This window comes from Clinocottus analis, unplaced genomic scaffold (assembly GCF_023055335.1).
Source record: "Clinocottus analis isolate CAN_PGR_092001 unplaced genomic scaffold, fCliAna1.0.p SCAF_18, whole genome shotgun sequence".
Lineage (NCBI taxonomy): Eukaryota > Metazoa > Chordata > Actinopteri > Perciformes > Cottidae > Clinocottus > Clinocottus analis.
In genome coordinates, this window is record NW_027175909.1 from 14587246 (window position 1) to 14711476 (window position 124231).

The 124231-nt window shown below is 43.8% G+C and overlaps 1 protein-coding gene across 7 annotated transcripts; it reads left to right on the forward strand.

Annotated features, from left to right (window-relative positions):
- The first annotated feature begins 36147 nt into the window (after nt 1–36147).
- Nucleotides 36148–121670, forward strand: LOC137788648 (RNA-binding Raly-like protein). Of its 7 annotated transcripts, none has more exons than XM_068581612.1 (9): nt 36148–37302; nt 77935–78208; nt 108822–108897; nt 109866–109913; nt 110905–111083; nt 116704–116820; nt 118248–118414; nt 119684–119722; nt 121057–121670. In XM_068581612.1, the coding sequence occupies exons 2-8, from the start codon at nt 77953–77955 to the stop codon at nt 119714–119716; spliced, it is 876 nt and encodes a 291-aa protein (XP_068437713.1). In that variant the 5' UTR covers nt 36148–37302; nt 77935–77952; the 3' UTR covers nt 119717–119722; nt 121057–121670. The 7 variants fall into 7 exon arrangements, with proteins under 7 accessions (XP_068437713.1, XP_068437707.1, XP_068437709.1 ...); XM_068581606.1 differs by having other exon boundaries at nt 36149–37302; nt 118245–118414; XM_068581608.1 differs by having other exon boundaries at nt 36149–36548; nt 118245–118414.
- The last annotated feature ends 2561 nt before the right edge of the window (nt 121671–124231 follow it).

Below are 124231 nucleotides of genomic sequence, written 5' to 3' on the forward strand. Positions count from 1 at the left end.
TTCTTCAGGACGCTTTTAAAAACGGGTACGATTTGAAAAGTACCTTTTAAAATAAATGTGGGTAGCACTTTGAGTGCTCACTATTTAGCATTAAGCATGAATAAACAGTGAATTCATCATTTATAAAGCATTATTACAACATGAATACTCAGTAATTCATTCATAAACAGTTATAAATGTTTAATTCTTGATTAATAAGCTTGGGTTACAATACTAACGTGTAGAAACTACTGAATTAACGAGTAGTAACTAAGTGAATTAATTATGAATTGCAGCGTTGTTTTTATCATTTACTAATTTACAAATCATCTTATTGATCATCTATAACTACTTTATTTAGAAATGGGGAATCCATCATTTATAAAGTATGAAACAAACAGTCTATAAATGAGTTACTAACGAGTATTCATGTTGGATTAATTCTTTATAAAAGAATTCATTGTTTAATCATGCTTAATGCCAGATAGTGTGCACTTATTATAAAGCCACTGAAATGTGTTAGCTTAATAGTTAAATCTCATTTAGTTCTCAACAAGTCCAGCTGTAAAATAGAGGTGGACATTTCAAGCAAAAATACTGACAATCATAGGAAACTATTCAATAATCAAGACAATAGTCACCTAAACTACTGGATCTTTTATTGCCAACGGAAACCTTACCAACGCTGACTGTAAACCTCGTAGAGCGTCGACAGCTGATGGTCTTACCTCGCCAGTCCGAGACCAAAAGAAAGCGAGGTTGGTAAAAATAAATGTTTGCTTGCAACAGCAACACCGGACAACTGTTTCTCGGCATCGAGCAGCAGGAGACCGAACAGCGGGCAGCGAAGCGAGTGCTACACGAACACGGTTATGCTGGACGGGGTCAAAAGATCAAAGATCCACACGCAGGATGAAACCCAAACGGCGAGTCTTCCATTTACCTACAACTTCTCTTGCCGACGACGATGCATTTTTAAAATCACTCTGAATTTTCAAAAACCATCCGCGGGCTCTGAATTGTTGAAGACCTCGCTGTGTGTGCTGCACTCTGGGTTTTCATTTCCAGGCAGGCTTTAGAAAGCAGAATGAAGCTTCCAACCAGGGAGAAGAAAAACATACCGGGTACCAGACACCAAGCAGACAGACAGATTAGAGCTTTTTCGCAATCCACTATTTCTTTAGACTGCTGGCTGAATTACACTGAAAACCTAAAAAGGTTGCTTTTACGGCTACGGCTCAAATGTAATACCTGCCTGTGCTCGTGTCCTGCAGGGCCTTTTAAGCCAGTGTTCATACAGCGATACACAGACGCAAAGACAGAAAGTAGCAGACAAAAAAAAACAAAAAAAACGCCAGCCAATATTGAGTCTCTGTTCTTGGGCTGCAAAGTAAACCTGACAGCTCCCCGGATGGAGCGTGAACGTGGCTAATGCGCCGCTCGGTGACGCATCGGGCTTGTTCGCGACGTTGCCATTGACAGAAGTGATCGAATCAAATTCTTGACTAATGGCCACTTTCCATTCCCCCAAAGCAGAAAGCAAAATCTGTGGCAGAAGCATGTGGTGTTCCCGTCGCCAGCGATGAAACTTTGATCCAATTAATGTCTTTTAAAAATAAAAAAAAAACACGGGACAACCGTCTGGGACAATCCCCCACAAAGACGGCCTTGGATCCAATATCCATCCTAATCAGTGTGATTTAAATGTTCTGTTAATGGATCCAAGCCTCTGAAGACAAAGCAGAAGTAAAAACAATCCAAAATGTATGTTTCTTATTTCAAGAGTCGGGGTTATCTTTAGTCTTCAGATACATAAAACATTCTTTTAAGGCTTGATTGATTTCACTTTAAGTGACTTGCGACATCATAAGTGGATCATGCAAATCAATTGCTGCCTTATGACATTTAAAGCTGCAGCATGTTAGCTCTTAGCACCGGGAGGCCACTCGAGGATTCCCGAACAACCTCTTTACCGATCCCCCAGGAAAGGAAGCGGTAATTATTCTTCGACTCCCTCTGGAAATCTTTCTGAGTCGCTGGTTCGTGGTAAAATTGTTCCCATGAAGTTGCATTTATAGCAACTGCAAACAGCAGCGAACGGGACATCCTTTGCAGTTATTCTGCGAGGGAAAAGCACGTTGACCTTGTGTTTCATAAACATATTCTCCGCTGATGCCGGGTTGTATTTTCACTCAATGATTCATTCATACGTTTCACGATGTGACGATTGATCAGCCGAAAACAACTCAAGCTCCCGGGTTAGTTAGATAAAGCAATCTTTATCTTTCAGTATTTTTTCAACCACACTTTTATATATTTGTAATAATGCATAGTGCACTTAATACACAGATTGTGTATTATGTTGTGCATCTGTGTGTTACCCGGCAAAATAAACTTCTCCTTGTACAGAGTAGCTGTTATCTGCACAGACGGCAATACAAATGTCTTGAATCTTTACTCACAGACCCACACAACGGACAATCCTTTTATTAAGTTGCGGCGATGACGGGAACTCGCATTAGCTGGAGCACATTGTGGGTAAATCATTTTTAAATGAAAAATAGTCACATGATCCATTGTCAATGTACAATTTCAGCGAGTTTATTGTCTTTTGCGAAAAATGTGCCAATTAGGTTTATTTTGTACTTTTAATTTCTACAACCTGTATGGCTGCGTCCAACAAGTATCCCAGTGTGGCTGCACATTCACGGCCATTTCTCTCTTCCTATATTCCAGATAACACCAGCATACAACACTGGTTTAGTTCATTCCCAACTGGTATATTAGTCATTGAGCTCAACGTCAGTCATATTTAAATTGATAAAGAAATCTTCGACGTGGACGACGATTCAGAGGTATTGCACGACCGTATCGTATGACCGCGTCATGCGGGACCTGATTATGATTTATAAAATGTAATGTTCCTCCATAAAAGACACTTCTGTTCAATCTTCTTCAGGCTCGTCTCCGACAAACCAACAGTTGTGCATTTGTTGCGCCGCAGCCGGCTCCAGTTGTTACCGGCAGAGTAAAACGCAACCTGGAGCTCAAATCTCTCTCCCGAACGGCTGTAAAATACGTCAATATACATATTGTATGAGCCGTGTTGTTTTTGCCCGGAGATAAAGTAATAATGTTGTAGTTTTGAGAAATAACCACCTCGCTATGGATTTCTATCTGCACAGTCGTTGTGCAAAAGGGTAAAAAGACTTTTTTTGACCTTCACTTCGTTGAATGCTTCCCACGTTCGTGCGGCGGCGTTTGCTAATTAGAGGTCACAGAAGTAAATATTTAACGCGCCGGTTTCTACTACTGCTACTCTTACTCTGCCATTTTGTAAGTGTGCATACGCTACGCTGAGAATCCCCCCGAGCAGCTTGAGTTTTAAAGAATGATAGATTATTTTAATCTCGTTCGGGCTCCAACTGAAGCGACGTGCGTCTGGGACTCGGGTTTTATCTTCTGCTTGTTTACTGAATAACATTGCAGAGAAGTTGGGCTTCCTACACATTAACTTAAACATTTTATTTAACAGCTTATTTCCTAGTACCGTGTGCTTTTAACCCGCAAGTCACTCGAGGTCTGGGCATGTAACGCCCAGACCTTCTGGGTAGTTTTGTGTTCAGCAGGACGGACACGAGACGAGGTAGTTGGGCTCAAAAACAAGATTTTCTAGGCAAACACTCACCCACATGTCACGGACATCAACTGGCTCAGCAGGGAGTTAGCAGACTAAAATACACAAGGGAAGGAGACACAGGTGGAAACAATTAGGGCGGGGCTTGCAATCACAGAGGAGGGAGGAGTCTATAACGACAACACAACCAAACAGACACAACACAAAACTACCCAGCAGGTGCATTTCAAGCCTCCTGACTTCCAGCTTCTGACCTTTTTTTGTGTAATTAGTTCAGACGATGTTGCTCTTGTTGGGCTTAACTCTGCCCTCGCTTCACAATGACACACATTTTAGGATTCATGAGAGGCTCCAAAACCTTCTGTTCACGTTCAAAGGACCTCATGAGGTAAATACGAATGATTTCGCGGCTCTTATAGCGAAACGTATGGCTGCAAGTTGTGTTTTCTACATTATCATCCTCACTGCAAACCCTCCCCTTCTTTCTATTAAGCCTTCATTTGATAAATGTGTTTTTTTTTAAGCATATTTCTCTCATAAAGTAAGTTTCACGCTGTTAGGAATGCAATCATTCCTCCATCTCAAACTCTCCATGACCTTTGCTTTTTAAACAGCCTGCACCCTGCCGGCATTCAATTCAGCACAAAAGCACCTCACTCACTCAATTCAACAAACTTAATTGTTTATCGCGCGGCGAGAGGAGGTTAGAGAATCGTAAACTACATGAAAACAAATTCCCATTAAAGACACAACAAACAAACCAATTCCATAAATAAATAAATAAGAGCAGGTGTGCAAAAAAAAAAAAGTGTCTGTGTCCTTGTTTAAAATGCATATTGCAGTTGGAACGAACGAGTTTCTTTTTGTTCTCTTTTCGACCAGGAGTGCTGTGAAGCGGGTTCCTGATGGGAGTAGCTGAAAGGAGGTGAAGGGGTGTGAAAAGAGTCCTTTGTGTTTGGTTTCACGGCGTGACTGTCAAGGTCTGAGAGTCGGGTTTGAGGGGCGCCGCCGGTTTATTTTGGTTGCATGCTTGATGACTCTATTTTTCTCTGTGTGTGTGAGGAAAGCCGGGGTGTTGTACGTGAGGACTGATACGATAAGTGGCCTACACACACACGTCTGCTCGAACGTCCAGTCCGGCTTTAAAACCTCTCAGGGCAAACATTTGGCTCTTCTGTGACGCTCCTGCCCCTCCGGTCTGAGTGGTCCATAAAGGAGGAATGGGGGGTGTCAACTATTTTATCCCCCTGGTGATCAGCTCCAGAGAGCTCCACTGCCGTGGACCAAAGTGTCCAAAACACTGAGAGTGCTTTGAAAGGCGCAACCTTTTTCTCCCCATCTCAGACGCTGCGGTTGCGTCTCCGCGCGGAGGTGTCGGCACCAGCTAACGTGTTTTGATCCGGCTGAAAAAAAGAAGACGCAACAGTGTTGAGAAGCCCCGCGTTGTGTTTATGAGACACGAGCCGTGTGCTCGGTCCAGTTGCCTTGGAGATGTGGGAGCAACGGAGGGATCGGCAAACCAAAAAGACAAACGTTGTTGCAGGTGTGTGTCCGCCATGTGTGCAGCGGGGAGCGCTTTGTCAGGGCCGGAGGCGTCGGAGAGACTCGGACCATTGTGGCACGTTTCAGGGAGATAAGGACAGATCGAGACATATTTTCATATATATATAGATATATATATAGATATATATCTCTCTCTATATATATATATATATATATATATATATATATAGAGATATATATCTATATATGTCTCGTTTTCGGCAGTGCAAAGCCCCATTGATTATGGATCTGTTTCTACTTTACTTGTTTTTACGATGTTCATTTCAGTTCAAGCCGTTAATTGTGTGAAGCACTTTTAAAACATTTTGCATTATTATCCATGTTTTCACATGCCAGCTCCTCTTCCCCCCCCCCCCCCCCCGAGTCTCACACTCGCATTGCAAATCTCAAAACCCACCAAAACCATTCAAGGATTTAGCATTCTTGGTCTTCTCTCAACCGTCTTCTCTCTGCCACTTTTTCCGCGACAACTATTGGAAAGTTGGAGGCGTTTGGATGTGTTTTAGTGGATCTCGGAGTGAATGCTCGGCCTATACACTTTGGCTTGATAAGAAAGAAGCGGGAAGAGCAGATTAAATGGCCTCGGGGTTCAGCCTGAGGGCGCCACGCTGCTCGTTGGTCACTGTCATCCACCAAGTCTTCTTTTTCTGCCTCTTTGGTTCGTGCAGCCGGCCTCTAATACTGAAACTGTGTGATTAATGTGACGGCGCATTATCTTCTGAGATGTTTTTCCCCTCAAATCCTATTTTTTATTTCGCCGTGATTAGCGCGCCGCGGTCGATTACAGACGAGGAAACAACCAGGATGCAGCCGCTTCGCAAAAACAAGGAAGGTTTTGAGTCTTTCTTTGACATTTCCATTTAATCAAATAGAATAAAGGAAAATCTATAACTTCAGATGCATGAAAAAATAGATATAATTGTAAAGAAAAAAAGCCAGCTGGACCATTATCAGCAACCACTTGCAGAGCATATCAAGAGATTTAAGATGAGCAGAAGGCAACACACACACTACTTGCTTTAGTTATTTCGAGGTGGAGAGAATCAATTCCCATCTATTCCCTCACACATTAAATTACCGGCAGGAATTTACTTTGTTCATAGACATAAAGAAGCTTTCAGACAAACATCCAATCGGGTTTTAAATGAACTCGTGAACCAAGTTGAGTGTGCTGAAAGGTAAGCGGGCATGTGAGCAGGTATTTAAACTACACACATAGCACACGTCTATACGTGAGATGAAATAGAGAAGTTAAGAACCTTTTGATCTAGTGTTCGCAAATGAAAATCTATTAACAATTACTTAAATATTGCAATTAACATCCTCCCTATGTTCACAAATATGTCACAATAATGAGACGCCATGTTTTGGAACATGTATGACGTCGTATCAAAGGTCTGCTCGCTTCACAATATGAAGAGACGGCAAATTACCAACGCAGATGTGGAAGGAAGGCGTCGTCTATTCGCTTTAAATGTCGTGTACTGTAATACTCAAACTACTTGCTGCTTGCAAAAGACAGTTTGTCCTGTATTGTCTCCTAAAAATGATTAAATGTTTATTCAAAAGGTATTTGCAGCATCAAATAGGTGTTGGAGGAAATGGTACGCTTCACATCCTCACATGACCTCTGAGTTAAGTGACATTTGGTTACGGACACGTTCGATTGGCACGACATTGAGCTCACAGACCTCGGCGAGTATTACAAATTACCAGAAGTCCCCAGATAATACGAGTCCAGTGTGAAGAGGGAGCATTTTAAAACGAACATACCTGGAAAATTGCAAATTATCCTGATGATATCTGCAAAACCTTTTCTGGTAATGTGTTTCCCCTACAATATCAATTAAAAATAGCAAATAAAGCAAGTTTTCAGGTTTCATTTGGGCTCTCAGAATAACCTCCTCCAGGACGGATGAGTACTTGCTATCTTCATATATTGAAGGCATGAAGTGGTGAGACTTGTTTTCTTCACATTGTACAGTTGTGGAGAGACTTTACAGCAACATGTTGGATTGAATGAATCCAAACGATCATCAGGAGCAGCGGAGGGAGAACACGACCCGGCCGTGACATCGTGTCTGTTTATCTCTGTGAGCTTCTCCTCAACCGGACCAGAGTCCCTGACTTCGGCCCGGCGATGGGACGGACCACAGCACCGCGGCACGACGAGCATTACAGGACATCAATGTGCTCTGTGATCCACACAGGTCGACAAAGTCACCAACACAACACGGGAGAGAACATTAAAATGAATGCACACGCTTCATACATGATATATTAAGCTGTAATCAAAAAGATGAAGGTGAATTGTGCTTTTACTGTAGTGGATATACGCTCATGCAGCAAAGTTACGACTGATTTAGCAGCTGAAACATCATTTATTCTCAAATAAAGTGGTCATGTTGTAATATTCATCACAGTGAAATGTGTAGGAATTCATAATCCAGTCAATCTATATATTTTGACAGAAAAACAGACATATTTCTGGTGAACAAACTCCAGAAAGTTGTATAAAAGTGTATCACTGTTTTAAAAAAAGAAGAAGAAAGGAAGAAAATATTTTCTGTCCTATCTTTGTTTTTCAACATATGGTGAACATATGGTGAGAGTCGAGTGATAGTCCTCTGTTGGTAATGCAGGAATGTGTGTGTGTGTGTGTGTGTGTGTGTGCATAATAATAAGCATGCGTGCAGGGTTTCAAAGATCAAAGAGTGACTTCAAATCCATCGAGCTGCTTTTCTGTCAGCCTCTAAACAGTCCTCTCTCTCTCTCTCTCTCTCTCTCTCTCTCTCTCTCTCTCTCTCTCTCTCTCTCTCTCTCTCTCGCATCCCTCCGTGTTATTAAAAACACCCGGAAAGACAAAGAGGGAGGAAATAGAAAAGTCCTATAACTCAAATTGCCACTCAGAGAATGCATCTCTGACCGAACGTGATCAGATAGAGGGAGGACATTACCATTTCCATTACCGCTGTTTTGCCTCCAGCAATGCGGTCCACGCTCTGTCTCCGCGAAAATAATCTTTTTTTCCCCTTCCACCTGTAAAATAAGGGCACTTTCTCATAGATTTTTAGGAAAAAAACACCACCTGGAGAGCATTTCTAATTCAGAGAAGCCGTGTGCCTTTTTTTCAGAGCGCTTTGCATGCATGTTTGTCTCTCTCTGCCTCTCTCTGTGTGTCTCTGTGTAGCGTTGGATAGCGGTGAATGGGGAGGTCCGCCTCAGTCTTCTGCTCCATTAGCAGGCGGTGTGTAATAGCACGGGGTGGACATGTGTTCGGCGCAGATAACAGAGAAGTGGCCGAGACTGTGACGGAGAGCGACGGCCCTAACAGACTGGCACTGATGTTGCGGCGCCGGCGACATGTCTGCCTCTCTCCTCTTCTGAGAGTCGGCCCCTTTCAAATACCGCGAGGTGCGACAGAGCCACGGAGAAAAGGGCAGAGAGAGAGAGCTCTTTGGGATGGAAATGATCTGGTTTATATTGCAATTATTAGACCGGGCTCTGACTAATTGATTTAACAACTCCATGCAGATGTATCTGTTGTTTTTCGTTGTTTCCTCACTCGACCCCCGAGCCGCTCGTGGGACGACCGGACGATGCCGTCTGCAGCGAGGCCTCGCCGTCGCTGTCGCTTTATTCAAATTGAATCTTATTCAGATTAGATTTCTGTCGTGCCGCAGCGCGTCGACCCGCTTAAACAAATGCATTTTGAGCTTGAATATTCACGTTTGGGAGTATTAAATCATGGAATAAAAGGTTCGTCGAAGGGACAGAGGAGCCTATTTTTGCAATTCAGATGGGTTTCTCCTCGTCTTGCTGCACACTGGCTTGATAAATCAGTAAAAAGATGTTTTCGCTGCAGTATTAAATTTGACATTTCTAGCCAACATGGAACCATCTCGACTGACATTTAAAATGAATTCACCGAGTGATCAGTGCATCAGCGTTGCAGGTCAGCTGCTTTTTTTTTCCAGCTGAAAAAGAGCATCTATTTTGAGAACCTGTCTTCTACTGGAACCTGAAGCATGTTGAGATCGTCTCGAATGACTGCTTGGGATGTAAAATGGATGCTAGCTGCCATGAATCCAATTGAGAGTGAACACCCCGGTCCGCACCGCTTCGCAGCATCATTGTTTGATGGCTCCATATGGTCGAGTCTCAGTGGCGCTCAGCGTAGGGCGGCTCCGGGCTCATGAGCTCCCACAACCCCCTGGTGCCAAGGCGTCGCAAAAGAGCCAAAGTCAACGTGTAGCTGGGGTCGATTCCAACATCCCACGAGCCAAAGATAAAGATATTGTTCCTCCAGAAGGTGGTGGACCAAACCAGAGATATACAAAGTAAGGGAATATGTGTCTATTGGATGAAACAAAGGCTAATCTGTGTGTGTTGATATCATTACTAGGTAATGTGTGGCTTATATAATAGATATGAGCTTTAAAGCCTTCAATATACACGTTGTTTGGGTAAGAAATGGTTCCATGCAGGATTTATTACTCATATTTCCTTTGAGGAAAAGAAGTAAAATGCACAACCTGACAGCATTTAGTTTCTCCATTGCGGGTCGACAATGTAAACAACCTGAAAAAGACGCAGAAAACCTTTTCCAGGTGTCGAGGAATTCATCGCATTTGTGTTTGCAGCGGAAGAAAAACACGTGGGAGAGATTATAAGCCAGACACAGACTGGATTAATCGCAGCAATCTATAAGACTGAGCCCCGAAATGTATGAAGAAAGATGAAACGTACGTCGTAGGAACGTCGAGCATAATCTGTAATTATATTCCGTTGCATTTAAGTGCAATACTTTAGTCATTGGCTCTGTGCAAAGGTAATCTGTAGCTAACGCTACATAATAATAGGTCTTTATGGGTCTAATGAGGCTCACTAAACTCTGCAGGAAGATTAGCCTGTTAAAAAATGCAGTCATTACCGGTTCAGTAAATGATCAATTTAAAGCCCCAAAATAGTTGTTGGCCCCTTTTTTCTGGTCATGATTCTAGTTTCTGTTTGTTCGGTCCGTAATCTAGAAGCTGCGATGGATCAGCCGTCGTTTATTTGTCTGGCGTGTGAAGAAAACCTTGCAGACGTTTTTATATTTAAGGTGCTAACGTGCTAAAGCAACACATTACACCTGCTGAACAACAACGCGCTGGCGTTATTGTTGTGATGTGAGCATTCGGCTGAAGTACTTAAGGCGGCCATCTTGTTTAGCCTTCGTCTGGTGTGCTGCTAATGCGCTGGACGGATGATTAGCTAATACGAACCATGTAGCATGCAACGGCGACGGCTGTCAGAGAGCTTTGCAAACTCTTCTGTGGCAAAACACGTGTCCAGGCTTTCGACCTTGTGTCGCATTGTGCACGACAACGCTTATTCTCGCCCTTTTTCCACTGATTTACTGCCGCTAAAAGCTGCTGGAAACAGAAAAACAGGCTTTATGACATTTCTACAAGTCATATTTTGGTTTCTCGGGCTGAAATAAACAATAATAAATGCTTTTCTGCTTTTTCCTTATATTCATGACCCAATATTCCTTTTCAGAAACGTACATTTAAGTATTTTTATACATATTTTTATTCCGTCTGTACATGTAATATTCTTCTCACTGTTTGATTTTTAATTTGTTTTATTACCGTTCTACTTTTTATTTATATTACTTTATATATCTTCATTTACTTGGAAACAATTGCTGCTGTAATCCTGTAATTTCCCCACCAAGGGACTCATAAAGGATTATCTCATATTGTGCATACTCACCAATAAAGTATAAAACATGCATGTAATACAACACACAGCAGGAGTTTGCACCCTACTTTTAAAGACCGGCGCATTTAATTACAACTGATTTTAACAGTCACAGGTCGGGAGTCGGGTCCGGGTCACATTCATTAGCAGCGACAGATACAATTTATTCCCAAAGGATTGTGGGTCAAGGAGACACATCGGGACACACCGGCGTGGAGTCGGCGGGGTGAACGAGGCGTTCGCTTAATTGCCGACATCCTTTACAATTTTGCTTCTAATTGGCCTCAAGTGACATTTGTATTTAGGGTGACTGGGTTTGAATTAGTGCAAAGTTCCTCTCCGTCGAGCTGAAATGTGTCGCGCGGGCTCAGGTGCAAAATGTTCATTTTTTAATCGGCGTCGTGAGAAGTCGTCTCCAGCTTGTCATGGCGCCGTTTTTTTTCTTTGCGGGTTTCCTCCTGTGATATTTAATGAAACACGTCAGTTCCATCAAGAGGACGTTGAACTCTTCTCTGAGAGTCGGCGACTTTACATTTAATTAGCTCAAAGGAAGCTATTTCTGTACGAGCGGCCTCGGCTTCCTCGTGTCAGATTTGTGTGATTGCGGCTTTATTGTCGCACAACTCCACACCGACCTTTATCTTAATATGTCATTCAAATCATCAAATATTTAACATGGTAATATTACACTCTTAGCTGCAATGCTTTGGCTCCATGTCTCCTAAAATATGATGTGCATACAACTTTTAGTAGTCATGATGACTGTACTGTCCTCCTTTTTTATGTTATTTATCGATAAATATGTCAAATAATGTCCTTTTGGCAAAAGTATTAGTCATTATTAAATGTTATAAAGACTTAAAACAGTGTGTAAAAACTGAAAGTATTTGAATTTTCATCATATTTCTCTTCTAAACACATGAAAATGAACTTAAACAAAGCTTTTGAGATCACAAGAATGAAATTTAATCTGTTTTACGTCTTCTCAAACAGTTTCACATGTTAAAATCTGCGCCTGTAATGCGGGAGAAGACATGTTGGGACATAATTGGCATGAGAACGGATAAAACGTTGAAATTACTCACATCTTCCTCCTTTTACCGGTCGAAAAATGAATAATGTGAAAGGCATTGCACATGAAAGCACATGATGAGGTTTGTTTACGTCGTTCTTTCCGCCACAGGACTCGACGTGCAGCCCGTCGTCGTTGTTGTGGCTTTGATTGTAATTGTAGATTCTTCACAACAACAAAAAAAGAGGCCGGCTTCATCCGCTGTGTAAAATGTACAAATCACATAGTAGTTTTTATGTTTTTTTTTCCCATCATTTTCCATCTAAGGAAATTGTTGCTTCCGCAGGTAAAACCCAAAAAAACCCAGCGTTTTGCTCTAATTCAAAGTATCGCACATCTCCTCTGACTCGGATGTTCAATCATGGACGGGAGCGAGTGGGCGTGAGCGGGACCGGCAGACAAAGTCACCGGCTTCTGACCGGCTGAGGAATAAGACCTTAAACTTTTGTTTCTGGCCTCTGTGGCTTTACTGCCGGCGGAGCGTCTGACCTCAGACAACTCGCTGGGATCTTTCATCAAATCCTTTCACTTTTTCACATTTATCCATCACAGTGTTTTCCTTTTGGGCAACGTTGTAGCTGTTACTATGAAAGCAGTTTTGCCAACTCATGTAATCCATCCCACATGTTTTTGTTCCATATGATACATGAGCACAGGAAGATTGCACACCTTATTTCATTTCAACCGCTGAAAAAGTGCAGTTGACGTTGACTAAAAACTGACAAACATGCAAACATTAAATAAATGTCAATGCAGTGAAGTGAGATAAATGGTTGTAGAAACTATTCGTCACCACGGGAGCTACATGTGAAATGAAACCAATCATCACAACGTTAGCCTTCATTCTTCTCGACCGTATTTTGAACCCGTCACCTGATGAAAACGTTGGCGTTGTACGTTTTTGAAAACTACAATATTCCCTGAATGTCCCTGAATTTCTGAACTGAAAGAAAAAGTTTCACATATGTGCCATCTGAGTACTTTATTATGCTCTTAAAAACACAAACTACCACATTTAACTTTGTAAAACCATCGATTTTAGGTGATAGCAAAAAATAGCAACATAAAACAACCATGGAAACATAAGGAGCGCAAAAATACTTTTATCCATAAGTGTGAAGACAAAATGTACACAAACACTGGTCTTCTGGGTTAAAGTCCTGTGTTTGTTTGCACTTAATGTGCTTCCTCGCTTGCTATAGTCGGTATTAGACCACATGACGTTCAATAGCAGTGCCGGATATTCTTCGTCTTTTGCGTTGTGCATCAGTTGTCGTGCAGCCTCACTTACATCTACAGAAACTGAGCTGTATTATTGCAGAATATTTTTCAAAAAGCACCTTTTTTTCCCCGTTGTCTGTCCGTGATAATACCCTAAAATCTTCCCGTATTGGTGACAAAAGAAACCAAACAATCCAATCCAAACAGAAATCACTCGCCAGTCTTTTTTTTTCTTCCAAATATCTCATCACACACACGGGGGACTTGTGAGGCTTGTGAGATGTTGAACCTCATTCAAATGGCGCACCGGCTTTTACCCACTTTTGCACAGAAACCAGCTCGCCCGAGCGTTAAGACGCTGGACGCCTCGTCCCCGCGACTGGCACGAATCACCGGGCGCACGCCTGGTCCAGATGGAAGGATTTAGACTTATTGGAAAGCGATGAAACAAAACACAGGCGAGGACGGCCTCGGCGGCGATGGAGGGCGGCGGCGGCGGCGGCGGCGGCGGCGGCGGCCGTGTGATTCCTGAGCGGAGACGATGGCGCCGATGACAGTGACGAGCAGCTGTGGGGGCGATAGCACACAGATAGACGGAATTGGTCATTTTCCTCCAGGTGTGAGCTGTCGGAGGGTTTCTGAGGGACTGAACGACAACGTCTCCGGGTCCAATAAAGCCCTCCATCCCATCCCCCGCTCATCAGAAACTCCGCACACACAACGTTGTTTCCGTCCAACTTTCGGCGCATTAGGCGGGAAAATTGCCTCTCATCCGGCGTTCGGGGCTACAGTGTGCACGCCGCGTATTAGCATGCGGCGCGCGGCAGAGTCTCATCGGCTTTTCAAACAAAATTACAGGTGCCGAACACACAGTGAATCATTCATCACCTCACAATGTCCTCCCCCCCCCTCCTCCTCATCCTCCCTCGGTCTCCGACTGCTTCCTCTTTGTTTAGCCGCGGCGCTCTATTGGAGATTCATCCAATCAATGTAATTGCGGGTGATTGTTTGATTCAATCCAGCGCCTCCTCACAGGCAACGATCAATAGCCGTTGCTTCCATCTTTTCCCGCCGTCACCACTCGAGGATTATCCCCCGGCGCGCTCGCGGGAAGGGAAATTATTTCATGTGGAGATTACCTGATTTATTTCCTGGAGGATTAAGCACTTTTTTATATCTCTTATGTTCGGCGTCATGAATCGACGACATCGCTTAACAAGCCGTACACGAAACGAAAGAGTCGGATTAATATTGGAAATCACGAGTTTTGTCCTCTTTCATTTTCATCGGCCACTATTATCTCACGGGGAAAAGATTGCGTTAAACGCCAGCGTTTGTCTCCTTCGCTTTACTGCTTTTTAGTGATTTTCCTCAAAGTGTTTCGCGTTAGCCGACATTAGCGCGCGATAAAACAAAGGAGTCGACGGCGTCGACGTCTTGTGCGAGACACGTGGGGCTTTTTTTCCGCGATGAGCTTTTGTAATAACTCGGGGGGGGAAATTAATCACCGGCGCTCGCGCTATTTAATGCCCGAAGATTATGATCACTGAAACTGTGAAATCACGAGAATATATTTAAGAAAAGTGGCGCTCAAAACATTTTCCTCATCCGAGGCTGCGACTCCCGAGTCAGATATTTCTACTCAACAACTTTTGAGATGATTTATGTGATGCTGCGTTTGGAAATCCTCTCATTAGATTCTTTAATAAAGATGAACTTTGATGCCGCAGACGGCGACGCGGGGCTCCGGCTGACTTCTCCTCCGGCGCGCTGACAGGCCGCTAATCCTCCCTCCCTCTTCTCATATCAGCTTCTTCTGGAATCACGGCTTAGTCTTCATCAAGCCGGGCCGCTGGATGGTAATGAGCTTGGCATTTTCCGGGAGCCACACTGATACGGGTTGTCGTACGCGACACAAGAGGCACTTGTTTCCAGCAAAACACCCGTCACATACAGGTATTTACACACAGACAGATCAGAGTTTCTTTCATTTTAACTGGAATCAAACCTCTTCTCTGGAACGTGCATATTGAAATCTCAGAATATAACAGCGCTCTGGCTTCGCCGGCGCGCTTTTCCCGCCCTCTGAATGGCTCAGATAATGAAACTCAGCATGGACTGTGTGTGATTTGTCTCTACATTTTTCCAGACAGTGTGTGTGTCTGTGTGTGTGTGTGTGTGCCTCGGCCACGGTGCTGAGCAGTAGCGATGGCCTAAGCTGTGCTGATGGATGGCGTGGCTGCAGGCTGCCAGGCCCGGGTGCTCGCCTTGGCTCCCACCAACGCAACACCAACCTTTTTTAGCCCAGGGGTATGGCTTAGAATGCAGCTATTAGAGCAGGCCGGAAGATTTCACGAGCTCATTATAGTCAAGAGTTGAACACACACACACACAGCCGCACACACACACACACACACACACACACACACACTGATCCAGCTCCATGTATGTGCCCACAAACACACTGCAGCTACTTGGGATGCAGGTCCACGAGCACCGAGGGCAGGATTCACTGGGGCATCACGGAAAAATAAGATGTGAAAACCCCACGAGATTGGGCAGTGTGTGTGTGTGTCTGTGTGTGTGTGTGTGTGTGTGTTTCGGGAAAGAATGTACAGAAATCTTCTGGCATTTTTTAAGCGAGACAATGCGGCGCTTCGACAGTATTTTGAGCGCCTGAATCCTTACAGAAGGAGGCGATCTGAGGCGGGATGTGTTTTCAGGGCCTGCAACAGGTGCGCTGTCGGCTTCTGCGCCCGTTAATTATATTTGCTCGCGTAAGTCGAGCTTTTAATTTTGTTTGCTTATTCCGACGGCGTTCGCGGCTCATTCTGCATTTACTTAGTTGACGTAGAGAAGAAGAAGAAAAAAAAGGTTTAGAGGCGAGACGGTATTACTCAAACGGGTTCGTAATGATAGACGCCGCCTCCGCGCGCAGCACTCAGAATCATGGCTGTCGAGTTTTGTTAATTCAGTTAAATCCTTCATTTCACCGCGATAACAATGCTCACAGTGTAATTAAGAGGTATGTAGCATAATGCCGTCTGCACCGCCACGGCACACCACGCAGGAGCTCATGTGCATATGAATGAACGTCAGCAGAGGAAGTGGAAAGTCGGCCGTGAAGCACGCAGCGATCAGGAGGTTTACATCTCCATGAAGGAGATTTTGAGAGAAGCCGACGCGCACCGGGGGAACTGGAGACCTCGTTCAACTCAAAGCTTTTCCAGCTACGACCATCGCGGAGGAAAAACAACTCCAAGACACTGCGATCCTGCATCGGGTCCAATCCCAATTTTAAGCGTATTGCTTCTATTTGTTGCTATTATGATTCTTTTTTATATTGTATTTATGGACTATGATGTCACACACAAGATGTTTTTGTCCTCACAATATCTCCTCCTGGAAACAAAAGCTTCATTAACATTTCATCAAAACATAAAATAGCAGCATTGATTATTTTTTTAAACTCAGACTTATTGGCCTTGGCTCATTTTCTGCCAAGAACATATATCAGATAAGATTTTCCCGGGCTAATAAAAGTGTGGAAATAGTAGGTCCTGTGTACCTGAATTACATTATTAACCATATTTGCTGTTTATATTGCTTCTAATTGGGATGAAGAACAACATCTGTTGAGTATTTTCTCCAAAATCAAAAATACAGCGGGTCAAACAGACCCACAACACCTGCTGAGTAACACAAAAATGAACACCATACAAGGGTTAAAAACTTGCAGAAACCAGTTAATGTGGCTGAAATACATATGTTTCTTTAACATTGCATCATCTGAATCTGGAGCTCCTCTCGGCTTCACAGAGCAGCTCAAAGTTTAGCTTTTCCAGCCTTCGACTCCGATGTTTCGGCGCACCTCCTCCGCTCTCACGCTTCTGTATCTCCACCAATCAGCAGACGGACATCGTGAGCGGCTAGCTGGTGAACACAGTGGCGCATTTAGCAGCTAAAGTGCCAGAGGAGAGCCAAGTAGAGCTAAGAGGAGATTGGATATTGGAGGTACATTCATCAAGTGACAAGAAAGAAGCCTCCCAATGAATGCTAACGTTGTTGCACGTTGCTAGCTTGTGTTGACGCACAAACCTCAACCTTTGAAGCCTCAACCACCTTTGGAGTCTGATGCTTTGGATGCATGTAAATCCTCCACTAAAACTCTTCTTTCTGTGCATATTTGGTAGAAGAAAGGGTTTCCCTGTCCACTCTACAACGACTAAAGAAGACATTTCCATAAAACACCTTCTTCCCCCGTGATGCGGTTTAACGCTAGCGAGTAAATATAACAAAAATAGATATACTTTCTGCGATTAAGCTCCTTTTATTACTTTGTCCTGGTGGCTGCAGGGTACAGGAGTGTTACCTCAAAGCAGGTTTCCCTCCAGAGACAAATCAAAAAGAAGAATGTTGATGCATTGTGGGAAAAAAAAAACAACAACGGGTGAAGTCAGGAACCTCACAGTGAAGTTGCTTGCGCCGGCAAATGTGCGTAGATTATTCCCGAAGCGCTTCTCTTCTCCAAAGCGTCACTGTGATCTCTGTTGACTTCCCCGGCTGTAATAAGAAACACTCAGCCGTGGCCGCCCCGTGAGTCCAGTTAGCGGTTTGATTTATTGAAATCCACCGCCGGCCGGTGCTGAGTCACCAGTTCGCCGGTGAAAGCCAGACTGATACTTCACAGTTCCTTGTCCCTGCTTTTACTCCACTTAGCATCATCGCGCTGTCAGACGGGTTTCTATAGCAAAGCGGGCAGTTATTAATCCAGCAAAGCCACAATCGACAAGCGGGCACTTGAGCCGGGCGGCGGATGCGTCAACAGACAATGTTGTGCGTATAAATACATCGCTTTATCTGCGTTTTTAAAGAATACAAACCACATATGTATGTATTCCCGATCCAATTATTTCTGCAGCGAGTGTGAACGCCAAGTTATTCACCACCAACGTGCTTAATGTACCACAGTTGAGTCATTCCTCATCATAAAGCCGTGGACTAAGCATGTCACACGTTGTTAATTTAGGCTTTTTCTAGACAGTTTTGCAAAAATCATTGTGAGCCGATATTTCTAAATATGCCGTTGCAATAAAACTAAAAATACACACAGATGAAAGAAGACCCGCCGAGTATGATATTTTTATTTATTTGCAACATCAGGGTTTCACGTTTACAGAACATTTGGAGTGCAAATGAAGGACGAGGGAGATGTTCAGGGAGCTGAGTGCTGGGGAACGTGAAGGCGACGGGTGATGGTGTCTTTAATGGTGGAGATTCAACTCAGTGTTGACTTTACCTTCACGCTTCCCTAACCCTTAACCAAGTTACATTGTAGGTGTGAGGATTATTTAGATAATATATATTACATGCATTGCACTATTAAGCATGTCCTTATGACACAATATTTAAAAAGTGGCCTCAGAAAATTGTCCAGAAATTTAGCTATTTTCAAATATCAAATAGCTAAACATGATAGTTAAATCTAAGAAGAGCTTGAGATCTCTTTTCCTGCTTAATCCCATTTACTTTAATAATCACGCTTTTTATTTTTGCGAGATGAAACATAATAGAAGCATCAATCTCACCGTCGCAGCTGTTAAGATTTAAAAGTCAGCGCAAAAAAATTGTCCAGAAATATCAACCCACTTTTCAAATATCAAATAGCTAAACATGATAGTTAAATCTAAGAGGAGCCTGAAATCTCTTTTCCCGCTTAATCCCATTTACTTTCTGTATTTCCTGAACGTTCCTAAAGACTTCCGGACTAATTTGTGTTTTCAAATCTAAATCGCTGCGACGGTGAGATTTGACGCTTCTATTATGTTGCGTCTCGCCGAATAAAAAAAAGCATGATTTATTTTCTCGGCTTATCTTTTCCTTTTTTTTTTAACGATTCCATTTTCGCCGTAGAGTGCAAGTCCTGGCAAAGACGAATCCGCTCAGAAGCCTTATCAGAGCTTCCTTTCAGCCCTACGAGGCCTTTGTAGAAATATCTCCCCCCTTCCACTCGCTTCTTCCACTCGCTCCATCTTCCTTTAGCTCGCGTCTCTGCAACATTGATGATAATCGCCGAAACCTTAGACGCACGCCGGCGCCCGTCACAATCTCGCGGACATCCTGTTTTTGTTTTCTCCTCCAACGTTGACCGCGTAAACAATCCCTCCCGCTGCTTTCCCTCCCTCTCGCGCGTTGCCAAATAGTTATTAATCGCTTTTCAGAGGAGATACTTCAAAGTCCTCATTTGTTAACCTTCATTTGTCACCGACTCCCCCGAGCTGATCCCGGTGCAATTACTCATCGTTGGAAGATGGGAAGATGAGCGGTCCGTAATCAAGCACGCTCCGAGTTAAGAAACCCTTTTTTGTGATTGATAGCGAGTTGTCATTAACGGCGAAATAATAAAGGCGCGGCGCGCCGCGGGGACGCCGCAGCCAATGGGACCGAGAAGATGAATTAATTACGCGTCTTCTCATTGAAACAGTCCGCGCGCCGCGTTGCCTCCGCTGACTCATTTTAAGTGCTTCCTCTTTCGTCCTTGGGAAAGTTTGGAGCGCCGCCGCCTCGGAGATGATGCCGCGACGCTCGTTCAGATGTTGCGCTCCTTCACTTGAACCCTACTTTTAAGAGATGCTGTGAGCACGAGAGCAACGAGGAAGTCAAGGGGAATGCGGGATAAAACGTTTTGAATTCATGATTGGGATGATTAATCCCCGTGTTAAAGTTTAACCGTGATAAATGTCTCCGTGGTATCCAGGATCCGAAGACAAACAGCCCTCTGCTATCTTTAAACTCTTTATCTTTCAATATGACAACCAAAAGAAAGAACAATATGAGGACGTCGTGCCTCCGCCGCACATAACAATGGGATAAGTGTCGCCTCAAAAAAACAAAAAAAAAAGCCACAGAATGATCTTTTTTCTTTCTTCTTCTTTTATTTCTCATAATAACTGCGCAAAACGGAAAAGAATGACATCATCAAGACGCCTGCCCTTTGCTGCATGAGGTATTTTCTCAGGAGGTGCGAGGAGACGCTGTTCATTAAAATCGGAGCTCACGCTGGAAAAATAAGAGACATCATCTCATCTCGGGGCTTTTTTTTGGCTTCGCAGTGACAATCAGTGAGCCCCAAACGGCTCCCCTGGGGAGCATGAGTGTCAAAACATGTAATGCGGGTCTTTGAATGTTTTGTCAAAATATCCCACAACAGTTCAAAATGCCAGGCGGCAAATTCTCTCTTTCACAGGAATCTTTTTTTCTTCTCATACGGCTTAAATCTGCATATAGTTTGTTGTCTTGTGTACATGGGGCAGCCGGCACAGCGGAGGGGAGGTGACCCCAAAGTGGGCGGCGAGCCATGTTATTCGACTGGACTTTGCATCAAAATGTCTGCTTAAGTTTCCTTTACGCTGCGGCTGCTCCCACCTGTCACTCACAGCAGACTTATGCATAACTTTAATCATAATAGAATAATAATAATTGGATTTGTGAAGCACATTTCACTGACAAAGAGGTCACAAAGTGCTGCACGGATTAAACAACACAGTAAAAAAACATTTTAAAAGATGGAGCAGCAGGTAAAGTTAACATCTTTACAGCAGAAATAAACATCTTTACAGCCTGGTGCAAAGGTTTTGTGTACGGGGTACTTTTTTAAAAATATATATGTATATATATATATATATATATATATATATATATATATATATATATATATATATATATATATATTTATATAAAATATTTTAAAAAATGTATATATAAATATATATATATATATATATATTTTAAAAAGTACCACCGTACACATAAATGAGGGTTTCAGCAACAGAGACCAAAACCTTTTTGTTCCAGGCTGTAAAGATGTTTATTTCTGCTGTAAAGTTGTGATTGTTGTAATTGTTGTGTCATTGACGTCTTTAGAGCGCCGGCCTTAAGTGGCCATTTGTTGAACTGCAGTTGTCGGTCTTTCCGTGTTACACTCGCACAACGGGGCGTAGAGTTTAAAGCAAAGAGCCTCAGACCAGGTCTGCACAGACACGCATAGTAAAAGTATTAATAACAAGAATGTCCAGACCAAACCAACCCACCTGGAGAGGTGTGTGACGGCATGTCGCGCGGCCGTGATGCTATCCGCTCCACAAAATCTATCAGACGGACAAACATCCGCTTTAAAACCACTTTGGTGATAGTTCCTGCTCCATTAAGTGTCTCCAGGACACACACACACACACACACACACACAGATTAACAAGGTAAAAACAATACCAGCCGCCTCCATCCTCCGTGACCTTTTTCATCCGCTGCCCTGTGCCAACACAGCGGAGGGGAGGAGAGCATATTTCTTCCCCTTTTTATTGATTTATCATTTTTTTCTGTTCTTCCTTTTCACTTTCAATTTCTTTTACGTTCCTCTTCTCGCTCACATCTTTCCCCCGTGGTTCAGTGTATTGCTTGCATCCCTTTTGGACATTCAAGGTTTGTCATTTTCTTTTCAATTTAGCATTTTTTATATGAATCCGTTTGCATATTTGACTCTTTATTACGCATGCTTTGCCAAATAAGAGGACAATGTAACTATATATACATAATTTGCTGCGACTTTAGTCTCTATAAATTACAGTTGATGCGTTTGTTGGTTATTTCCTTCCACTTTTGGACGCGATCCCAAAATAAAGCGCTGCAGTTGCTCTTTGCTGAGGGCCGAATTTGTAAATATGACTTGATGCTGTCTGGAAAAGTCCGTCAAGGTCAAATCTTCTCCGGGTCGCATTTTTATGTTCATAGCAGATCATCACTGACTCTGCTCATCATTCAAATGGAGAGGGAAACAAGAAAGCGTTAATACGCAGGATAACGTTCCCTTATTCCCTCCGATAGACGCGGTGGATCCTCCGTCCTGCCAGAGATCCGCTAACGAGCTTTTTTCCAAAAAAGACGAAGATTTCAGCACGAAAATCAAATCAACGGAAAAACGACGGCGGGGTTTGCACAGAGTTCAGCGTGCGCCTTTCATTGTTGCACCACAAACTACTGAGGCACTGCAGGGGGTAAAGCAAATAGTAATGTGTGTGTGTGTGTGTGTGTGTGTGTGTGTGTGTCAGGAGGAAGAGCGGCGAGGAATACAAATTAGCGATGAGAGCCGCTGGAAGGAAGGAAGGAGGTGGAAGGAAATCTGCTTCAATTATTCTGAGAAAGGTCAACAGTTGTGATGACAGAGTGTTTGACATGCAATGAGTGTGCACATTATTAATAATCCATACATCTACCGTATGGAATGAACAGTCATGAATAGCAATTGTTGTAATAAGGCACAGTGTGTGTGTGTGTGTGTGTGTGTGTGTGTGTGTGTGTGTGTGTGTCTTGAAGCTGAAGCTTTTCTCCTTGATGACTTCTCCTGTAAAGGCCTTTTGATTCCAAAGCGTCACCAAGAGAAACAGCAATTATTTTGACTTCACTTGACATGTAGGTCACACATTTAGGCTCAGAGGGAAGACTCGGTGCTGTGGAGACGCGGAGGAAGAAGTGAATGATGTGTAAAGTTTGTGTTTCAGGTTGCATACGCGATACAGCGGATGTGTGTTCATATGTTATGACGTCATCTTTTCTCCTTTCGCTCGATTTTGTACTCACATTTCTTGCGCAGTTTTTTTTTTCCAGTCAAGTGAGAAAAAGAAGAGCTCACTTCTGTCACATAGATACAGGAGAACATCACTGCAGTATGATTATATAATCAATAACTCAACCATAACTGTAACGCCTTTACACTGTTGTTTGTTTGCGTCGTTGCTCTATTGTTAGCTTTACTTTGCTAATAAACAGCAATAAGACGACAATAATATCAGACATGATGTTGACTGTCTGCGTCTCAAAGTCTGTGGCCTTCATCTCTCTGTAGCTGTGATTAAGCAAGGATGTGTGTGCGTGTGTGTGTGTGTGTGTGTGTGTGTGTGTGTGTGTGTGTGTGTGTGTGTGTGTGTGTTTTCTTTCACAGTAACGCAAATGATGAAAATGCTTGGCTGTACATTTGAACATAAATCACAACAGCTCATGTAAATATTTTGACGTGACGCTGTGAGTGGAAACACACGGTGGAGAGATAATTACAGGAATCTTGTGAAAATCTTTTTTTTTTATATCCACCCTGATGAATTTTAATCGAGATGTTATTCCTCATGTCGTTCATGGACCCTGAACGATCTTAAACCTTTAAACGATGTGGGAGAAAGCGATCAAAAACAACAAGAAGCGGCGGACATCATTAGACAAAGCACCTTAAAATTATTAGGTGTAAATAATGAAACACACGCATTTGGATCGTGATACATAACCAAAGAGGTTTATGTTGTTTTCTCTTTAGAGGATAAAGAAAATCGCTGTGTGAATACGTGACGGTCGTCCTTGATAGTGATGCTCATCCTGCGTGGATGCTGATGTCGGTCAAAGGACGCACAACACGACTTCTAATTAAGATCCGTCACCGCTGATGCAGAATGTAGTCGAGTTGAAATAATTCAGTCTGCACGTTTCGTGTCTCTTCACATGCGAGCATTGTGTCACATGTCACATGTCACACTGCGGATGCATGAATAACATCAGCACAATCTGCCTGCATAAAGTCACACAGGAGCTGTTTATTTGTGTAAATTCATGACGTTACTTCCTCGTCATCTGCTTTCACACATCAGATTCTTCTTGATAATCACGCTGGAAGTGATAACTAGATGCTAAGTCTCTTGTGTGAGGCGTATAGTCTGAAGCCGCGCTCAGCAAATGTCTCTTCATGCAAGTGTTTACGATACACGACTCAAACTATGAGCTAGCTAGCTAGCTGCAAACAATGAGCTAGCTAGCTAGCTGCAAACAATGAGCTAGCTAACTAGCTGCAAACAATGAGCTAGCTAGCTAGCTGCAAACAATGAGCTAGCTAACTAGCTGCAAACAATGAGCTAGCTAGCTAGCTGCAAACAGAGTGCGAGGAGCTTAGAAAATAGTCTCCTGGAAGATTTCAGTTAGTTGTTTTCGGCACAAAGACAATCGACAGGAACGTGAACTTCTCGCTGTTGGAGACGTCGGTTTATTTGGAAGTTTCTCAAATATAATAACGTAGTCTTGAAATGTTCAGCGGCACATGAGAAGAATTAAACTGTTTCTGCATCACGGCCGTGAAAAAAACAAAACTTTTCTCCCCATTAAGAAGCATTATTAATTAAAAAGTTACATGCTTGACTGAAATTTGATAAAAAAATGAGTTTTTGTTTCATTTAAAGTCTTTTCGGGTTCCTCACTGAGTTAATTGAAGAGCCTGAGGTAACCTTGGTATAATAATTACATTTATGACAAATAATTGCACGAGTAATTTGTTATTATGTGTATTTTCAGAAATTGCTTCCGAGAAATTGCTCTCACAAAAAAAGTTAAATCCAGCTCACTGCTCAGGTGGACTTTAGATCTTAAATACATTATTTAAAAAATGTGAATAAAGTAGAGAAAAGGCGGTGAAGCTCTTCGTCTGCTCCTCCGTTATAAATAGTTTCCTCACTTCATGTTCATTGATTCATATGAGGTTTATATGAGGTAATTATTGACCATGGTCTGTTTAAATACTCAATTCTGATTGGTTGCAGGGTTGACAAACAGGAAATAGGTTCGACAACTAGCGGCCACATCATTGTCCCCAAATAAATCATCGAACCAGTACAAGTACAAGAATTAAAGACAAATAAAATGTCTCTTCTTTTGTCCAGCAGCAGTTCCTAAAAATCAATTCACCAAGTTCTCAAAATTACACCCCATACCTTCTGTAATTAATTGCTTCCTTACAAGCACAGCCTTCCCTGAAGCTTGTTTTCCCCGCACAGCTTGTGATATTGCAATATCTCAAACGTCTACAGGTTGTGAAATTGAAATCATGTCAGCACACGCTGATCCGACAGGTCCAGGTTTTCCGGCGCCACGAGCGCTGCTTTGGAGCGCCAAGAGGAGGCTCGTGGCACACAGCTGGGGCTGGAAGCGCGTCAGCTAGCTGCAAGCCTCGCGAGCCAGACGCGGCAGAAAAAAGCCATTCACCAGCACCGCAAGGTTCAATGGGAAGGAACAATAGCGGGCGAGCTCTCGTAGACCCGTTTCTTACCCTCTGCTTCCAGGAAAATGTGCATAAGAAAGACCCGCGTGGCTGCCAAAGTACTACTGGCCTCTTTTTCCCACTATCAGCTTCTGCAGAATCTGATTAGGATTTGAAGCTTCTGCTGCAAACTTCCAGGAGCGCCTGTGCGCCAAACTGAAACCAAAACCCATCCGGTTTGGTTCAAGCAAGAGAACATGTTGGCACGCACCAAACAGACCCGTTTTGTGTCGGTCCACCTTTTAAAATGCTTAACAAAATCTTCTGTTCTTATTGCTAAGGCGAACCCCAAATAAATCACATTTATTCAACATTAGAAATTAGTACGAACGCAAATATCAAGACATCAAACAGTGCAGTGTCTCAGCCATGTAGTAACTTAAAAAATCACATCCAGTAAGGTCCTAAAACAGTGTAAGAGAGGCTTGTTCAGCATCATGCATCACAGGTTTGAATAATTGATTACAGCCTTACGTTTCACCTTGGCTTTGTGAGTCTAAAGAACAATCTCATTGCGACTTCCTACCTTAGGGCTTGTTTTGCTAATGGATGTCAACCGTTATTTGTGGTGCTGTTAGTGCTTTGCCTCGGCAAGAATACACTCACAATATCAATAGAATTAATTTAGTATAACATTTAAAGGAATAATCTATATCTCCAGTACTTGCATTTTATAATTGGTATTTCATTAAAACACAGAGAATATGGTGAGAGGAAATGGCAGATTGAGAAAAAAAAATATTCATGAGCGATGCTAAATTCAGCAACTTGCTCTGAAATGTGAAATGTTGAATATAAAGACAAAATCAGAAATGAGTTGGGAGCAATAGACCACCGGACAACACACAACCATCCAGTAACATCCGTGTCCGCTGTATTCAACAGCGTGAAGTTAATAAGCAAGAAAGATTTCCTTAAAATGGATTCCACGAAAACATAACTGGCTTTAGTTAAGCTTCACTCAACTATGAAATTAAGAGTATTCAGTCTAATGAAGTTTTTTGTTTCTTAATTTAGATTAAATACCACAGAGTCCTGCAATTGTCTTCTAAGGTTCAGCCTTCATTCATTAGCATCAACCGTATAGCTTCAGGAAACCGGGTTTAACATACTTGAACAAGCTGTTATTGCAGTTAGCATCAACTGCACATGCTAGCTTGTGTGCTAATCTAGCATGGCGTACGCTATGAATGACGTAAAATTCAGCCTTCATTCAATAACATTAACGGTACTGTTGTCGTCATTCTTCCAGTTAGCATCAACTGAACATGCTAGCTTGTGTGCTAATACGTGGCGTACTTTATGAATGACATAAGCTTCAGCCTTCATTCATTAGCATCAACCGTACAGCTTCAGAAAACTGTGTTTAACATACTTGAACAAGCTGTTATTGCAGTTAGCATCAACTGCACATGCTAGCTTGAGTGCTAATCTAGCGTGGCGTCGATCTTGCTTTTGCGTGTCATTTCACGGCACACAGTTTGTACCGAGTGCTACGTAAAGTGATGCGCATGCGCCCAGAGCAGCTGATGTAGTGTAAAAAGACAAAATGGAGGGAAAGAGTGGAAGTGGAGGGAAGGAGTGGAAGTGGAGGGAAGGAGTGGAAGTGGAGGGAAGGAGTGGAAGTGGAGGGGTCAAACAAACACGGGACTTTCAACAAAGGGTGTGTTTTGTCAACGAAAGGTCCAAACTGAAATAGTTGAACACGAACTGGAGCTCTCAAAACAGACTCAGCCCGAATATATTTGTTGTTAGTAGTGAAATATACAATAACTTGAACAGTATACTTGTTTTAATCAGTGTGACATGAGCCCCGTGGCTAAAGCAGCAAGTGTAGTTTCACATGAAATTGGACAGGCTTTCTTCTCTCACGACTTGAGAACAATTCCCAACTCCTGGTTTTTTTTCCAGCCGAGTTCATTTTTCCTTCTCAGCGACACAGAGGGAGTCAGAGGTATCGAATCAGAGGTGACAAAGACTTATGCGGAGGTCTTTAATATATCAGAATCAAAGACACGCCAGGGTTTTATACCAACACTCGCATGGCAGACACAGAAATGAGAAACACGCTGGTGTTGAATACCAAATCATCCTGCGCACATTTCATAAATGGCCTTGAAAAACTATAGACAAATTGACAATTTCAGGTGATTTTTCTTTCTCTCTCCCACATCCACTGCTGACAAATAATGACAGGCGCCATTACATAATCTCCCTTTGTGCGCTGTGTTCGGTCATAGCAGCTTCTTGCTGGTATGGCACTCAGCAAAAAAGGAGAGGAGGCAGCTATCATGTCCACGTATATATATATATATATATATATATATATATATATATATATATATATATATATATATATATATATATATATATTTATTTATTTATATAAATACTGAACTAAAAGAATTATGAAATATTATGTAAACTACTTGTGTGAATTATTTACATGTTTTCCTCTCAGTATTGTGCTTGTCATATTTATTTAGGTGCATATTTCTTTAAATGTGGTTTGAAATCTTTATGTCTGCATATCATAAAATATGCACGACGAAAAGAGTTCTCTTGTGAAATAAAAAACAGATTTAACTTTGTCTTAAAATTGCATGCATATATATATATATATATATATATATATATATATATATATATATATATATATTTATGTATATATGTTCATGGCGGCCCGTTCCTCCATGTGCAGCCGGCCTCAGCAGCGTTAGCATTCTGAGCATCAGCTCAGTGGGAGCAGCCGTGCACAGAGACATATGCTGCACGTAAAGACATTTTTGAGCAGCACATTAAAAAACAGTTAACTGATATAGTCTTTGGCCACACGCAATTTAGTCCCAACAGTCACAGTTGGACCAATTTCATGCTCCCGTGATCGAACAAAGTACTTAAATGGTTCAGCATGTGTGTGAAAAGGTCCAGCGGTGTGTCCGACATCAGGAACCTGAAGCATGCTCCTCCCACTCATGTATCCTGCAGAGTGCTGCAGAGGAACACGCAAACAAATCAACTGTCATGTTCTTGTGTCTTGTGTAATTAATCCGGAGGGCTCCGTGCACAATCAGCCCCGCCTCCTTCCCACAATGCAGCGGGGCGAGCTGCTCGGTGGCCAAAAGGTCATCGAGCAGCTCGCTGGTCACGGAGACGGAAACGTCCCCGTGTGACGCGACAATTAGTCTGACTGCTGTTAACGAGGTCCGTCAGGTGTGTGTGTGTGTGTGTGTGTGTGTGTGTGTGTGTGTGTGTGTGTGTGCGTGTGAGAGAGAGAGAGAGGTACATTACATGTTTGTGTGTGAGAAATAAAGAAAGAGTGTGAGTGTGAGAGGGAGAAGTAGGTACATCATATGTGTGTTTGCTTGTGCGTGCATGCGTGCGTGCGTGTGTGTGTGTGTGTGTGTGTGTGTGTGTGTGTGTGTGTGTGTGTGTGTGTGTGTGAGAGAGAGCCTCTCTCTCTCCTGCTGCTTCCTCTCCTTCTGTTTGGGTTGAAATGGAGCCATTACACTGTTTACCTCCTTTTCAAAGCCAATTATTTTGTTCATCAGAATGCAACGATGTGCGCTGCTTCTTTCTTTCTTTCTTTCTTTCTTTCTTTCTTTCTTTCTTTCTTTCTTTCTTTCTCTTTCTCTCCAGCTCCTCGTCATCGACGGAGCACAATTAACTCAAAGCAGCGGCGAACGTTCTGCTCAAGACTTTTTCTTCCTCTGAACTTAATTGGGAGCGTAAATGCTTTGAGAGACTCAGGCTGTCAGGAAAAAGTTTGAGCGGCTTCAGAGTGTGTGTCCGCACGTGTGACTGAATGTGTGTGTGTGTGTGTGTGCACCTTTGACCCGCCCATTCATACTTTTGTTTACCCCTTGACGTGACGGATGTGCAGGAGCGCAGCGTGATTGAATGCAGAACGCCTTGTAATTGGAGTTTTATTCCACAGGCAGACGAGCGCCTGCACGAGAATCACAACAACTGTTGAACGTTTGGAGGAGAACGACTTTGACTATTCAACTCCAGTGCGTAACTAGCAGGCAAGCAAATGAGCAAACAGACACACAGTTGCACGCAGTGGACAGAGGGAAGAGGAACCAGAGACGTCTGAGCCGCTCAGAGGAGACGTTGTGGCTTCAGACAGCCGTCATGTTTCAGCCTAAAACCCTATTTATGCTTTGAGTTGTGTCAAGAGGTTGCACATGGGGATTACATATTATTATAGCCCTGATTTTTATGTTTAATTTGATTTCCAACATCTTTTTTTAAAATTTATATCAGGTTTTTGAACCATGCCTAGTATAGGTACAATATCCATTAGGTTTAAGTACATTTAAGTACTTTTATACACATTTTTATTCCATCTGTATATGTAATATTCTTCTTACTGTTTATTTTTTTATTACCATTCGCTGTTTATTTATATTACTTGATTTTTTATCTTTATTTCCTTGTGATCAAGGCTGCTGTAATCCTGTAATTTCCCCACTGAGGGACGAAAAAGGATTATCTTATCTTTTTTTTCTTGATTTGTTCCTGATATAAAAGGGTCCCAGGTCTCAGACTCTGGTGGTCAAACTGTGAATAAATGGAGAAATTCTTCATCCTGCGTCTTATTCTCATAATTCTCATAATTGTGCGTGATCTGACTAATTGGGGAATAATAATGTTGCACTTTCCACCTCCACTGTACAGATTAGAGAGCCGGATGAGAGAGAGCGTGAGCGGGCGATGGGAAAACCACTTCCAGCACTTAGTCCTGCTCACTGGGAGCCTGAAACATCACCAGACTCACAATGAACAGTTTAAAAATTTTTTAAAAAAGAGGCGCAAAATCAACTCCGCCTTTAAGCCGCACATTCCTCTTCCTCGTCAAAACCGCCTACATTTCCCATGATGCATCTCGGGCCGCATACCGGTCCAGAAGGAGAGGCGCGCGTGTGTGTTTAGCTAGCAGCGGTTAACGTAGCCTCTCGCCTGGAGCGGAGATGAGGAAGTCTGGTGAACTCGCGTCTTTTTTAAACTCCTCCGGATTTCTCCTCGTTTCAGAACCTCTTGAGCCTCGCGTGACATCACCTGAGGCGAGTTATCTCCCTGTGTCGCTCCTCACAACCCTCGTCAGATGTGCAGTCATTCCTGCGAAGACAGCAAACAGACTTTGATGTGTGCGATTGATGAGGAAGACTTGAAAGCAGAGCCGGTTGACGGTGACGTGTGTTTTCTTTTTGTCTCGACAAATACGTCCGGCTTTGAACTCACAATTCCTTCACACAAAGGCCAAAGATTTCTCAAGTCACGACGTCAAATTAAACCGGACAGTTTCACAGCGCGACTTTCTGAACATCAGGTTGTAGCATTAACATGATTCTGCTCTTGTGACACACATCGTGAACTGACACTCTTTCCCCTGAGATGCTAATCAGCGCGACACGACGTCACCGCCGCCGACTCACACATCAAAGGCTCTATTTACCTGACGTGTGGAAAAGATTTTGGATTAATGGAGTTAAGAGCTGATGTTTGGCGTCTCTTAACGCCGATACATCTCTCTCCGGCTGTGACGTTGGCGACGCCGTCTCTTCCACTTCCATCTGTGCATTGTGTGCTAACGTCTGCTTTGTACCTTTCGGCGTACAGATACAACGTACAGAAACATTTACAGCGCGACGTCAGTCTCTTGTCAGAAGCAGAAGCTCTTTCCACGAGGAGATTGAACACAGGAACGGAGATAGTGGAACAAATAAGAAGTTAGCGCTCAAATTCCTCTCTCTGTGTTTGGAGTACACAAAGCCCCGTGTAGCATCCGCATGCTAATCACAATCCCAGACAACAATCCAATTGTGTGTTCGCTCTGAAAAAAAGGGAGGAGAAGTCTAACCGGTGGCTCATTAGCTGAGGAATTGCCATCGACGTACCGCTTCACAATAAAAGCCTCCCCCGTCGCTCCACCGAGCCGAACGCTTTAACTGTGAAGCAGTCGCAGCAGGAAGCGTCGGGTTCGCATCGGCGGGAATTAAAAGAGTTTGAAGAGAGTGAACGGTGAGCAGAGGCTGGTGATGATGAGACGAAGGAACAACAGCGTTGTTTCCTGTGAATACGCACCGATATCGGGGAAAAAAAATATAGAGATAGAGGTTTTATATGAATACATAGAAGGACAGAAAATATGGAAACCACGAATAGGATTGAAAACTTTTACTTTTGACGAAGCGGCACAAAAGTGTTTGGTTTGTCCCTTGTGAGCTGCCGTAGAAAGATGGCGGACCACGTGAAGAGGAACTGCTCTGTATCTAAATACATCTCGGGTTATTCTGAGGGAACAAAAACACAACAATTCATCCATGAGACACTAAAGAAAACATTAATATTTGTATGGAAGCCCATTTCCGCCACACACAAAAAAAAAATTAGGACAAAAAAATAAATAAAAAAATTAATCGACTTTTTATTTCATTTTCGTCAAAGAAAAAACAAAAAGTCCATTACTTTTTTTTTCCTAATTATATATATTTTTTTCTATTTTTTTGGGTCCTAATTTTTTTTGTTGCTCTAATTAAAAAAACATTTTTTTGGTCCTAATTTTTTTTTTTATGTGACAGAAATGGGCTTCCATATTATTTGTAGTAAGACACATAAAAAACTATCAAGGTGTCTCTAAATTAACTGAAGTGAATATTCTACTAATATGTCTTCAAACCCAAACTGCTGGACGCTGCCAGAGGCCGGTGTTTGTGTTTGTAAGACCTCTCGGGGTCGAGCACGAGGACGTTTCTGCAGGATGATGGTGTTGGTGTCAGAAAGTCGGCCCTCGGTCCCAACAGGCCGGTCGGCTCGGACAGAAAGCACGTCGACGAGGTCGAGGGGAAGAATGAAAACGAACCACAAAGAAACACGTTGGAGATGCTTTCAATTGAGCCAAAGCGGCTTTGATTGACATCCTGCACAAGTTCCCAACCTGTAAAACATGCGCAGTGATTTTACTGAACCTGTGTGTTCAGTGCTGATATTAACAAACAACCTTTCAAGTATATTTTCAGTATAACTTACTTGATATAATCCTTCCACCTCGAGCTTTAGATTTGTAAATGTAACCCATTTATTGTAATGAGCATTAAATCCCCTTACAGTGATGTGTGCAGCGCACACTCCATTTATTTTTGATTAAAATATCCCACACGCTTTCTGCGGGCTCCTTGACAAAATGCTAATTAAAGAATACAAATCCGCTCATTGCTTTAATAAAGGAAATTAATTCAGTCCATAGGTTGGTCTTTTTTTGCTTGTATTGTCGCCGCATCTCGAGCACGACCGCCACAGACTGAAGTGGGCTTTCAGCGCCGGGACTATACGTTATAGAACAGCCAATTTAACACCAGGAATTACACACAAAAAGCAGAAAAAGGGTAAAAAGAGATACGCTGCGTGTTATTCTTTGCATGATTACATCCCCCTTCGCTGTGAGATATCATTGATTACTGAGAGAGATCATTGCTCCTCCATATAACGGCTCACACACTGAGGTGTGCCGGACAAGAAAAACACCTGAAATTGATTCAGAAAAAAGTTTCTTTCTCTTCTGCATCGCCTGCATGTTGCACTTGATTCCAGAGGATGAATAATGTAGGAAGACATATTGATTAATGCACCTCCAGAGGAAACATTTTGGGATGAGTGGACGGGCCCAACATGTTGTGAGCGCTGCCTCTGATTGGCTCTTCATGGCCGACGGCAACGCGCTCTGGCAGTGAGTTATGATTCTGCTAAGCTCCCGTATTTAATCTTTAAAACCACCAATAAAGAAGTGTGTCTTCGTTGTGTGTCGACAAGGAGCCCCGCCATGTCAGAAGGTGGATATGATTGATATTTCTTACTTCAGGTATTCATAGAGGGCACTCCTTTAACCTTGCGATTCTCTTTCTGATGTAAAGAAAAAAGCGCAGACATGAAACTCGAGCGTGTGCTGAAGCCAACCCGACGGCGTCCTGCGTGTTCGCGGTCACGCGTGTGTAAATCATGTCGGCTTAGTGGTAACTTCTTCATGTGTGCGTCTTGCATAAACGCATGCAGCGTCGCTCTGGGAGAAAAGGTTGATATTTTGAAGTCAAGTGACTGTTTGTCAATAAGCGATGTCATGCATTAGCCATAGTTTATTATAGAGTGTGGGATTGGATTACAAGGAATTAAGCCGGCTGTGGTCTAATTGCATTTTTCGTTTGTCACCTCTGCTCCGCCAATGTGTTGCCGTCTATCTCCGTCTATTTAGCTATTATCCAGGTTAGACCTCTGCGGCTTCCTGAATCACCTCAGTGAGGTCGTGACCCCCCCTCCCTCCCAGGCTTTAACCCTTTATGGTTTAAATAACCACATCTGGTCACTTCTGCACCCTGTACATATGACGTATTTCTCTCAATAATCCTGTAATCTCCCCACTGCGGGACTAATAAAGGATTCTTAACCTATTTCTTGCATTTTTTTATATATATATTTTGTTTTCACTAAATGGGCAAAGAACCATATATGGTAATTTGGTGGATGTTAATTTTCTACCTGAAAATATTCATTTTTTTTCAATGAGTGACCTATGAAGGGTTAATAATTACGTCCTGCACGGCAACACGCCGACCGCCGAGTACAGTCTATAGGCACGGAGACCAATGTGCCGCGACGTTGTTGGCTTTTCACCCTGAATGGGATTAATAAAAACATTGTTTAGTATCGTTGGAGCAACTCAACAGGCTACGGTGGCGAAATGAAACAAGAAGTAAACACACTTTGCTTCAAGTCAAAGTTTTAAAAGCGGTTTTGGACAAACCAAATATGTTCTTCAGACTCCGGGAAGCGTTTCACATTGTGCCTCCTGGAGGCTTGGATGGGATCTGAAAAGTGAATTAAATTAGACGGTGCTTAAGGTGGAAACAGTGCACCAACCGGTTATGACGGATGAATGGTGACAGTTGTCTCCAGCGCTGTGTGTTACATGAACTTCTGCTGAATGCTGTCTGACAACTGCAGTCAGACGCTAATGCATCAATAACACATTATTACTTTCCTGTCTGGCACAATCAGAGATAACCTACATTTCCCAGGTATACTTATCTACGAATGAGAAAGAGGGAGATAGTTGGTTTTTATTGGAGGGAATGATGTTGGTGGGAAGAATCAAAATGCCATTAAAACCTAAATATACCATGTGAGTCATGTCTTCCATACATACATGCTCTGTCTCTCTATGTTTGTAATGCTTGAAGGTTGAATTCAGGGGAAAAGCCACTTGGCTTCAGCACCATGGACAGCGCTGAGGGGCTCGTACTGTCGTCCTTTACTTCTACATCGCGCTCCACGTTCTCTCCGATTCAGCACCATGGAGAGGTCTAATGCCGTTGATTGGCCTAAATATGCTAAATTATTTTAATCTCAGCACCATGGACATGGCAGGGTGATTTTAAGCCCTTGTGATACTGGTGGGCGTTTGCCCCTAAATGTATTAAACACCCTCAGAGCCGGTTGATGTTAAGAAGACGACGACGTTGTTAGTTTTCTGGTTGTGCGACAAGCTTTGAGTTTGATCCACGGAGAGCGGCCGGGTGAAATAACACCATACGTCACGTCCAAACTGGTCCACCATTTGATGTATAGTACACTCTATCGTGTACTATAATGCAATGTTCTCCGAGCGGCTAATACAATGTATGGTGCACCCTGTGCGACACTCTGCATACATCATAATGCAGCGTAGAAGTAATGCACAACCAGTGCTCACAGACCATGAAACAGCTGAAGCGATATGCTTTTGTGCAGGCAGTAAAACAATTTAATCAACTGCCAGATGATACAAATGATCTGAGAAGCTTCTAAACTAATTTCTTTTATTTTGCCATTCAACACTTTATGAAGTCCTCTGCATAAAATCCCCATATGCAGCGCAGAGTGAATACATCTCAGACACCGCCAAGTTTATTTGTGTTAACTTCAGCAGCGTGGAGACGACGAGGCGGCGTCCACAGTGTGTGTGTGTGTGTGTTTAAAATCAATCACTCACTAAATTTCCCTTTACATGCTCACCGCTTTGCAGAAGCTAGGATTAGCATATCCGATTTTAAAATACATATATGTAGAGTGGTTAACGCATGGTTTGACTTCCATGATCCTCCATGAACTGGACTGTGATATTACAGTACAACTCCATATCTTCATTTAACTTCACTAAGAAGTGATTTCCACAATATTTTATGGTTATTTAGGTGATTGGGATTGTTGACACAACAGTTTCACCACCACAACCCTTTAATAAAAGAGCCTGTCCTCCATTTTCTTCATGCAATGCATCAAGGGAAGATAGACTTTCATCATGCATTCACTTTTTCAGTATACTTGATTTCACGTTACAACAATCTGCCGCCCTGTTGGAATATGTTATGGACACGCATTCATTGCTTCCAATGGTTCATTGATATGAATAGTTTGACACTTTTATTTGCGTGTTCCTCGGGGCGTCGCATTGTGTTTCAGCACCACGGACAGACCTTCATGACACCAGCTCTCTACTTTTCTTTGCGTGTCCCTCAAAGCGTCGCATCCGGGTTTCAGCACCACGGACAGCGCCGCCGCTCGCTCGTCATCGTCAGTCAGATCAAACCGCCACGAGCATCGTGATGCCGGCGTGTGTTGGTCCTGCACACGTTGACATAGCCCCACTGTAAAAAAAAAACAACTCCTCCTCCTCCTCTTCCTCCTCCTCCTCCTCCTCCATTCCTCCGGAGAGGAGCAGACACATGCGGCGCAGTCTGGCTCGCGCTTGGATACCGCGTGAAGTGAAAAAAGCATGTCCGGATCTCCACCTGCGCGGCGCTGACACCCAGTGAAGCTCTGCATCTTTAAAAAAAAAAAAAAAAAAAAAAAACAAGAAAGGAAAGAAAGAAAAGAAAGAAAGAAAAAGAAAAAGGCAAGAGCAAAACACACAAGCAGCTCAGTCATAACTGTGGGACGATAAGGACTACCTCTTTTTACTTTTCGGAAGCGAGCCCAGCCGTTAGGAGAGCATTCAGCATCAGCTGTTCAACACTGCTCTCTCATTGCTGGAAGTCGGGGCTGAATGAGTCACGTGACAGAACTGGAGGCAGAGATCTCGAGAAAAAAGGCACAGCATTACGGCTCGCACCGCCATACTGTATTTTGAGCCATATCACATTTTTATTGCAACATTTTACTCCCGCTCGGTGAGTACATTTTCAATGGCTTTTTTGTAAGCATTTTTTGTCTTTTGAATTGCTCCCCCCTTTTTTTTATTTTTCCTCCTTTTGCTGGTGTTTGAATTGAGCGTTGACGTGATGGTTTGGAGCGTTTTTCACACGCAGGCTTCAAGTTTTTAGCATGCAGTTTATTCTGAAGAGGGTAATCGGTGCGGTGTCGGTCTCGAGAGCCTTGACTTGCTTGCAGTTTTGTTTCGGGGGTCGAAACCAAGCAGCTTTTGTCGGTATTTGAGATTTTTCAAACAGTCTATTGCTGGTTTTGAAACCTTTTTTTTCTCCATTTTTTACGTTTCTGTCGACTTTTGCTGTTGCTATGCTTTGGTTTGCATTTTGCAGTGTTGTTTGTTGCCTTCGAGTTTTGTGATTTTGATGTGTCGGTGAACCTCACCGAGCAAACCTTTGCTTTTACTTTTCTTTAGAACAAAAACACACACAAAAAAAAAACGGAGTCATTTTTTAAAGCCCGGTGACGTTTTAACGTGATACTTTTCTTGCAGCCGAGCTCGCAGGTTTGTTGTTTTTTTTGTGTTTCTTCTCTTTTTTTTTCACCCGATTTCATTATACTTTTGCTGGTGGCAGTGTCAAAGTATTTTTGGATGTTATCGCTTTTTCACTAGATGATGCTGGGTGGACGAGGGGAGTTTTGATTCTTGGGGGAGTTCAATGCGTTTTTTGTTTTCTGTACCAACGAGAAGATGAACAGACATTTCCTCCTCTGCAGGTACATAACACGAGTGGATAAGTGACACGTTTCTGTATTTACAATAAAGAACAAGGTGACAGACATATTCACCTGTGGCTGACGTGTTATTTTGTGAGGCTGGCCAGATAGCTCATTAGACCATACCATGCTTTATCAATGTTATCTGAAGGTTACCTGATCTGTCCCTTATGCCATTCATATATATATATATATATTTTTTTAAAAAGAAGCATGTGATGCAATCAACAATTCAAGAACGAGGATTGGAAATCTCACACGCGGGTCGATTGTGCACAATGTGTCCTTTTTGTTTTTGAGCTCAACAATCTTCAAAGCCGTCGCAGCTGAGGAGTGAAAATGTAAGTAGCTCCACGCAGGTCCAGGAGAGGATGCACTGAACCCACTGAACCCATAAAGTATCTCAACTCCACCCCTACGACCACTCGCAGGGGCAGAAATAACAATTCCCTCGGCTGCAGCCGGCTCTGAGCGGCTATAGGCGACCACGATGAACACATGAGGAAAGCCACAGTTTGCATGTCAAGAAGCATCAACGCTCCACTCGCTCTCCTTACCGCTGGACGAACTCCAATCGGCTTTTGAGGGCCTTTAGATTCATAAAACGCTCCTTGGATTTGTCAAAACTTGATGTTTTGTTGTTGTTTCGTTGCTGCAGGAGGTGAATAGAGCCACTGACAGGACTAGAAGAGGACTTAGGGTGAATTAATCCTCCAAGAGGCAGGTTTAACTTCAGATTAATGGCGTGCTGCAGGGAACACAAACATGAGTAAACAGTTGTCGTGCGGTCTTAAGGGGAAAAGGCCACGCGGGGGTTGCATTGTGTTGCATTGTGTTGCAATGTGTTTATATTCATGGGGAGTGAACCTCCTCTAAGTTCGCAGGAGATCATAACGCACCACAAACCTCACCTGACTTCTTCTGGACTCTTCCAGGATAATCTAAATCTCTGCTTATGTTTTAAGTGCTTAAGACTTTCATCTTGCGTAACATCTCCTGGTTTCGCTTCATTTTGATCCGTATGTGATGTTGTGGGTCGATAAAATATGTGAGCGCGGGGCCATTAAGTCTGCGTAAAGGCCGTTAAGTCTCAGAGTCATTAAACAAGCTGACATTTCAGATCAGAGTCAGTCCAGTTTAATGTGGCGCGATGACGAATACTGAACGCAGAAAGCAGCAGGATCAACTTTTAATAAGGAAAAGTGTCCGCAGCAATTAAAAGAAAGCTTTTCATCATGTGTTGAAACGCTGTTATCACGTATTGATTTTCTTTTTTCTTTCCCCAACCTGTCACCTGTCAAATGTGTGCAGCTCATAAAGCGGAGGAAGAGGAAGAGGAAGAGCCAGTGGGGGGGTTTCACCTGTTTTTAATACGTTTTTGTGCGTCGTCCTGGTCCTGTTTGGTCGTATCAGAGCCGCCATTAAACAGGCTCAAGGTGGGAATTTGTCAGCGTTAGTTAGCGAGAGGAGAAGGAGGGGAAACAAATCCATCCAACAGTTTGTTTCTGCTGCAGTCTTTCATTTCCCCCCTAAAAAAACAGCTTAAAACTGATCCAGCCGTCAATAATGAAACGCATTCAAGTCCCTGTGACGTTCATTCTCACGGCCTTTAGGTTCACCCTCAAACCGCAGCATCTCGTTGCGACTCCATCCTTCTTCCATCACACCCGTCCTCTTGTTTATCTCTGCAGGAGGAAGCACGACCTCCCGCTGACGGCATGACGCGTTTCTCCGTCTCAAAAGCAGCGTTTTCCATCCCCATCGTCGCCTTTCCGCGTCGCGACACCTCGACGTGTCTCCGCTTCCCTCGTTCGGGAGCTGTTTTCTGCCGCTCCCGGACGCGTCTCCTGCGAAGCTTTGTGATGGCTTGTACCACGTCCTGCGGTGTCGAGTCTCTCCTCCAGGCAGGTTTCCTGTTATCTAGGCCGAGCCAGACCCGCACGGGAGACTCACAGAGAAATACCATCGCTGGTGAATGGATGTATTTCCACGGCCTCTCTCTTCATGAATAAAACATCCTGAAAGAGCAAATCGCAGACACTGAGCATGTCCTTAACTCGGACTGGATGAACAGCTGCACGCGTTGTCGGTCTGGATGTCAGAGGAACGACACTTTAACTTTCGGCGTGACAGAATTGGACAAAAGGAGGCGTAATTCATGTGCTGTGCGTCACGCGTACACGTGCGGTGTTACTATTATGGGCTGTCGGATAGACCAGCCGCTGCATCTTCTGTTGTATTTGCAACCAGTTTCGCTTCAGCCAGTTTACATACTTAACAATCAACACGTCGCCGATGCAGCGACGGAGAACACGGAGAAAAGTGTTTCGTTTTAAAGGGTCAATTTTCACCAACGCCCAATCAGTGCTGATGGTAAATGTAGTGCACTAGAGGAATGAAACTCCCCAGCTTGTGCTCCTGTAGTGATTGCTGTGTCTGCGTGTGCTAGTGTGCATTCAGCTATGTCGGAAAAGTCAACCAATTTTTACACCTGAACGGAATAAATAGTTCATTTTTCTCTCTTTTCGCCGAAGCTCAAACTGCCGTGTTGACTTAACGTGAAACACGATTTATTCAAACTCGACAGAAACATAAAGAAACTCAACAAAAACGTAAAAAACTTAAAAACATCGCAATTAGTCCCGTCACTGTTCCAACACTCAGTAAGTCTATAAAGTTTTTTGAGGAAAATGCTTAATATCCAGAGTAAGATGGGACATTATGACGCTGTTCTTTCCCTCCGCCGTGACGACTCTCTCTCTCTTTCCTTGGAGGAAGACCATTAGAGTAGCAAACCTTTGTCCCAGCGAGGTGGAAAACATTTAAATGTGTCGTGACGTCGACGTTCAAGCCAGCAGATCTCGCGCCCGTCGGCCGAGTGATTTGAGCAAAGACGCCGGCAGTCGGTGTTTCCTCTCGGCCGCTTCCTGAAGGTCCGCCGAGGCGGAAGTAGCTCCCTGTAGTTCCTTCTTTCCTCCAACGACGTCACCGGACGACATCCGGGAACATCGAAGGCATTTTTTCCGTCTGTATCTGAACCTCAGATAGACCGAGACGACGTTAAAACTCTGCAAATGTTCCCTTTCTAGTGTATTTTTTACAGATAATCTGTGAGATGTTGGACGGGAGTCTGAAAGAAGTTACGTAAGAAGCCGCCGTGGCGCTTTAGTGGCTTTATTGGCCTCCTTGTTTCATATTTACACAAAGGTAGTTCAAAGTTTCATCATAAATGCTCTTTTATGGCCAACATCAATCGAATGTCTGGTAGCTGCAAAGTCAATCATACTTCTTCTTTTTTCTTCTTCTCTTTCCACTTAACAGTGAAGGTCTCACAATTTCTGGATTCCTCAATCCATTTCTCATATATAACTCATAACTAGGAGAGTAGTTTTGGTTTTTGAAGAGCGGAGGAAAAGGTTCTTCAATCAAACACCGAACGAAAAATGAAAAGAAACGAAACAGAAAACTGCTTTTTCTTGCGGCATTTTTACACATTTAAATCAATTTCGAATGTTATTTTCTTCCACTAATATTGGAACAAGCAAAGTAAATGCATGAAGAATAACTAATGCTGCATTATTAATGCACTCTATGTATATATAGCTCACATTACGCCTCCTTGATGCAGAGGCCTGCTGGTTAATGTTGTTTTTTTGCGATTCTACGAGAAAAGTCAAATCAAATCACATGTAATTACAGAGCGCATTTTAAACCCACAAACGTTGACCAAAGTGCTCTTCAAAGAGCAACAAAAATGCATAAAACACAGGGATGATCAAATAAAAACGTAAATAAGAGAAGGTAGGTAAATTAATAGAAGCAAAAGCATCACTAAAAGCTTCTGGAAGAAAGCAGACGGGCCCGTGGGCGGAGTTTCAAAGTATCAAAGGAGGTGAGATGTGATCTTCAGCGGCTCCTTCACACAAGACTATGAATTACAAAGACGCGACGTGAGGATGCTCTGTGTTTCTTTTATTAAAAACAACCAGAAGAGACGGACAAAAGACACGGAAAGGGTTGAAATAAGTGGCAAAAACCCCCGAACAAATGAGTCATCGCTTCTACAAATTAGCATAAACTACATTTGTATCAATTGAGGACTTCTTTCATCTTACAGATATATAAACGAGCTGGAGTTTCACACGTCATGTTTCACTCTCTTCTCCCCGCGTCTGGCATGACTCAGTCTGCAAAGTACTTCACTGTCCCTTTCCTGAGCAGTTCATTTGATAAGTGGGGGATCTTACACTCATATTGCGGGTAATTAAACCCACATCTGAAGAAAAGGGTCAGGCTGAACGACTTCCCGGTGTCTATTATGGGAACCGCTTGAGTTATGGCTCCTAAACGAGCCGTTAGCGCCGACACGACGAGGCCCGATTGTAAAGTTTTAGCTTCATGTCATACAGTCGGCCCCGGATGAGACGTGAAAGAAGACATTTCGGGGACGCTGGAAGACACACGGACGACGTTTACCTTTGATTAGGATTCAGAAAACAAGTTTGCGGGTGTAAAAGGAGTAATTCAGAGCAGTTCAAACACAGTTTAAAAAGCAATCTAAACACAGTTTAAACACAGTTTCAAAATGGCCGATTAAAGCTGCAATCCCGCCCCTTTTTCCTCATCAAGCGCTCACAGGAATGACTTTTTTTCTAGTTTTTGAGGGACTTATGCTCCATGATAAGGAGTGTGACCTAAACTCACACAGATGCTTTCACCCCTTCACAGTGAAACGCTCCAGTAAAGGAAGCAGCGTTAATGCTGTTTCACTGCTTAAGATATCGATGCTCCCCGACCTGTTTCAGGGTTTTCTCATCGCGTTCAATAGGATTTCCTAATCACACTGTTCATCACGCAGCAGCAGCATCATGTGGGATTTTAAGATTACATGTAGGTTCGGCGTCGCTGCGTATTTTGTTTTCTTCTCAGGCAGGAATAAATCTAAATTCGCATCATGACTTTTCCCTTTGAGAAAATGGTGAATCTCACTGTTTGTACACAAGTTTGTTTCATCGCACTTTACTTTTTTTGGCATATTATTGTTCCTCACATCCGTCGGCGGAGCGTCGTCATTAAAGTTTAACCCTCAGGCGGGAAGATGAGCGCACTAAAGATGACTCGCCAATTTTCTTGCTTGTGTCTGTCTTCTCTGGAAAATAATAGAAAGTCTCAGCTCGGGTATATATATAGAATTATGGAAATGTGGCTGAAATGTTGCGGCAGAAATGTTGCTCGGCGAAACATTATGAATATAAAACATACACAAACTCACACATACATACAAATTGTCAGATGAGAGACGAGAAAAACAAATGGAGGCAAATCAACCTTCGAAAGCAAGATTGCATTTTTTATACTATTTTTTTTTCAGAAATGTATTTTATTTAAATTCCAGTGGAAAGAAAACATCCCCATAGTTGCCTGATTCCCGTGAGGGTAAAGAAACAACAACTAACAAACAAAAAAAGCACAAAAAATAGAACATAGCTGAGCAAATAATCGTAAAAGAGCACAAAGAGACAAAAACTGCATTCACAAGACAATTAAAAAAAAAGATAAAACATTAAAAAAAACAACATGGAGCTGGTCTTCAGGTCAATTCAGATAATTTAAAACTTCTATTGGACATAAAAGGCTTTAAAAACCCTTGTTGGTTGCCAAAGGCACACTTAATTAACTTAACATTGAGATGCAGAGGCGAGCAGCGCCGGCAATTTAGAAATGACCCGGCCATGAATATAATAAGTGTAGAAACATCATGCATGAAGGACATTTAATTAGGGGCATCATTTTTGTGTTTGCTACAAGATAAGTAGTCGAGCGAAGCATATTTGTCTGAATCATTTCATGGTAACGTATTCTCCGAGGACACAGTGGCTTCGGCGAGGAGCGGGCGATAAACCTCCGGCTCTGAAGCGTGAAACCAACGAGGAAGCGTCTTCAACCTGCATTCTTTGTATCGTCCAGCGGGGGGCGACTCCTCGATGGATTTATTACCTCAGTAAACATTGTAAACAAGAGTTTATGATCTCGATCTCTAGTTTTGAGTCTTATTTAATACAGCATGACGTTCATTTAGTACATTATGGTCATGAACAGAACATAAAGCGGATGCTTTTGGGGCGGGGCTACGTTGTGATTGACAGGTCGCTATCGTTGTCAGGTCTGACAGTCGTCTGTGTTTTTTTTATTTTTAGAACTTAAACTCTTTCACAGTGTGTTTTAGTCGTCTAAAAATGTCTTATTTAGCGTTTGGTTGTACTTAGCTCCGCCCTCTTGTGGGTTGCAAAAAAAACAAAATGGCGACCGCCAAAACGCAGCGCTCTAGGCCTCAAAACACAGCAGTCGGAGACCATGACGCCAATGAGCTGGAGGCTTCTCGGGAGCGTATCTGATGTGTCTAAGTGGCTGTGAAGTGTTTGCTGAGTCACGGAGAGAGGAGTAAACAGACAAACATGAGATTAAAAAAAAAAAAAAAAAAAAGAGGCAGAGGAGCGGCGTGAGGCCTTTCCAGAGCAGGTGGCAGATCCCTCCAGATGCTGCAGAGAAGCAGCGGAGCAGATAATGTCCCGCCCGGATTACCTCCGGGACCCCGATTACAGTGGCGCGTCCTCATCTGGGTCAGCTCCAGGCGGGTTCTGCAGGGATCAGCTGTTCTCGCGGTCGCCCCCGCCGGCCTCAGCTGTCTCTCACCTGCTTGCGACCGGTTGAGTCTCAACAGACAGTGAAGGTACACCGTGCTGCTGCACTGACGGCCATGTTTGCGAGCGTATTGACAGCGTGGATGCCGTTTTCATGAGCGAGGACGGACTACTGAACAGAGCAACCGGACCCCATGACGTCATAGACCCCTGTTCACCGGACCAGAGCCCTGATTTAAGTTAGTGTTCACAATTAGTGTTGGAGAGTCAATCAAAAGAGACAAGAAACAACTGCAAAGAGACAAAAAAAGAGCATAAAGACTCGCAGAATGACTACAAAAAGAAGCAAAGCAACCACAAATAATCGTGGAGACCAAAAAAAATACAAACGAGATGCAAAACAACCACAAAGAGACACTTAAGTGACACAAGACGCAAAACCACCACAACGAGAAACAAAGCAACTACAACGAGACGTGAGGTGACGATATGAAGACACAAACCGAATAGAGACGCCAAAAAAGAACCGTAAAGAGATTCAAAAACGACCACAAAACGAGTTCAAAGACACTGAACTGCCATAAAGAGAGACAAAACAACCAAAAGGACACGCAAACGGATGGCAAAGAGACACAAAATGACCACAAAATGACCACATCATGATACATTTTTCGCCCCGGCTGTGTTGTTTGTATATGTTCGCCTCTTTCAGTCCGGTTGTTTAGCTGTGGAGGTCTTTTACCCGTCAGCCCCGAGGCCCATCGCTCATTATCTGTGTTGGTACGGCAGTTTCAAACAGGGAGTCAGAGGTTTTTTAAAAACTTTGCAGTTTGAACGTGTAAATAGAGTCGCAACACGACCGCACACACAATAACGTTCAGCAGGCTGGACAGTCTGTGGTCACTTTATGCAAAATGCTGCCAAAGGGTGCAGGAAATTAAATGATGTAATGTTGATTTTCTGTGTCTGCACGCAGAGCGCTCGCTGGTTACTGCCGACGTTAAAGAGACAGCCGGGATTTCAATGCTAAGTTTCAATTAGTCCTTTTTCTGTAGGACGACCGGCCCCTTAAACCAAACCTTGACATATTTACCGAGGTGGTGACAGGAGTGTTTTTAATGGTGATTCAAACTGATTATCCCGTGATTTTTACATTAAACTAAAAGGAAAGTAGTCGGACCCCCTCCGCCTTCACACATTGTATTGTTATATATTTAATAAAACATGCATTAAACATATTATATTCCACACAGAATAATCAATAATGACAAAAACAGAGGTTGACTTTTTCTTTTTTTTCCCTCTAATGAACTTCTCTCATTTGCATACAGAAACTCCCGAGTGCACTCAGTTGCACCCTTTTTGTAATAACTTCAACATTGTGAATTATATAATATACAGTATATAGATATTAATACAGATATATTATGTATGATAGCTGCAGTATTGAATCCACATCATACAGAAGATGCTGACAAAAGAATCAATACAAACCAATTTTAACTGTGAATTGTGCAAAAAAGAGCTGCAAATTCACAAAAGAAGGAAAAAATGTCGGGTTTTCAGTAATAGGGAGAAAGTCTATGTGTTTAGCAACATCCACAGTACATATTTCAAGCAGACGTTCCCAGAAAGAGGAAAAAGATGAAAGATATTTCAGCACAGAGGCATCTTGACTCGCATACTCACGAGGATCATGACCTCAATTTTCAGCGTCTGCCACTGGGAAAGCTCAGGTGCACTCGAGGAGCGCGGGCTAGCTAGCTCGCTAGCTCTTGAGTTTGTGTATCCCCGAGGGCGAAAAAACAACCAAACATGTCCACCTAGCAAACCTTTTCATGTTTCTCTCTCAACAAACGGATCACTCAGGGGGTAGCGAGTGACTGCTGGTGACGGCGTAGAATATTTTCACTCAACATTTAAACTCTGACAGCGAATCCTCAGCTGAACACGGCGCGCGTCTTCTGCCTTTGCGGAAGTCGCTTCTTCCCGCAGAAGTTTGGCTAGCCGGGGAGAAGGTAAGGCTTCGTTGCGGTCTTCTCTCGCTCCTGGTTGATCCGTTTTGAGACACACACACAAGTGAACCCTCTCACGCGATAATCCCGATTGTGTGTTTTGTGTGCGTGCGGATTATTCGTCCCAAACGGGGTTTGCACGCTCGCCTGGATCGAGACTAAAAATGGCAAATGTCGGTCTGATTACACTCTGCAGGGCCACGGAGACCCTCTGAGCTAAATGTGAGCTTTAAAAAATACAAAAAGAAGCATAAAACATCTGCCTCACTACAATGTAGGCCTACTCACTAGTGTGTTTGTGTGTAAAAATAGAAGTCCCATCATTTAATTCCCCACTTAGCCTCAAAAGGCAATCTTCTCCTGCAACATTAATAGCCTGTTGACATCTTGCAGTGAGCCACAGTCAATCAGGTGAAAGTGTGTAAATAAGGCTTCATTCTTCAAATTGATTTTTCCTTCCAGGTTTGGACATCAGAGGAAATCACGGAGCTCATTGCCGTGTGTTCTCGCAGACACCGGCGGCTATTACAGCCCGTTACTTCGGTTCCCATCTACTTTTCCCTGATAAACATCGCGAGCCTGAACGCAACGCTGTGCAGAGACACGCTTTGAATCTTTCCCCTCATATTCTGGCGGAAAAAAATAATAATCTTCCCTCTATTACTCAGCAACCCCGACATCGTTTAAGTAGCCGGGTCTGGCTGTTTTAGAGGGTATCGATTTGACTCACTCATGAATTACACTGCCTCCTAATAGAAGTGTGTTTCTCCAAATGATGCTAGCTAATGTTCACGCTACATTGCAGCTCCCGGACACGTCGCTAGCCAGAGCAGCACTTTTTCTTTTTATACTCAAGAGTTTTTCAGCCTGTGTCACACATCCCATGAAGCAGCGGTTGTCAACCTGTGTGACACATTTCCTGTCAATCATCTCACGACAGCCGATGGGATTTCTTGTGACCAATATCCACAGGGTTTGGAGCCGCTGCATTCATAAACACAGACAAGAAAAGTAATATCTGTTGGGCAAACGCACCGGTTGGACCGGATTTATCCATTGATTTCACCAACGTGTTTGGTATCAACAATTTTTTTGCAATTTGCCAAATGCTTTAATTAATATTTGCTCATGATGTGATGTGTTGTGTGTGCTTTTTGTAAACCGTATCATGTTGTGTATATTTATAGTTGTCGGTAAATGACATTTTTAAGAGGCATGGATGCTGAAGTGCATCGCGCGAGTCAGCAGCTGGTTAGCTTAGCTTAGCTTAGCGCAGCGGTTGTCAACCTGTGTGACACATTTCCTGTCAATCATCTCACGACAGCCGATGGGATTTCTTGTGACCAATATCCACAGGGTTTGGAGCCGCTGCATTCATAAACACAGACAAGAAAAGTAATATCTGTAGGGCAAACGCACCGGTTGGACCGGATTTATCCATTGATTTCACCAACGTGTTTGGTATCAACAATTTTTTTGCAATTTGCCAAATGCTTTAATTAATATTTGCTCATGATGTGATGTGTTGTGTGTGCTTTTTGTAAACCGTATCATGTTGTGTATATTTATAGTTGTCGGTAAATGACATTTTTAAGAGGCATGGATGCTGAAGTGCATCGCGCGAGTCAGCAGCTGGTTAGCTTAGCTTAGCTTAGCGCAAAGACAGCTCGTCTGGTTCGTTCCAAAAGGTCGAAAAAGAAGAGAAAGAAATCCAATTATCACGACACGTTCTTCCTCTAAACTCATCAAATCCTGACGGTTGGTCCGTGCTCCTCGGCGTCTGCTACCGCTGCAGCGGGGTTTCAACTGTCCAATGAAAACCTCCCGGTGTCATTATTACACAGGACCTTCGTCCAGGAGACGGCTGTTCGTGTCCCTCAGATCTAAAAGCAAACATTGGCATCGTTGTCGTTGCTCAGTCCACTCAACATAAACCTGACTTAGTGGTTCAGTCGTCTAAATCTTACTTCCTGTCAAGATGGAAGTTTATTTCTAAAAGACACTGCGTATGTAACAAGTGGAAACTAAACGGACGCTAAAGGGGAACAAAAACGCCAGGAATGGGAGAATTTAAAGCTCATATATTCAAACACGGTATTTCTTAATTGTTTCTTCGGACCATACCTGAAATATGAAAACAATAATTCATGGCGGTTTTGTGCAGGACTATCTTGGCAGGTGCAGTGTCTTCATGCTAAGCTAAGCAGTTGCTAGCTATAGCAATATCTCTCAGGGACTTGGTATGAAACGTTTTCCAGATGTGCGACCAGATAATCCAGTCAGATGAGAGATGTGTTGGTTATATTATTTCCGGGTTTTTTTTCCAACTGCGAGTAAAACTCAATTTGTGTCAGTTTTCTGAGATGTCAGAGGATGACAGTGAATATATGTGTCAGGAGAAGACGTAAAGCCACAGGAGCTGCACACCTCTGTAATGCAGGAGGAGCCGCAGTGTGTTTGCCCTGCAACCGTCGCACGAGATGAATGAGCGAAGACATCTGCTGAAGTCTCCTCTTATTCCGCTATACTCTAAAAGACACCTGTCAGCAGCATCAGAAGGGAGTACAAACATAATTAAGTAATCAAGCCGACACATTACATATGTAAATGCCATTAATTGCAGACATGGGTTTGAAATATTCATTCAAATTAGTCACATCATTTAGGCAGGGATCTCTTCCCAGCGAGCGTAATCATTGAACTAATTAGGTCAGTCGATGCAAGTTGAAACAATTTGAGAAGCAATTTCAGTTTCCAATTAATTCTTGATTATAAGAATGAAAGCGGTATAGGACGTAAACGTGTGAGGCAACAATCAGATGGAAACATACTGAAAGACAGAAGTAGTATATAACTGGTACGTTTTGGGGGTGAAGGAGAAAGGGGGTTCGAAAATATTTAAATATTATTTATATTATTAAAAAATAATAATAATTTCAGCCCTAAGATTTTTGGTGCAATTTGGGGCGGGGGCGGGGCTTAACCGGAAGTGGGGGGCGTGGCCGAAACAGAAAGTTTTTATTTTTTTCTCAAAAAAAAATAATTCTTTTTTTAAAAATTTAAATAATATTTAGATATTTTTATTTGTGGAATTTCCACAAGAAGTATAAAGCAGAAATAGTGGTTATTTTCACGGCGGATGGCGGAAATGGCCACTGTTTTTACGGACATCCGCCACAGAGATAAGCCACGCCCCCTTTCCGGCACAAATTAAGCGAATGATGCAAATGAAACCTCGTACGGTGTTAATTTTTTTTTGTTACTCAGCAGGTGTTGTGGGTCTGTGAGACCCGCTGTATTTTTGGGGCTTTAATTTAACACAATTAAACAATTTTGCGTGAAAAACATGTTTTCTTCATCCCAATTAGAAGCAATATAAACAGCAAATATGGTGAGTTAGCTCGCTAGCTATCTGGGCTGAGCAGCTCGTTTTTTTAACCTCACGTAGTCGAGCAAATAAACTCACACAAGTAAAGCGTTGCAAAAAAAAACAACCCATCAGCTTAATGTAAAGTAATTAAACAAAAAGTTAGTTTATTCCATGGTAAATGGTGTTATTTATAACAGCTTCCATGGAGAGAAGCCACTCCTCCTCTCCGCCGTGAATGACGCAAATAACCACCAATAGTCCGGCGAGTAACGCAGCGCTAACATTCGCTTTGCTCTCGGTGTGAACGCAGCATGAGAGCGTATGTTCAACTTGAACCTCGGCCGTTGTTCATTTTCAAGCCGTACGGGGTCACAGTCGAGTTAAGGTGAACAGTGTGTATGGATTCAGGAAGCATCTCAGTGGCACTGTTCAGTGTGCTATATAGTCTGAGATGAAAGTCAAGTACTCTTTCACATCTCTGATACAAAACAAACCACTCAAGAGAAATCACAACCACCTGGGTCATCGTGTTCAGACACACACAGAAACAAATAGAGCCGAGGCTCACGGCTAACACCCGATACCGAGTTTCATACGATGATAACAGTATTGGCTAAATCCGAAGTGAGACAATAAAGGTGACAAATAAAGGGAAATTATGAGTTTTCAATCCAAAGAGAAACACATCTTACATTGTCAAACAAACAGTGAAGCTTTGGGTTTGTGAAAAGCTAAATTCATATTTTTTCTTCTGACTTCTTTTGACCGGATTTCAAAATAAGAGCATGGTTATCTTCTTCATTTTCACTGCGCATACAGAAAGCATGCACTGAGGATGTAAACAAATATGAACACATGATTTTTACATGAGCAGCTGACAGAACTTTGGATCAGTAAATTAAAAAAAAATACAAATTACTATTATTTTCAGAGTAAAATCATGTGATATAGCACAAAAGCAACTTCAGTTTGGACAAACTCTTTAGTGTACAAATGCAAATTGCATTATTTGATTCATAGCGGTACATTATAATGAATTTATTATCATGTTGTTTGCAGATAAACGTGTACATATGAGTGTGGATGACAGTATAAAACTATTTAATGAGAGTAATGCAGTGTCCCGGCCTCACACACTGACGCTATACATCTTAATACAAATATTTCTTTGTGTCACGATGTTACATTTCGCCCTCGTGAGACCGTGTTGTGAAACATTCCCTCGGTGCTCGTTTGCTCTTGGATCCTTTCACCTCTTTCCCTACACATTACCTCCCATTCTCACTTCTCCACCTTCCCACAGCGCCGCCCGTCCCTCCATCCACCAGAGACCCCACCAGAGGCCTCCAGGAAGACAGGTGCATTGTCCATTCATCCAGTAATTACATTCCACTGACAGATCTTTGCAGGGCCGATTATTTATCCGTCTGTCCCTCTCGCCCTCTTTATCTATTGGCAAACCGCTTCCTCTGCGTTAGCTCCGATTCGGGCACATTCACAGATAAGACTCACATCCAGTAACACCATGCTGTCGGCGGTAAACAACGGAAAACAGTTGAAAGGGATTGACCTGCCGGGTTTAGGTTTATTTTAGCTTCAAATTATGCACTGGAGGGACAAACAATAATTGCTTTATCACAACTGAAATCCAAAGTGTTTAACGGCGTTCGACACAATGCATTTATTAGAGCCGTATAATAGAAGTGTAGGAACGGGAACATATGGAGGGTACTTGTTGGTGAGCTGAAGCAATTAATCACTTCACGCAGCCCATAATATCGCAATACAGCATGTTTACTGTGAAATCCAAAAAGTTAGTTCTTACAGAAATGGGAACAAATGCCTTTGGGCTTTATTTCTCTGCCTTTGTTTTGTGTTTAAATCCCAGCGTCACCCGCTGCTGCTGCAGATGGGCAAAGCAGCAATTTAACCCAATTCAATGCAAGCGCACAAGAAGCCGGAGTGTCGTCTTTTTTTGTGTGGCTCACTCTCTGCGTCGCTCACTGTCTGGTTTCAGCCTGTCTCATCTTTCTCCCCCTCCTTCTCTGTGGAGACGCCGCTCTTTGATTTTGACACACAGATTTGGCAACATCGGCCTTCAAGTGAGATTGTTAGCCTCCGGTGGCGAAGAGGAGAGCGGTGAGGTGTTGGAGGATTCAAACGAGGCTCGAGACGCTGTTAAAGCCAAAAGTGTTGTGAGGGGAGTTAAAAGCAGGAAGGGAGGGAATGCTGAAGGTGATGCTGCGCAAAATTAATATTCAAAGAACACATGGGTGTAATAATGAGAGTCTTTCTCCCTCTAAAATCTTTCTTGACTCTTTCATGCATATTCAAGCGCAGTTTTTGTCTGTAACCAAATGAGAATCAGATAACCAATATATGTTTGTGAAAATGAGGATTAATAGTATGATTGTAATTGTAAGTCTGAAGCAATGGCTTCTAATGTCAGTATGTAAAAAAGACAGGCTTTGTACGTAAAGCAGAAAAGAGGAACAAACCACAACAACCACGAAGCAGCCAGGACTTTTTGCGCACTTTCCACTTCATGAAGATTATTATTTTTGCCGATATGCATCCTATCGTAAAGTTTATTGTAAGAAACGAGCGAACCGCTTATGATTTCTGGTCCAGCAAATAACAAGACAAGTTCAAAAATACAGTAGGCTAACACAAATGTACAAAATGATTTGAGTCTGTGTAAAGTAAAGCAATGTACAGTAACAGTAAAAGTATATATATATATACACACACACAGCGGGGCCTGGTGTGTTACCATAGTTGTGTTGCTGTCCTTCTGCTGCTATCGGGAGCATCTGATGAATTCTGACTCACACGTGTCCCCGTCCAGCCACTTGGAATAAAGTGCATGAGTGGGAGGAAGTGGAGGTCATTTTAATAATACTTGCACTGACTAAAGCCTGTTAGTGCAGTAGCAACACACAAAAAAAGAAGCTTCAAACCCAACGACACTGACTGACTTGTTTAAATCAATTTCAATTCAGAGGCCCGGCAGGATTCCTCCACGCTGGCAGCCGATGGAAAGCTGTTGCTTTTGAGAAGAAAGTGTGACCCTGAGGACTGTGTTAGCGCTGGCTGCAGTACATGTAGTATCTCTTAAAGTGTCTTCTTCAGAGCTCTTATTAAAGAGAAGCTTGATTGACACACACACACACACACACACACACACACGTATATGTAAATGTGTGCCTGGCTCTGTAAAAGCTAGTTACATCATTCGTCCAGATGAATGTAATACTTTAAGTAACTGAAAAGTGTTTTCAGATTAGGTCTGTTAGCATGCGCTGCAGCTTGGCTCACTATAGCTTTACAATAAAGGATATTTTTAGGAAATACATTATTCTTGAGTAACGAGAATGTGCCCCTCTCATGTTTGTACAAATTTGAAGCTAATGTAGCGCTGCAGGGTTGATGTATTTCTGTAGGCTAACTGTTAGCATCGCTCTGATTTCCTTTGACAAAGAGCCAATTTGAAATAGGAATACAGCAGATGATGAAGGATTACGACGCTAAAACGTTTTATTCAGCAAGATGATCTTTAAACAAGCTAACTTTAGGCTATAAATGAACCACACCACGGTTGCATGAGCGAGAGTAAAAACACAAGGAGGCTGTGTGAAGGCGCGTTAGCCTCAAAGCTATTTACTGATGGATTTTATGTTGTAGAACAAAAACGTTAAAGTATCGTTAGCTTGTGTTAACCACAGACTGCATTTCAGGCATCTAACAAATAACAAATATTCAACCATTCACCATTTCTAGGTTTTAGTACTGCAGCACTCTATGCTAGCAGACGGTTAGCTTAGCTAACAGCTAGCCGGGCTCAGTCCAAAAGGCAGAAGGCCAAAAGTAGTTAGATGTTTATATGTTTTGGACGAAACCAGGCGAGCTTTATCCTCTTGGTTCCAGTGTCTGTGCTAAGCTAAGCTAACTGCCTCTGGTATAAGTGAAGAAGTGTGTTCCCCAAAGTGTCACACAGTTCATTAACTATGCAGAGGATGATGAGGAGGAGGAGAAAGGCTTATCAAACAACTTACTATGTATTAGTTCCAAAAATAAATCCCAATGTCCTGACATGTTCGGGGAAGTGTAGGACAAGTTTCTTCTGGCGGTGAAAAGCAGTGAAGTGAAACAGAAGTAATGCAAATGAGACCGTTGGGAGAAAGGTTGAAAGAGTGATTCTTCTCCGATTTTTCTTTTGTGACCAATTCCACTAAGATGTGGTCATAAAGACAATTTGCTGAAAAACCCTTTAAACATAGAGGGTTTTAAGGCTGGAGTGCACTCTGAAGGAATAATTCAGATCAACTGGAGGGTCATTACGTTTGTTTGAGTGGTGTGTTGGAAACTAAATAGACATTTTAGTCATTTTACTGCAGGGCAGTGTGAAACAGCCCGGAGCGGGTCCAGAAACGGGCCCGAGGGTTTTCTGGGAATGGCCCTGCCTTCCTGATACTTACAGATCAACTTCTCAGTCTTAAATATTAAAATTAATTAAATTAAATACATGTTTTATTTGGCCTTTATGTCGAAATAAGTTTCTTTTCTTTATTTGACCACTAAAACCCCTTTATCGTGCAAGTAACCATATATGGTCATTTCCCTCAAAAAGTATCATAATGAGGGCCCTGTAAAGGGTTAAACCTTAAAATAAATAAAGGTAAGGAGCTATTGTGTGTTCAGTTCATAGTATTATTTGATTGTTGTGTGTTCTTGTCCTGTAGCAGCCACTAACACCGCAAAATAAATTAAATAATGGAGCCTAACGTGAAACTTCAACACCGCCACCTTCAGGAAAATGGACATCCGAGACGTTGACAGACAAATTTATTCATAAGTGCCACGGCATTGTCCTTGGTTTTTATCTTAGTCGCGCCATGAAACACAGCTATTAGGACAAAGTGTGGGTCAATAGCTGCTGCTACACAACACAGGACAGAGTACCAGATCTCGACTCAACTGCAGCAGCTTGCGACTAACCAGAACCCCTGACTGTCAGTATATAAACATTATTATACAGATGTGGCATTGAGAGAGGATTACCGCGCATAAAGTCTTAAATTCATTGCTCAAAGCAAAGCCGGAGCAGTGAGATGACACTTTCCTCAAATAAAAGCATTAGAAAGGATTTAATAAACAGGGCGTTCTTGCCAATAGCCTTTAAAATACCCCCCTCATTTCAGGTTAGGACGTTTTGGGGACATAGAGACGTAAGAGGGAATTACGTCCTCCCTATCGCGCCAGTAAATGGAAAAAGTTGCCCACTCCACCTCACAATCCATACCCACCTGCCAACCATGTGTGTGTGTGCGCGCTACACAAAACACACTTCACTCTTGTTGTGTATCTTTCTCCGAGAAGAGACACGCACGCAGTGTCATTGTGCATGCAGAGACGCACATGCTGCGCTTCTGGTCAGCTCTGCACGCACACATTTGTGAACAAAGCAGTTCCCCATCTCCCGGACAAACTTGTCTTTTGAAGCGAGGCGGAAATGCAAAATATTTTTTTTTTTTGCGAGCGGCGCTGAATCACGCCGCCTCATGTGGGGGAAATCAGCGCATTGAAAAGCAACAGAAATACTCCGTGTAAACTCTCAAGATGCTTCTCCGTGGCCTTGTTGTGCTTTCAAGTCTCTTCTCCCGCGTTGGATCTTTGCCAGTGTCATAGTAAAGTGTCAGGATGTGTCATCGTCTCGCGCAGGCGGCACTTTTCAGGAGGGATGTGTTAAGGGCTCCGTGTTTCTGTGCAGGATTGGCGGCGCGCTGCACGCGCAGCATCACAAGAGTATTTATTTTTAGACGGCCCCGGCGCCGACTGCGATTTAAGAGTGATTTTTTTTTAAATAAGCGTCGAAAGAAATGCGGAGAAGCGTCGCCGGGGTTTGGGAACATGAGCCGGGAAAAGGTCAGCAGAAATTAGCGGAGTAGGAGTGAAACTTAACCTTTTCCCCGGGTTGACTGACAGAAAGACAGAAGTGGCTTGATTGCAGCCATTGTGTACTCTTGTGTTTGATGATAATTACACATCATGTTGTTTGCCCGGCTTCATAAATAATTCATGCGCTCCGATCACAGATTTAGAAACACAAGGTTTTTACTACAAGGGAAGTAATATTTGGGAGACTGAGTGTTGCTGTGGCTCTTTTGCGATGACTTCTTCTCGGGTCTTTCTGCGCTTCTCACTTCAGATCCTTTGCCTGGCTCTCGTTTCTATAAACGATGTGTTTTAATCTGTTCTCTTCCAGTCTGCTGTGTCTGCGTTGGGGTGCTAACCAGTGGCTCGCAACCTCACTGTGACAACATTTGCACATAGCCGGGTATTTACAGAAACAAATACTTCTGCCCCTCCATTTTCAAATCGTTTTCCGTGATAAAACCTACGTTTTCGTGTAAATGAAAGGCCAAAACACATGAATATATATGCGTTGTCCCCCCGTGTAATCGGGGCCTAAGAAGTGACAGAAAACTACAACATGTTGCTTTAACATTTTGGTTACATATACCATCGGTGGTGCTGGAAGACATTTCTGATCTGTTTCCCCCGGCTTCCAGTTTTAATGCTATGCTAATTAAGACAATGGACTCCATTGTTAACGCACAGAGTTTAGATTGGTGACGATTAGAGAGTTACATAAGTGTTTTTTTTTTGTTCTCCAAAATGTCAGAGCATTCAAAAGACAACTAACTTTCAGACACAACTCTGAAGTAACACATGAAGGCCCGTCCCTTAATGTTCACATCTCAAACAGCCTTTTAATTCAAATTCATTCAAGTAAGTCTGACGTTTTTTGCATTGACATTGTCAAATAAAACATTAAAACTGTTTGTGTCTTAACCAAAAAAAACAACAGTTTTTCGAACGAGCCTCGGGCGCGATGTTTCGGAGACAAATGTGTTTTATAATCAAGTTGTAGGAAATGACAACACTTTAATCCATATTGCATCCACAGAAAAAACATACAAAATGATTGCCGGGACATTTTACTTTCTGTGTTGTCGACATAACTGTTTTCCTACTTCCTATAGTATCATGACGTGTGTCGCAGGTCCAAAACATGGACCTGCAGAAGCATCACACTTTGTGTTTGCTCTGTTTTGTTCAAAGAGAGTTCTTCACACCGGCGACTGCAGGGTTGTCTCTCCTATAGACACTGCATAGTAAACATGACCCAGCGGCACAAACCAGCAGGCTTCAGCACTCATATTGATTACCGGCAGAGAGATAAAAAAAAAAAAAGTAGCATCTGGAGACACAGTTGGGTTTTGATGAACATACCCCCCCTTTGGACACTCGCTTGTAAATTGAGCTGAATATTAAGATTCCCACTTTTATTTGTATTTATCACACACTGTACAGCACAATAGTGGCGTCGTTACAAAACATCCTCAGGGAGGTGCTCATCCATTTTCAATTAAAAACCATTAACGCCACTTTTTGAAATAGCTGAAATGTTTCAGGAACCTTGTTTCTCGCTGGCGAACGCCTGGAAATTAAACATAGTTCAAATGTATGCAATGACCATTTCTTTTTCTATGAATTTCACGTCCTTGTAAGAGGAGTAATGTAGTTTTTTAATTAGCGGATCAGAGATTGTTTTTCTAGTATTATCAGAAACTGCAGACCTCTCAAACTCAGCTTCAAGTCACACACGAGTGATGGATGCCTGAGTCCCATAATGAGCCGTGACGGCGGCGGCGAGACAGTCCGAGAACTGCTGCTGCGTCACGGAGCGTGACTGTGAATACACAAACCAACACTACGTCTGTACACTCGTTTTCACGCAGTGCAAGTTCAACATGTACTGGCTGCACCTGAGCTACATATTCATCATCATCCTCATCATCAGTGTTGGTACATTAAACTGCATTTAGTCGGTGAATTTGCTCGTTGTGCTTCTATGATACGTTTGTTAAATGTGTGTATTCCTGGTTTCAACATACACAGGGTGTGAGGTTTATGGAGTTTCCTCATGTCAGACTCGACTATCACGTCTACGTAAAGGAGGTTTTTGCAACACTTTAACATGAATGCATGCTGGTTCGGCGAGAAGACGAAGAATCTTGACTTTGAGGTGTTTAGAAAGCTCAGACACACACACACACATACACACACAGCTGTGTTCGAGTGCCCATACTACCATATTAGTATGCCCCAATACATAGTATGTCAATTGCAGTTTGCCAAAAATACTAGAAAGTCACACTTTATCCGTTTAAAATGTCACAGTATGCAAGCCAGCATGTTTTTTTCGAGCTCTTCTGACCCTCAATCCTCTAAGCAAGAGGGTCAAAGTTAAAGGTGCAACGTCATGACAAAGTAGCATGTCTCAATTTAAATGCATACTGCAGGTAGCAGCACGTACTGTGTAAGGGCAGCTGTGATATGTACACAAAGTAAAAGATACCTCAGAGTCTGTTTGAGAGCAAACTGTGTGCAAACCAAACCTTCCACTGTGAGACAGCACCAACAGCAAAACGCTGAAAACCAAGAACAGACGCGCACAAAGAGTTGAAAGCAGTTCAGCGCCTGGGTCATAAACAAAGTCGACATGAAAAAAACAGACCTAAAATATATCTGGATGACACAAAAAAGAAGCTAAATCACACCGAGGATAGCAAAGCAACGCTCTCCATCATGCATATTTATACAATAGCTTCACTGAGTGAAACTCACCAGATTCAGTGGCCCCATTAAACGACAACAAACACACTTTCAAGGCTTGAAATGAAAACATTTAGGCGAAAATAAGTGTGAAAGTAGCCGTATACTGTACCGCACGTCAGGCTGAAGGCTAATTGGGTGCTGCAACAATAGTCTGCGACTTACAACTCTAACAACTGCCATAAAATCAATACTGTGGCATTTTTCCAACTCGACCGCTCTCCCGGTTCAAGGAATTGGGACACGTACCGGAAAACGTGACCTCGCACGCTGAAGGAGGACGCATGTGAGCAGGCGCGGCCTCGTCCGGCAGCAATCACGGCTTGTTAATACACCGGATTTCCCTGCTGACGTCAGATGAAGCCATTTACAAGCAAAACATGTGTTCTACTCCACGAATGCAGCGTGTTGCTTCAGTCGGTGCTGACGTCTTACGACCTGGATGACCGAGACAACACAACTATGAGCCTCCACCGCTGTGATGGTTAACGTTTGACAGGCTGGTTTCTCCAAATGAAGAGCCCTATCTTTTTCTATGTACTTCATTGCAGCTATTGGGAATTAAACACTGTAAATGTGTTACTTTAAACCCATGGATGTGTGAGCCTGACGATGTAGTTATGAAGAAATGTGCATGTTTGACTATTTCATGACCACAGACCAAAAGACGATTTTTTTTGTGTGTATTTTTAGCCGCTCTAGTAGCTAACTGATGGCAGTGTCACTCAGTCAGTTGGACATGTATGTGTCACACGTTCAACTAAATCCCATCAGCCAGTTGTCCTCGTCCATTGCATCCATCAGCTCTCATGTTAGCATGCTAACACAATAATCTGAGTGTGAACGCTACAGCGTGCTTAACACTAGCATGTTAGCCGTTTGATTGTGAGCATATTAGCATCTTCCATCACATACAAACATGACCTGATACAATTTACAATGTTTAACACATGTTAGCATGCTAACACAATAATCTGAGTGTGGACACTACAGCGTGCTTAACACTAGCATGTTAGCCTTTTTATTGTGAGCCTATTAGCATCTTGCATCACTTACAAAAATGACCTTATGCAATCTTATACAATTTACAACGTTCAACACATGTTAGCATGCTAACACAATAATCTGAGTGTGAACGCTACAGCGTGCTTAACACTAGCATGTTAGCCTTTTTATTGCGAGCATATTAGCATCTTTCATCACATACAAACATGACCTGATACAATTTACAATGTTTAACACATGTTAGCATGCTAACACAATAATCTGAGTGTGGACACTACAGTGTGCTTAACACTAGCATGTTAGCCTTTTTATTGTTAGCATATTAGCATCTTGCATCACTTACAAAAATGACCTTATGCAATCTTATACAATTTACAACGTTCAACACATGTTAGCATGCTAACACAATAATCTGAGTGTGAACGCTACAGCGTGCTTAACACTAGCATGTTAGCCTTTTTATTGCGAGCATATTAGCATCTTTCATCACATACAAACATGACCTGATACAATTTACAATGTTTAACACATGTTAGCATGCTAACACAATAATCTGAGTGTGAACACAACAGCGTGTTGCAAACTTACAACGTTTACCACGTGTTTTAAAACCGCAACCGTGTTCTGGGAAGTTCGACGGGGTTGTCGTTTTTAGAGGTCAGTGTTGTGTTTCTGTTCAGTTGAGACACTTTTCTCTCTCATGGACACGTCTTGGCGTCGCATCTCTCCATGGCCTCGCCCCTCCGTCTGCTCGTGGCGTGCATCATTACAAACCTTTCGCCGTGAAGCCAACCGTTGTTCAAACACACAGGACTTCATTTTAACCTCCAGTGGAGATCCCAAAGTTTTCCAAAGAGTGCGAAGTTTAAAATAAGACGCACTAAACCGTTTGATGGAGCTCCGCGACCGTAAAAACGGGATCTCGGGTTTAAAGTCTTCACTCAGGGTAAATATCGCACGGCGCCAACGGAGAGCTGGAGCGAGCAGATAAAGAATATATATGATACTGTCAGACAGTGTGGAACGAGATGATTTAAGGGGAACCCATTTCTGGACATTCGACTGCTTTATCTTCCTCCCATTGACGTGATTTGGGTTCAGAACGATTGTCGTTGTGAATTTTTCGAGCTCTTAATTGTGACCGCGGCAAACGGAAAGCCGTCATCAAAGTATCGGCGCCGGTAAATTGCGGTTTGACGTTTCCCCAACGTGTGTGTGGGCAGCGAGTCAAGGATTCTTCAGCGCGAGAGAGAAATGACGTGTCCAAACCAAAGTGAGCAAACTAAACTATTCATTTAAAAAAAAAAAAAAAACACTTTTCTGTTATGTTATTCACGTTGTTCCAAAAGTGACATTCAATTTCAGTTTCCATCATATTCTCTTTCATCTCCCGTCTATTACACACAAATGCACTTTCATCAATAAGCTCCCGGGTGAGTCATTAGAAGGAGGAGAAAGTCATTACATGTCTTCTGCATACTGAATAATGGAGCTGGTGCTGCTTGCATTTGTCATTAAATTGTTCATAACCAAGCTGCACCATTATGGATTCAGCAGGATTCTCAGTAAAAATAAAACACTTAACGCCGTTGGATTCTTTTGTTTCATAACCCAAAAGGTATTTGAATTAATAGAACTTGTATTAGCTCAGAGTGTTGCAGATGTTCATGCCAAAAATTACAATATTCACTTGTCTTTGTGTCTTCTCTTACTGGTTTTGGTCGATCTCAGTATGTGTGTTTATGTTTTTACTGCATTTCCTCAGGATCCCATCATATCACCTCCATTTTCTGTTACCTCTCTCCCTCCTTAAAGTATACTCTACTATGCATACTCTACTCTGCATACTCTACTATGCAAACTCTACTATGTATACTCTACTGTGCATACTCTACTCTGCATACTCTACTATGCATACTCTACTATGTATACTCTACTCTGTATACTCTACTATGCATACTCTACTATGTATACTCTACTCTGTATACTCTACTATGCATACTCTACTCTGCATACTCTACTATGCAAACTCTACTATGCATACTCTACTATGTATACTCTACTCTGCATACTCTACTATGCATACTCTACTATGTATACTCTACTCTGTATACTCTACTATGCATACTCTACTATGTATACTCTACTATGTATACTCTACTATGCAAACTCTACTATGTATACTCTACTATGCATACTCTACTATGCATACTCTACTATGCAAACTCTACTATGTATACTCTACTATGCATACTCTACTATGCATACTCTACTATGTATACTCTACTGTGCATACTCTACTATGCATACTCTACTATGTATACTCTACTCTGTATACTCTACTATGCATACTCTACTATGCAAACTCTACTATGTATACTCTACTATGTATACTCTACTATGTATACTCTACTATGTATACTCTACTATGCAAACTCTACTATGTATACTCTACTCTGTATACTCTACTATGTATACTCTACTCTGTATACTCTACTATGCATACTCTACTATGTATACTCTACTCTGCATACTCTACTGTGCATACTCTACTATGCATACTCTACTATGCATACTCTACTATGTATACTCTACTCTGTATACTCTACTATGCATACTCTACTCTGCATACTCTACTATGCAAACTCTACTATGTATACTCTACTCTGTATACTCTACTATGTATACTCTACTCTGTATACTCTACTATGTATACTCTACTCTGTATACTCTACTATGCATACTCTACTATGCATACTCTACTCTGCATACTCTACTATGTATACTCTACCATGCATACTCTACTATGTATACTCTACCATGCATACTCTACTATGCATACTTTACTCTGCATACTCTACTCTGCATACTCTACTATGCATACTTTACTCTGCATACTCTACTATGCATACTCTACTATGCATACTTTACTATGCATACTCTACTCTGCATACTCTACTCTGCATACTCTACTCTGCATACTCTACTCTGTATACTCTACTCTGCATACTCTACTCTGCATACTTTACTATGCATACTCTACTCTGCATACTCTACTCTGCATACTCTACTCTGCATACTCTACTCTGTATACTCTACTCTGCATACTCTACTCTGCATACTCTACTCTGCATACTCTACTCTGCATACTCTACTCTGCATACTCTACTCTGCATACTCTACTCTGCATACTCTACTCTGCATACTCTACTCTGCATACTCTACTCTGCATACTCTACTCTGCATACTCTACTCTGCATACTCTACTCTGCATACTCTACTCTGCATACTCTACTCTGCATACTCTACTCTGCATACTCTACTCTGCATACTCTACTCTGCATACTGTTGTGCGTCTGGTTTAACATCGGCGTTCGCAGAGTGTCGTCCAGGCTCCTCTCCTCTCTTTTTCTCAGCACTTCATGCGCGTCGCATTTCCGTCACAGGAGAAGAGAAAATCTCTCCGCTTCTGCCTTTGAGCCGCCGTCGTGAGTGATAGACTTGAAAAAGTGTGTCATGTAGTCAAGGACGTCTGATGACGAACCTGGACGACAGACAACTACACTTCACTGACGCCAGAGAGCTGCAGTTGTCGAACATTATTTACTGCTTCTGTGTGTTTCCTTGTGTCGCTCATACGGGTGTGAGCGCGGGTTTGATGGCATATAACACTGCGTCTGTGGAACATATGGACTGAACAAATATCCCATATCATCATTTTTAGAATACTACAAATATGAAAAACATACTTGCTAAAATGCTGAGGTGGCAATTTGTTGTTGAATTAAACATTGTTCTGATTTCTCTACCAGTGCTGCATGAAATACACAGATTATTGTACAGATATAGAGCTTAAATACACCGTTTATAACATGTTTTACAACCGTGACGCTTGAGACCTCTGAGGATTGCAAATGACCGAAAACGTCATCACGCCATAATTAGCAATTCCCATACAATTAGGAACGGAAAGGAATTTCATGAGGTATTATAATAATAATGCAGTATGATGAGTGACTAGCAATTAGCAAGTATTATGATATCAAATGTCCTTATAAAATGCTTCATAATGTTTTGTGATGTTGTAAAATAGGATTTTAAATCCAATATGAGTGCGTGTGACTATAATTAAACAGTGGAATACGCAGATTACAATGGATTACATGTGTTTATAGACATGGACAACACAGAGAGGGCCAAAGAGTTTCCATATAAAGTTTATATTAAAAGATCACGTCTTCATTTACGAGCTGAGGAAATGCAATTACAACGTGAGGTGAATACGTTTGAATATAATCTCAAAGCTGGAAGGATGGTGATGATTCTTTTTTTTTTGTCCTGCAGCTCAAGTAAAAGTTGACATTTTGACGATACACGCTCCTCACAGGAGAACAACAACACACTTGTAAAGCTGCCGCAGTATAAACACACACTACCCTGGGGACCACAATGTGTGTGTGTTAGCAAAAACACTGTATATTGATTACCTGCTCTATATATATCTCTAAGTAGACAGATATATATCTCTCTCTCTCTATATATATATGAGACGAATGAAAATGGCAGCTGTTGGTCTAGCTACGCCGATGCAGAGGCTGGAGGAGGGGCGCGGTGCAGTGAAGGTATCCGGAGCGATTAAGAGTGAGAAGAAGCAGAGGTGATGGAGGGAAAACGCATCAGGCGGTGCGTCCGAGCTCCTCAGAGATGTGAGGCGGTAAACACTAAGCCGCCTGCAGCTCTGTCATACACATTATTGGGTTATAGCTATGAAGGGAACCCGGGCTTAATCCTCTTCAACTCTGCGAGGCAACGCAGGGAATCAGTGTGCAGCGGTCACATGGCGGCGTTCACGGTTTATTAGAAGTTTGCGACGATGTCGGCACGTGGTGAGCGGACATTTTTTTAGGCGATTCATTTTGCGGTGATGACGGGATTGTTGAACGCTGAGGAGAAGAAGAGGAAAAAAACCAGAGAATCCACAAGGGAAGCTTATTATTGTGTAATACTCACTATTACTTCACCAGCACAACAAATTAACAGGATTCACTCTTCCATGAAAAAGCTGTTTATCTATGTATTTATAACTCCCTGGGGTTGCTGTGGCGAGGGTAAAAAAATTTAAAAACGCCCCGTCTGTCATCTTTTCCCTCACACTGCTTTGATCATTGCGTGACCTCTCTGCACCCTCCTCCTCCTCCTCCTCCTCCTCCTCCACCACCGCGCCGATTTATTATGCACATGACGATTCATCCGGCGCTCTATCGGCATTAATAATGCAATCTGATAGATATTGTATAATAATAGTATGAGGTGTCGCTCACAGCAACAAACAAGTGAGGAGATGGATGGTGTGATGAGGAGGCAGCGGGGGATCAAAGGTTTATCAGTTCACTTCTTCACCTCGAAGTTATTTTAGCATTTGGCAGATATGGAGCCCTTAATCCTGGCGGATAAGATTCCACTGTTTTTTCCACCAGATTTGTTTTAATATTCGCGGGAAAAAGGGAGTCATTTGAGGTCATCTTTGTTCAGAGGGGAGGGGCTTAGAAATAGTTTTAAAAAGAAAACGAGCCCGCTGGTTTTTATCATTTTAAAGTTGCCCGCGTCGCCCACAGGGCAACATCTTGGAGTTAGCTTAGCTTAGCATAGCGTGAAGACTGGAAGCAGGTGTTGTCTGTGCAGCTCCTCACCTGTCCCCACTCGACACCCTCCTGTGAGCTGGAGCGTCCCCCGTGGGTGCTGGCTTCAAGGCTCGCATGTCTTACAGGATATAAATGGTTTTTAGTCTTTTTTTAAGCGTGAAATCTTTTTTCTTTTATTTTGTTATTCCCTTTAAAACAAACACACACACACACGCGTCTTTGCTCAGGTAAAAATAAACTCTCAGATGATGTTTAACAGCTCCGTTAGTCACCTCTGAGCCTTATTTTCGTGACAGAAATCATTCAGAAAGAGCAGGTGTCATGGCCTCCCCAAAATGATTAATGTCTTATTTTAAAAGGAACCCTTCAACTACATATGATGATGATGATGATGATGATGATGATGATGCTTTCTGAACCCTCCCCCCCCCCCCCCTTCGTCCTGTAATGTCTATTTATACATTGTGTTTTGTGTGTGTCTCGTTGTGCATGCGTCCACATGGAGCGTGCATGTTGTTGCTCCAGGTGGAGGGTGTGTGTGTGTGTGTGTGTGTGTGTGTGTGTAGGGGGGGTTTGGAGGGCAGCAGACCGACTGCGTGAGACGCTCCCGCTCCACAAAAGACGGCGAGCGCTGTCAAACTGTCAAAACGTCGGCTTCAAGGATCGACATCGGTCACCGTGTGAGGCCGCGACGCTTCTTGTTGTCTGCAGGGTTCTACAAGCGGCTACGCGGCGACTTGTGTGTGTGTGTTTGGACACCTGTGTGTGTGTGTGTGTGTCTGTGCGTGCACTTGTGTGTGTGTGTGTGTGTGTGAGTGTGTGTGTGCATGCATGCTGGTGTGTGTGTTTGTGTCTGTGTGTTGGCTTATGTTTTGTGTTTGGACACCTGAGTGTGTGCGTGTGTGTGAGTGTGGGTGCGTGTGTGTGTGCGTGTGTGTAAGTGCGTGTGCCTGTGAGTGTGTGTCTGTGCGTGTCTGTCTGTGTGTGTGTGTGTGTGAGTGCCTATGCGTCGGCTTATGTTTTGTGTTTGGACACCTGTGTGCGTGTGTGTGCGTGTCTGTGTGTGTTCTGTGTAAGCGCCTCTGCGTCAGCTTATGCTTTATGTTAGGACACCTGTGTGTGTGTGTATGTTGTGTACGTGTGTGCACGCGTATGTGCATGTGTGTGTGTGTGTGCACGTATCCTTGTCAACCATTGCGTCCATGTTTGTGTTCATACATCCAATATGTCATCTTCTTTCTGACAAACATTAACACTCCGTTTAACAGAAGTCTGCAGCTCACTCTGCCCGTCAGCAGACTTGATGAAATGAACCCGACCAAGCAGAAGAAGAAGGACTATATATATATATATATATATATATATATATATATATATATATATATATATATATATATATATATGTATATACTGCCTGACCTCATGAAGCACGGTGACGGCTTCACTGCCCAGGGGCCCCTCGAGGTTTCGCTTGGGCTCCAACTAACAAACGCTTAAAAAAAAAATCTGCATCTGTATCTCGCAATTACCGCCGGGAGAAAGCGAGCTGTGGTTTGTGGAGTTCAGAAAAGGTCGACACGAGCAGCGTTACTACCTGCTGCAGTCGCGTCTGCACGTTTGCAAGAGCCGCGGAAAGAAAAGCGCGTCTTACTGCCTCCCGCAGTCCTTCTTGTTTCAGAATTATTTAGACGAGTAAACTCTTCAAACGCTGCGGCTGTCAGCAAATACGTAGATTGCTTTAATTGCGCTTTGCTGTTAAACTACAACCGCTGAGCAAATAACGGGAAATGAAATGCGGGGGCGTGATGAAGTGTCTACAGACAAACGGGGAGGGCGGGAGCCATTTTTGTAACGGAGACCGTGTGTGCAGCCAAGCAATCAAATAAAGCTGCATGACGAACATCCTACTTCTCTCTGTAAAAGACACAATATTTATGAGCGGTGGGAATCACCAGAGGTCCCACGATTCAATTTTATCCCGGTACTTGTGTCCCAATTTGATACTATCGCGATACTGCGATATATTGAGTATTGCCATATATTGAGTATTGCGATATATTCCCTTTTTTTTCCACCACAAATTGTCCCCAAAGGAAAACTCTGTCAGCTAGATATGTATCTAAGAAGATAAAGTTTGCAGTCTGCTCATCTCACATTAATCAAAATGCAGTTGATTTCATTATTCGAGGAGCAAAAACTTTATAATTGATATCATAAAAGATCGATACTCGGCGTCCGTGTATCGATACAATATCGCCACGCAAAATATCGCGATACTATGTTATATCGATTTTTCCCACACCCCTAATATTCACGTCTTCCTGTGTTCTTCTGCGCAGCAAAACCAATACTTTGGATTTTAAAATTCTCCCTGAGACTGTGAGACGTGTCATATTCTCCAGTAACAAGTGTTGCGGCTCCACCGGGGCTCGTCTGGGGTTATTGAGATTCAGGGCCTTAAAGGCTGGGGGCCCCGCTAAGTCTCGTTTGATTTTTAGGAAATGGTGCCCTTCAGGACGCGAGGCTGCTTTGATATGCACATTTTAAAATGGGCGGAAATCAATTGAATTGAACACCGGGCGAGCCCTGCTTTTGTCTTAAATTCCTCCGCGCTTGCAAGAAAGTCATCGATTTTGGACACACCTGTGTGTTCCTCAGATCTATACAAATAAAGAGAGGGTGAAACGAGCGCATTCGTTATTCTTTCGGTTGCAGGAAGCCTACTAAATAGTTTCACAGCCATACACACGATGCACTGTGATTGACCTTCTGGACTTATTATTAATAGCAATGCAGAGAGGCTCAAACTCATTATCTCTGTCTGCCTGTGTCGAGGAGGCGGGATAGACGAAGGCTGAGGAATGAAAGCTGCATGTCTCAGTTTCTGAGGGCACATTTCTCTGATGCAGAAACATTTCACCAGAAATTTCTGGACAGTAAGCTGCGAAACATTTAGTCATGAACCAGGAAGTATGAAGAGCGTCGAGGTGGAAGGTGAGAAGACCCACGGGGGAGGCGCTGCTCGCGTCATACACAGCCAGAAGGAAACGTTGATTCATACATCACATAACTTAAATACTTAAGTAGCGACATTTCAGTCGTCATTTTAAATCCAACTACGACATTTTAACTGAACAAAGTTGCTTCCTTTGAAGCCGAAAGTGTGCAAGAATGATGAGTAATGACTTTCTGAGACATGCACACTGTTGTATGATGACATGTATAATTTATAGCCAACACCTTTCTTTCCTTTGGTACTATATATATATATATGTACCTATATATATATATATATAAATCTGAATCATCATTTTTGCAATGAGTAATAGCCTCTCTATACAGAGTTTACATTGTGACTAGTGGAGTCTGTTGCTAATGAATGGGATTCAGAAACCTACATGCAGACGCTGGAAGGTAAAAATTGCATCATGCGCACAATTCCCACAATGTACAACACAACACCGATTGTTATGTAGTCGTTAAAGAGGATTTGTCACATTCACCGTTTCTTTTGTATTGTGCATTTTCTATTGAACAATATTATGTTAGGTGCTCTTTCATGGAGCACTTTGTCCGCCGCTCCAAAACACCTTTTTGTACGTGAATTAAAGGACCAGTTCGTCACATTAAAGGGGGGGTCTATGTTGATAAGTAGGTTTTGTGTATTCAAATGAGTCTTCATAGGGAGCAGGGCCTCTTTGCAGAGTACGCTATGTTTCTACGGTAGCCCTGAAAGGACAAACCAAACACTGGCTCTAAAGCCATTCATGTTTTCGAGCACAACCTCACCGCTGGATTTCCTCAGATTCTACACATTGGGTTTATCAAAATCAATCAAAAATCCAATCAAACTTACAGTAAAATCTATATGTGAGAGGTTTGACAACAAATTGACCACAACTGAAATTTAAAAGAGGACACCTTTCGAGTATTTGCATGAACCAGTAACTCACCATTGATTTCTCCCTCACTATAAACACAGAGAAGATCGTATTTGCTGTACCACTCAAGCTGGGACAAAGCGCGCAGCCGTTAAAAGGCCTAATAGCAGCTAAAGTAGTCGAGTGGTGAGTCATTTCATCGCCTCGCGGTCTGAGGATACATCCTTTTGACTGAACGGTTGCAGGAAGACAAGTTATTAGGTTTGTCCTCTCAAGAAATAACAGATTATTTCTTGATTATTGTGACGCAGACGACATGCAGGAAAGAGCAAAGATAGATCTACACAAAACTGACTGGAGTGAACCTCCCAGATCGCCATTGATTCACCAATTTACTTTAATGCGGCTGCAACCTGTAACGCCGCACTCATGTGACTGATTGCTTCTCCGGCCGTTGTAATTACCAAATGTCTTCAGCCAGGGGCTTTTGTATTTCACGCAGGTGAGGGACAGACTTTGTCTCAATTAGCTTTTTTTTTTATCTCCTCTCCCTTTTCTCTACACCTCACAGCTCAGTGGCGCCGACGAGGATGTTTGTACCTGCTGTACACGGCGGCACTATCGGCTCGATCCTTGGCATGACTTTGAAGATTAGTCACCGAACCATGAAGAAGCTTTTGAAGTGTTCGGGGGGATTCTTTGAAGTTTTTTTTCTTCTTCTTCTTCTTCTTTCTCGTCAATGCATTACACAAAGTTTCTGCTATACCTTTTGAACATTTTAGTCTGGCAATAAAGAGGAAGGAGCAGTCACAGGCATCAACACAACATGATGGAGATTTGTATCATCAAAGTCCATCTGAGGGGGGTTTCAAACCCATGTCACCGGATACGTAGGTCATTTCACGCTCCGGCGTCAACGCTGTTTTTCCGAGATAACCATCTTCGTCTTTGGGAGTTCAGAGGAAAAGAAAACTGCGGATGTTAAATGTTCATATTTTAAAGTCTCCCTGTTTGACCAACGCGTGGATTACGAAACTCTAATTGTGTGAAATGACGTACCCCCCCCGGCCCTGAATAGCAATACTGCTAAGATTGTTTATTCCTGGTGATGAATGACCATAGAATAAACTCTGCATCCGACTTTGCACTTGGCAGGCAACGTTATTATGAAATGAAACTGACGTTGGAAACGGCAAAACAGGAAAAAAAACAAAAAAAAACTGCTCAGTGAAGCCCGGTAGCCAACGTAAAAGACAGCACACAGCCAAAAAAAACCAAACTTGGCCAACTCCGCATGTGTAGGCTGACTCCCTGGCTGCTTCCCTCGATCCAAAATGAATGGATTTCCGGTCGCTTGATTGATGGAGTTGCTTGATGTGTGAGCGCGTGGTCGTGGACAGCTGCGTTTCACCGCCAGCGGAAATACTACGCGCACACAACCCCGAAGGAGGGAGAGGGGTTGACTTCTCGTCTTCTCGTGGAACTGTTTCAAACGGCGGGCTTGCGGGCAAAGGGCGGCGGCGGCGGCGGCTGCTGCTGCTGCCGGGCGAAGCCTCCGCTGACGCGCAGGTCGTTGGCGAGGCGACAAATGTGCCGGCCAGCCGCTCTGTGCAACACCACCAGAGGAGAAGCAATGCCAAATATATCTCGTCCCTATAACCTCTCGGACTCAGAAGCAGAACACACACAGCATTCATCCGTCCAAAAAATGAGTGCAAAGTGCACCGACTTTGAAAAAAAATGTGCCTATTTCGATGACGGCGTACAGATAATATTCCCCTCACTCCTCGCATAATAACTCCGTAAACGAAAAGCTGTGAATTTTAAGGTCATTTAAATTCCACTGAGCTGTTGCCAAGCCTTTGAAGCCCCCCCCAAAAAAATGCCTGTCATCCTCTTACAATGCAGACTATTGAGCACAGTGCGGCTCACAGGGGCGCCCCATAAATAAGAGATATCCTTCAGCAAACTGTTAATTGTGTGTGCTCGAGAACAAGATTAAATGCAATGTCGCCTCCTCTGACTAAACACGCTGTTTGGCGACGTGACAGAGTGAGATACTCGAGCCAGGGCTGCAGTTTGTGGTTTCCAGCACACTTTTAAAAGTGTGGATTGATGCTCTCGTAATGAAGAGTTGGAGCTTTGTTTTACTTCTCTTGCAGAGTAGATGTTAATAAATGCTAATTTGCCCCCATTAAAAATTTGTCCCAGCTGCAGCTGCAACTTGGACCGCTAATGATGACACATCCAGATTTAATGAGGAGAGCAGAACGGTCAACGGCCAAATATATTAGACCTCGACTACATTTGAGCACATTTTAACTCGTTGGAGTCGGTTATGCCGGTTTGCATGTTTCATTCGTTTGGATTTTAATGCAGTTAACATTTAATGAAATGCTTGTGTGTTGTTTTCACCGTGTGCAAGATGACAGCTCTGTTGTGTTTGCTATCATTTCAATATTCTTTAATTGTTTAAAGTAGCTGTAATGAACATTTTCACATTAACAAGAGATCACATGACCACTTGTGTGTGGAGGAAGAGGCCTCCCGCTGTAATAAACCCACGGAGAAGTTTATCTTAGTGTAGTTAGTGATATTAACCTGTCAGTGAAAACTAATTGTGATTGCATGTTACATTCGTCTAGGATATTTCAATGCAAAGTTTCCAAGTGTTTTACAGTTACTGCAGTCACAGTTACTCTTATAATGAAGCTGCTGGTATCGATGCGTATCTAATAATGATACTTGAGATGAACGTGATCATATATATCAGCCTGCAGCTCTTCAGGAACAAATTAAACGGCTATAAAGCTAAATATTAGTTTTTAAAATGGAGCATTAAAGTGAACGCAATAGGCATGAAAGTTGAGGAAAATTGAGTTTGAGAGTGAATGTGCACCGCCGGAAAGTTTGAAGGTTTATTTTCAGTATATTCCCGGGAGAGTGGGCTTCACTGTGCGCCGGTACTTTCCCCATTTCTATTTTGTGATCCTTCATTTCGACTCCAGCGCATCTCGGAGATAATCAGTTGCATTCGGAGCATCTGATAAGTGCATTAAACATGAGGCATCGCTCGAGTGGCCAACAGTAGAATAGTTGGACCCGCTGCCACCTGACCTTGACTATTTTTCATGTGTGGTGTCTCGTCCTAAACTGAAGGATTGCGACGGTCCTCCACCGCTGCTTTAGTGTTGCTGTAAGACGGGTGTGTGCTCATAAACGCCTTGATTGTGTTTGGGAACAAAACAGCTGCTATTTGTCTGATTGCTCGTGGTGTGAAGATGAGGATAGAGAAAGCCTTTAAATATCCCGCGGAGCTATGTTGTGTATAGCGGAAGGGGGGGGACTTTAAAAACAATGTGTCATGAAACAGCCCGCTGCCATACTAACCCATCAAATTGGATTAACAGAGATTGATCTATTCCGCGCTCAACAGCTCGCCGTGTTTGACCGGATTAGTTTCAACTCTGTGCAGCTGTATGCTGCCGTTGGAAGAAATGAAATCTTGTCATTGCACTCGAAGTGTTCCCCTGTCCATCACAAACAGCCGACTCCCCCCCAGGACAAAAATAAATTCCACTCGTATATCATCCCGTGTCTGCCGCCGCGCCCCGGCACGCACGAGTTTCCTCCCACCTCGTTTTCCCCGTTTCCCCACTGCAGGTGAATGAGGGCCAACTGGCTTCATTTGCTTCGAAGCTAATTGTATCTTTGCTCCGGGCTTTCTGATAGTTAATTTATTTTTCTAAAACAGAGTTTGGAAGGAACAAGAAATAAAAGATTGGGGCTGCAAAGCGTATAGACATTGTTTGTAGTGAAATGAGGTTTGCTGCAGGTGTAAGAAAAGGAGGCTGGGAAAGGCTGTGATAAAATGTATAAGGTACATACGGTATATAGGCTTTCTCCCCGGACCGTACATTAAACAACTCACGAAGAGTATTCTCAAAAATATAAAAACCACTGAATCTGTTGGACCTTTTTAAAAAAAAATTAAGCTCGAGATTCTTCAGGACATGAAGGCATCGATGTGTTTACCCTTTTTGTAAAATGCTCCCACCAGTATATGAAAATATTACAGGTTGCTAATTAAAGATAAGTCCATGATACATACAGAGGCTGATACACAGAAGCTGTGAGCCTTAAATATTATTATATGACTTGTATTGCCGTGTTATCTGACATGCTAAAAAAACAGCTTAGACGGATTATCACGGGAGTACAAAGCTACCGTGCCACGGTAGCTTTGTACCATATCTCAAGGGAAGTACCGTGACACGGGAACTTTGTACCATATCGCGGTACAAGTTACCGTGTCACGGTACAAAGTTACCGTGTCACAGTAACTTTGTACCATATCTCAAGAGAAGTACCGTGACACGGTAACTTTGTACCGTGATATGGTACAAAGTTACGTGTCGCAGTAACTTTGTCCCGTGACACGGTAACTTCTACCGTGACATGGTACAAAGTTATGTGTCGCGGTAACTTTGTCCCATATCTCAAGGGAAGTACCGTGACACGGTAACTTTGTACCGTGACATGGTACAAAGTTACCGCGGCACGGTACTTCACTTTTCCGTAGTATTTAGTATTTACTGTTTCTGACCATCCTGTCCAATGCTGCCTCTCCTTTTAGCTCCGCTTTGGTCTCCACCACCTCACGAGAGATGCTAGTTCCTTTCTCTGTCGTTTCTTTTGCTGTCAAATGCTCCAATATGTCACTTAACTTTGTCAGTCTGCCACTTGGTGCTGGGCAAGGAGCACACAGTGTGTTCCTTTGAGCTTTTATGCTGAACAAAGTGCCTGCTGCAGCTGGAAATGAGTCACTTCAAGTTCCTCCATTCACATTACAAATATAACTTTATTATGCAAAAGAGTAAATTGCATAAACGGATAAAAGGCAGCAGTACAAAAAAAAAGCAAAAGCATACAGGCAATCAATGCAAGAAATGATAAAAAAAAACAAAAAACCCTCCCACTGTGTTGTACTGTACATTCTTCTAAAAGAAGCATGCAAGAGGATTATTCAGGACTTCTAAGACTGATGGTTGTAAACAAAAGCACACAACCAGGGATGTCACCTCTAATTATTACAGGTTTGGAGAAATAAAAACACTTAACCCAAGAGATGGTCCTGTTTTATCTTCTATTTCTCTAAAAAATAGAATCCTTCACCACGATTGTAGTTGTAAATAGTGATGCTGTGTGAATGTCCCAATCACTGTAAGTCACATATGCGTTTACAGCGCCTCGAGCACCCTTGGCAGGCAGAATCAGAGTAGTCTGGCTTCCTTTTATAGACCCTCTTTGCTGTAGCTGTCTACTTACTGAGTTGAATTCCAGCCCAACACTTTATACCTTGACTCATGAAACCAAAGGGCAGCTGATTGAAAATGTGGATGGAAAATTAGGTTTCATCTCTCTCTATCTTGAAGATGAAATTCGTTTTTTCAAGCCGCGGGTAGAATCGTCGAAATGGCATTTAATTGTCCACTTTCCGGGTCATATTGAATCAAATTTCTTCCCCCCCCCTTTAAATCAGACGAAATGCTGCGGCTGCAGTTTGTCTTTTGGGGCAGAATAGCTTGGCCCTCTTTCACAAAAGTGAATATATGGCTGGTTTCGCGCCACAGAAACGCTCTTCAGCCTGCAATACAAATAGCAGCATTGATTTACAAAGTGAGGGAATTCATTTTCTCGCTTGTTGCCATTGCTTTCACCAGCAGAGAGACACATTTTAAGACAAGATATAAATGGAAGGAGCCCATGAAGCAATTATTCCACTCCTGCAGTACATGGCAGCAGCAGCAGCAGCATTGGAAAAAAAGGTGTATCAGGCTATATACCTTTCTCTGTTCTGTCTCACTGAGCAGCTTCTCCAGCCTCTCCTCAGTCCATCGAGCTGCCTTGGCAACAATCACAGTGGAAGTGGCTGAGGCATGGCGAGGAGAAATGTACAGTGGTGGAGTGGTAGGAAATTACAAAAGGAATCAATTCAATGAGTTCCCTTCCTTCATGAAAGAAAGAAGAAAAAAAGTCTATAAATCAAGCAGGTGGCCGGAGCCGAACAACAAGCTTTTACGAGCATGTCTACCAAGACGCACTGCGTTAAAGAGCAAAATACAACTCCGTAATATGGCTTCTTCTCTACTAAATCCTGTATTTTTTTCCACTCAAGCCATCCCCCAACACTGCAGTGTTGTCAAAGCCCTGACCTTGGTGTTTTTTCTCGTTGACCTTATCCATATTTCTTTAACAATGCCGTGAGAATGCTGTGCTTTATTTTTTTTTACATTACATTGTATTAAAGCCAAGGCATGCCAGGATTTTCTGTAATGCAACAAGAGCAAAGTGCTTCATTCCAAAAGGAGACATCCACCTTTTGAAAAATGTGACACCTATTCTGACAGGACCACATTGGCATGAAAGAGAAAATGAAGACTTAACTGTCTCCTGCTCTTTACTGACAAAAAAAAAGGCAGCGCCGTAGAAGCTGTAATCATTTTTAAAGAGCGGTGCTTTGAACACCAGGTCATCATTTTCCCTCTAAAAGCCGTTTGTAGACTGCATTTCTGGGTTGAAGCTCTTTGTGCTTTTTTTTTGATAAAAAACTTCAAGTCTTTGGAACAATTATTTTGCCAATTATACTCCCGATGCCTCTCACTTCCTGTGTAGTTTCCCCATGTTTCTCCTCACGACGCTATCACCTCATAGGATGAGAAGCTTAATGGAGGTTGTAAATAAACTAAATGGCAAGGTCAGCGGGAAAACCACTGATGGAATAAATTAGTGTCCTGCTCTAAAGAAAACAACAGAAGACAACATGAAATATAACGGCGTGGAGTGGTAAAAGGGCTCCGTGACCGCAGCCCACTCCTGATTTATCCGAGGAGAGGCAATCTGACGCTTTTCCACTGATTTGTCACGTTCCCTGACCTGTCCACGGACATCAATATGGGATGGGTTGTCAGGCTCCGGGCTCAATCTACCGTTAGCTAGCCGCGGCGGCGCTCATTTGAGTTAGCACACATATGTGAGTGTGCCGGCGTCAGATTAATTTCCAGTGTGCGCCGCTGATAAATGTCAAGGCCACTTGAGAGATGGGGAGCGGCAGTTTTATTCACACACACGCACACACACACGTGCAGAAACAACACATGCCAACGCAGCACTGTAAAAGTCGTAACACACACTCGAGGGTGGATGTGGGATATAGTCAAGGGTAGAAGCGATGTACTGTATGTGATATAATGCTAAAAACATGTGCTGCCAAGTGAAATAATGTGTGTCTATCCATGAATGAGCAGCCGGATGTCTAGCATGATTTCAGTCTCAGGTGTAATGGACGCCTGACAGGAAAATCTGTCTCTCTGCGAATCACATGACTGCTCTCGCCATTTCCTGGATGACTGGTCATTTTCCTCATCATCTACCGTCGGTACCGAGAGGGCGGCGACCTTACAACCACCACTCCAGTTTGCGAATCGCCATGATTCTCGACATAATCTCATGCCCCGCTATAATTAGCTGAATAAACCCATCACGGCGTAGAGACGTCACAACACAACGACATTGTGTAATCGCGAAGATAAAGAGGACACACAAGTGTCAGGTGGAGAGGCTCAGCTCTGAGGTTCTGCAGCCTCTCGCAACGGAAAATTAAGTTGTATGAAGGTAAAAGAAAAGACAGTTTGTAACACAATGTGTGCAGTGTGTGTGTCTCCATGTAATATTCCAACAACATCAGTGTTACCTTGGTAACTAATCCCATTTACTGAGGATTGGATCCATTATTCAGCGTCTTCCTCTCAGAGCTGAATAGTTGTTATCACGGTGTGTCAGGGACAGAGACTCAGAGGAGGCAAATATTGAATATTCAGTGTTTTCGTCACAATATTGCACAATATTCAATGCACAAAGTCTAATCCATTTTAGAATTTACACTGTTATATAACCCTGACTTTCTATAAACTGATTCCTATGTCTGCATGAACAAAAAGAATAGCAATAGGAAATATGAAGGATCTATTCACGTATCCATCTTCTTTATGCTGGTATTAAATACAAAACATGAATTGTTCGACAGTGCATCCTTTCCTTGGGGGTTATATTGTCGCTGTTTCTGCAGCCGATCATCTTTCATAAAGACATCCAGGTGAAAAAAAAAGGGTCACTTAGAAATAATTGCAAGGGAAGGACTACAAAAGCCAAATGTAATGTGCGCCGATAACTTGACAGCACAAAAAAAAGTCTGAATAAAACTGTAACATGAATTACAGCCTCCGCATTCGGTGATCAGTGAGACGGCACACAAAGCATTAGGGATGCAACAATATGGGTATTGAGATAGCAACGCTTTCCCACTGACAGCTACTGTATTTGGTTTCTCACAAAGCAAACAACATTCATATATTGTTGCTCCTTCTAATTCTCCCACTCAGCCATCCAGCGGTAGCATTTCAACCATGAGAACAATGTCGCTTAGGTAAGCAGTTGACTGGCCAATGACCTTGCATAATAATGCAATAAAGTAAACCTTCATCGACAAAAGCCTTTAACAAAACAGTGTCTGTTTAAAATAAATTGAATTAGATTCAAACAAATTGATGTATTGATTCTGTGTTTTATGAGGCCCCAAAGTGTTCACCATGAGATACATAAATAAGACATTGTGAAGTAAATAATTACCTGAATAGATTAAAATGATTACATTACAATTATATAATGTCAGTTTAAATCAATTTTTCTACTTTTCAGCCAATCAAATGCCCTCAGCCTCTCAGCAGTCTCGGCTACTGCCGGATAGCTAGCGAGCTTCCTGCTTTCTGCAAACCGAGAGACACTTCTCTGCTTTTCAGAGTCGTGTGGTTTCTCTGTAAAAACGTGTTTGAAATCAAAACGCTGCCAAGTAGCCTTGCTAGCTTGTGAAGCCTTGTGAAGTTAATGTAAACAAAGAGAAGTGTGTAGGAATGTGTGTTGTGTTTTGCTGCTTGAGCTGAGTTCAAAGTGAAGAGCAGATGTTAATGGCAGCAGTTAAATTAAGTTGATTATTGTCAATCATGAAAAATCCACTGTTTCTCTGTGGTTTCTCCAACCAGCAGGAGTTTGCTCGTTAGCTAGTAAGCTGGCTAGTAAGCTAGCAGGCGGTTGGTAGGCCTGGTGGGAGACTGGAGGCATGACAATGATACAATTACACAATTTAGGGTTCCAGTTTGGTAGGTCATTCATATATTTTGAAGTATATAACAATTTATTTCCTGATGTCTTATTTAATGAGAACAGACTTTGGGGTTTTCTAGTGTTTAGCGCTATTAGCTGGAGTTAGCCTGCCCCAAACCTCTAAAGCTATGTCCTCCCCTCCCTCCCCCCCTCTCTCCCACTCTGTCTGTGTCCCAGGAGGGCAACTGGAAGAGAATGACTGGTAAACTCCAGACCAGCAACGTGACCAACAAGAATGACCCGCGCTCCCTGAACTCCAGAGTCTTCATCGGCAACCTCAACACGACCATCGTCAAGAAGACCGACATCGAGGTCATCTTCGCCAAGTACGGCAAGATCGTGGGTTGCTCCGTGCACAAAGGTTACGCCTTCGTACAGTACTTGAACGAGAGGAACGCCCGAGCAGCCGTGTCCGGAGAGAATGTCCGTATCATCGCCGGACAGCCTCTCGGTAAGTCCTTTCTCTTTTTCGCTCCGACGTTCTCCGTTAGCTTGCGTTGCAGACGCAACGAGGGACTCGTGAAAGGCCGGCGAGATGCAGTTTGTACGTCACCAGACAAACTTTCCCCTTGAATTACAGAATGTTTCGTTAGAGCCGGCTCTTTGCTAGAGGAATGGATTGCCTCTCTTGGGAACACGAAATGCCGAAGGCGTCTCTCAGACTTTTAGTCTAGAATCTCCCAGGGCCTCTAAACGCTGGAGTGTCTGTGTTTGTTGTCACGCTGTTTTGGAGAAAAAAAAATCCCTGCTGAATCCGTTAAATGATCCACTGGTGAATGTAAGCACAGTTTGATTTTTAACATTTAAGCAAGCCGCATGCAAAAAAAAGTATGTCAAAGTTCTTGAGACACGCGTCTGAGAGCAGCAGTTCTTAAGTGGCAACAATACGCTGTGCAAGCATTGATTTTTCTATCGCGCATGCACTTTATAATGGGTTTGCTTTTGTAGATGTTGGCAGTGAAATGTCTTTTATTCACATTAGTTTGTCTGTGAGCAGCATTGTCTTGAGCGTTATCTTGTTAAACCATCTTTGTGACGCCTGGGGATGAATTGCAAAGATGCAGCAGAGCTAATTCCTAGACACTACTGCTTTAAAACAGGATTTTTTTGGGGGGGGGATAAGACTGCAGGCAGGCAAACAGACCTTTTGATTTAAGTATTTGATATGTGTTTGGTGCTTCAACTCGAGAACCTGAGGTTCAGAGTGCAACGAGTGCATCCCCGCCTGTCAATGCGTATAGAACAGTTAAAAATATCAGCAGGAAACGATCAAAGGGAGCAGTGCATGATGGAAGTAAAGAGTGGAACTGGAGAGAATTATCATGTGACTGTGGAATATAAACAGAGTGGGTAGTTGGCATTTAGGCTCTGACTTTGTAACTCCCCTCCGTGATGCACAAAGCTCACCCAGCAGAGGGGTGATAATAACTTCCCCCCGGGGAGGGAATTTAGATTCAGGACCCACAAGGGGACCCTTGTGTGGAGGCGTGGCACATGTTGGGTGTTTCAACCGGGGACATCGGTGATGAGAAAGTCCTCGTGTCCACAAAGCGCTGTGTATGCACGTCAGTCGAAGTCCATTCATTATGGGAACGTCAATGATCTGGAATGTGGTTGCGAAACACACACCTGACAATCCAACCTTCTACTTACTTGTCTTCATGCATTAACGGTCTTGGTTTTCGTCTCGAAGACTGAACGAAATGATGTCTCCCATTAATACCATTTATCGGTCCATCCATAACTATATATATAAACATCTCAAAATCGAGGCGTAAAGACTGCAGATGGAAGATTAATTGGCTGTTTTGACCCCTGTAGTTTGGTTTATTTCTTCCGCATGTTACGAATGATAACAGGTCGAAAAAAGGACTGTTCAAAAGTCCCTTTGAGCGCCCCGAGATACTGGTGGGAACGTCGGGGATACGGGCACGAGGCGTCTTGTACAGTAATGATTCGCGGCTTATTTCTTATTGTGCGATTGCTGTCGCACACTTTGAAATGGTCCTAATGAACTGACAAAGAACACGGCCTACACAGCTGCTTTAATCGAGTTTTACCTTGTCAATCAGGGGGAAAAACACATGTACATGTGTAGCGGATTCAGTAGCGTCGATAACGACGTTCCTTCCCCCGGTGGAGACTTTGTGAGTCCGATCTCAGCGAGGCTGGAGGGTTGCATCAGCTGTGGTTTGGGTATGAAGACGGCGCCTTTGAGTCCACTGGCTTGAAGATGAGCCGCCTAACCGCTCATACACTCTGCCTCTCCATTAAACCGTATCCTCAGGGTGGATTCTGGGGGTGAGGCTTGCAAGTTGAAGAAGAAAACTTTTTTTTTTTATGCAAGATAATAAACACAACTGAGGTAACTGGTTCAAGGACATTACCCACGAAAAAAAACAAAATTCCCCAGACTGTTAACTGTTGGCTCATGTGCAGTTGGAAAAAAAATGAATATTCAAAGATAGAGAAAATACAGAGCTCGTTTAAAGGTTGTTGTGTCTCCTCTGCATCAAAAAGACAGATTATCGATCTACCTTTTCTTTCCAGACTGCATTTATCAACCTAAACATCGAAACAATAACCTGACTCGACTGTGCCAGCCTCTAAAAAAACCCATCTGGCTGCAGAGAGACCGATTCTTCATTTGTTGTCCTATTGCAAAGATGATGGCTGTTCCATGAAGGCCTGTCTGGTGTGACAGGTATGAAATGTAACCTTTCCACACCTAACAAATGCGACGCCAGTGACGCGACTTTCTGATCTGATACGGCGGCAACAACGGATGAAGGATGGAAAAGACAACAATCGACAGCGAGAAAACAGCTCGTTTGCTTGATTAATGGCGGTCAACGCGAACTCGCTCCTTTTATTAGTTTCATATTCGGCAGTATGAATGTTGTGATGAGCAGAAAAACACATCAGTTATTAAACCAGGCCCCGAAAACCATCGCTCGGCACTCTTTCCATCATCGGTGTCAGTGAGTTCTTTGTCACTTTTCTGCAAATCCTTCGACTCCCTTCACGTTTGATTGCCTGCTTCTGGTTGAGAGAGCATCGGCGTTCAGACTGACCTCGCAGCAATGCGCCCTCGCCCTCGTTGTCACGGCACTCAATCTGCAAGTCGCGTGGCGGGAGTATGACTGCGAGATGCATCTTTAATTGACAATTAAGGACGCTCTCAGTCTCAACCTCTCGAGCTGATGCTTTTTATATTAACGTGGCGGAGGGAGGGAATCGGCCACGTCGCGATTTGTAGTCGACGAGTGACCTCTTCCGTAAAGGATCCGTCTTCCTGATGGAGAACGTTCTCATTAAAGGGATGTTTTAAGTTGGTTGAAACTCAGGGATCACATGTGCAGGTGAGCATATATAGTGTGTGTGCATCCATGAGATCACCCTCAGCCCGCATAAAGAGAAGCAGAGCATGTTGTTGTGGAGGCAGTGGTCACTGCACAAGGGGTCAGCGGCATCATCACATCATACTACGACTGCACAGATCCACCTCGGCTGCTCCGACGCACCGGTGGTGACTAATCTCTGCACTCAATGACACAAGCGTCAAGGGTCACAGCCTGCCGCCGCCACAGAAGATACGACTGTCACTCCGTGTGTGTGAGAGTATGGATGAAAAACAGCTGATGAACAAATGCAAAAATTCTATTATAGCACAGCTGGCAGCGGCTTCCTCTCCCCACAACCCCCCCTCTGCTCGGTGAAAAAAAGTGGATGCTCCATTACCCTATCTATGGATAGTGATTCGCAAGATCACATCGAGGATTGTGAGCACAGCAATCATTACTAAATAGCAGCGCGCGCGGCGCTATTCTGGATGGCGGTGTCTCTCCGCAATTCAGAGTTACGAGCATGAAGAAATTCCTCTAAAAGCCCTCCGCATGAACACCTCCATCTTCCTGCACGGGGCTGAAACACTCAAAAGCCAGACGGCGGCGCGATTAATTATATTAAGCATACGGCTCTTTGGAAAGCTGGAATCAAGCAATCTGACTGGTTCCACTGCGTTTGGCGTCCAATTCATTTGGCGCTCTCGGCGTCATCCCCCCTCCCCCCTCCATCTGAAGAAAAGGGACTAATATGTGGTCGTGGTTGATGAGTAAAAGGGTCACTTCCAGCATCATTTAACCGGTGACGAACGGTTTAGAAATGGAAACATTTAAGGTTAATTTAGCGGAGGGAAAAATCCACTAATGTGGACATAGACTGCCCGGATATGAGGGTCCTGACTCCAGAGAGACTAGGTCAGATGAGAGTATAAGTGAAACTAAAGAATACATGCAAGAGCCACATTTAAAGTCATCTTCCTGAGGTGGAACGTTTTTTTTTCCTGGTTGCACAATAAATGGCAACATGCTAATAATGTCAAATCGTGAAATCAATAAAAATTTGAGTCATTCATTCATTTTTCCTGGATTTTCTTTGCCGTCAGAGACGTTTGTCAGTTATTCCTCCGCTCATGTTGGTGAAGCTCACAATGAGGAAGTGGCGCGGCCATCTGAGGTCAGCTGCTCTGTTGGTGCTACACGTAGCGCTTCACGCTACGTGTTAACACTCACACACACATACACACACACACATTCGACACTGAAGGCAGAGGCGGCCCTACGAGATGCGAACCTGCCCATCGGCGTCTTATGTGAATGCTAGTTCTCTCACACACTCACACACTCACACACACACACACACACATATACAGATGGCACAGCCTTCGGGAGAAATTCCCGGTTCAGAATCTTGCCCAACGACACTTTAGCAAGCTGACTGGAGGAGCCGGGGATTGAACCGTCGATCTCCCAATTAATGGGAGCCCCCCCCCGCCAACACCGCTACAAACATCTGTCACACGTTGTTGTTGTTGTTGTTGCTGTGTGTTAGCTTCCCTCCGGCGAAACGCTGACTGCAGCAACGCGGTGACATGATGATTGCTGGCATCCGCGAAGCTCAAACGCATCCGAGCGGTTTTTTCCCTCCTCCACCCGCTGAGCTCCGTCCGCCGCGCCGCCGTGGTCTCCACTCTGCGGTGGGCTGCCACCGAGTCAAAAGAGTGACGGATTGTTTTGGCCCTGAGCTCTCCCAGCACGCACTAACCCCGACCACCGCACTGCCGAGTCTCCAGATCGACATGTGAACAACACAATCGTACCGCACACACGCTAACGCCGCTAGCTAACGTCTAACTCGGGCGCCACGACGCTAACTCCTCATGTGCAACTTTTTGAAACACCTATTAGCGTCAAATATGAGATGCTTTTTGCGACGCGTGTCTCTCTTGCCCTTCATGTGTGGCGAGATGATGTTTTCTTGTTGTTTTTCTCATCGACAGACGCGGTTTGTTTCAACTGCGGGCCCAGATGTGGCGGCGTGTGCCTGCCGGCAGCAGATGCGTGTGATTGGCAGGAGGCGATTGAAGCCTCTGATGGGGGGAAAAAAAAGGACAATGAAAGAGTGACATTTTTTTTAGTGAGAGAGGCCATGTATGAAGATACAAGCTGCTGTGGAGAAAGGGGGAAAAGGTTAATAGCAGAGCGAGAGCCAACTAACTGCATCTCCGGAGAGTCCGTCTGGAAAGCGGGCACTCCAGATAATCTTCCCTCGGTTGACTCCTGTTTTGAGCGGCCTGACCCCCCCCAAGATATCAGCGTTCCCTTTCCCTTCCACCTGCTGAAGGTCCATCCCATTACAATATTAATGTCCACAGTGAAGGATAATGTGTGATGGATCACCATTCATACCCGCCTCCAAATGGCATTGGCAAGAGTTAGTCGCATAAATAATAAAGTGATTTAGATGCAAAATCCATCCTAAGCGGATTACAAAGGCAGTGGCGCTGCCATCAATCGTCATTTTGGGCCAACGCGATGCATAGCGAGGAGCACACAGACACTGGAGTATATTGGGAAGGAGGGGAAAGACTGAGCAGAGACAGGTGGAGGGAGCTTCACTTAGTGTAAAATACACCGACTGGAGGCACATGTTGTGTTTGTGGATCCATTTTGTTTCCCGATTTTATTTGAATTGCTCTTTTCTTGTTGATAACTGGTCAAATACAGTTTGTGCGGCGCCATTTGGGAATATTTCCAGGCACTCCTACCAAGGACATTGATGGCATTTCTTATTCTCTTGAAGGCCTTTTGTACTGTGTGTGATTTTTTGGGGGTTTCCCATGTGGAAGTTGACCATTGCACATGCAGAATGTGAAAAAACACACGTTGGTGGTAGATAAATAGATTATCGCTGTATGGTTTCTCCTCACTGAGAACCAAATTTCCTCTTAAAATGATTAAAATAATACATGAAATCAACACCTCAGAGTCAGAGTTTAGTGCGAAACGTCGCAGAATACACTCGCAAGCAAGGGTAACACTGACGCAAAACAAATAGCCTCATTTCATCATTTTTATTTCCGCTTTCCTTTCTTGTTTATTTTGTATTTCTACGATTCACCAGGGCGATCCTCACGGGATCTGAAGTTCCTCATAATTGATAATCAACGCAGTCAAGCGGATTGTTACCGAGACGTTGACCGACCTGCCTCCCGCGGTGCGACGCACAAGATCAATCTTCTCTTCTCGGCAAGAAATTGTTTAACCGCGTTTCCTCCCGAGATGTCCGATCATTGCTCTGATTGCGACACTTTCTCACGAAATACAAGCAACTCCTTCAACGCTGCTGCGAATATCAGAGGCTTAACGTTATAAGTGAATCCCCGAGGGGGGGGGGGGGTTGTTTTCTTCTTTAATGTCTATCCAAACCAACCCTCTTGCATTTCCTCCACCTGGCTGCTGTAATTCTCTCTCTCATTCACCATTAGTATTCACGGGCTCGCATTCCCTTTTGAAAATTTGCATAGATAATTCCGACTATGTCTACAATAACTGCACAGCTCAGTAACTTTATTTAGAGAGCCGGGTTTGGAGGCATGAACAGCCATGAGCGAGAGGCCTTATGGGTATTGCAGTATGCAACTAGATGGGCCAATTCTCCCTGATCCATCGGACTGAGCCTTGCCAAAGCTAACCCCATAAGGCCCCCTCTGTGTCTTTCATGTCCCCGTGTTTGCTGCCGAGGCTGTGAGAGTATTCAGTGTGTGTGAGCGTGTGTGTGTGTGTGTGTGTGTGCTTGCGGATGGGGAAATGCTCGAGAATTCAGGTTTTTGCGCCTCTCTTCCGAGAAGGATTTCAACCCGACGCTTCACACAAACCGCATCAATGCATAATCTCTTCCTCCCTCCTTCCTTCCTTTCGGTCTCTCTGCTCTCTCGTTCCCTTTACTCCCACCTTTCCATATCTCTCCTTGTCCTTGCGGGTGATTAGGATGCACCCCGGGTCCGACCGCCTCCTCCCTCATTAATCACGCTCCGAGAGGCCGGTGCCGGACCGCGAGTGCGTGAAGTCGGCCCCGACCGAAGCCGCTCGGCACAAAAAAACCCAAAAAAACCTCCGTGAGGGGAAGCATGGAGAGCAAGTGTGCCGGCTCGCTGTCGTACAATAACATCAACGGTATGACACAGCCGGGGATTTATCTGAGCCGTAATGTATTGGATATAAGAACGTGTTTCCTTTTGTGGAAACAATGCCGGAGAAATTTAAAGATTGTCATTGTGCAACTAATAGGCTTTCATAAAGCCACCCAGGAAACCAGGAAAGCACATTTCCCTGGCCAGGATATCTTATTGTGTGTGTGTGTGTGTGTCTCTCTCTCTCTTTCTCTCTCCCCCGCTCTCTCTTTCAAGCATACTGACAAATGCTTTAGTGGGTCATGAGCCACAGTGTGGACAAAGTGAGATGGATTACTGTGTGGATTTTGGCAGGGGAAACTGAAGCTAATTCTCTGATTAGAAACCTCGGTTCAGGAGGCAGAAAAAAAAACACCGAGCCGTGCATCAGAGTCGGAGCAGAAACACGAGCGCGTGGAGCGAGAACGGGACGACGCGAACGCGTCACGTTATGATTATCTCGGCCGAAACAACTGGAAAAAACGTTTACGAGCAAGCTAAAACGTACTAGAATATCGCTTTACCGTACATTTTGTTTGGAGACAGTGTTACTGAATCACAGCTTTAGTGAGTCAGTGTTTATCTTTCACTAAAGGACGTTCACTAAACATAAAACAATAATAAATATGGTGATCGTAGATCATACGGTTAGAACATATCACAATAGAGTCTGTTCTGTCTTGCATGGTAAATCCTGGACATTTCGTTATAATCATGCATCTCTACCAAGCTAGTTATCTTTTTTATGTCACGCGTGCATGTAAGGATCTTCAGTTACACTAATTGAAATAATAAAATCCATCGTCTCTTCGTCCCATCACAGTGAGGAGACAACACGCTTGTTTTGTCAGCACGTGTTTTCTTATTTTGTATTTTAGTTGTGGTTATACGGCAATATCGTGTCGGTATTAACACAAGTTGTGAATTCAAAGTTTCTTCACCTCTTCACAGAGCAACAGGCCAGTTGATGTTGAGTCAAATACAATCCACGAGCCTGAAGTCAACGTGCCGACGTGCCCTTGAGCCAAACAACGAAACCTGCTTCCTCGGCACAAGCAAAACACCCAAAATGAAATCTGTATTATCCGCCCTGCGTAACCCAGTGGAAGTAAACAACAACAAAAAGAAACCATATCCCTTCATAAATGATTGGCAAGTGTAAATACGACTAACACCTCACTGCAGCCGAGATTGCTCCTGTAAAATATGTGCATCAACAATGTGTGCCATCGATCCGCTGAAAACAGACTTGTTTCTTCAACTAACTAATGATGACGGATGCTCCCTGTGATGCACGTACACACAGATTACATGCTAGCTCCTCTAAGTATGTTGATTTTAATTTCATTTGTGCATTTTAATTTAAACGGCGCTTTGTTTTTTGAATAAATTACCCCAAAACAGCAGCAGGAACAGGTAAAGGAGGTAATATAATCAAAGTCAAGACTGTTGGGCTTCTTACAGCAGTGCGACAGAGTCTTGCATCGTGTAAAAAAAACTGCAGGCAAGCCATCTCTGAAAAGGGTAACTCTACTTAAACCCTAATGTTGTGCTTTGGAGATCTGTATTGTAATGATTTATGGTCATTACTACGTATTGTGTCACCTTCAGCAAAGGTGCAAGCCCAGTTTGTTGCAAAAGAGTGTTTATTACTGCGTTCCCTTCATGCACATTGTGTTTTAATAAGGTCAGAAAAGATAAAAAAAACACCAATATACAAAACACATTCATTTGGGAGAAACACTACAAGTCAATTTATCCGTTTTTTTACGGTATTAAACCAAAGGGATGGCTTTCCCCTTACCTCTGCACCTGCAGGGGGGCAAGATCTGAAATATAACATTCATGCCCACATGAGTCAGGAAGTAAAGGGCACATCCATCTCCATTCCTGTCTTCATATCTTCCGTTTGACCGACCAGCCACCTCGGCCTTCGAGGCTGCGCGTCTTTCCTTTGTCGGGGCCGAGGAGGATCCCCGGAGCGGCGAGTAAATAAACTGACGGAGGCCCGGTGAGGTGAAGAGTGGGGGCAGCGGGAAATAAGATTAGCTCGAAGCCTAACAAGCATCCTGGCTGAGATCTGTTCATTAATATTACATCCCGAGAGAGAGAGAGAGAGAGAGAGAGAGAGAGAGAGAGAGAGAGGGGGGGGGGCTTTGGACCAGTGAGGAAGAACAGAGTTGGATATCTATTTTCTGCGCATAATCAGGGAGGCATGTTGTTGACGGAGAGCTTATAGGTTCACATTTAGGGCACGCTGATGCCAGACGGGTCGGGTTTGAATGAACAGATCATTGTTTGACGTCCAACATCCGAGTCCAACTCGACTGTCTGGCGCCAGCCACCGGTATGGCGATGTTTACGTTTTTTAAAATATTCATATCTTCGCGATGATACATCGCAAAAATATGGTTCGAAGTCTAGCGGAAAGAGGAGACTTCCTGCTTCCGGCACGCCTTCGTCCCCGCACCGTTTGACCTCATTCAGATGAGGATTAGGGCTTCAGTGTGTCATGTGACGCTGTGGCGAAAAAAGTGTTGAATTTGTTGAATCGAGATTGAATTTTTCAGCTTTAGAGTCATATTTTGTCTTTACACTTTTGTCTCACGACAATGTTGCCTCATTGTATAGAGAGCTAAGATTGTTCTGCAACTGATGATGTTAAACATGGGTGTGTATCTTATGTGAAAGTGCCTTATGTGTGTGTGTGTGTGTGTGTGTGTGTGTGTGTGTGTGTGTGTGTGTGTTTGTGTGTGTGTGTGTGTGTGTGTGTGAAATGACCACATTTAGCATTGGTCTCATCCCCAATGACTTTCGGCTGATTAAAGTGGTTTTTCGGGATGGTTGTGTGAAGAAATAGTCCGGAGCCTTGTATGCCAGCAGCTATAACAAAACATAGCAATCAAAATCAATCTGTGTGTGTATGTATACATATATGTATATTTATAAAATATATGGCGACAATCAGCAATCAGCATTGGCGCCAAAAAGTTCACGATTGGAGCATCACACACGGGTTATAGTTGTTCCCTTTTTACTATCTCCAGATACGATCCGTGACTCAAAACAATGATACGATCCGAACCGTTATTATCTGTCGCAGCCCCCCCCCCCTCCGTCCCCTTCCTCCCCCGATGTGTATCAAGAGTAATGAGCCTTTTGCATCGGATTAGTGTCCTTACAGATGCTTTACTTGTGCATGCTGGGAGATAATACTTCAGCAGGGCAGCCGTGTGTGCAGACCGCTGCAGTGCGACCTCTCCGCCTGCACGGACAGACGTTCTCCAACCCTGAGGATGGAGAACCTGCCCTTTAGCACTGCCACAAGAATTGATTCAGTCAGTCATGTCTGTTTCTCGAATCCCCCCCTCCTGTAGTTTGTCTATCCGCACCTCGGGCTGAGCGGCGAGAGAGAAATCCGGCGATAAAAGGTGAGGAATGCTTTGTGACTTGTGATTACACATGCGGCGATAATCACCGGCTCCTCCCCCTCCCCTCCTGAGGGTTTTTAAGGACCCCTTTGCTCTCGGGGCTGTGCAGCGTCAACCCTCTGACTCTAAACCCCCCCAACGCTTAGTGTGCGACTTAGAAATCACTGTGACAGACTCACAAGGGAAGCACCCCCCTCCGCCCGAATGAAGATGGACAGTATAAACAAAATAACATTAAAAAACAGCCCGTAACCTCGCCCGGAGCCATCTCATGCTCTCTCAAGTGTTTACTTCCCCTCTCACGTTCCCCTCCTTACCCGACTCTGCATTCATCCTCCCGCCGTCTCCTCGCTCTTCCTCACGCCACTTTGCCTCCACCCTCCAATTCGCCAATTACGACACAAATCGGAGGCCTCTCTGTGAGTCATCGCATGCCGTTGTTAGCGAAGGGACACGCACACACACACACACACACACACACACTCACAGCTGAAGGGACATGAAAAAAAAAAAAGGTCATGCTAAGCGTCACGGCGGTTAACTGCCTCAAAGTTTATTATTGCGGTCAACACTTTGCAGGAGCCGTGGCCGGGCGTGACCTCCATGACATCATCCAGACGTCGTAACCGTCTCAAGGTACTCGGAGGATTGTTTAGGTCTCACAGCGCGTGACAAAACTGTCCACTTGGCCTTTTCTCAGACCTCCAGCTATTTGGCTATTTCAAAAAAGCCGCCATAGACGAAACGCAGATTTGCTCCCCGACAAAAGACAGACACGCAAAAACAGGTGTCTAATTGAATGTGCGGCGATTAGACAAACCGTCAGGTACTTTGTGCTAAAAATGTTTTTTTTTTACAGCCCTTTTTTCCTTCACTTATCTCAAAGCTCTTTTCTCAAACTCAGCGTCTTCTCCTTTTATCTGTCTCCTCCTTTGTGACCGGTATGGATTTAATTAAGGAAATCAGTAAGGCATAATGACTTCTACCTGAATTGACCTCTTTATAGAGAGAGAGAGAGAGAGAGAGAGAGAGAGAGAGAGAGAGAGAGAAGAAGGTGTCTTGAAGATTTTGCATATTCTGTGAGGATTTAATTAAAAACACTGAACTGCCCGCTCTCGCCCCGGTGAAACTCTCTCGGGGTGAGAGTTAGCCGAAAGAGATAGCGGGGTAGAAAAGGTGCGCGCCGCGCCGACGGGATCAACCCAACGTCTCCTGCATCTGTTGAGGGAAGCGCAACGCGTCTCCAAGGAATAATTGACAAGCGCGAGCTTTTATGCGCACAGGCAGGGGGTCTTCTTCAAGAGATAGCAGCTGGCTTCAAGTGCACGCCTGACCTTGACAGCTCCTCGTGGCGCGTTGGCACGTCCCCCATTAGCCCGTAGCCACGCGCGCGGCTAATCGTTTCGTAGGAAGGAGGAACATTTGTTGGTGAATACAAGGTGGGGGAGAATACAAGCAGACTTTAAATGTGGTGTATGAACGCCGGATGAAGAGTAGCAGGAGTCTCGTGGACGACGGTGTCGAGCTTCTCGGTTTTCAGGGTTCAGCATGTGAACTTACCTCAGGGGCCCTTCTGGGACTCGGAGCGCTTGAGCTTTAAAAGTGTGTCACCTTTTTTTTCTTCCCCTCCCCTCCCCCTAAACTCCTCTACCCCCGTATGCCTATAGCTGTGTGACAGAGTTATTAATGAGCTGTGTCTGTATTTATGCACCTCATCTAACGGGGAAGATGGGCTGCCTTCATTACTTTGAGTTGTGGGAGCCGTCCTGTCAAATGAAATTTGAGCCTCGGCGAAGACGAGCGCTTGTTATAGCAAAAGGGGAAATTCATCAAGTGTTTCATTTGGTTTGAGATAATGGGTCACGGCGGTGTCAGCCTCGTCTCCACATACGTACCAGGAGGATGGAGTCGGCTGTGTGTGTGTGTGTGTGTGTGTGTGTGTGTGTGTGTGTGTGTGTGTGTGTGTGTGTGTGTGTGGAACAGACATTTTTCACAGTATGGTCACTGAGCACCACACTGTGGTTCACAGCAGTTATTACCACTTGTGATCGTCAATACAGATACAGTAAGTTGAAGTCTTTTTTTATTATGAAGTCCCCTCTAATTAAATTAAGTGAATTCTGTTGTGTTTTTTTTTGCTGTTGAGAGGCCTTTTAAAGATGTGGACAAGTCTAGATTTTGATGCAATTGGGTCATAATAGTTGATCAGATTTAGTGTACATAAAGTTTGTTTGTCCTAAATAAATATGCAATAATAGATGCATATACAGAGATGGTACATCTATGTTTTGTATGCATTTGTTTGAGATATTATTCATAGTTTAACTTTGCAAAGTGCTGCAGTCATAAGTATATTTGTGTGTGTGTGTGTGTGTGTGTGTGTGTGTGTGTGTATGTGTGTGTTCTTGGCCTTAATTCTTAGCGAGGACTATGTTTTAGTGAGGACTGAAAAATTACAATAATGTTGTGGCACTTTAAAAGGCTGTTTGAGGCTTTTCATGTTTAAGGTTAGGATTATGCATTCGTTCAAGGGAGGCTGTGTCAGAATAAAACATGTTCTTTCTCTTACAAATGAAATGTTGTATGCATAAGCAATACAATTCACCATTAATAATTCAAAACTTACTCCGGGTTTGTTAATACAGCCTCACTCGGACTTTACAGTGCAGGCAGAAATAACCCAGATCCTCAAACTAGTTATCATCTGCACACGAATGTTCTAGTTTACACTGCACATCAGATATAAACCATAAAAGCCCATAAAACCAACCTCATGCATGTCTTTGGTATTGTCTTCAGTGAAATGTCAGTTCTGTGTGTTTTTCAGCAGATTAAGTTCTACTTTACAAATGTTGGCGTACGACATTTGGAAACCGATGAATAAAAAAGAGGAACCATAGCAGGTTTTTTATCTCAACTGGACACCTACATGTCTCATTATAATCTATAAAAAGGGGTCATCCTTGGATTGCATTAGTGCAACAGCGACCCCTCCAGGAGACCAGAGGAGATGCTTCGACATATCAGCTGTAGCTTGCTGACATGCAACAAGATAACTTAAAGGGAAATGTTTTGCAGAAGTGTAAATGTGTTATTAGAAGAAATAAAATGCTGGTGTTTTAGTAGATTGATGTGCTTCCAGCTGAGTTATGTGTCAATGCGGATACACACATTCCTTTACTTCTATCTTTGTGAGGACCTTTAAATAATGCAGTCCCTATCCACGACCCTAACTTCAATCATAACAATTTAATCAGTGAAATTTAAAAAAGTGTCTCTGATTTGAACTTTCCTTTAGAAAGTTAGATTAAGTTCAACATGTCTGTGATATATCATGTATAAAGACAGAAGGATGAGTGATAACAGAGGCTATGTTTAAGGTTAATACACAGTTAAATTATAAAAAGTACATTTTACTCAGATTTAAAAAATCTATACTTGAAAAAATAAAACATTCGGTCGTAGTCTAAATAGTAAAATCTACTCTTGCCTCAGAGTTAATAAGTATGATCATTTACTAGAATTGGATTCAACCATATGTAATTTATTCCAATTATATATAGAATTCAATAAAGGAAAAGAGGAAAATAATAGTAATTTCAGAAAAAATACTCCCCCGTTTTCCTCCTGTGTAGTGAGAGCAGATCCTTGAGCAGTTACATGTGTGATGTGCACTTTGTGTGGTAAAGGTTTTCAACCTTGGAGCATAATTGTGTGTCCTGTGTGATTTATTTGGAAAGTGACATTCTTGTTGGTCTCAGACGCAGAATAAAAAATGAAGTAGAAATCCACCTCTTTTCTCCTAGAGTGTGGGCAATGGCTCAGTCATCTGTGACTCCATTACTTCCAGGAGACATTATTGTCTATGAAGCAGGTTTTCACCAAAGCACCGGGGCACCGACGGCGCCTGAGCTGAATCCGATTTGGCAGCCTTTAATGCCGGCATGAATAGCAATTGTGACTAGTTCAACATTTGAATACTTCTAAATTTGATTGTTTGATACTGTGCTGACCCTGACAGATGGATACAGAAGGAGAAACAGAGCAAATGAGAGGAGAAGGGAGGGGAAAGGAGGGGAAAGAAGGAAGGAGGAGGAGGAAGGGATAATGCAGATTAGGGCCTAAATAAGGAGGATTTACTCAAGAGGACGTTGGCTGGTGAGGCTGGAACATTAAACTATTACTATTATACTTCAGAAACATGACATGTACCTTTACAAAATCTCATTAAAATCATCTTTACTTCATTATGTAAGTAACCAAATGGATTCATTTGACATATACTCTGCTGTATTTTGGACCCAATCAATATTATTGTTGGTCCTTGCTATCGAGTTTGCACTTTTGTTTTTTTCCGTATATTTTATCTTCTGTCAATTTCTCCAGTTTGTCTCAGAGAGACTCCAACCGTGTGTTTGTGTGTTGTTGCTATCTGTGCAAGGAGATTATGCATTCTGTCATGTGTGGGTGCATCTCCTTGGCTGTCTGTCCGTCCACGGCTTATCTCGCGCACTTCTGGACCCACCAGCCCGATATTTGACGTGCTCGTTTAAGCTAATTACGGATTACGTCTCAAGCATTATTAGTGTTGATTTGCACGGTGGATTCAGACTATTGCATGTGTGTGTGTGTGTGTGTGTGTGTGTGTGTGTGTGTGTATGCTTCTTCTTGTGCTGGTAGAGGACTGCTAGTTAGCAGTCACTACCTGCTAACTGCTAGTCACTAACTATCAGTGACTGCTAGTCACTGCTAGTCACTAATTGCTATTAACTGCTAGTCACTAACTGCTAGTCACTAACAGCTAGCCAATAAATGCTAGTCACTAACTGCTAGTCACTAACAGCTAGCCAATAAATGCTAGTCACTAACTGCTAGTCACTAACAGCTAGCCAATGAATGCTAGTCACTAACTGCTAGTCACTAACAGCTAGCCAATGAATGCTAGTCACTAACTGTCACTAACGGCTCGTCACTAACTGCTAGTCACTAACAGCTAGCCAATGAATGCTAGTCACTAACTGTCACTAACGGCTCGTCACTAACTGCTAGTCACTGCTAGTCGCTAACTACTAATCACTGCTCGTCACTGCTAGTCACTAATTGCTAATCACTGCTAGTCACTATCTGCAAGCCACTAACTGCTAGCCAGTAAATGCTAGTCACTAACTGTCACTAACTGCTAGTCACTAACTGTCAGTCATTGCTAGTCACTTCTAGCCACTAAATGCTAGTCACTAACTGCTAGTTAGCTAGTTAGCAGTCACCAGCAGAGTCCTGCAGGGTGTTAGGCGAGCGGAGCTAACGGCTAATAGCACCAAACACACGGTGGGAGTGACAGCGTCTGTGCAGAGGAAGCGTTAAACACCAACATGACGGGTTACACGGCGAGTGGCAGTTCGGCTGCAAGGAGACGCTGCAGACAGCTGCTGAGATTACAACGAGGGTTTATCTGTTACATGAGCCATGAGAGTAAAAAATGTGTCTCGTACGCTTGTGGTTTAAACTTGGTGCAAACCTAGTTTATATTCGTTCAATCATCAGTGGTCGTTGCAGACACACACTCCACTGAGAGCACTTTTCCACTTTCCTATCTGTATTTTACGCCCTGTAACAGACCGGCTGCCAGGTGGTTCTCCGTCTTTTGCCCAAGGCATGCTGGGATAGATGTCAGCTCCCATGTGATCCTCAATGGGACTCAAACAGATGAATGATCAGCTTTTTACGGCCCGATAACGAAAGCTAGGCCATTTTGGGATGAAGCTAAACTCACCCAACGACAGTTTGTTTTATCCCTGTGATTTAAAAAATATGCAAACACAGAAAATCATCCTTTTATACTACAAATTAGAGCGAAACATAACTTGAAGACACAGTTTCTGAGGTAGTTTTATTTACATGTCGGGGTTGAGTCAGCTGAAAATGACCCCGTGAATATAAACCCCCCCGGCTGCTTTCACCTATCACACACCGTCTCTACATCTGTTTCTCTGGTGCATTTAACAAAATACCACAAACTAATCTGTCAACATAAAAATAAAATTCATCATATTTTAGTGTCGACGCTGTCATGCTGTTTGTTCTCCACTAGAGGGAGCAATCTCCCTTCCCAAGCTAGGAATGCAATCAACTCTGTGTGTGTGTGTGTGTGTGTGTGTGTGTGTGTGTGTGTGTGTGTGTGTGTGTGTGAGTGCATGTGTGTGTCATTGTGTGTCATTGTGTGTGTGAGTGTGAAAGAGTGTGAGTGTGTGTGTGTGTGTCAAATAGGATGCCTGTTTTCTCGTTCATAGCGTTGTGTGTGTGTGTGTGGGTGCATGTGGGTGTGTGTGTCTATGTGTGTATGTGTGTGTGTGTCTGTATGTGTGGGTGTTTGTCTGTGTGTATGTTTGTGTGTGTGCGTGTGTCAGTGTGTGTTTGTGTGTGTGTCGGACAAGATGCCTGTTTTCTCGTTCATAGTGTTTTATGTGTGTGTTTGTGTGTGTGTGTGTGTGTGTGTGTGTGTGTGTGTGTGTGTGTCGGATAGGATGCTAGTTTTCTCAATCATGGTGTTTTTTTTGTTTTTTTTAGGCTCCCAGTCTAATGTTCCCTTTTGAACACTGCGTCCCTTTGAGAGGCTGCACGCTTGGAGTTGGAGAAGGAAACGGGATTAAGTCCTGAAACAATTAGGAACAAAGCGACTCTGGTTCTCGGGCCGCGTCGCAGATTACGTGGGCGCGTGGGTTGTGAGCTCTCATTGTAAATGCAGTTAATTTAAACAAACACAGAATGCACAGTTATATAAATAACAACCCTCGGAGCTTAATACCTTTGTTTGAGTTTGTTTGTGTGTATTTATGTTTTGTTGACACTTTGACACCGGTTCCCGTCAAATTGGACCGAATCCAAATGAGTCGTGGAAGGCTTTGCGAGCTTCGTATCTGCAAAGAGAGGCACTTTGCTGTCACACGCTGCTAAGCACTTGCAGCAGTTGATACGTTTGCAATTACTCAGCACCGAAAGCGGCGGCTGTCTAATTAGCTAAGTGAGGCTGTAAGTCAGAGGCCAATGAGATGAGATGTGATGCAGATGTACATCCATCATGTCAGGAATCCTCCTGGACGCCCGCAGCATCCCTCCATCTCTAAATGAGGGTCATTTGTTAACATGGAGTGTGTTTTAAATGCAAGCAGACTGTCTGAGCACTTCCTAGGAAGCTCTCTGAATCTTTTCAAGGTAATGATGTGCACCGCGGTTTAAAGTCTCTTTGAGGTTATCAGCGGTACATCTTGCGTCCATGTCCAAGTTAACACTAGTTGGACATTCCTTCCCGGTACTATGGAAAATGCTACGCCTGCAGAAAAGCAAGGCGAACGACAACGGCTGCTTAGGAGAGGTGTTGTTATATCAGCAGCAGTGATGGATGGAGACTGTGGGGGAAATAACAGCACTCTGGTCCCGAGGGAAGATGTGCATATTGGATCTCCCACATAATATTGCCGATTTCCATAATTCCATACGTGCAACCAAAGTGAGGACATAAAGCTGGCGACCTGCAGGTGAGCAACGTAAAACGAACCAGGAAGTGCCGTCAACCTGCATTCAAGAGTGCAAAATGATAATAATGATATTAATAAACTGTATTTCGACAGCACTTTTCAAAACAAAGGTTACAAATTGCTTCACAAAAATCATTCATTCATTTCTCATTTGTGAGAGAAATAACTCGCAGGATTAATCACTTGAAGACTTTTAATTTGGAAGGATTCAAATGTGTTTTCCTGCCATGTTGACTTCCTGCTTCCTGCGTTCTTGAGTCTGTTGTATTAATCCATCACGGACAGCAGATGTCCCTATATTCCTTTTAAATAAAGATTTTTCTTCTCTCATTGCTGGTTTCTGATCATTACAACATGTTCACACTCTCTTTCTTTACTTCCTCATCCAAAGAAATATATTTTTAATGTGAGGAGAAACTTTCACTTTGCAGGATTTCAGATTTTTCTATTTTTTTGTGTGAAAGTAAAAGCTGAAAGACGTTTGTCATTCTGCAGCGCGTGGGAGCATCACAAGTTTCGGGCGGAGAGCGACATTGATTGATTTCATGCTACATCCTTCCAGTTGTCTCTCCGAGTTGTTTGTTTCCGCCGCACATTTCATCTTTGGCCAAACAAGTGTTGGTATTCAACCCACGCGACAATAATGTAATATCGAGGAAGGGGATCGCACAAAGTCAACACGCGGGCCGCTTCCTCATCCCTGTCAGCAGCAACACAATCCCCCCTTTGCAAGTAAGATGAGGTGCACCTTCTTCCCAGGTGTGACCAGAGGTTGTGGAGGTAATGGGATGTTATTCCGATGCAGCGTCGGTGTGTGTGCATGTGGGGTAAGATAGTAATCAGACAGCGTTACAGCGGAGCGGCCGCCTCCTGCGTGGCTTATTTACAGAAAAGATCCGTCTGAAACCTCCAAGGTCACAGACAGGATTCGATTTCACACTTTGCTCCTTTTTTCAAAGCTTCAAGAAAATGTGAAGCAAAGTGTGTGTTTCCATGAGTGCATCTGAATAACATTTTTTTTTTTTTCAAGCATATAGGCAGATGGATTTGAAGCACTTTTGAGGAATAATAAGTAGCAAAAATGCACTTTGCTGATAAGTGTCAACTCATTTAGCAGGAACTTCATCTCAGACCGAGTTCCTCTCATGAATTGTAATAACTTTGGTGATCCGCCGCCATCCGGTCAAAGTCTTTGACCAAATACAAAACTAAAGCGTCAGGTTTTGTGGTTAGCGCTAATTAGCAAATGCTACATTACATTTAGCTGACGCTTTTGTCCAAAGCAACTTACATTTTGCTCTGTACACCGTAGACACAGCAACAGGGAACAATTAGGGGTAAAGTGTCTTGCTCAAGGACACAACGACACGGACTAAGGGAGCCGGGGATCGAACCACCGATCCTCTGATTGAAAGACGGGCATGTTGAGCCAGAGTCGCCCAAATGCTAGCATGCTAACACATTAATTTGAGTTGGTGAACATGGCATTACATAGTTAGTAAAGCCTCGAGCATGACTGGACTTTTCTTATCCACAGTCTTGTTTTGGCATTTAAAGTGTTGTAAGATAAATAAATAAATGTATACATAGTGTAGTATTTGATTATAGTATATATGAGAGAAGTATGTCTGTATGTATAAGAGAAATGGAAAGCTTTTATCAGTAATGTTATATAAGTACAGTTATATAAAGTACAAGTTTTATAGAGTGTATATATGTGGTGGAATAACTCCGGACATATTTGGTGACCTCAAATTAATTTTCTAAATTAATGTAAATTGAGTGGAGATGTGAGCAAAACCATCAGAGTCATTCAAGTTGCTCTGAAAAGTCGCGACCTTTTCCCCTAATTTTCTGATGTTTGCTTCTTGTTTCTGTTGACGTGTGAATGTCACTCCACTGACGTGAGCTCACACACGTGTGTGTGTGTCTGTGTGTGTGTGTTTGAGATGTAGTCCGTCCACCCCTCCGTCGTCTCTGAGCAATGGTACGGTCCTCGCTCACGCAGCGCCTCCAATCCCCTCTTTTTTTTTTCTGAGGGGCTAATTTATTTCTGCTCAGAAAGTATCGCAGCGCGCACGAAGTCCACGACGCCGACGTGTGTCCCTGAACGCAGCACAGCACCTGCACGAAGACCCGACCCGAGCGCAAAGCTGGACCCGTATCACACGATGACCATGTACAAGGGGAAGCGTCGCAACCACCGATGTAAGTTACACACGTACACACGCGCGCGCGCGCGCGCCGTCGTTTCAGCGACGCGATATGCGCGAGCCGAGGGCTCATTTTTTGGGGGGTTGCAAGTTGCAAATATTAAACCGTGAGTCATGTCATTTAAAGATGTATCCGGTTCCTCTTTAAACTGGCGGCCGGCCATTGAAGTTGCGTTGAGAAGTTGACATGAAAGGCGCCGCTTTCTCTCGGGCTGCACTATTTTAATACACATATGTAGATATACATATTTAAATCCACTGATGGATATATTTAACATCGTTGAGTGGAAGGGAAGTGACCTGCTGGCTGATTAGTGTTTCCATCCAGCTTCCATCCTCGCAGCTGCTCTGTTGTCTGTTGTAATATATTCATGCTGCTGAATGGCAAACATTACCATGAGATGTGTCGACTCATCAAGGTTATACGGTCCCTATATATGTGTGTGTGTGTGTGTGTGTGTGTGTGTGTGTGTGTGTGTGTGTGTATTAAACAATCATCTTATGTCTACTTCTTTCACCTCATACTTAAAAAAAATGTAAATTCTGCTGGAAAGTGCTGTTTTGTGCGTAACACTTCTTCTTCTGTGGTGGATTCCTAGTTTGGTCTCCATTCATGCTTCACCCATGTGGTGAGAAGGTCGACTGTTGGTGCTGCTGTACAGTATGAAGTGGAGCAATGGAGCAATTAGAGAAACGGTGGAGCAATGGTGGCCCTGAAAGCACCACGCTACCTGGGAAGGATTAGTCTTTAAATGAACAGTTGATAAAATATTTACTGGCAAATTGTTTGTTTGAGGCGGCGTCTGTTTGTGTCGTCTGATTGTACACTCACCGATCTCCAGGTTGTGTATCGTGAGTCAGACAGAACATCAGGACGTCACCTTGGTCTTGAGGCGATTATGACAAAAATGTGATTTATTTGATTTTTTTACCCAACATCCTCTGACGTGTGATGGACCGACACGGTGACGTGATTAATCGACAAACTGACTGAACAAACCAATCAGGAGATGAATTGACAAGGAAAGCAGTTGTTGGATGCAGCTGTGAAGTGGAGCCCCGGTAGTCTAAGCATACGGGTATTGTAGTCCGCTGATTACCAGTTAGTTAAATTGCTACTAGCACAAAATTACACACACACACACACACACACACACACACACACACTACACACTCAGGCAAACCTGGCTGCAGAGTGATTCAGGACTTTGGAGAGCTGGTTGGTGGTCGAGGCCTTGATTTTTTTTTAATTTTTTTTTCTCCTCAGCAGAGAAAATGCAAAATAGTGCAATATGCAGGCGACAAAGAGGCGCTGCATAACTTTGTGGATGCACAGCTTGTTTTACAGACAAGGTGTGTGTGTGTGTGTGTGTGTGTGTGTGTGTGTGTGTGTGTGTGTGTGTGTGTGTGTGTGTGTGTGTGTGTGTGTGTGTGTGTGTGTGTGTGTGTGTGTGTGTGTGTGGGCGGGCGGGCGGGGAGGGGGATGCAAATTTAGACGCAGACGAGTCAGTGACGTATAAACTGTGAAGTCGTAACCTCTGCTCTTATTTTGAAAATCCCCGCTAGTGTTAACGCGACACGTGTACGGCTTTTTTTTTTACAAAACAAGTGATTGTTCCTCGATCAGAAAGTGATAATCTTGTTATAGATGTGCTGTGTGAATACACACTGCCCGGTTTTAAGGTCAACTCTGTGCCTCCTGGGTGTGTTTATGACGTCGCCCGTTGTGATTTTATTTAATTGTGAAAAGCCAAACCTCCCGTGAGCAGGAGACTCGAGCCCCCATGAATATTTAAGACTTTGCAGCTCAGGAGTCTTTGGAGATCAGATGCAGTTCCAGCCGCCTGCACCGCCGCGCGCGTGTGTGTGCGCATGTGTGTGCGCATGTGTGTGCGCATGTGTGTGCGCATGTGTGTGCGCATGTGTGTGCGCATGTGTGTGCGCATGTGTGTGCGCATGTGTGTGCGCATGTGTGTGCGCGTGTGTGTGTGTGTGTGTGTGTGTGAATGCAATCTTTGGACTCGCGTCTCGTCGTTTCCTGCGTCTCGGCCTTCCTCGCTTCAGTTTGCAATTTGTGTCGCGACGGAAGGCTGCGGCTGCATGACGAATGAGTGTGTGTCTGTGTGCTGCAGATGTGCGTCTGTGTTTGTGTGCTGCTGATGGGCGGAGGGAGGAGGAGGCGGGGGTGTAACAAGGGGCAGCTGTTACGTCTTCTGTCGGATGTCCTACGTGTGTTTCACGCCATGTGTCGCGGGCAGTTCGTGTGTGTGTGTGTGTGTGTGTGTGTGTGTGTGTGTGTGTGTGTTTCTCTGCCTCGCGGACTCCACTTCCTCTCAGCTTCGCTCCATTTCTGCCCCAAATTCCCGCTCGCGTGACGTTCATGGGAAGGAATACAAATCACGCTCCACACCATCCTGGGTGGAAGCTGTTGGAGTCTGCTGCAATTACAGAATATAATCCGTTCCAGATTAATTAGATGCAAACATTCAGTTGCTACACTTTCAACAACAAAAAATACACAGCTTTGCTTTTCTTCTTCTTCTTCTTCTTTTGACCCAGGACGAGCAACCTCATCATCACACTGCACTCTGTCCTGGAAAATGTGATTTTATATATTTTTTTGGGGTTATCTGTCAGAAAGGACGTAATGAGACTCCTCGATCGATGCTCCATGATGAAATAATGTGACAGAGTTGTCACAAGATGTCGCTCCCCAGAGTCCTCAGTCTTCTCCTGGCCGGTTGCCAGGAGAAGAGCCGATCAGTGTGATATAAAGACCAGCATTCAGTGACACACACACACAGACACACACACACACACGCACACACTGATGCACAGTGAGAACACCGGCATTCAGAAGCAAATTACACTTCATTATCCCAATTCCTCTGTGCAATAAGCTTTTGGGAGTGGAACAATGTTGCAAAATGGCAGATTTTTTATGTTTTTTTTGTCTTATTGTGAAGGAGCAGAATATCCCGAGCAACAGGCTTGGGTGCGTGTTGCGTATGAATATTGGATCCGGTCCTCTCGGTGTGGTTTGAGGATGCTGAACTGGGGTCTGCGGGCAAGCACACGCATGTAATTGGAGGACTGGTAACCGCTCGCTCTGTCTGACCATCTCATGCTCCCTCTGTGTGCAGGGACGTGTGTGACATCACATATTCATGCACTCGGCCCCTCAAAATGTCTCTCCATCTGTAATTTTCTCTTTTATATGGAATACATAAATGTTTTAGGCAGCATCATTGTCTGAATTCAACGCTAAACAGGCAGAAGGGCAGAAGTTCTGCATCGTATCGTTGTCCAAAAGAATTGATTTCATATCCTGATGTCGCAAAATCGACCACGATACTATTTGGATTCAAGTCACGGCGCCGCGAGTGATCGGATATCCGAGGTACTTTTCTCTCAATCAGTTGGCGCTGGGAGATATTCAATATGATAATTCATCGTCTTGCGATGGAGTCGCAGTGTTTCCTTCAGACCGGAGGATTCAAAACCGTGCGGTTATTTCATGTCGACAATTTTTTCGCGCCGGAGGAAGAAGATGGAGACGCAGCCGCGCTACGGATTTCAAAATAAGTGCTTATTCTTTAAAGATGATGATGTCCTCCATGTTCTGCCCTTTTGCGTGGCTTGGTGAGATGGTTGACCCATGTCTCCGCATCCTCACACCCTGCTGGTTGTCCATGTGGTTTGTTCCCCTCGGAGGCGACACTTGTTCCAAGTGTGACGGCGACTCGCTGACAAGTGTTTGGGTTCGCCGACGCGCTCAGACGCTTCAGATCGGCCGCCTTTCTCAAGCGCAACGGCGTTGACTGGAGCGAGACAGCCCACTGGGGTTTTTTCAAACCGTTCACACACACATGGGATGTGATCTCAAACCGATGCCGGGGCCTTTTATCTGTTCTGCCGGTGCCTGAAGGGGCCGCGGATTATGAGCTGATCCCCCTCGGACGTTGGTCGTTCAGCCGGATCCTCAAAGCGCTGGTCGTCCTCGTCGAGGGAAGAGGACGAGTCCGGGGAATTATTTCCGGCAGTAGCGACGTAGAAATGATTTGGTGATGGATTCGCATCTTTATCTTGTGCCAAACTGCCCACCCCGCCAAAATAAAAGCGTTGGTTCCAGCCTCTCAAATGGTAACGTTTGCGGATTTGACCAAATATTGGACCTGGAACTCATTGGTTTGAGGAAAACAGCGATTTGAGACGTCAGCTTTCGTCTTGATTATCTATTTTATGTCATTTTAAGTGTATAATTAGTAAAGAACTGACTGCTCATCATCATCATAAGCTGAAGTCCAACACATATGGGCCATTAAAGCCACAAAGAAAAGTACATTTTTAAGGTTTCTAACTTGAGTTTTATGACCATATGGAGTCAAATAACCACAGTTTTAATAATTGACAAATATTTTTCTCTTTTTTCGAAGCCAAACATACCAAACTACTGCGTGTTCACCAGTGTGAGGCTCTTCTCTGTCTTTCTATCGTTCATATTCTTCACGTACGCTTGGCCTTGTGCAACCTGTAATTGTCATCGGTGACACTTTGCTCCAGTCTTTTATAGATCAAACATTTAAATGTGACGTCTGTGTGCGAGTTAAATGAATAAAACGTGAAGGTCTGCTCGCACACGGAGCAGCGAGAGCCAACATGAATGGCATATTTAATTTAAATTCACTCTGAGATTCTTTTTTTTTAGGGGGGTTGGAGGGAAATCTGTGGATTTACTCGTCAGGCTGCACCTGCGACGTGGCCTCTCTCTCTCTCAAGAAGCAAAAGATAAAATAGCCGGAGGTATTTCTTTTACGATGCCCACACCACGGCGGGGTTTCATGAGGATCCTCCCTCCCCTCGGCATCCCTACCTGTCCCTCCTGCCCGTCCATCAGCTGCTCCATCCCGCCGCTCCGCTCCCTTCATGTCTCTTTGCTTTTGTTCTTCTTTTTTTTTTTGTCTCTCCCGCCGACGAGCAATTTGCATGATTCGTCGCTTTGTTCAATTAATTAAGACGTCGGGGAGATTGTCGCCGGAGTTCCCGGCTCCACCAGGAGATGATTGGCGGCTGCCTCCGCGTCCCACTTCCTTTCTCTTCCTCTTCATTTCAGCAGAAAGGTCCCGTTGAGATGCAATATGTCTTCTTCCAGGGGGGGAGTCGCAGTCAAGACGAGCTTCCTTTTGCTATTAATGTTCCTCTCATCAAATATAGACAGTGGGCGCTTTCAGCGGGGAAGAGAAAGAAATGAAAGAACGGGGGAAAAGTACAAATTTGCAATATTTGGAAAGATTTGCTGCTCCTCTCTGTTGTGTATTATTGATCCTCTCCTCTGGACCGGCGGTCGGACTAAACTAACTATTTCTACGACTTCACCCTCGAGAACTTGTGACTGACGTTCGTCTTTCACGCATTTAACGTTTAAGTGTGTTTTCTTTTTGTCGCAGATTCAATAGAGACGTTTTACGGGGTTCTTTGCAACCGAGTATTCTCCGCACGTCGTCCGGCAAGCCGCTGTTTTTTCTGCTAATAATGAAACGAAGCTACGGAGAGAGAGGGGGGACATTCGGAGCGGCTCGTGTCACCTTGAGCGTCGTCGTCGTCGGGAATCCTGATTGTGTACTTGTTGTTCTCGCAATACACAAACTAAGTGTGACTCGTGATGCGCAAAATTAACTGACACAGTAGTAATGACGGTGTGTTGTGTCACTGTGCCTTTAACACCACGGTGGGCCACATTGGTGAAGGCTTCACCGCTTCGGTCAGGCAACGAATCGCTTGTTTTGAGCTCAATCGACGAAGATTTTAAATGCAAAGTGATTATTTATGCTTTTTTTCCCAAACATCTTATGAGCACATCTGGGAAAGTTGTGATTCTTTGTGGAGAAACCTTCCAAATAATCGAATCATCGATTGAAAATCTTATGTGTGAGCCTCAAATATGATATGATCAATATAATCAACCAGCGAACTGTACAGCAGCGAGTCGAAAAGCCTGGATCCCTTCACCTGTTTTATTTTCAGTTTCTGTGTGCAGGCCCAGACATATTTAAGGTGATAATGGACTCCCATGAATTGTTGTTTTTGTCAATTACAGCCTGTGCGCTGCAGCCCAGCAGGTGTGCAGACGGGTCATTTGCAGCAGCAGAAACCAATAAAAAAATCATCTGGGCTTTACCCGCTGGGGTTTATTTTTCTCTCTAACCGCTGAGCAAATCTTGACATTAAAAGAAGGCGCCAAAACGACTGCGTTTAGTGTGTTTTCAGCCGTGTGGTTATGTGTGTAATCTGCCGGAAGCCGTTTTGCACCGACACATGTTCTCTCGCTGTGAATGGCGTTGCGTCTGTGCTAACTGGGCTTGAATGTTTTATCTCCATTAGGACTTCACTTTGGTGGAACGTGGCGTTGCCGAATCGTCACATTTGAAAGAAAAACGCTCCGTGCAAGCGAGCTAAAAGCTGAGCGGTTGGATTGTCTTCATTCCAGTCCTCGCTGATGAGAACGCCGTCTCGCAGGAGGAATAGATTTCCGTGAGTCTCTCCATCCGCCATCACTCTGCCCACGCGAACACAAAGAGCTTCTTTTGGCCGACGCGATACAACCCATCCGTCTCCTCCTCCTCCGCGACCTTGCGGTGACCCCTGCTACTCGTGCTTGTTAGCTTAACTCCGGCGCCTCGGGCCATCCGCTGGTTTCTCCCTCTTCTTTGTGTGAGAGAAAGAGAGACGGATAAGATGTGTTGTGCAGCGCCCTCTCCTCGTGTTGTTTGGGCCCTGTTGATTTTTCACGCGAGTGCTTTCTCATCCCAGCGGTTCCTCCGCCATATGTTGCCATACGGTTTGAGTTTACGGCCTTGATTTATTCAAAGCCTCTCTCCTGCTACAGCTGGGCTGTTATTCACCCCGTCGCCGATGAAAGGCAGCGGAGGAGGAAGACTCGCGCGAAGGTTCGTTGTCGACACAGGTGTCGGTAGAAAAAAAAAAAGGACTCGCAGGTGATGCTCGGCACTGAAAAGTCTCATAATGAGCTTCCTCGCTGCACACAGCGAGAGAGAGACTTGTGTGAGGGATGAAGACGGAAGAAAGAGACGTTGAGGGATCGGATGAGGCCGAGGGCAGAGCGAGGAAGCGTGAGCAAGAGGAGCGCGAGGCAGGCGGGGATGTAAGGCAACAAATGAGAGCAATAAAACACTCGGGCAGGTTGCTTCCAGACGGCTCGGATCCTCGTGTTCTCCACGGAGGAACGCAGCTCCGTCCTCGGTGATTACTTGCGCTCGGTGCCTTTTGTGTTACCTGCACAGCCGTCTTCTTCTCTGGTTCCAGGTAACGGTGTTAACTTGAAATATTTATTCCGGGTTGTGTTTGTTTCAGTATCTATAGACGGACATACACCCCTCCTCTCTCCCTCCTCTCGCTCTCTGAGAGATAGAAAAGTCAACATGGGAGTCGAGCTCAAACATATCTATAAATAATTTCACGCCTGCAAAATTCAAATGTGTGCTCACGCAGCGGCGAGGTCCAGCCCTTTTTTTTCTCCCCTCTGTTCAGCACCACGGACAGCGCCGCCTCGGCCCCGACCGAGCTGCACGTCCACCAAGCGGGCGAGCTAATGGGACGAAGCGAAGTGACGAGAAACACTGAACCAATAAAGTGCCGACGCGGGGAACAATCTCATTTATAGCAATTGGGTCCTGCACGTTTTTCAACTGGTTCCTTTTTTATGAAGGATGAGTTGAGCCAAAGCTACTGGACGCCATTAGCATGTGCAAAGTATTCAGTGTTTCCGTCTACTTTTATCTGAGAAAAAAACAGTTTGATCCTTAAGAGTAGTGCTGAAACGATGAATACGAGCAGTTCATTTTTGTATTCGTTCATCTCTTTAATATGATATCTATGTGAGACAATCATAACCGACACATGGCCGCATTGGCAGCTGCATACTGCAGGGTTTATGCAAAATTATATTGAAGAAATCATTGACTTTCCCTTCAAAAGCAGACTTAAACAAGTTCAGAAGAGTTATGTCATGTGAAAAACAATCAAAAAACAGCAATATATCAATATTATTATGAGGTACCGCCTTAGATTTTTAACTTGTCAGTCATTACATCCACATCACTGATGATCATTCATTGTGTTAACATTAATAGTCTACGCTACAATACTGCTGAAATATGGTCGTATTGGGCTCAAAGACTCGGCGTAGTGGCTGTTCTCGCCATCAGCCAGAGCTGGAAAAGGAAAACCCTGAAAATCGGGTATTGATCGCTCCAGTGGGCTGAACGCTCGTCCTGCTGCTCTCAATCCAAGTGGGCTAAAGCTCTCCTCTGCTTGTCTGTCAGGCTCAGGACAGAGTAGCGGGGGATCCGGCTCAACTAAGAAGTCCCAGGCGAGAAGATCCGGGATCAGAGATTCTTGCGATGGCTTGAGCTTCTGGATGCCAATTATATTTAACTGGATTGATGTGAGCTAATTAAAGGGTCCGTCTTCCACTTTAAGTAAACCTTCAGGTTAATAAGCAAAATCATAATTATCTCCTGAATCGGCATCACGGTCAATCCCATCATGCACACACACACTCATACACACACTTATACACTCATTCGGTCATGCGGCTCTGAGTAAAAAGTCTGCGTTTTTGCATGTCGAAGTAGGCGCTGTACAAACAGACCGGGGGTTTAATCCTGTTTCTCGTGAGAGCAGCCGAGGAGGCAAGAGTTCCCCTGAAGCTTATTTTCACCCCGTTGCAGCTCTGCTCCCTGTGACGGGGAGGCGAGCGGCAGGACATACGCATCAATTATTGAAGCAACTGTGCATTGCTGAAAGGGACAAAATGATAGTGAGAACTTGGCTGCGTGCAACAAAAAAACAACAAGTTGTTCAGAAAGGGCCTTGTACAGAGATCTATGTGCTAACGCCACTTAGCCGAGGCTAGCTTTGGGTTCGGTCTCTCGGGTGCACTTTGTTTACTGGCATGTGAAATGACCCGTTTGAGAACCTCACTGCATGCAGATGCGTGCAAAAGGTTGTGTGATATCAAAGACACCATCAAGATAAGATAAAAAAGTAAACTTGCATTCTATCTGCTGGCCAGCAGGGGGCGACTCTGGTTGCAAAGAAATGCCAGACTGTCTTGACGTCTGATAAAAATGATTTCTCTTGATTTTTTTTTTTCCCTCAGTAAACATTGTAAACATGAGATTATGGTCTTAATCTCTAGTTTCAAGTCTTCTTCAACACAGCTTTGCATCTCCGCCGTCTAAACACGGTCACTTCCAATCAAGGGTTGCAAAAAAAAACAAGATGGCGACGCCCTAAAGGCTCCGAAGTGGAGGCTTCAAAAAGTTGCTCCAACCACGACTACACCAACTTCTTATGTACAGTCTCTAGAAAAAGCCGGTGTTTGGATGCAGGTCATAAAGCACTTTATTAGCGCTTATTCTTCATAATCTGCTGCATTTTGAAGCTTTTATATCGGATGAAAATGCATTTCCTGTTTTTAGTTTATTTTGAGTGTGATTCTTCTGCACCATTCTCTTCGTGACTTTCTGGATTCAGCCTCATCTCTGCATCCATATAATTTTATTTCCTCCTTTTTCGTTGCCTTTCTGAGTGTTTTCCTTTGGACCGGGTGCTTGTTTTGTCCCACTGGCTCGGCTCCCGGAAGCCACTCAGACTGTTCACAAAACACAAGGACCTTGCAACACCCTTGGCAATAGCGCAGATAGCCTATTTGAAAAATGCAGCGTCACTGACTGGCCTGATCATAAAACTATTTATATATTTTACACAAAGAGCAAACGGTGGGCTATAAATCAAAACCCCCCCAAACATCCAGCCATTGCTGGACTTCTTGTTTTTTTCTTTTTCATTGTTTTTATGTGTTCAAGGATGCTCTCCTGCCCCGCAGCAGGAATTTCATTTTGTAATCTTTGCAGTGCACGGTAGCGAGGTCTCCAGCCTCGCTTCTGGAAATTGGCTCTCTTGGTGCACCTTGACATTAGTGAATGTGTCCTGCAGTACTGAAGCTTTTCCCTTTTACAATAGAAACGGGGACAGCGCTTCCGGAGGAGCTCAAATAGAGATTTTTACTCTTCTTGTATTATGAAGCAGTACTTTATGTTCCCTTTGTGCTCAGTCGGGGGTTTCGAACTGTAAGCCGGCACCATCAGTACCACAAAGGGAGGAAGTTGTCTCTCTTTCACTGACACAGCGCTCTGATTTGAAATTAGAGTTCACTGCAGCAACGAAAATATTGTTGTTGATAACAATCGAGTCAAATCCTACTAATAACACCCCTCATACTGTATTGCAATGTTAAGTATGAGAATATTCAACAATTTGTCCGTGTTTTTGTGTTTTTTTTTCCTTGCAGACATAAACATGGCTGGCGAGCCGAAGCCGTACAGGCCCAAAGCCGGCTCCAAGCGGCCGCTCTCAGCTGTTTACAGGTAAGACCCGCCTCCCCGAGATTATATCTCATATTCACAATTAACTCTTTTACATCCTGCTGCTCGTGTTTATGTCGAGTATTATTCAGAATACAAGGTTTTCTATTATGTTAAAAAAAATCTTGTTTACTTTGCTTTAACGTGACAGCCTTCTTCTTCTTCTTCTTCTTCTTCTTCTTCTTCTTCTTCTTCTTCTTCTTCTTCTTCTTCTTCTTCTTCTTCTTCTTCTCCTCCTCCTGTAGATACCACTGACTTCTTCTTCCTCCTCCTTCTATTCACTGGGACACTTTTGTGTTGTGCGTACTCGTGATAGTTTGTCAATTAGCAAAGTACATACTCCCACCAATTAACTTCCTTCTGAGTTGTTTGCTTCGTTGCATTGCCGGTCTTCTTCTTGCTAATGTATTTGTGTGAGCGTTGAGCCTCATTTGCATTGTGTAGCTGCGGCTGTAAACCGCCAGCGTGTAACATGGTAATTGTGGAGCAGCAACAGGAGGAGCAGCAAACCCAACGCTGCAGCACTTTCTATTGAAACTGAAATGCATTAACTCTAATTAGAATTCCTGTGAAAATGGCAGCAATTCAAAAACAGCTCCTTCTCCTCTTTGTCTTTTTTTATTTCATAAATTATAAATGTTGTCATCCTGAGCGCGCAGCCCACTTAACGTTGATTTTTTTTCCTCTCCGGGGTCTGAGAAACAATTTGACTTTTCGTTCTCCCGACTGTGTTTTCCTCTTATGAAACGTCTTTGTTGACGTGCCGGCCTCGCATGCCAGTGTGGCTTAGGCTCGCTCTTCACCTGCGGTGAGCTTTAAGCAGCAACTGGAGCGTGTCCCTTCCAGTCAAAACAGCTCCAGTTTGATCTGCTTTTCTTTGTGACAGATCCAAAATGGCCGCTCTTTAACACAACCCGTCTCTTTCTGTGTCTGTCCCTCCCCCTCCGTGTCCCCGTTTGTCTCTCTCACAGCGGTTATGAATTTGACTACGAGTACTACAGGGATGATTTCTACAACAGGTATGTATCATTCACACATGAGATTAAAAGCCTTTAATCCCTCTTTAGTGAAGTTTACTGTTGCGATGCCTGTCGAGGTTTCTCTTCTCACACTGCTCACAATGCTAACTGGCAGATTTAGCGCTCAAAAGTCCAAATAATTCTTATGAACAGTAGGTTTTTTATGTCAGACAGAGACAGAGGAAAGCAGACGCTGCATTTCGGACCATTAACTAGCTCTTGCTAGCAGATTTTAGAAGCTTTTATCAGCTTTGAATTAAGCTAACATTGGCTTTCTAGCTAACATTGACTTCTAGCTAACATTGGCTTTCTAGCTAACGTTAGCTTTCTAGCTTGTTGTCTTTGGCTGACACTGCTGTGCTATGATTGGCCGATGCCCATATAGGGGCGGGGTTTAGCGTACACTCAATAGCTCCTCCCTCTCGATTCTTGACTGCCTAAAAGTCTCCCTCGGCAGCGACGGCTTCAAAATGGCCGAATAGATCAAGCATGCAAATTGAAAGCAGGCAACACTTGTTTTTTTTCCTGTGTCATGTATCCGCCAGTGATCGGACTGCTTATCCGCCGAGACATTTTCTAAATGTCAGACTTGTTGAGCGCCGTGACAGCGAACGCTGACACCTTCATTTGACATTTAGCGCCCTTCGCTCTTCATCCTCTTCACTTCCAAAAAGACGGGCGACGGGATTATTTGCATGCGCGTTGACGGCCCCCCGACAGTCGCACCTAAAGACGGATAGTCGTAGGTTCCCGATGTGATATCTCCCTCTCTTTTTTTTGTTTAATGTGGTGCCGTTTGAGAGGAATCCATCATGGAATACAATACTGAATACTGCGCACGGATAATGGGCTTTAGAAAGAGGCGCCGGTGAAATAAACTGAAAGGAAAAAGCTCCAGATGGACTTTCTCGGCGCTTCAGGGCCTCTTATAAAAGACAGCCAAATAGAAATAAAGTGTAATATTCTATATTTTTGTCTTTTTTTTCCCGAGGCTTTTCGACTACCACGGCAGAGTGGCCCCCCCACCGAGAGCCGTGATCCCCGTCAAGCGCTCCAGGGTGCTCGCTCCCTCCTCTCGCCGCGGGAAGACTTCCTTCCCCATCAAAACAACCTCCTCTTCCTCCTCTTCATCCTCCAGACCTCCCACGTCATCCTCCTCCGGGCTCAAACGTACGTACAAAATAAGGTGCTTCATTTTTTGAGGCGGGGGCTTATCTTGTGTTCACACTTTACTCCTCAGATTTTTACATTAATAAATTATTCAAAAGGCGCACAAGCTAATTACGCTAATAGCATTCTGTCATTTTCGCACAGACAAAAACAACCCTGAGGGTTTAATGCAGATCTCCAATGATGCTGCTGTTTAATTCACTCCAGCGGTGTAGAGCAAAAACACTAAACCGCAAACACAAATATAATCCCAGCTTTGACGAGCGAGCTATTCCTGTCACCCATCTGGATCTCGTCCGCTCCTTTTGAGCGACTGCTGATGCGTTTTGAACGTCCTAAATGTAATTAACGTGAGATTGGGCGCCCCCCCCCCCCCCCCCCCCTCTACCCGCCCATCTCGCACGGTATTCGCGGTCAGCTGTGTTTACCTCAGCGCTGGACTCTATCCGTGGGTTTGTGTAATTGGCTCCAGTGTTTATTCCATTGTCGCCCGTCTCGGGCCGGCGTTATCAGCGCCAGCAGCTTGGTGCGGTCTGCGAGGAAGGACCCGCTTGCAGATGGAGGAGGAGGGGCGGGGGGCGGGAGAAAAAGCCCATCTCTTTTTGGACGGAGTCGATGAATTCCCTCTCCTCTGTCTCAGCTGTGCTGATGGATGTTTGGGAGACTAATTTTCCTCCAGCCGGCGCTGTGAAGAGTCACGGTTTGTATTGACTCCGGCCGAGATGATGGATTGGACGGAGATATCAGGTTCGCTCGCTCCCAAACAGCGGGGCGGGTCGCTCCAAGTAATAATTCATTTTTTGGGTCACGAGGATTTAAACCCTCTTTGATGCTCGATGTCGATAGTCAGTTCATGACGGGAGTTTACTTATTTGTGTCGAATAAGGAAAGAAGTTTAGTGCCTTTTTGTAAAGTCCCCGGCTGCATTGGAATATTTGAGTTCAGTTACAAGAGAGATTTAAATATAATCCTTCGCATTTGATTGGACAGCTCAAAAGTGGGCGGGTCTAAAAATGTATTGTGAGACAGAGCTACAAAGAGTTGACGATCATTTGATGAATGGCTTCATTTTTGATGAACAGGAAGAAAATACGATTGGATTTTGATGTTAGAAAAAGCTTTTTTCTTTTGCATTAATTATATATAATAATCTAAAAGGGTGAAACATTGTTTTTGTTCCTGGATCTTTTGATTTTGACTTTGATAAGGAATTAGAGCGACAACAATAATCAATTAGCTCATCAACAGAGAAAAATAATAATACTGAATTATTACTAAGTTTGTTTGAGTTTCGGACAATCGATCGGAAACTTCAAGACATTTGAAAGCGTCCCAGAGGGCACGAAGAACCTCTATTGGACATTCATTCACAATATGCTGACAAGTTATTGATCACATTAGACGAACAAAGTTGAAATGATGAAAAGTTTTCTTTTGCTGCGGCGGCATGAGGCTCTTAAATAGTTCACACAGATAGAAACATGAGGCGCCATCGTCCTTTCAGACGATTTAAAGTTTGTCAAAGTACGTCCTGAGTCACGTCACAGCCCTTTTACTCTTATTCAGATAACGATTTAAAACTCAACGACATAAAACACACGTCTTTTGAATTGTGTTCGTGTCATTGATGGTTTAAAAATATATAATCCGGCTCATCCATCCGGACAGACTGTTCACCGTCTGCATCATATCGGCATCACCGGCCCCAAAACCCTGTGTCCGGTTTAATAATCCCACAGCAGTGATGCAAGAGATCATCGCTATCGCTGAGATAAAAATGTTGCTCGGTCCAAAAAATGTGATCCATTACTCCCTACGTCTTATCTAATAATGCTTATTGGATAACAATCCCTCCTTTTTCTTTAACAGGAGCTATTTAAAGACACGTGTGGATGAGATGACGTTGGATTAGGACGTGTGTGTGTGTGTGTGTGTGTGTGTGTTGTCTCTGCAGCTCGTGTGACTCATGGAGAAAAGACACGGCTGCAGGCGCCGATAAATTAAAAACGGTTCCGCACTTTCTTATCATCAAAGTGAAGCTGCCCCGAGCGCAGATAGTGTTGGAATAAGGACGCGAGTGTGTGTGCGTGTGCGTTCACGGATGTTGTGCGATACGGAGAAGGCGATGGAGACACTTCTGTGTCACCGGCCACAGAGATATTGTATAGCAACTATCTTCTTCTTCTTCTTCTTCTTCTTCTTCTTCTTCTTCTTCTTTACTTTAGCTGCTTCCAGGAAGTTTAGTTTTCTGTTCGGTGCAGCTTCAGAGTCGATGCTGCGTTCACAGCGTGAGGCTCGTTCTTGTGGTTTCCTCTCGTCTTACCTTCATCGCTGGTGCTCAACCTTCTCTCAGTGATGCGGCGCGAAGCATCTGGGTTGGAAAAACAGTGTAATACACAACGCTGTGCCGTCAGTGTCTGATTTAATATAAAATATTTACAATTCTGTTTAAGAACTTACACATATATTATTAAATATTCATTAAGTAACTATTTTATGCTAATCTTAAGTATATATTTTTTAAATCTCAAGTAGCCCATTTGAGAACCACGAACCTTTATGATGCCTTTTATTTATCTATCTATCTATCTAACTACCTACCTACCGCTCTCCCAACCTACCTTCCTTCCTACCTACCTCTCTCCCTACCTACCTTCCTTCCTACCTACCGCTCTCCCAACCTACCTTCCTTCCTACCTACCTCTCTCCCAACCTACCTTCCTTCCTACCTACCTATCTCCCAACCTACCTTCCTTCCTACCTACCTTCCTTCCTACCTACCTCTCTCTCTAACTACCTATCTACCTCCCCCTCCCCCTCCCTACCTTGATTCCTACCTACCTCTCTCCCTACCTACCTTCCTTCCTACCTACCTTCCTTCCTACCTCCGTCTCCCCCTACCTACCTCTCTCCCTACCTACCTACCTTCCTTCCTACCCACCTTCCTTCCTACCTACCTCTCTCTCTAACTACCTATCTACCTACCTCTCTCCCTACCTACCTTCCTTCCTACCTACCTTCCTTTCTACTTACCTCTCTCCCTACCTACCTCTCTCCCTACCTACCTTCCTTCCTACCTACCGCTCTCCCAACCTACCTTCCTTCCTACCTACCTCTCTCCCAACCTACCTTCCTTCCTACCTACCTCTCTCCCAACCTACCTTCCTTCCTACCTACCTATCTCCCAACCTACCTTCCTTCCTACCTACCTTCCTTCCTACCTACCTTCCTTCCTACCTACCTCTCTCTCTAACTACCTATCTACCTCCCCCTCCCCCTCCCTACCTTGATTCCTACCTACCTCTCTCCCTACCTACCTTCCTTCCTACCTACCTTCCTTCCTACCTCCGTCTCCCCCTACCTACCTCTCTCCCTACCTACCTACCTTCCTTCCTACCCACCTTCCTTCCTACATACCTCTCTCTCTAACTACCTATCTACCTACCTCTCTCCCTACCTACCTTCCTTCCTACCTACCTTCCTTTCTACTTACCTCTCTCCCTACCTACCTTCCTTCCTACCTACCTTCCTTTCTACTTACCTCTCTCCCTACCTACCTTCCTTCCTACCTACCTTTCTTCCTACCGCCGTCTCCCCCTACCTACCTTCCTTCCTACCTACCTCTCTCTCTAACTACCTATCTACCTCCCTCTCCCCCTACCTACATTCCTTCCTACCTACCTCTCTCCCTCCCTACCTACCTTCCTTCCTACCTACCTTCCTTCCTACCTCCGTCTCCCCCTACCTCCCTCCCTACCTCCCTGCCTCTCTCTCTCTTCTCCCTTATAGTATGTCAGATTTGTTTCGATGCTTACTTGATATCTCCCCTCATGGTTTTTGCTTCCCTGCGTTGGTTCAGCTCCTGCGTGTGTGTGTGTGTGTGTGTGTGTGTGTGTGTGTGTGTGTGTGTGTGTGTGTGTGTGTGTGTGTTGTCGGTGAAGCCGGGGTTTCGTTCTGCACGTGTCTCCTGCTGCTTCGGGGTTTTCCGGCTGCATCTTCTACAGGAACTCGTGGGTTTGTTTACGGAGACCTGACGGGTGTCAAAGAGAATTTTATGTTTTCTCCTCAACTTCCCGGGCTCTGTGTTTTTTTCCCGCTTCCCGCTCAATAGACGACACGTTTCAGCTGCCGAGGGTTTACGAATGAGATTATCTTCCCACTTTAAAGTTCTTTAATCTGCCTCCGTTTCGAGCCGCGAAGGAGCACAACCTGAATTAATGCCGACGTCCCCCAAAATGTTTATTTTCATTATTCCATATTTGCATCCGACGCACGTAAAAAAAAAAAAAAGGTCAGAACTGAAACTCTGGTACGATGCAGTTACGCCTTATTTACCCGAAGCCCGCGACATGTATGGCAGCGTAAATTATTCATGAGGCGGTAAACAGAAGCAGTGGGAGGCCAAATGGTGCCGCACCATCGTGGAGGCCAAGATCAGACATTGTTGCAGGGAGTCTATGAAAATGAACAAAAAAATGCAATGAAATTACATTGATATGATTGTTTTTTTAATCCAGTTTTGTTTCTTAAACTCAAATCGAGCATCAAACATTAGATTTAGTGTCTCTTTAACGGACAAAAGTGTTGCAATTTCATACAACACATGCTTGTTGTTTCCTTTTCTACAGCAAAAACGACCTTTTTGCAAAGCCAAAACTAAATAATTGGGTATTTCAGATAGTCAATGAGCTGCTATTCCTCTGCAATTCAGACGTTTAGGATTCCTGAAATGAGTTTCGGTCTGCCGTGCCGGGCTCCTCCGTGTGTGACATTTGAATTGGCTGTTTGGGTTTCAGCCCTGATGGTTTGTTTTACGGCTCCCATAATGGTTTCGTAATGTGCCGGAAGAAAAAGAAGTCGTTTGGTCCTGCGGGGATCATATCCTGAGATGGTTGCAGTGAGTTAATAAGTGTGTTGAGTTGATCAGCAGCTGTGTATTATCAATAATATACGTGATATAATGTTAGAAAGCTGGGAGCAAGCTGCCAACCTCAATGCAACTCAATATAAATATGAATGAACGTACGCTCGACTGGATTATTTTCCCACTTTATGTTCGCTCAGCTGACCCCGAAAATGAGATTATGCTTCCAATTGATTAGATTTGCTTATTGAGGAAGTGTGCTAAGTGCTAAGTGATCATTTTCCTGTGACTCCAACGCAATATGCATCCAGAATGTGAATGCCGGCATTAAAACTGCGATATATGGAAGTAAAAACCGGATGTGAGGAAGGATTCTGACTTTACAGTCTGCACTAAAAAAGCAGACGCCGTCCTGACGGGTAAACAATCTCCACGCTTTTGTAATCTCCTCGCGTCGACTGGAAGATGGCGTTCGGTTTGTTCACATTTCGGCATCGTTGAGCTAAAACCTTGAGCGGCTCCGTGGTGGGCGTAAAGCTCCGCGCTAATCTCCAAATTGAAAGCAGCAGGTCGCTTTATATTTTCAGCCGGATAACTTTAGCAGTCGGCTCGGATTGAGATGTTCTTAAGGAACGCGAGCAAGATGTCGGCGTGCGGCCCCCGTCGACGCCGGCGTTGTGAAAGCGCCCGGATGAGAAATGAGGACGGACTGAAAGTGTCTGTGAACCCCTCGTCTCTGTGCTTCTGTCCCTCCAGCGGTGAAGACGGACCAGCTGCAGACCATCAAACGGGAGCTCACGCAGATCAAGTTGAAGATCGACTCTTTGCTGGGACGCCTGGAGAAGATCGAGAAGCAGCAGAGGGCCGAGTCCGGTAAGAGGTCCGACGGGGGGGAGGAGGAAGAGGAGGAGGAGGAGGAGGAGGAGGAGGAGAGAGAAAGGTGGAAAAGGATCGCACGGCGGCCATACGTCTCCGTGACATTGTGGGCGATAAGAGCACCGGAGCGCTCCATCATAACAGCGGTCGCGGCGTCAACGTCACGCTGACTCTGAAGGTCGTAGAGACTTCACGTCACGTTCCAATTATTCAGCCGGTCGCTATCGCTTATCTATAAACCCGCTGTCACTTTTTTCTTCAGACAGTCGAAACCCTCAAATAAATCACGCGTGTGTCTCGGTCGTCCTTTCGGGACGTTTGTGTACAAAGAGAGAAAGAAAACTTTTAAGCGATAAGCGATTATTGTTCAAGGTCATTTGCTCTGAAAGTGTTGGAAACTTTCCTTAAATCTTGATCGTTGGATATGTTTTGTCTCCCATTTAGTTGCTTAATTTTAATGGAGAATATAATTACGTAATACAGTCAAGTAACAAAAAGCAAACAGGCAAATTGATGGTAAATCTTGTTTTTTGTGAAAACCAACAGGTCTTCAGTGGAGGAGATAAAGGAGAGGTGAAAGCTGGTCTTTATACTTTAATTCGGCAGAGTTTTTGAATTATAAACGGGAGAGGAACAGATTGCTTGTGTTTATCCAGCCGTGCCGACTTCCGCCGAAACGACGCCGTCGCCGAATTTATGTGCTCCAATCCGGTCGACGCGCTCGCGGCTAATTTGCATTTTCTTTTTGCAAACATTCCTCAAAAGTTTTGGCTTCAAATTCACTCGGCAAACAAATTTAAAAACACAACTTTTTTTTCGAGACCGCCGCCGTGTATGAGGCAGGCGGAAGGACGGGGGGGGACGCGCCCGCCGGCGGCTGAAACCGCCACGAGCTGCCGCGGAGACGCAGCTGTGCAGGAAAAAAAAGAAGTTTTTACACAGATCTTAAAGAATCTGTGAGCAAGAACAGGAGTTTCTGCTGCGCTTTGAACACACACACACACACACACACACAGACACACACACACACAGCCAAAGACACAACGCCGTCACGCAGCGTGTAGCGTTCGCAGACATCTTTTGCAGTTTGTGTCCCACGTCATATTTAATTGACGTTACTTTAAAATAAAAGTCACCGCTCCAAGTCGAGGATGTCTTTTTTCATTTAGTAAAAAAACCAAACTCTTCCCTCGACGCCTCTCCCCTCGCGCCTCGTCCTCGCCTCCTTTCGCTCGCGTCCTTCGCTCCCGTGGGCGGGACTAAGACATCAAAAAGATGTACAGACTGTGAAAATGGTTCCTCTGTCTTACGCACTATTCAATCGTATTTGGGGTTTTAAAAAAAATAGACGCTCGTCTGTTCCGTCGGATGAAAACCAATTCTTCTCTGTGCCCTCCCACCTCCTCCCCCCTCTCACTCAGAAGCTCAGAGAAAGTACGAGGAGAACTGCGACTCCCTGCACGAGGAGTCCGTGTCCGAGACGGCGGAGAACTCCGGGGAGGAGGCGGGCGACGGGCCGCTGGACGTGGAGGCCGGAGAGATGACCGACGGGGGCGAGGACGACTACGACGAGGAGGGGAACCACCATCTGGTGAGAGGAGACGGCCGACAGGTCTGACAGGTGGGGGAGGAGAGGGGGAGGGGGAGGGAAGCAGCGATGCACTTTGGGGGATTTCAAGTCTTCCCGTCTGAAAAGTACATTTTTTTTTTGGGGAGAATTATTCATGGCTACAGATCTGAGAGAGCCCGGGAGCCTCAACATGAGTGAACGGTGAGAGCGCCCGGACTGACAGCTTCTCCCTGTCCACCCCGGCTCAAGCTGTGGAAGCAAGCAAGGCTCGTCACTGGCCCACACACACACACACACACACACACACACACACACACACACACACACACACACACACTCTCACGAGGCCTGCTGGGATGGTGAGCGTGTCGTGGTGGACGTAGAACAGTATGTAAAGGATTATTTTCTCAAGGACACCGAGAAGATACCGCCCGTATAGAAGAGCCAGCGTGAGCTAATCTGATTCAGTTATGATGCATTATGAATAGATCCAAACTACAAAACATCATTGAATGAATAAACAACCGTCGGCACCAGCAAATGTGACTCTATTATTATTATTATTATTATTTCCTTGCTTGGTGTGATGTTAAAGTGATTCATAGTGTTCAGGATTGCTGTTTTTTTCTCATTTAATTGAAAAAGAACTGTTGAATTCATCCATATTCTACTGAAAAGACACAGTCGCGCACAGATTACACAGTTCATGGTTGCTGATTTATTTTTTTTCTGTGCCCGAGTGTTGACCGATATTTCATCATTTTGATGCACCCGAAAAAACATTATAAGATGTCACTGAAGCGTCTAAGCGATGTTATTACGGTCTTCTTCACGCTGTTGTGTTCAGGTGTCTGGCCTTCCAACGTCATGAGATAAAGTTGTATCTTGATAACGGTTATTTGCACGCTGAGAGCGCCGTATCACACTGCAGTTAAAACATAATGCCGCAGTTTCCTTTTCAAGTTCAAGCGCCGAGCTGAAAGTCATCCTCTGGGTTCAGTTGAGCGGTGCGGCCATGTTTTGGACCGTACATATTAGCCATTAAGCAGACGAGCGTGGCCGTGCTTTCCCCCTCCCCTCCCGCTAATAGAAGACATTATTTACCCGGCGACGTGTCGGAGGTGATTCATTTGTTCCCCCGAAGGTCACGTTGATCACACACCGTGATAATGTACCACAAAGACGGCCGGCGCTACTGCTGTTGGGCGTATATCAGCGGTGACCTTTTGGCGAAAAGTTCAAAGACAACCTGCTAAATCCTATAATACTCTCTCTCTCTCTCCTTTTCAGATAGAGAACCACGTATCGGATATTGACAACTGAGATCAGGTGAGGATCAACGCACGAGTGTCGTTGTAAAAGTCCGCTCGTCTCTTCTGTACCCGCCCGGCGGCGTCTCCGGCGCCTCGAAACAGCCGTTGGCCCGACGGAGCGAGCGGTAACGGCGCTCCGACGGGCCAGAACGGCCCCGTAAACAACGTGCATGTAATTGAATTTGCGTGGGGAGGGGGCGTGAACGAACGCCGAGGCCCGAGGCGACGCGCTTACAAACCTCTTTTCCTCTCGGAGAGCGAGGTAATGGCGCGGCGGCTCGGCCTCAGCTGCGTTTGTGAGTCACACGCTTGTCGACGTTAAAATGTGTTATTTTACGCCGCCGGGTGAGCGAAAGGAAAATCTAGAAAATAGGATTCTGTCTTTTAACTGAAATGTACATTTAAATCTTTATTTTATCCTGAGACCTGCAGTTTCAACTGGTATCAGTGTCGTATTAAACGTAGCCATATTTATCATTTCCATTGCCTTTTTAATGTAAATGAATGGCGAGCGCACGTTGGCTTCTCGTTCGGTGTTGAACCCGGCCGGTAAATCTGTGATTTTATTTGGACCTGCGAGCTGAAACTGTCTCGTCTCTGACAGGAAGCCAATACGTGTATTTCCCCAAATATCGAGCTATTCCTTTAAAGGTGAAGCTCTATAATCCTGCAGTGGATCCGTCAGTGAACGCGTCAATAACCTGTGAACACCATAGATAAGCCAGCTGGAGACATCGTTATCCTCTGATGATGTAACGAAAGCATCAGATCATCTTTTTCTAAAAGTTTGCACAAAGTTGTTGTGTGTCCGAGCTGTTGACTTCCTGCTTCACTTCTAGTGGGATTATGGAGGCATTCATTACATTAATCTTTCTTCTCGCCTTCAAGGAACCGTCAGCTCTAAAGTTGTTGTGTGTTTTTTTTTTTTTTTGCATGTGCATACCAGCAAAAAGCTTTTTTTTTCCGCCCTCATCTGCTCGTCCAGATGTTTGGAAGTCCCCGGTTTCTTTTCACCTCTTAAGAAACCGCGTCACACTTGGAGCTTTTTGCCTTTCCTACATTTCACCCTCGCATTGAACGACCTGAAAATCCCACTCGGAGGGGAAAAAAAACTGTGAATGTTTTGCTCGCGGGCCTCAGAGCGAGGGTAAAGAGAATCACAGTGAACCTCAATAAGTCGTGTCCGGGAGGATTAGAGAGGCCTCTCGGCTCCCAGGAAAACGGACAAGCTTTAAAACTCGGCCTAATCCTCGTCAGATCCGCAGCATTATAAACAGCCGCCGATGTTTGAGGGAGGAGACGGTGCTGTAATGTGTTTTTCAATCAGTTTTTCCTCCTCCATCACTTCAGGACGAGGCAGCGGCGGACTCATAGGACTCATCATCACCTTCAAGAGACAGGAAAAAAAAGGATCTCTGAGGGGATCAAGACTCTCATTCTGGACTGTAAGTCGTGTTCAAGAGATGCCGAATCACATTTAAAAACGCCCGACCGTGCAGCTCCGACCGAAAGAAAATGTACCCGCGACCCATTTTAACGGATATTCTGTGCAACTTATACTCCATTGCACGAGGCCGACGGCGTCATGTGCTAACCCTGTTTATGAGAAGAAGAAAAATAAAGCAGAAGGGAATGATATAAAGGCTTTTATTCTGATTTTTAAAGAAAGCGACGCGGGACGAAGGGAACATAACGTTGTTGATCCACCGTTGCTGCTTTGATGAAATGTGTTTGCGCTGTAATTTCACTGTTTGTTTTGTCTTTTTACATTTTTTTCGATGATTTTTATGTTGAAGAATCTCACGATCGAAGGCCAGTCGGAAACAATCTGCGAGCTCAGAATGATAGTCACAAAACGAATGCGACATCCTCGTCGTTTTTTTTTATATCTGCGAGCGTAACTTTTTTCCAGCTTTTATCCATTTGTCACACAAATGTCCGGCGGGGCTGTTTCATCATGCATTCCTCACGCATTCCTCACCGCTGCCAAGTTTTGGGAAGCAGAGAGGGCTTCCTGTGGTAGAGAGCCAACGCTGGCACAGCCCCCCCCCCCCCCCTCCCTTCCTGCTCAGCCCCGTGCATCCCATCATGCTCGCCGTTCAGGAGCCAACGCCCTTCCTCCTTCTGCCGCGCTCTCCCTCTGCATTCTGCATCGATTCGGTCTCGTGGAGGCAAGAGAGGGAGACGAGGTTTTATTGAAGATGCATTAATACGACATGCCTTTTTAAAAACAACCTAAACGAGTGGCAAAAAATGTAAAAATGCCCATAAATATCAATATTAAAGCAAAAGACTGTGCAAAGCTGTGGTCAGTATAAATGAATAGCTGCAAAGTCAATCAATGATTCCCAATATATAAAATGTAGAAAAATAAATGAATTTACAAATAAAGACAGAGGCATGTTTGTAGCTTTGATATTTTTTCTGTTATAGCAATTATTAGAAGCAGGTGGGGGGTTGAATAGAAGCAGGTGGGGGGGTTGGATAGAAACAGGTGGGGGGTTGGATAGAAACAGGTGGGGGGGACGGATAGAAACAGGTGGGGGGTTGGATAGAAGCAGGTGGGGGGTTGGATAGAAGCAGGTGGGGGGTTGGATAGAAACAGGTGGGGGGGTTGGATAGAAACAGGTGGGGGGTTGAATAGAAGCAGGTAGGGGGTTGGATAGAAGCAGGTGGGGGGGTTGGATAGAAGCAGGTGGGGGGGTTGGATAGAAGCAGGTGGGGGGGTTGGATAGAAGCAGGTGGGGGGGTTGCATCTACAGCTGTAAATACCAGGTGTTGCAGCTGATGGTCAGTAGCAGCCATTAAGTTGATGATGCACATCAGCTGGCATATATATATATTACATTATATATATATATATATATATATATATATATATATATATATATATATATATATATATATATATAAAAAAGCTGTAGATGAGGTTGTCAGCATGAAGTGCAGGCTCTCGATGCTGTGACGTTCATCCTTGCTGTAAATGAAGCAGCTTCTTTCTCAGACGCTCTGCTCGTCACTGACCTCGCACTCTGCAGCCCCGCCTCCGCCTCCCCGCCTCCGCTGCTAGCGAAGCTTAAACGTTCTCTTCATCACTTGCATCCACTTTGCGCTCGGAAAGCACAAAAGCGCGGTGCCATCTCGTCCCTGAGCGTGTTTTTCTTTAAGTATGAAAGCAGACCGGCCTCTTGTCATTGGAAAAAATGTTCCACACGCTGATTATCGGTTGAAGTTGAGTCGTGTGATTCAGGGGCTGTTTTTTATATATATATATATATATATATATATATATATATATATATATATATATATATATATATATATATATATATATATATATATATATATATATATATATATATGCTATTTGTGTGTTTTATTTGTACATGTTTTGAGATGTGGGCCGTTGAGACTTGAAACCTGGTGTAATGAAGGTCAAATAGATTTCATGTCTGCTGCTTGAAGCATTAAAAATGGCATTTGAAGAATTCAACCGCAATGTTTCTTTTCAGATACAATCCAGTCAGAGTTTTATTTTTGCATTGTACCTCATACATTTTGTGTTTTTACGCAGACTTTTTTTTTTTCATTCTGGCCGATGGAGTGAAAGTTTCGTCGAACAACAACAGTAACGAGTTAAACACGGAGAAAGTCCACAAAAGGCGGGTTGCAGTGGTGGATGGGTAAAACAAAAGGGGCGGGGTTAACATTTGCTCCGGAAGAAACTCCACTACTCCTCTCCACGTGTTTATAAACTTACACATTTAGTTCTGTTGCCTGAACCGTAGCAATCATTTAACGCTAGTGTGTCGTTGTGCGTTCGACATTTGCTGAAACGTACAATGCAAACATGCTATTTTTTTTCCTAATTACTCTGAGAAACCCTCACATGCTCTGTTGAAATGTTATCTGAACTCAGCTATACAGATGGTTCCCATACAAACTGTGGATTAATAACAACATGTTGTTTTTTTTCATTATGTCATGAGTAACAGGACTCTGTTCACCCTTATTAGCACGCAGCTAAAGCTAATTAACCCAAACCACCAGAAGCAAATGAGGAAATATTGTTGAACTGACCCTTTGAACCCAGAATTGATTAAATATTCAATAAGGAAAAGTTGCCTCGCACAATTTCATGAACACAACAATCTCACAGAGTTCTGGCTGGAAAGAAAAAAATTCAATAAAATAAAAAGTCATCTCATTAAAAATAAGTGTCTGGTGAACGATGATAACGTGTAATAATATTTAGCACTATTTTTGTATACAAAAAAAAAACATGTTAAAGGGGAAATGGCTCTGCTACATGTTTATCTTTTATTGCTGGTAGCTTGTTATTTAATAAGCAGTATTAAATGTGTCAAAAAAAAAACTTTCCTCATCGCTTTTAACTGTTGTAATTTATCTGGGTCACTTTAAAACACGTCTGGCTCCGCATTCACTTTCATTTTTGCCGTGTAAATAGTCCTCGTGTTTATTTCCAGCACTAATCGACTGAAAGAGACGTTTAAAACAAATATAC

What these genes read in the sequence shown, in the direction of transcription:
- LOC137788648 (XM_068581606.1), top strand. Translation starts at nt 77,953, where the DNA reads ATGACTGGTAAACTCCAGACCAGCAACGTGACCAACAAGAATGACCCG. An exon ending in CCGCTCTCAGCTGTTTACAG is followed by an intron (nt 108,898 to 109,865) that starts GTAAGACCCGCC and finishes TCTCTCTCACAG; the next exon opens with CGGTTATGAATTTGACTACG. An exon ending in ATCCTCCTCCGGGCTCAAAC is followed by an intron (nt 111,084 to 116,703) that starts GTACGTACAAAA and finishes CTGTCCCTCCAG; the next exon opens with CGGTGAAGACGGACCAGCTG.